The sequence below is a fragment of the Adiantum capillus-veneris genome, chromosome 5, assembly GCF_014529385.1.
Source record: "Adiantum capillus-veneris isolate H3 chromosome 5, ASM1452938v2, whole genome shotgun sequence".
NCBI lineage: Eukaryota > Viridiplantae > Streptophyta > Polypodiopsida > Polypodiales > Pteridaceae > Adiantum > Adiantum capillus-veneris.
Genome location: NC_140935.1, coordinates 76,004,139 through 76,145,226, shown reverse-complemented (window position 1 = coordinate 76,145,226; position 141,088 = coordinate 76,004,139). Strand labels below are relative to the sequence as shown.

Sequence of the window (141,088 nt, the reverse complement as noted above, 5' to 3'; positions counted from 1 at the left end):
CTATGGTAGCCTTAGTATATAAGGTACCTAGGTCATTTTGTAAAGAGAAATTTTATCATAATCAAGTTTTAAGTTGTCATCGCTTATGTGTCAGAGAGAAAGAGAGAGCGCGTCTTTATCCTGACGCTACTTGATGTTGTTTCATTGCATTGGAGATTCCATTGCACCATCACAATAGGCTCAAAGAGAGCTACGCATCTACTCCAAGCATTCCACGTGAGACAGAGCACGTGTGCTAACGCATCTACGAGCTATTTGCGGCCGTACGTATATCAAACAATGTTCGTTTTCTGCATGTAAGTGTTTTTATAATTGTGGCGACATAAGCTACACATAGGTACTCATAGATTTCAATTGCGTGTACTTCTGAAATTCTGCTCTGTCTTCATACGTGTTTTCTGCAGATGGGTCTAGAGTGAGGATTTTGAGTGTAGAGGCTATGAGACATGTGTATCCTAGTGAGGGGATGGTGTTCCTTAAGTTTCGTACGATTCTTGTATGATTTGGTGAGTTTCCTTCCGTTTTTGCGTATGTGGGTTGGGTGGTGTAGTTAAGAGTAGTGAGATTCTTGAATTTGGTTTAGTTGGCCTTGCGGAATGTTGTATGTGTGGGATGTTCTTAGCCTGACAAGCTAAGGAGAATTCCTCCGTACACCTATCGTGACATCTGTGTCCTTGATTGACATTATGTTGATCTAGGTAGTGTTTCATGCACTTTATAGGTGGTGTGATTCACTCCCATAACATTGGCGTTGTTGCTAGGGACACAAGGACTTGAGTAGGTAATCCTAGTGACACTCGTGTGATGGTTGCTTGCTTTTGTTTCGGCTTAAGAGAACATTTTTCTTAAGTGGATATGGAAGAGGTTATTCCAAGATCAAGCGGACAACCACAAAGTGTGTGTCTTGTGGAAGGGTCTGCAACTAGATAGATTGAGTTACGAGTTTTAGTACTAGTTGTAGATTAGAGTAGTTTTGATGGTCAAGTGATTTGTGAGGTGATAAAAGCGTTTGCTAGTTCGTGTGTGGCAGTGAAACTTTTTTTTGCTCAGAAATGCAAAACCCCATATGATGTGTAGGAGTATCATTAGGTAAGTGATTTGATTTTCATCTAGAGCTATTCATCACTAAATTATTTGCTAAAGTGTTGGTTTGCATTTATAATCACTGAAAAGTCTGCTTTGAGGGTTTTTTTGAAAAACAAATTGCGTTTATATTTTCTCATGACTGGTTGATGTTGTGCATATAAGAGGGCATGTGCAAGGGTTCTGTGAAGAAGAACTAAATTCTGAAAACTTGGACACCATATGCGTATAATGTCTCAAGAGGCATTTGGAACTCAAATTTGAAAAATCTGACTGCACTAGAGTGTTCACAAGGGAGGTACACATTGAGACTAGGGTTTTGACCCACATGTGGTACCCAAAAGACAAAAGACGGAGTATTGGAAACGAAACAAGAGAAACTTGTTATTCTGAACATAATTTTGCATGAAAATTGGTAGAAATGCTTGAAAACCAGTGCTGGAGGCTTGTGGATAATTTCTCGTGCAAAATTCATTAGCAGACATCATACGCGTATGATGTTTGAAGGGTAATTTTGGCAACAAAAGTGAACTTTTTGACATTATATCCATCTTCTGCATGTTGTGTTGAGCACACACACCAAATTTCACTTCATTTAGGTATATAGATTGAGTTTTGAGGGGATTTCACTCTTTCGGGAAATTTTTTGTCAAAAAATATTTTTTTTGTCCAATTTTTATTTCCAAAATTTGTTGTGAGCACATGTGCATGTTGTCCATACCAAGAGGCACCTGGGGTAGAAACAAAAGTCCATTCTGACCACCTTGACATCATACGCATATGATGTCTTACAGGCCATGTTTTGGGTCAAAAGATACATATGAGTGCACCCTTGTGATCTAGAGCATTGAGGAAGCAAATAGGCCAAATTCCATTAAACTTGAAGCATTTTTGGGCTTGTAAAGGCCACAAGACGTATCTAGGCAAAGTAAATGCTTGAATTGACCATAACTTGTAGAAAAAGTGTTGAAATTGAATTCTTAAAGTTGTTGTGGGTTACCAGTATAGTGAGGGACCTCTGGAGTGAGTTTCACCTCATTCTGACTAGCTAGAATCATACGCGTATGATGTCTAAAGGGAATTTTTAGGGACCAAAGTTGAAATCAGAAAATACCAAGGTGTTAAGCACCACAACACAATCTTAGAAAGAAATTTGAGCCAAAAGAAATCATAATCATATGATGTCTTAGAGGCCGGATTTAGGTCAAATCAGACATATGAGTATACGGTATACCCTAGTGACCTAGAGCATAAAAGAAGTCCCTAGCTAAAATTTCATTGCATTTGGAGCTAAAAAATGCCAAAAGATGGAAATTGGGCAAGGTTCATGCTTGTATTGACCATAACTTGCACAAAAAGTGTTCAAATTGAATTTTGAAAGTTATTGAGAGTTGCTTGAGTGATAAGGAGTCTATGGAATAAAATTCACTTCATTTTGCCATAAATGACATCGTACGTGTCTCAAGTGCAAAATTAGAGGTCAAAACTTACATATGAGCTCAGATAAGTATTTGGCATCACAAGATAAGCATAGAGACCAAGTTTCATTCAATTTGGATCACTTTTGGCTTAGTTAACCTCCTAGAGAAGTTGCAAGCAACCAAAAAGAAAAAGGAGTGATAGACCTGTCTAATAGTGTCAGAATCACAAACTGAGACTTGGAGTGGTTAGAGTACATCAAGGAGAGTCTAAAATTAAAGTTTGGAGCAATTTTGAATCGGTAGACATCATACGCGTATGAAGTCTCTAGGGCACAGGTTGCCTATTTTGGCCATAACTTGAGCTCTCTATATAGAATTCAATTTTTTTTAAAACAAAACGAAGATCCATAGTAGCTCTACAAGGGTCTTTGATTTTTGTTCATTGTTCAAAAAAACGTCGTTTAACGTTGTCAGGAGTTTTTTTGAGCAAGGGATTGTGCATATGTACATATACATGCCTGGTGCATCAAATAAAGAATTGCCCATTTTTTAGAGCCAGGTGGTTACGTGGGGCCCACATGTGTATAGGTAGGACAGGGTGTACATAGTGCATCGATTTTCACTATTACCAGTACCACTGTGTTTTTTCTACAATAAGGAGGAGTTGGTAGCGCGTAAAACTTCTCGAGGAAGCTATCCGCGGGCCGACGACATGAGGTAAGCAGGTGCATCAGATGTCATCTAGTGGCGTCAGGAGGGCGAATGGGGTCAATATTTGCACGTGAATGAGGACGGACACAATGTGGGTGTTTTCTTGTGAGATTTATGCAGAAAGGTTATCATTAGGACCAATTTTTCGGGCCACTTCACGTGGTTGCGAGACGCATTATTGAAAAGAAATGAGTGCCAGGTGTGCGGATGATGCAAAAAGGTGACAACTATGCACTGCGAGGTCAGTTTTTGGCCTGTTCGGGGTCCATTTGAGGTCATCTAAAAGGCCAAGGGTGCCCAACTAATAAAGCTAAGTGTGGGAACTGAAAAAAGAGAGAGAAGACCAGAAAAAACGTGGAGAAGAGAGGAGGAATATCCACAAGTGTGTTTTTGGTGTTTTTGGAGCATTTTTTGGCCCTAAACTGCTCATCCGAGGTCGGATTTGAGCACTATGACATTGTAGGGTGGGGTTTTCGGGCATTCCGGACGCAATGGCGCTGTACATTTTGCCAAATTCCTCACAGATTTTTTGCTATTTTTCTGTGTAATCTTCTCCGGTGAGTGAAGCCTTTGCTTAACTTTGTGGTTGTATCTGGTGTATTTCCTTAATACTGTGTGGACTATTTGCCCCATTGGTGTTGATCTGAGCTTCATTGAGTCTAAACAACAGCAATTTGCCTCCTTTGAGCTGAATTGAGAGTGTGTGTGAGTGTTGAGTGTGGGCAAGTGGGAAATCTCTCTCTTCTCACTCCGTCTGTGTGTTTCCTGTCTCGGCCAGGCTGGTTGTGTAAGCCGAGTGGTGCCCCATAGTGTGTGTGTGTGTGTGTGTATCTTCCCAAGACTGTGTTTCGGGTCGTTATAGAGGTGCTGTGTGTGTTTTCATCCCGTTCACATTCTTTTGGCGCCCCCACGGAGGATCTTCTTCGAGTACCTTCTGCTTCGAGCTTCAAGCTTCGAGATTCGGGGCTACAGGTTACAAGTTACAGGTTACAGGTTACAGGTTACAGGTACAGGTTACAGTTGATTCACACAGGTACAGGTAGCTGGAGTACAGTGATATACTAGCAGTGATGTCACTTGTAGTCGTTGTGGGTATGCATCACTTGGCGCCTATTTGAGCGCATTGTCTGCTAGATTGTACATTACTTGTGGAAATTGCCATTGTACGCATTTGTGGAGCCATACTTGGTTGTATTTGGCAGTCCCAGCCATTCTGATACTTGGTCTAGAAGATAGTCATTTCAGAGACTTGACTATACGCGATTTGCATTAGCCTTCGTGTGAGGGTCGATAGTGTGAGGTTTTTATTGAGCTGGGGGATTTTCAAACGTGGAGATCCTTTTGGTGATACAGGTAGCTGGAGCACCCTTTTTGTGACCTCGCCATAGGCTATGTACTAGTGAGTCCTATTTGATACTCGAGTTCTATTGTTGACAATTTATGCATATATATACAGTCTATATTTTGGGTTCCTACCGCTCTACTTCTGAAGAAACTCTGTCAAAATTTTTCCAAGTTATGATGGCTGGTTTCTTGGTCTTTTGAGCCATTTATAATGTTATGCTGCTGAAATTTTGGAAAAATCAGAGGTTAAGTCAGGTGTGCCTTCTTGGGAGCTTCATGGTTGGCTTTAATGGATGATCAAAATGGCCCTCAATTCACTCCTTTTCATTTAACTCAAAGAATCCAGATAAATGTTCATGTGTCCAGGAAGATTTTTTTCTAGCAGTGCATAGTCTTTATGTTCGGGCCAAGAAGATTACGAGAGATCCTGGAATGTCCTTTGCCTGTTGTCATTCCGATGATTAACTATGAAAACTCATTTGATGTGCATGTGTTTGTCCTTATCTAAAGTTGAGCTCCATTCAAGTTTTTGGGGATTGGGTAGTGAGAAGTTTTGGGTTCTTGCACGTGTGTTCGAAGGGGGCAAGCATTGTAACTTGGGTAGCCATGGCTTTCTCTTATCCGGAGTTTCATGGAAGAAGTGATGAAGATGTGGAAGATTTTTTGGAAAAGATGGAGGTTGCCTGCATTAGCAACCAAATTCATGACCCTGCGCAGATGTTACGGCTTCTCCAAATTTGTTTGAAGAGTGATGCACGAGTCTGGTCCAAAACATTTGAAGAGGAGTTGCGTGTGGCTGATCCACTTGTAAGATTGAGTTGGGACAATTTAAGGCATGGGTTGGAAGTGGAGTTTGTGAAGAGAGAAGATCCTGACAAAGTGTGGCAAGAAGTACAAGGTTTGGTGCGAAAGGAAGGTAAGCCAGTAGATGCGTACATACGTAAGTTCTCATTGGCATGGGAGCGGATGTGCAAGGCTTTAGCACCACAGGTACCCCCGCCTGACATGATGAAGAAGGACATGTTCTTGGCTGGTCTTTTGGAGAATATACGTTGGAGAGTGGAGCTAAAGAAGCCTAGGACATATGAAGATGCACTAGAGGTAGCAAGGAGCAAAGAGTGGAAGTTGAGGAAAATGAGCCAGTTAGGGGTGGAGTCTTTGCCAATGAGGTCTGAATTGCAGCCTATAGAGTCTTTACAAGGTCGCATGTCAGGGGTTCATCATGAACCAGTGGTTCCTGTTACTACTCAGGTTATGCCAGCAGTGGTCACTACATCGGTGCAAGATGATGGGCTAAGGCAAGACATGAGGCAAGTGGTAGATTTGATGAAGAATCTCAACCTAAACATGCTAGGTCAAGTGGGAAATAATCGAGGTCGAGGGAGGTTTGAAAATCAGCCAAGAGGTGAAGAAAGGCCTAGGAATGGTGTTGGACAAAGCAATGGTAGGTACTGGAGGCAGACGCCCACATGTTATAATTGTGGAGAGTTGGGTCACATCAGCCTGCAATGTGATAAGCCACCAAGGATGGGGGGAGACATGTATCAATTGCCAAGACAGGTGCTAACTAGGTCAAATGATTATGGCATCGAAATTAAGGGAGACGAAGGAACCAGTGGACTAACCCAGGAGGAAAAGGGAAAGACAAAAGTGCTAAGTGTAGTCACCTTGGAGAAGGCATCAAAGCTAGAGGATACATTAGTGATGCCTATTGGGAAGAGGACCACAGAGGATAAGGAAGGAAGAAGTGCCCCAGGTCCTAGTAAGAAGAAAGGAAAGAGCCATAAAGGCGAGGATGTCAAGGCCAAGAGGAAAAGGAGAGCTCGTCGAAAGTTTCATGTTTCAGATTTTCCACTAGGGGATGGGCAATTAAGCTATGACTTGAAGGAGGATCTGACGACCAGGAAGGCAGATGTTACTTTTGGGCAGCTTATAGAGATGGTGCCTAAGCTAAAGCGACAGTGGAAGAGGATGGTTAACCCAATGGAGAAAGAGCCAGAGAGAGGTTCAGTAAAGGTGTTGGCAATGGATGAGCTACCAGACATTTGTCCAATAGTAGATGTGTGGCATAAAAGGAAAAATTTGAAACAAGGTTATGTGGATGGTGGAGCCCAAATATGCGTCATGACACACTCATGCGTTGAGAAGATGGGTCTCACAATGGCTGGGGTGTCAGGTTTTTGGATCAGATTGACAAACCATCAAAAAGTAAAATGCTTGGTTGTTGTAAAGAGGTTAGAAGTGGAGGCATATGATGCAAAGGCAGTGGTTGATTTTCATGTGATGCCAGCAGGGTTGGGAGCATATCCTATTATACTGGGCAGACCATGGTTACGTGCAGTGGGAGCTGTTAAAGATTGGCGACATGGTACGATTAGCCTCTATGGAAAGACAGGTACCAAGAAGATTTATAATATGGACACAAGGAAACGATTAGAGGAGCTTTATGAAGATGAGGATGAGTCTAGTGATGAAGACTCTTCCACGGTGACAGATGAGGACAGTGATAGCACTACCAACAGTGATGAGGATGCTGATGTTGCATTTCTTTTGATGGACAAAGAAATCCAAGAGTTTGGTTTAGTTGCATTTGCGAACGAGGTTGAAGATGAAAGTGAAGGGGCTTATGAAGTGATTGAAGGGCTGATGCAAACCAAGGTTGAGTTGTCAAAGAAGCAGGAATTGATGACACAAATGATCAGTGGAGACCTCTTAACTATGGAGAAGGATATATATTTGCACATGCTGGCTAGTTTTCCTGATTTGTTGATTACTTCATATGAAGAGATCAGAGGGTTCAAGGGCGAAGAGATGCATATAGAGCTGAAAGAAGGTGCTAAGCCAGTGCGGCAAAGGCTAAGAAGGATGGGTCAAGAGCAAATGGAAGCCTTGCGAGAAGAGGTGGACAAGCTGTTGAAGGCAGGGTTCATAGTCCCTGTGGAGACCACAGAATGGGTGAGTCCAGTTGTAGTCAGTCCAAAGAAGGATGGGAAGTGGAGAATTTGTGTAGATTTTAAACCCTTAAACGCAGCCACTAAGAAGAACCCATATCCTCTTCCATTCATCGATCAGATCTTGGATTCAGTGGCAGGTTATGAGAGGTACAATGTGTGTGATGGTTTTTCAGGCTATTTTCAATTGAAGATTGCTCTTAAAGACCGCACAAAGACCACTTTTATTACGCCATGGGGCTGCTATTGCTACACAGTATTGCCATTTGGGTTGTCAAATGGACCTTCCTTCTATCAAGAGAGAGCAAATTGGGTGTTGGAACCATTCATTGGTAGTTGTGTTAAAGCTTTTATGGATGACTTCTGTGTTTATAGCAGTAGGGCTGAACACCATGAGAAGCTGCAGATGGTATTGGCTCGATATGATGAATGTGGAGGACAACTAAATCCAAAGAAATGTCATCTAGCACAACCAAGGGTGAAGTTATTGGGCCATATGGTGTCAGAAAATGGCATTGAGGCTGATCCAGATAAGGTTAAGTCTATTATTCTTCTTCCATCACCTACGAGTAGGAAGCAATTGGCAACTTTTATACACAAAGTGAAGTACATGGCACGGTTTATTCCATTGTCTTCGCAGATTCTTTATCCATTACAGCAAGTGGCAAAGCATGATCCATTGCAATGGGATGAAAAGTGTGAAGAAGTGTTTCAAGAGTTGAAAGAGGTGTTAGGGGGGTTGTCAGCCATGCAGGCTCTTGATTGGGAGAAAGTGTTTTATATAAATCCATCAGTAGGGGATGATGCCATTGGAGCCATGCTATTGCAAAAGGTGAAGGGTAGCCATTATATGAGGCTAGTGTATTGTGCAATCCGAGTGAAGTTGGTAGCGGAGAGAAAATTCTTGGAAGTAGAGCTAGTGATGGCCAATGTAATATTTGCTTGTCGACGATTTCGTCATTACTTGCTACCACGGACTTTTGTTTTGTTGACGAGTTATGCCTTTTTGCCACAGTTAATTAATGGTACTAACATGTCAAATGTGGTGAAGAAATGGGTAATTGAGCTGCAAGAGTTTGAGTTCTCTTTTCTAGTGGAAGATAGTACAAGGGCTACCCTAGCTGATTTGTTGACCTACAAGGAGAATCCCCTTATTGTTAAGGAAGAGGTGGTGAGAAAGGTAGTTGAAGAAGTGCCAGAGATCAGCAATGCACATGTGTTGTTCCTTGATGTTTCATACAGAAAGAGCCATGATGTAGCTTCAGGGGGTATAGCACTTTATGATCCAGAGGGGAAGCTAGTATGCAAGAGAGGGTTCAAATTGGATGCTCATAGTAACAATGAGGCTGAATATGCTACTCTGGAAGCCGGATTACACATTTGTTTGAAGCATGGGCTTCGAAGGTTGAGCATAAAAGGTGATGCCTTGTTAGTGGTGAAGCAAGTGCTGGGTGTGTGGAAGAGCAAGAACACCTCATTGAAGGAAATGTGCTTCAGAACTAAAGGCCTATTAAAAAAGTTCGAAGCATGGATCATCAGACACATTGAACGTGCTCTAAATGGAGAGGCACATGAATCAGCTCAAGGCATGATTGGGGAGCTATTTGTGTTGAGGACCACTTTACCTCTTTATCATGGCCAGGAAAGTTTGGCTCAAGAAGAGGAGTTTTTGCTAACAGGAATCATTCCAAAGGAGATTCAGAAGTCTAAGAAGTATGGCTTTGTGCGTAGAGCATACAGGTGCAAATTGATTACTGATGTCTTATACATGAAAGGGGCTGATCTCGTGTTGAGACGTGTACCTTGGCGGGAGGAGCTTTACAGAGTGTTGGAAGAGAATCATGAAGGCGCATGTGGTGGCCATTTTGCTCTAAAGATCACCTTGCATAAGATATTGCAAGAGGGGTATGTATGGCCTAGTTTGCACAAGGATGTTCACCATTGGTGTAGGTCTTGCAATAGGTGTCAAGCATTTGGGAAGAGAGTGTTGAAGCCCGAGCTACGAAAAACCATTATGGCGTTTGATGTGTTTGAAAAGTGGGGGATTGATGCAATAGGCCCGTTACCTATCACAAGCAGGGGCAAAAGCTATATCTTGACGGCAGTGGACTATCTCTCTAGATGGGCAGAGGCTATAGCAGTAAAACAAATCACTGCAAAGGATGTGGCAAAATTTGTGTATGATGAAATATGTTGCAAGTTTGGGGTTCCATTAGAGCTACTTTCAGATAAGGGGCCAGGATTTAGAGCTAAACTGCTAGACTTCTTAAGCACAAAGATGACGATTAGGCACCAGCATACCACTCCTTATTACCCGCACTGTAATGGCTTAAATGAAAGATTCAATGGTGAGTTGGTACAAATTCTTTCTAAAGTGACAGTGCACCAAGGAAAGAATTGGGATTTGGAATTGCCTAGTGCATTATGGGCTTACCGTACTTCGGTGAAGATAGGTACAGGGTTTACTCCATTTCATTTGGTGTATGGAAAGGAAGCACTATTGCCTGTGGAGGTAGAGTTACCTGCGGTCAAGATGTTAGAGAAGTTGCTTGGGCCGCCTAGTGATGCATTCAAAGAGAGGCTCTTGCAGTTACAAGAGGTCCAGTTGGATAGGATGAGCGCATTGGAGCATATGGGCAGATGCAGGATAAGGCTTTGGCAAAGATAAATGAAAAGGTCAAAAGTAAGGGTATCAAGAAACATGACTTGGTTTTGCGCTACAACAGTAAGATGGACAACACCTTCCAAAAGAAGTTTCAAATTAAGTGGGGAGGCCCTTTCAAGGTAGTGGAGTGTTTTCCAAATGGCACATATCAGCTGGCTAACCTGGATGGTGTTCTACATAAGTCAAGGGTAAATGGATTGCGTCTTAAATTGTATCATGCTAGATTGATGATGGTGGAGCAAGATGAGCTGTCTGTGGATCAAGCAGTGTTGGTGAGGGATGAGGAGACCTGTGATGCGGAGAGTCTCATATCTCTCTTTGTTGCTGCTGATCATGAATGATCTAGCAGGCTAGGGGATGGGCAAATTATGTCAGAATTTTTTTGGAGCAAGGGATTGCGCATATGTACATATACATGCATGGTGCATCAAATAAAGAATTGCCCATTTTTCAGAGCCAGGTGGTTACGTGGGGCCCATATGTGTACAGGTAGGACAGGGTGTACATAGTGCATCGATTTTCACTATTACCAGTACCAATGTGTTTTTTCTACAATAAGGAGGAGTTGGTAGCGCATAAAAATTCTCGAGGAAGCTATCTGCGGGCTGACGACATGAGGTAAGCAGGTGCGTCAGATGGCATCTAGTGGCATCAGGAGGGCGAACGGGGTCAATATTTGCACGCGGATGAGGACGGACACAACGTGGGTGTTTTCTTGTGAGAGTTATGCACAATGGTCTTCATTAGGACCACTTTTTTGGGCCACTTCACGTGGTTGCGAGACGCATTATTGAAAAGAAATGAGTGCCAGGTGTGCGGATGATGCAAAAAGGCTATGCACTGCGAGGTCAGTTTTTGGCCTGTTCCTAGTCCGTTTGAGGTCATCTAAATTGGCCAAGGGTTCCCAACTAATAAAGCTAAGTGTGGGAAGTGAAAAAAGAGAGAGAAGACCAGAAAAAACGTAGAGAAGAGAGGAGGAACAACTGCAAGTCTGTTTTTGCTGCTTTTGGAGCATTTTTTGGCCCTAAACTGCTCATCCGAGGTCGGATTTGAGCACTGGGACATCGTAGGGTGGGATTTTTGGGCGTTCCGGACGCAATGGCGTTGTCCATTTTGCCAAATTCCTCACAGATTTTTTGCTGTTTTTCTGTGTAATCTTCTCTGGTGAGTGAAGCCTCTTCTTAACTTTGTGGTTGTATCTGGTGTATTTCCTCAATACTGTGTAAACTATTTGCCCCATTGGTGTTGGGCTGAGCTTCATTGACTCTAAACAACAGCAATTTGCCTCCTTTGAGCTGAATTGAGAGTGTGTGTGTGAGTGTGTATGTGTGAGTGTTGAGTGGGCAAGTGGAAAATCTCTCTCTTCTCACTCCGTCTGTGTGTTTCCTGTCTCGGCCAGGCTGGTTGTGTAAGCCGAGTGGTGCCCCATAGTGTGTGTGTGTGTGTGTATCCTCCCAAGAGTGTGTGTCAGGTCGTTATAGAGGCGATGTGTGTGTTTTTATCCCGTTCACGTCTCAAAATTTATTTGGAAGTTAGGGATGTCTAAAAGTGACAATTTGAGAGAATTGTGAGAAAACGGTCACGGTTTTGGACATAGTTTTTTCCCTAACCAAAGCACTTGAACACATTGGAATAAGTCTTCTTACATCACGTTGGAGTTTCTAAGTCCAAAGATCATGTTTTCTTTGCATTCAAACTCGGCTTATATAAGCTTCAGGATCCCAATATTAAAGGAGCATCCGCCCGTAATGGATCTTCCAAACTTGCAGTTGATAAAGACCAAATTTTTAAAGAGAGTTTAGATAAAAGATCATAAGAGTGAAGGACTATATAGACTGTTATATGTCTATACATACAGAGTCAATTGTCAATGGAAATCTATAGTTGTTGACAAGTATGGACGAGAATACAGAGTTGTACAAAGCACAAATCCACGGATTGTATTCAAAATAGGTGGATATTTGGTCAATGAAGGACCATAGATACCTCCACCAAACACAAGATTCTTACAAGAATCCCAAAAAGGGAGCCACCTAAATTCCCTTCTAGAGCGATAACGAAAGACAAAATGATCACAAAGATGGCAGACATGCCCCCTCAAGTGAATCTCCCTAATGGACCAATCTCTAACAGAATGACCAATCACTTTGAAGAAGAACCTAGGCATAATAGAAGGCATGAAGCGAGAGAAAGCAATGGAGAGTCTATGGTTAGACTTGTAGAAAATCGGCGAGCTACACCGTCCCAAGTCCAAAAATGGATGAACAAGAAATACTCCGGAGATAAAGATCCGAGAGATCATGTAGTGTCTTTCAGAAGAGTAAGTAGAGCAAAGAAAGTTTTGGATTTTGCGACATAGTTTATGGGATTCGGACTAACTTTGAAAGATGACGAGGCTACATGGTTCGACTCAGTGGAACAACACAATTTTAAGACTCTAGATGAGTTGTTTGAGAAATTCATCGAAGAATTCTTACAGAAAGGCATAGCTCACAATACAGTCTCCAATTCACAGATTCAAGTAGAAAGAGGGTGAATCAGTATGCAAAGCGGCATTACGGTTCAAAAGATATATCAAATTTTATCGAAGAGTTGAACTACCTACGTAGGCATGGTTGATGCTAATATTTATCCATGGAATGAGACATGCAGGTCTTCATAAGGATCTGCATATAGTATGGAGCCTGACGCTAAACGAATTGATCAAAGAATATCTTTATATGGTGGATAACTATGAGGAATATAAAGAAAACGATTGTAAGAGCCAAGAGGACGACACATCCTCTCAACACATTGATTCACAGATGAGTGAGTCCATTGCAAAACTAACGACACCTATCAATCAAGAAAAGTTTATCGACAAAATGATCAAGAGATTATGTCCTCTTGTAAAGTCCGATCCAAGGGAGCCTAAGTGGTGCGAAATTGAGAGAAAATGGACAAAACATACGAGGTAAGAGTGTTACTACAGCATGAAACATGCTAGGGAGAGGTATGTACAACATGGTCCAATAGCACCTACTCCACCTAGATATGTTACGTGGAATGCGCCAGGTTCAGTAGGAGTTTCAAGGCCACAGCCTATCTTACCAAGACAACAACCTCCACTGCCAGGTGCTAAAATGCCTGTAGACATGAGATATACACCGAGGATAAAAGCATCTAATAAATAAGCGCTATCACATTGCTTAGGATGATAGGAAGCGTCGCCAACAAATGCCAATAAGAAAACTGCTTATACCCACATCTTGCACATCATAAAATTTTTCCATGTATTGACTGTGTTTGCATAATACGACTAGATTACAAGGCCTGCATTGGCACAATTTTTAATTGCCTAAGCACAGCACATACCTTTGACGATACCTTGTCGTCCACGAGGACTCCAAATAGGAGGTAGGGAGGCATTCTAAATCCATACCTAATATTATGAATATTAGAGGGCAATGTTTTGTGAGTTGTATTGAATTTTTGTGTCTGAGTGTGATGAACGTTTTGACAAAATTCAGAGTATATACCCTCATAATAGCGTTATAGGAGGAGTACGAAGACAAAAGCCATATATGAGCCCCTAGAGACATGTGTACAGTGTACATAGCATTTAGAATTCTATTTGAATGATTTTGCTTTTTGTTGAGTTGATTTTTTATTTTATTTAGTTATTTTTAAGAGATTTTCTTGAAAAAAAGAGATGGAAAAAATCCATAATGTAGATGAAGAAAAAACTGAAGAGATGTCAGAATAGTACAAAGAGAAGAAGGTACAGGAAAATGATGAAACTTCATGAGGTATGCCTCAAAAGCTATATGCACAATGGGTAATATTAGAGGTAAGAAAAGAGTGTCGATCAACCTTCGACAACAATATGAGGCCAAAAACGACTGAGAATGGTCATAAAACTCCGGATGGCCTTCAAGGACAAAGAAAGTTGGTAATGCAACTAAACAAAAGAACCCATCAAGTGCAAAATTGCCTATCAGACACTTCATACGACTACAAATCCATAGACAGGAAGTAGATCTTTATATTTTAAATCTGCTATCTTGTATGTGACTTAATGAAGCCTAACAAACAAAAGGGACCAAAAATATTGACAAGAACAAAAGGGCCAAAAATGATCGTTCAATCATCTATCGTGATAGATTTTTGTGGGAGCAACCAAGGATCAAGCCAAATTATGGTCATCATCATTGGTTCTACATGTGTCTAGTAGCTTGATAATGCAAGAGATGCCCATCAGTCATTCTCGAGACTAAAATCCAAAAAGTTAGCCTGGAAAGCCAAATACAAGTCCAAATCAAGCCAAACTTTGTCAGTGGGCTATGAACAAAGAATACAAGCTAAAGGAAAAAGGAAAGAAAAAAATATAACCCCTAGACAAAGATGAAATGTTTCCAAATATGAATCCATGGTAGCCATCCACATACCTTGTACATCGGGTATATGAGTTCTGGGGACAAATGGATAGTAATAGCTCATAGATGGTCATCTATCACTAATGATGTAGGATACGGACCTTTTGAAGCAGGTTACTAACTCAGGGAAGTAACTCGAGTTTTTCGGGCTTTAATTAAGTCATGTATCAAGTAGAAGCAGTATGATTATTTATACAACACCCAAAAGCTAATAATGGCACATGCGACTTTGATCACCTTGATGCAGTAACAAAGGAGTCACCAACGAAGAAGAGCAGACACAAATGGTAGACAAACCAACCTTCCCAGAGCTACATATCTTGTATTTGTATGAGGTGGATCGGATGTTGGACATGGGTTTTAAACCTCAAATCAGAAAAATTATCTCCCAGATTCGGCTTAATAAACAGACTTCGTATTGGAGTGAAGCTTGACCTAAAGAAGTTGAAGGTTTAGCCATACAGATTCTCCAGAACCCTTACCAAGTTTTCATTGGTTCACAAGATTTGAAAGCCAATCATTCAAATCTATAGATTATAGAAGTTGTTTCTAAGAATGAGAAATGCTCAAAAGTGGCAGATTTACTACAGCGAATGATGGATGGAAGTAAAGTGATCATATTTAACAAAAAGAGATTTGGCAATAGCCCTATAATGACAGCAATAGATGTTGCAACTCGGGTCTTGGATGTGAAGGACATAAAGTTCGTCATCAATTATGATTTTCATGGATCATAAATCTTGTTGTGGTTTGACAAAAGTACAAGCAATGGAGCACAAGAAAGTAAAACGACAACAAAGATCGCACTGACATTGACAACCAAGTCATGTCAGGGACGACATAAATTCTAAGAGAGGGAGTGTTGACCCATGGATCAACACTACGACACATGAAATGATGTGGATTATCATTATAAACATCATTTGTAAGGAGTAGCAAGTCTAGTTGCACAAGCGGGGGTGCAATAGCACTTCTAGACTGTAAATACAAAGCCATTTGACTCATTGAACTCTATTTTAGGTTTAAGCTATGGTAGCCTTAGTATATAAGGTACCTAGGTCATTTTGTAAAGAGAACTTTTATCAAACTCAAGTTTTAAGCTGTCGTCCATTGTGTGAGAGAGAAAAAGAAAGAGAGCAGGAGCTTCATTCGACGCTACTTCTCACTCGCTCATCGCATTGGAGATTCGATTGCACCATTGTGATGTAATAGAAACTTACGCTTTATAACTTACAGTTGGGTATATTTAATAGAAGGTCCATTGGCCATTCACAAAGTGTAAGTTCTCTATTCATATAAACATGTTAAACAAGAACCTCTTTCACTAATTTCTTATTGTCGTCGACACGAAAATGCTTCACCCTTTCTTTCCAAGAGGAAAAAAATTCATTTGCACTTTGCCTCTTTCGCTTTCTTGATTGCATTAGAATCCAACATCCTTTGTTTATTGTCAAAGGTGTCCAATGATTTTGATTATCAAGTGTGTTAAAAAGAGTTATAGACTCAATAGATGCAGAGGGTTTACGTAACCTATTTGAGGAAGCCATAGAATGTTGAGACAAAACAAGAAAAGTTGAGAAGAGGAAGTTAAAGAAGCTTTGGACAAGACAAGTATAATTAATCATAAGTAACTTATGAAGGAGATATGTTTGTGACTAGTAATCTACTTATGCATGAATTTAATAATAACTTTATATGATTCTTGAGAGAAGGTTGCATCATGAAAGTACTGGTCAATTTGAAAGGGCCTCTTTTTGAATGAAGAAATCTTCTCAACCTTTGAGAACAATGAAGATTGACATCTTTGTTTTAAGGATTTTTTAGTTGTTTTCACATTATTTTTACAAAGATATTTGGTTGTTACCTTTTGACCCTCAATTCTTAAAAGGCCCTCTCTAGATCCCAATTTTTTCCTAGTGGATTGCTTACCTCTGTTAGGGATGGTAATGAGTTGCTCTACTCATGATATTATTATGCTGGATTGGATTGATTATATTCAATCTCTAAATCTTGAATTTCATCGCATTGCAAGGAAAACCAATCCAATTGCTCACATCTAGAGCCACTTTCAAGGATGAAGAAGATATGGTTTCAAAAAGTGAGGATACAGATTTGAAGTCCTTTACCTCCTCGTAGTTGCATGCAAAATGTAGGAAACTGGTTTATGCACTTCAATTCTTTTTTAAAGACGTGTACTAGGGGAATGGATCTGAATTGAACAGTATGTGAGCATGTTGAAGAAGCAAGAGGGATGGATTGAACAAGAATTCAAACGGATTAAAAGAAAGTTGCAGGATGATATTTTATGGAAGCATCCAAAGCAAAGAAGAGGAACACACAAATGAGTGTTTTGTGACAAGGTGACTCAATTATAGGTTATCAAGAAGTTCTATGAGCCATTATGGGTAGGGCATAGAGGTGTAAGGGCTATGTAAGATTAAAGATCGATATCGGTGGAAAGATATTTAAAAAGATGTGCTATAGTTTATAGAGTCTTGTAAAGGGAATGGTTATGGTTAGGGCGTAGAGGTGTAAGAGCTATGTTTGCAAAGATTAAGGATCAATACCGATGGAAAGATATGTATAAAGATGTAGTAAAGTTTGTAGAGTCTTGTAAAGGGAATGGTTATGTGGTGGCATGAGGACAAATTGTAATTTGCATCCTATTTGTGGTCTATAATGCTACCTAATAGACTATTCAATGGCCAATACATCACCTTGGTAGATCCTTGATGCCAATCCTTCAATGACTTTGCCAGCTCAATGGTAGCATTCCTTCGCAGAATCTCGAGGGGCGCACCATTAGCACTCTCGATATAGTCTCAAGAGCCGTGCCTGTTTAAATAATTCATGATTCTAAACTTCCAATTAGCGTGGAAATTTTCATCTATCAACTTCTCATTAACAATGTTCATGTTTCCATCTAAATTTTCCATTTCTACAAAAAATCAAAACATAGCACGAAACCGGTGGGGGAACCAAATTTGTCTACGTACATTCCAACAACAGCTTTTCAACTGTGTATGGTTTCTAGACTATTACTACACAATAAGCAATTCCTACAACACCAAAACTAGAGATTTGCAAAATTACTACAAAATGAGAACCTGCATGCGAAAGTATATGAACTCAAAAATGGCCGAAACCCATCTAAACCTGAAATGTGGCCACAAAGATGGAGCCCTAAAGACTGTGCAAAATTATGAGGCGTACGATCTCTCACGAATATCGCCAAAATTTGAGATCGTTTGCCAATGCTTCCCAAGATGTTTAGTACCAACACACGAGGAAGAAGATGGTTTCTCCTTCCCCTTGTAGTTTAGTACCAACACACAAGGAAGAAGATGGTTTCTCCTTCTCCTTGTGCTTCATGTGCTTGCCTCCAGTTTCTCAAAGACAACCATACTCTAATACAATGAAGAGAAACAAGAGAGAGGAGAGCTCAAGGTTTACACGGACTCACCCACACAAAGAGGAGAGAGGACATAGAGATGGAGGCTATCAAGCTTTCTTTTTTTCTTCTTTATTAGAATTAAATACAAGAGTGACAGAGCATAAGAGATGTAACATGAAAATAAACTATATACAAGTGGTCACAGTGATAAGTATGCCATCACTCACACTAGGTAGACCCAATCGGTGTAATCAAGTTTTGGTATCACTGGCAAAGATTCTTATAACATTTCACATGTGCCAATGATGAATAATATGCAACAACGATCGGTCCAGCATAGAGTTGCATATATCAACATTTGCTACACTGGACTTTCCGCTATATATGTTTCTCAATTCATGTCTCAACCTATGGAGCTTTTTTGGCAAACAAAGTTTCAAACAAAGGCAACCTTTGTGGGCCATATATGTTCACCAAAGGTGTATGGGTTTAAGTATTTTAAATACTAGATATCATGCAGTCCTAGTGAGTTTACCACGTTTAACGGCCTCCATGACTGACAATCTAAGAACTCTAGCTTACGGTTTTTGAATCACCAATCATTGGGAGATAATTATGGAGATTTTGAGGGTAAAATATCCAAAATGTCATTTTGGTTTCTTTTGTTTGGAAATCCTACTCTCCTCTCTTCATTGAGGTGGTTGCTTTTAATTCCATGGTAGCTTTTTAAGACTTGAAAACATTCATTGAAAACAAGAAGTAGCCTCTAGTGAGTGAGTGGCACATAAGTATGCCATCATTCGCACTAGGTAGACCTAGTCGGTATAGTCGAGTTGTGGTATCACTCGCAAAGATTCTCGTAACAATTCACATGTGCCACTGATGAATAATGTGCAGCAATGGTTAGCCAAGCATAGAGCTACAAAATCTCCATAATAATGTGCAGCAACGGTTAGCCAAGCATTTATCAACATTTGCTACACTAGACTTTCCTCTATGTTTCTCATTTCATGTCTCAACCTATGGAGATTTTTTGGCAAACAAAGTTTCAATCAAAGGCAACCTTTGTGGACCATCTATGTTCACCAAAGGTGCATGGGTCTAAGTATTTTAAATATTAGATGTCATGCACTCCTGGTGAGTTTACCATGCCTAAAGTCATGGCCTCCATGAGTGACAATCTAGGAATTCTACCTGATGGTCTTTGGATCATGAATCACTGGGAGATAATTATGGAGATTTTGAGGGTAATATATTGTCATTTTGGTTTCTCTTGTTTGGAAATTCTACTCTCTTCATTGAAGTGGTGGCTTTTATTTACATGGTAGCTTTTTGAGACTTGAAAACATTCATTGGAAACTTATTTATTACCCTATGCTGGCTACTCAAGGACAAGCCAAGGCATGATAATCTCATGTAGCTAGGAGTATGATATGTTAATGAGGGGTGGGCTAGCATGGTTACATGTTACTTTGCCTACCAACTAAATCCTTTGGGTTTGCATCACAGATTCGATCAGGAGGAAGGTAGCCTTATTGCTTCAATGGTTTCTCCTTGTACTCATTGTAGTTGAATTTTTTATTGGCAACTTCACAAGAGCTATTCTTCTCTTCTTTTTGCAGTGTATGACAACTATGAAGGTTTATAGGATTATTTTACCACTTCCATGGATTGCTACTCATGCAAATTAGCTTTAGCACATTGTTAGACCACTCTCCTAGTCGAAGTCCAATTTACGAGGCTTGCAAAATAGCAAATTGTATTTGAAACAAAGTTTCTCTTGGAGGAATAAGTGGTTGTTGCAATTCAGTTGGGGTGCAACCACCTGCACGGCGCATTGCTGATCCGCAGATCATATTTGAGGCAATCTTTGTATAACTGCTTAGAACCCAAGAATTGGATGCTGCTGGCTTTGACAAGTGTATCATCAGTGTTCTGACTCACCACTACATGTGATGGCTTAGCCAAAAAGAAAAATTGTGTTAGGAGAGGGAGTTGTTCCATTGCAAGTGTATGTGTGCAAGTGGGTTGTTAGAGGCATGTAAGAGCCTTTTCTCTTTACTAGCCACAAGCTTACAAGGGGTTTATAATCAGAGGTAGTAAAACCCATACAAGAAGGTGGTTGGAGGCAGGAAGGACCAAACTTTTCTCGTGAAAGATTGTTAATAAGGTGCTAAAGTTAAAGCATTTTGTTGCTTGATGCAGATAGAGGCCTTGACATGGAAAGTGCAAAGTCGTCAGAATTTCAGTACAAGGCCAAATGACATTATATTCAGAGGGACTCTTTAGTGCTATCTAGTGGAAGCTGCATGTTGAGAAGGTCTTCCCTGGGTAACAAGCCAAATGGTCCATGAATCTCCAATTGGTGGGTTTCTCCTCTTCCCTCTTTGTCCCTGTCATAACTTGCTTCCTGTCCTTCCAAGAGAAACGTTTCCTCCTTTTCTGTCCTAAGGGCAAGGTAGCCTATGGCAATCAGGTAAACTGCCATTGCACCAAACCCCATTACTCCGAGAATAACCTCCTCCACCTTTGTCAGCCCATTCTTTGAAAGAAGACACTTATAAAGTGCAGTCGTTAAGTAATACAAGTTGATTATCATAATGCCACATCCTATTCCCCATGTGACTAATGTTATCTGCAACAAGCAATGTCCTGTACTTCAGAAATTTTACATTTATAGCAGATAAGGCCGAAGGCACCCCGCCAACCTACCATGAAAGGGTTCTTGTAGGGACCCATCTTTGTCTTACTGCTTGTAAACTTCAGCAAAGGAATGAGAGCAAATGGAAGCTCAAATGACAATATCATCTGAAAATGTGTATCAAAATCAGTGCGAGGAAGCTTTTTCTGATGGGCACAAATATGTCATGACTTCAGGTATTTTCAAATGAAAAAGAAACAAGACAAACCGAAGAAATTATTATAAGATTTCCTGCACCAGATGAGCCGCCAATCAATGCTGCAACAAGACTAGGTGCAATGGCCACTGAGCGTGTCAACAAATTCCGAACCCATGGATCAAATCTCAGATTCAAAAAGCCCTGAAATTTACAAAAACATTCTCTCTCTCTCTCTCTCTGAATTACATCACATTTGTCATTGTCCCATATACTGCGAGATACGAGGTCGCTTTCACTGTCTATTCAAAGAGGGCTTTGGACCGTTGGCTAGAGTCATGAGATATCGGATCAGAGATGCCTCGTGTTGTTTTTGCTAGAGTTGCACAGACACAGGGAGAATCTCTCGAGGAGACCAGGAAGCACAAAGGGAGATCACTGACTTCTTTAGAGCACGGACTCGGCAGCCAGATGGGCATGCTTCACAACAGACTTCATATCCCACTTATAACAGAGGTATATTAGTGGACAAAGCCACTGAGCTCGGAAGAGCTAGACGCCCACGTCTACGAGGGTGACCACGACATTGACGGAGGCTCCATCAAAGATCACGACTATTCTAGCACGATATGGGAGATGCCCAGTACGACTATTTACAAAGGCGGACATTGCCGACGCTCTTCAATGACCGATACAATACTATCTCGGACAATGCCCAATGCCGGGCATCCTCGGGGATGACAATGATGATTTTAGTCTCACGATTTTAGTCTTTCAGTCTTCCAGTTTACTTCATTTTATTTTTGTACCAAGACATAGAATTAGAAGAGATGAGAGCCCAGCTTAGAGGGATCTTTTTTTAGGAGTCATCACTTACAGACAGTCTCGGATTGCTTCCCGGCGCCTTGTGCGACGGAAGAAGGGAGCTTACTTGTCCCAGATGGAGCGAGACTTGTATCAGCTGTTCTTGAGTAGAGACTCAGAAGAGGCATGGCTACTCTTTCATGAGCATTCCCCTCCCCCAGTGATTACTTCTCCTTATGTGTGGGGCCAGTGTGCGACATTGTTATATACGGTTCCTGGATGGGACCCCCTTTCAGATCCTACAGAGCCATGCCCACCTACCAGCACCTTCTTTACCATTGAGATGGTAAAGAGAGCCATTGACAGGATGAGGACCAGCAGGACATAAGATCATGATAGTCTAGTAGTAGAGCACTTTATACATGCTAGAGGTATGCTAGTAGAGGTTCTTGCAATGTTGTTCAATCGTGCCATGTGTGAGGGGCTACCTGAGACGTGGAGGTTGTCTACTATTGTGCCTATCTTCAAGGCAGGTGATGCTACAAAGCCTGGGAATTACCGCACCATTATGGTTGGGCACACATTGGCACAGTTGTATGCATCCATTTTTGAGCAGCAGTTGAGTAATTGGGCAGAGGGTGAGGGTGTACGGGCAAAGGGCCAGGCTGGTTTCAGGAGGGGTTTCTCCACTCTTGATCATATTTTGACACTCAGAGACATCATTGAGGAGGGCAGGTCACATGGGAGACGGATTATTGTGGCTTTGTGGATTTCCGCAAAGCATTTGACATGGTACCGAGAGCTCGATTGATGCGTAGACTGCAGGAGATGGGGGTGCCCATAGTGTTGATTTGGGGGATTATGGCTCTATACAGATCAGCGATGGGACATGTATGCACCCCGGAGTAAATATTTGATTTAGTTCACTCCACCATTGGGGTGAAACAGGGTTGCCCATTGTCTCCTAATCTATTTGGTATGTATGTTGATGAGGTGTCTGATTACATTGAAAGAGAGGATGATAGAGGTGGCCAGCTGGCAGGGACGTGGATCCCATTGTTGTTATATGCTCATGATATTGTGTTGATCTCTCACTGACCAGAGGGTATGCAGCGATGATTGGATGCATTACACAGTTTTGCAGAGGATAGTGAATTGTCTGTAAACCTTGGTAAAACCAAGGTTACGGTGTTTAACACCACACCACAGTGGATTGGGAGATCATCACCAACTTTCACATATGGTCAGGAGATTGTAGAGTATACAGATGCATACACTTACCTTGGGGTTGTCTTCACTGGGCCGAGGTTTTCCTTGGGGAGAGCAGCAAAGACTAGACTGACTAAAGCTTATGCGGCCTTGCGAGGCTTGGAGAGGATGTGTTCGTAGGTTCAGTTCTAGGAACCTCGGACAAAGTTATGGCTCTTTGATACTTAAGCAGCCTCAGCTATGTTGTATGGGGTGCAGATATGGGGACCTTCGGTAGGCCAGAATGGTTGGAGACGTATGGAGACTCGAGAGGCCCTTGGTATCTACAATCTCTTGATTGATCAGAGCCAAGGCCTCCGTACCCCACGCTATCATTCGAGCAGAGCTAGCTGCCCCTCCTATGGAGATTGAGGCGCTATTGGCTATGTCCCGTTTGGGTGCCGCTAGAATTACCTCTGCTGGTGGTCCCATCCAATCGGGTGTAATCTCGAGCCGCGCCGCCAATTCAAGTGAAATGAAGTTGGCCTTGGCTTCTCCATCAAAGAAAATCACAGCTTCTTGATCTTTCACTTTACCCCAAGCTCGGCAAAGTTCTGTACTTTCATCAATCGTGCTTGGGTCAGTACCCATGCAATCTGGTACCAGTTCTGCTTTCATCTTGCCTTTTCTGCCACATTCCTCAACTGCTCTTGAACTCTCTGGCCTGTCTTCATGTTGTTCTTGCTGTGCCTTTTTAGGGCACTTCGCGGGGACGTACTCATGTTCCCTGCATCCAAAACACTTCCCTTCTTTGATGTAACTGGCCCGCTCTCGAAGACAGAGCTGGGGTCGTTGTAGCGTGGATAGTGTGTCGTGCTCTGTACAGTGGGTGCTCCTCAGTGCAATGTGCGTGACATCTCACTCAAATAGAATGAAAACACAGGAAACGACGCTCGCTACTGCTGCTCGCCCCCCCCTTGCTGCGCCATCACTGCCCTCTCCCCCCCCCCCCCCCCCCCCCCCTCGCTGCCCCTGCGCGCTAACCTCTCCCCCCCCCCCCCCCCCCCCGCTGCCCCTGCGCGCTGCCGCCCGCCCGCTGCCCCCCCCTGTTTTCGCGCTGCCCCACAGGCTGCCCGCTGCCCTCCTCTCGCGTTGCCATCCCCACCCCACCCCCCCCCGTCCTCTTTGCTCCCGAAGGTCTTCTGCACCTGGCTCGGCAACGCTTTCTTTTCGGACAAGTGCTTGGCGTACTCGTTCGCAAATTTTCTTCATCGCCCGCTTCTTCGACTCAGCAGTAGACACAGATGGAGGCTCCAGCTCCACCTCAGAGGGACTCGCCTGAAGCCCCCTCGCCCGACCCCGCTGAGCCCACCATTCGACTTGCTCTTACGCCGGCAAAGCAAGCGAGCCTTGCCACAGAGGTAGAACGCTTGCAGGCGACTTCTGTCATCTCCAAGGTTCTCAGCACTCGTCCCAGCAGAGGAGAGCTGCGAGATCTTCTCCAGGCCCGCCTCCTCGTAGAGGTGGGCAAGATCTTGGATATCCAGATTCTCGGACGGGGGTACTACCAGATTGAGTTCGAGACTTCCGAGATGGCCTCCAAGGTCATAGCTATGAGTCCATTGGCCATCCGAGCAGCACGCGCCCACTTTCGACAGTGGCGACATGGTTTTGACCCGTCTTCGGATGTGCTAGTAGAGGAGGCGGACATCCCCATATCAGTCTGCTTTCCGGGTTTACGGAGGGAGTACCTTCCACTTCTCTCCAGGATTGGCTCCGCCATCGGAACTGTCCTGGAGACACCTTGTACGGCAGCATCAGTAGCTGCCAAGGCGGCTGGCATCCCTTCAGTTCGAGTTTTGGTCAGAGATACCCACACGCTCCCGAAGGTCATCCTATTGCCTCGGGTGAGTGGGGGTTGGTTTAGACAGAGTGTGGAGTACTCGGGTCTCCCCAACCAGTGTTTCATTTGCAGACAGATGGGCCACCTAGCGAAGGCCTGTCCACGGAGGAGACCACGACCCGCACCGCAGCCTCAGCCCCAGCCTGCCAAGGCTGGGCCGCAGCCACAGCCAGCGGCGCAGAGCACAGATCCAGCGCCACCCTCCGAGCCTGGGGCTCCAGCGGAGGAGGGGTGGCAGCAGGCCTGTGGCCGTCGACGCCAGGGGCCACAGCGACAGCCTGGCACTCAGAGTGGCCCCCAGGTGCCTACTCAGCAGCAGTGGGTTCCCACGGGGAACCGCTTTGGTCCTCTTGAGCAGGAGGAGCCCCCTACGCCAGCCTCCACCTCCGCTTCACCCTCGCCAGCCGCTCCGCCTTCCGATCTCCCCTCCTCCTCCTCATGCCCTCCCCCGCCCTCTGCTACCGCTCACTCTCCTCCTCGCCCCCCCCCATGTCTCTGCCGCCCCACCCCGCTTCTCCTCTCCCCCGCCCCCCCCCCAGCCCCTTCTCCCCCTCCTCCTGCTTCAGTACCACAGTCGGCTCTGGAGACTGGACCCTTGCCGGCGGCCAGGAGATCTCTTGGCAGCGCCTTCGCCACGAGTCGCCTAGCGAGAGAGGGTCAGCCCTTCATGCGGCCCCCACTGCAGATTCAGACATCTCCTCTTGCAGCTTTCCCTCGTGGTTTGACGAGCTTTGACCTCCGACGCCGCTGGGATTTCTTCGATTACGGGTTTACTCGTTTTCTTGGCGATTCCGCAGCAGACCACGAGGCAGCCTGCTTCAGAGTCCACGCTTTGTTCCTCGCCGCTAGGGGGACAGAGGACTTGGACTCAGCAGTTGGTTTCTCCTTCCCCCTCTGTGGCAGGACTGAGACAGAGTGGTCCCTCGACTCAGTGGTGGGATGGTTGCATACACAGGTTCTCGAGTTCTCTCACCACATGGGAGAACTTGGCGTTACAGATCTGCTGCAGACTTTGTGGCCACTGGCCAAGTTTGCGGTGACACCCCCAGATTCAGCAGGATGTAGACACATTGTGGTGTACTTTTTTGCTGATACGCAGTGTTTGCCTTGCTATGTATTCATTCATGAGCACTCCTGGACAGAGGAGGTTGCTTTACGCACGGCTCGCTCTACTTGGGCTTGGACCAGGCACTCACTGCAGTCTCGCCTATCTAGAGGACGCTCGGATGCGGATTACTCCCCATCCAAGCCTGCTTCGAAGATAGCTCGTCTTGCTGCTGCGGCAGCATCTGTTCTCTCTCGCTCCCCATGAGGATCGTCTCGTGGAACGTGCAGGGACTCGGTGGGCCCCAGTTTCAGCGCCAGCGGGGCCGATTGCGTCAGGAGCTTCAGCGATGCCTTGTGGGAGGAGAGATTGATCTCCTTATGCTTCAGGAGCACCATTTGTCTGAGAGCCGCATTCGGCGATGTGGTCAGATTTTGCGTGGACGCTATGATACCTTTTGGTCAGCTGCTTTTGGACCTGGAGGCATCCAGGGTGGGGTATGTATGACTATTGCGGACTCATTACAACAGGCCATTGTGGGCAGAGGGATTATTGTACCAGGCAGGGCTCAGTGGATTACTATGCAGGTTCAAGGTAGCCTTGTGGGTTTCCTGAACATCTATGCGCCCAATGTGGCGAGTGCTAGTGCAGAGTTTTGGTCACAGATTGTTGAGTCTTTGCCACAGGTTGACCAGTGGTGTGTAGGAGGGGACTTCAACATGTTGGAGGACCCTTCTGACAGAATCGGAGGCAGCCATGCTACTGTGCATGGAGTCGAGTTAGCAGCTTGGGAGAGGTTTTGTATGACGTTGAGGGTCTCGGATACATGGCAGCATTCTGGCTTTGTGAGGCCTCCAGAGAGTCTTGCCTTCTCTAGATCGGACCGCCGAGTGGGAGGAGTGAATCTATCGCGCATAGATCACTTCTACACTAGTGACCACTTCAGTGACTTGGGGGGATCAGTGGGCATCCTGGCAGGGACATCCTTCTCGGACCATGCACCAGTGATCCTCACAGTGGCAGACAGGCAGAGGAGTGGGAGCACGATGCTTCGCATCCAAGAGCGGGTCTTGTTGGGACTCAGCACTCAGAGAGAGGGTCGAGGCTCTATGGACAGAGGGCATGGACAGCCAGGCTCCACCTGCAGACAGAGTGGCCTCAGGCCTAGCTCAGCTCAGCCACTTCTTTCTCCAGGAGTCTTTGGCTCGACGGGCTGCAGCGAGAGAGGAGGAGCAGCGTCTCAGACGAGGCATTGCTTCACTACAGAGGATGCAGGAGCAGCATCCAGACAGTCCATGGTTGGAGGAGCAGCTTCAGCAGGCTCGACAGGAGCTTGCTTGCACAGAGGAGAGGCGCCATGAGTTTGCCTTCCACCGGCATGCATCTCAGTGGACTCAGGTGGGTGACAGAGTGACAGGTGTTTTTTTTGAGACAGTGGGACCTCGGCACTCGCATGCCAAGGTCAATCAGTTGAGGAGACCCGATGGGTCAGTTGTTTGTGAGCCTGAGGATATGCGTGCAGTCGCTACTGACTTTTACCGTGAGCTACTGTCGGCTGAACCCGAGTCAGAGAGACGGGATGCATGCAGGGAGCAGGTTTGGGCACAGATGCCCTGTCTTGTGACTAAGGAGATGCGGCAGAGGCTTGAGTTACCTCTTCAGCTTGAGGAGCTGCACACGGCTCTTAGGGCCCTCCCTCGTGGTAGCTGTCCAGGTGAGGATGGGCTGACTCCCAGCTTCTTCTTGGAGTACTGGGACCTGCTTGGCCCAGATCTTTGTAGTGCCTTTCAGTACATTCTGCACACAGGAGTGTTGCCGGATAGCATGAGTGAGGGCCTGATTTACCTCATTCCTAAGGAGGGTGGCTCCTTGGATGAGATTCGACAGTGGCGTCCCATCACCATTCTCAACTCAGCCTACAAAATTCTTGCCAAGGCTCTGAGTTTGAGGATTCAGCCACTTTTGGAGAGCCTTATACATGGGACTCAGACAGGTTTTGTCAAGGAACGCAGTATCCTTGACAACATCTTCACTTTTTGGGAGGCTTCTGCCCTTGCACGGCTCCGTGGGGAGGACCTTGTGATTCTTCTTCTCGATTTTGAGAAGGCATACGACAGAGTTGACTGGGACTTTCTAGAGGGCACGCTACGTAGGATGGGCTTCTCAGAGGCTTGGATCAGAGGGGTGTCAGCTTTGTACAGACAGGCCCACAGTCAGGTGCTTTTGGCAGGAGGTAGAGGTGAGCGCTTCATGCTCACACGATCGGTCAGACAGGGTTGTCCTCTTGCCCCCTTTCTCTTTCTGTTCTATGCGGAGGCGATGAGCAGATTTTTGGTGTCACAGCAGGTTGGTTTGAGGGGCTTAGCACTCCCCATACGGGGAGATGAGCTTCTGGACGCTGAGTTTGCCGATGACTCAGCCTTGTACTTAGAGGGCCAGGAAGCCAATTTACACAGATGTGGGCAGGCTTTGGAGACCTTCTGTTGTGCATCGGGCGCACTGATCAACTGGAGAAAGACAGTGGCTTTCTCAGTTGGTAGTGCTCCTGTGCCAGATTGGCTGCCAGGAGAGGGTTTCAGGTGGATTCCTCCAGGGACTGCAGTTCGGTACCTGGGTTGTCAGGTTGGTTTGGATTTGTCCCCCGAGCAACAGATTGCTCCTCTTCTCCTGTCCATCAGGAGAAAGCTGTTACATTGGAGCTCAGCACGACTTTCGCTGGCTGGTAGAGTAGTAGTTGCCAACCAGGTGTTGTTGGCGACTATGTGGTACATCACTTCTTGCTGGATCTTCTCGAGTTCTTGTATCAGCCAGGTAGAGAGGCTGATCAGGAACTTCCTTTGGTCTGGTCACGACACTCAGATTGCCCGAGCCAAGGTGGCTTGGTCGGTCATCACACTTCCTTGTTCTCAGGGAGGGCTTGGGATCATTGATCCAGCACAGCAGAGCAGAGCCCTTCTTGGGAAGTTCGTCGTCAGAGGACTTCTACCAGGCGAGGAGCCCTGGAAGGAGTTCTTGTTGCAGAGGCTTCGTGCCAGGGTGCCTCAGGCAGGAGGCCCTTGGCAACCTTCGACCAGATGGATCTTTACAGAGTTGCGCCGAGTTGGTTTGAGCAGGAGACTGGAGGACCGATTCGCTGTGAGTTTGCTTCGGTCTTGGGAGCTATTGCAGCGTGGCCTAGAGCAGCGACAGCCGACGTGCACGGAGGAGCGCCTACGGCAACCCCTCGTCTGGAACCCCATGGTTAGCACTCAGAGAGGCCACTTGGTTGGGAGTAGGCCTCATGTTTCTTGGGGTCCCATGGCAACAGGTCCAGCGCGCTCTCTAGGTGACTGGCTAGAGTTCACAGGTTTGTCAGAGGAGGTAAAGGTTGTCCAGCTACAGGGCATGAGAGGGGGTTCAGAGCATGTGTCAGGACATCTCAGAGTCAGTTCCAGCTGATTGGCTCACGCATCTCGAGCCAGTAGCACCCCGGTGGATGGGAGCCTTCACACGACTCGAGGTTCTCATTTCAGTCAGGGCTTGCTCAGAGACTGTCCCAGCCCTGTTCTTCGAGCTTCAAGGTGGGGGACGATTACAGAGAGTTGCAGTAGAGGCCCCGCAGGTAGCAGAGTGTTGTTTCCAGAGGATCCGAGTTGTGGGCATCTGTGGGAGGACTTGCGTCATAGACCCTGACCCAGCAGCTCTTGAGACAGGACACTGGAGGCTATGGGCTTGGGAGTGCTGTCCACTGGCACGAGTACAGTGGGATCCTGGTGAGTGGCTATGGAGGGACCCATTCTCTTCTGCAGACCGCCCAGGAGTCCCTTTCTTTCAGTACACTGTTCGGCTTGGACGTCATATACTTGCAGCACAGAGGGAGGCCCGCCCCGCTGCAGCACGTCATTGGCAGGAGGAGGGTCTCACAGTTGAGTTCTTGGCAGCTTTTTGGCAGAGGCTGTGGGACTCCAGACAGCCGAGGCGCGTCACCTTGTTCCAGTGGTTGGTTGCACACAGAGCCACAGCAGTAGGGAGCTGGCTTGTACATTGTGGTCTCTCGGCCGCATGTACAGCCTGTGACCAGTTGGTGGAGAGTCAGCGACACTGTCTTTGGGACTGTCCCTCGGCCCAGCAGGTGTGGCTACGAGTTCTTCGGCTGATGCCTGCCCTCTCCACGGCTCGACAGTTCACTTGGGGGGCGGCGGCTTGGTCCACCCTCACGGGCCCGGCACTTCAGTTTGAGCTATCTTCCACCAGCAGGATGATAGTGATACAGGGGGGTCGACCTACACTCCAGCCTGCTACAGACCTTACTCCACAGGAGTGGAGCAGTGAGAGAGCGGAGTGTTGGGAGCTCATCAGCGGCCTAGCTCTCTGGTTCATCTGGCGGGCCCGTTGTTTCCGCATCTTTGAGGCTCGCCTTGTACCACCAGCAGAGACTGTTCGTGACTTTTGGCTAGAGCTGATCCATACTCTCAGAGGACAGCTTGAGGGACTACAGGGCTGCTCCGACCGCATGCGGGAGCGCCGCGAGGCTTTCCTTCGTCTCTGGCGCCCTGGGCCGTTTTCCTCCATGGTCCAGGGGGTGCTCAGATGGCATTACTGTCCACCTGTGTGGCTTTTCCCTCCTCCCATCTCTTGATTTAGCCCTATTGTATATATGCTGTTTTTTCATTGGGAGAGTCTCCCCATCATGTTTGTTGTAGCCCTCTCCTGCAGAGGTGGATGTAGCCCTATGGGCAGCTTTCATTAACTAATAGAAGGATCTTTTTCTCGAAAAAAAAAAACACAGGAAACAATAGATAACAGCAAATCAACACAGAGACACAGCAGCAGACCATAACATATGGACTCGACTATCTCAAAGGAACCAATACAGACTCTGGCGTGGCAACACACTCAGCTTAGCCCAAAACTCACGGGTACAATGGGGGTGTCGAGGCTCAGATGTGCAGGGATGGTGCAGACGTGTTGTGTGTATAGACTCGCTACCCTAGACGACGACGTTGGACCATATATGAAGAAGATGATCATGATGACTCAACAACTACTACTCATATGTACCACCATAAAGAGCCACCAACGGCTCATAAATGTCAGCCATGTAAGTCTATCTCCAAATTGAGTGGTGGTGGTGACCTGGCCACGATGTCCACTAGACCATCGTCCGTATACCTGCCATGTGTCACTGCCCAGCCCAGAGAGTCCGTCCAGTGTCAACCAGACCAGACCAGCTGTACTAACTGTGTCCTGTGAAAGTGACATCGTAGCCTGCTACAGGTTGCCCGCCACAAGACCGCTCACCGTCTCGGTGAGAGGAATGCTGAAAAGCTGTGAAAGAAAACCACGAGGTACTGGTGAGCTCCTGATTCTATCATCCAACTGAAAATGCCCTTCTAAAAGACCTCTATGAGAAGAAGCAGAACATAAGAAGAATTGCAAATGAGGTGGGCTAAATGGCTTCCGAACTTCGAGACATCTGTGCCCGCATGGCTATACAGGAGGTCAATTTAGAGCAAGAGACTGCCAGAAGACAGGCAGCTGAGGCAAAAGCAATTGCCATGGAAAGAGAGTTGGAGGTTTTACAGAAAAGCTTGGAGGAAAGGAATGGCCAAACGACTTCAACTGCCGTTGTTGCAAAGCAGTCTGTGATGCAGTATTTACGAGAATTGGTAGATGGAAGGGCAAGACTCAATCTGTTAGACGGTTGAGACCAATGCCTTATAGCAAGAACTTCATAAAAGAGAGGGCTCCCCAAACATTTGAAAGATGAAGTAGAGAAGATGGAGGCGGAGATAAAATTAGAGTTGCAAAGATGATCAACCGAAAAGATTCCGACCTTCAGAGTTCCTTGCAAGACCTTACCATGAAAATTATGAGTAGCTTGTGAAGCATTTGAGTGTGAAAGATGAGGAGATTGTGTGGCAGAGAGAAGAGCTGCGACTACTTTCTACTCAACTCAAGATGAAGACCAGGGAGCTTGAACTGCAGGTAGATAATCATCGAAGTGCAGATCAGGATTTGAAGAAGAGAGTTCTTAAGCTTGAATTTTGGTTGCACAAGCACGAAAGCGATCACAGAAGTTGCAAAGGATTGCGGAAAGAAAGGAAAAAGAGCTGAAAGATCTTCGAGCTCGGCTAGCATCCCAACCATCTATTACCAAGCATAAAAGTGGGGCGAGGGGTGGGTGGGGGGGCGAGGCCTGGGCAAGGGGTGAGGGGTGGGCAGGGGGGCGAGGGGTAGGTAGGGGGCGAGGGGTTGGCGAGGGTGAGTGGATAGGAGGGCGAGGGATGGGTAGGGGGGCGAGGGTGGCAAGGGTGAGTGGGCAGGGGGCGAGGGGTGGGTAAGGGGACGATGGGTAGGCCAGGTGGGTAGGGGGCGAGGGGGGTGTGAGGCGCGAGTAAAGGGTGGGTAAGGGCGAGGAGGGAGGGAGGGGGTACTGAGGGGAGATGGCACCCAAGCAGAGAGAAATCATGATCAGGGAACTCATCAAGCTTGAAATCAACATTGTCTTTGTTGTATCCCGTCTTGAGGAAGCTTTGTGAAGGGAGTTCGCTAGACACAGAGGAGAGCTTTGTTCTGGTCGAGAAACAAACACCGATGGGCTGATGTTGAAGGGGGGTGAACTCCTCTAGAGGAGATTTCTTTCCGTTTCTATGATTCTTCATAGGCTCAGCAAATCCAAAGGCTACCAGCAAGGGCGCACGGGGAGTAGCTTCTGTGACCTTCAACCTTTGTGCTGGCTCAGGTGGCCTATTAGGTTTAGTTACTGTGGAAACATTGGAAGAGGGTGTACCTCCAGGCAAAGAGTGAATAGAGACTCCATAACAAGGCATAGATTTGGTAGCCTCCAACCACTCCAACAGATCCTCATCTGACCTGTCAGGTGGAGTACGTTGTTCCAATTCAAGGCTGGTTTCTAGGGACAAAGAACTATGTTGTACGACGGATCCATGCCTCCTTCTAGGCGAATGGGTTGCATCCGCGAGCCAGGAGTATGTATCCACATGGCATCGTTTCCCCAATCATGAAGTGCTTTAGTGTATCGCAGCCATGGTCTACCGATGAGCAAGGGAAATCTGCCCTCAACCTGGGGAAGACGAACCACAACAAAATCCAAGTTAAAAGTAAAGTCTTGTACCTGCAGAGGGACCTTGTCTACTATTCCCACAGGATAGACAATTCTCTGGTCTGCCAAAGTCACTGTAAAGGGAGCGGGCCGGGTAGGCTGGAGACCCAATGCCAACATAGTGAATTCGGGCATCAAGTTGATACCCGACCCACCATCCACTATGACACCGGAGAAGTCGCACCCTAGAATAGACGCGGTGAGACGAGGACTCCTGTAATCAGTGAGCGGAGCAGCGGGAAATGAAATCATGTAGGACTCTAAGGGCTGCACTGGTAGGTGCCCGCCACTAGACCCTGCACCAAGATACAAAGATTGAATGATGGAAAGGGTGTCACTTCGAAAATTTGCATCAAGTCAAAGCATGTCGTACAATGACACTTGCTGAAAGGTGTTTTTCAAGATAGTCTCTGTTGTAGGCTTCTCTCTTTTGATCAGTGTTTGCTCTGGTATCTTGAGCTTCTGCACTGCTTCCATGAAGGCACCATCAATATCTGAGAGAAGAGAGGTAGGTTGGCTCTTGGCACTACCTGCTGGTTGTTAGCTACTAGGGAAGGTAGACTCATTTGTGCGACTGGAGATGAAAAAGTTGGACCGTCAGGGAGGCTGAGACCAAGAGCAGCTCTCTGTGCCCGTGTGAGCACAATAGCAAGCTCTTCCACCTGTTTCAACCCATTTTGAGAGGCAACTACAAGAGTGGACGGCGGGGCCTGTGGAATGGTGCTTATTGTGATTAGGTTGATCTTTGGGAATGTAAACTCCTGCTGGTTTTGGCTTGTGCTTGCAGGTGTGGATGCGCGTTTTTTTGAGCAGTCCTTACTATAGTGATCCTTAGCTTCAAGGCAATGTCGGCAAGGAGGGGACCCTTCTGGCAATAGACATTTGCTCTGATAATGGCCATACTCCCTGCACCTGTAGCACAAAATTGGCCTATTGGAGGGGCGAGGTGGTCTCGGTCCTTGCTGCATGGGGACGGATGCTGATGCATAGAAGCGTTGGGGAATTGAAGGAGCATTAGCATGATAAAAGCTGGGAGATGCAAAGTTGTGCATACCTTGCATAGGAGGTGTTGTCAACAGAGGTGGCATAGGGTTTTGATGGCCATAGGGTGAAACCATGTTGGATGCAGGTGTGAACCCTTGTTGAAGGTTGGGGGCAAGGCTCTGTTGCAGTTGCCGCATTCCCTTCAGATAATAGCACTCTTTGTCATCATGGCCATGTTTCTCGTAGAAACGGCATGAAGCTTGAAGTGGGCAGTCCTGAGGAGGATGCCTTGGAGAGCGACAAGAGGTACACCACACCATCGGCGGCTTAGTGTCTTGCTGTGCCTGGAGCTCTTCTAGCTCCTGCTTGATTTGTTCTAAAGCCTCTTGCTGTGGAGATTTTTCCGGTCTAAGAGAGAAGGACCTCTCCTCTAGAAGTGCTATTTGTAACTTCAGTGCTTCTAACTCCCTGCGTAAAGCAAGCAAGGGGTCAGAGGGATTTTCTGTGAGTGCTGAGGCAATCTCCACCTGAAGGGGGTCCTTGAATAGCCTCCTTGCTCCTTCTATCCTGGTAGCGGCCGCTATAAACTCCTCCAGAGATGCTTCCGGTCGAAGACTTTCGCGTAGTTTCTGCTGAGACGTCTTTGGAAGAGCTTTCTCTACCCAATTCTTGACCATAAATTCCCCTGGTTGCTGAGGGAGCTTGGCAACCAGAGACTTGGTTTTAGTCATGAGTTCTGCAAAAGTCTCCTCTGACTGGAGCACCATGTTGGCCAACTCATCCAAAACCTTTTCCTGGAAGTCACCTGGCCCGAATGCTGCACAGAACTGTTGTCTTAAAGCCTAGCCCACTTATTTATGGGTACAAGGGATGCCCAAAAGCAAAGCCCCAAAAATCTTTTAACTCAAAAGCAGTAATCTCCAAAAGCTTTACTGCTAAAAATAATAATCCCCATAAAGCAACTGGCTCCAAAAACTGCCAAAAAGCAGCCAGCGCAGTTTACGGGAAACTGTACAATTCTGCCACGTCAGCAGTCAGCGAGAATTGCAGCGTCCTTACAACTGCCACATGTCAGTCTGTCAGCGCAAATTGCGACGCATTTTCTGGGGGTCAGCCTGTCGGCGCATCTCTAGGATCCTACAGGCTGCCACGTCATCAGTTTGTGACAGTAAACCAAGCTATGGCAAAGAGCACTTGGTTTGCCACTGGCACACAACCGACCAGTGACAAATGAGAAGATGACTAGTGGCACAGAACGAATGGGCTGTAAAGCCATGCAAAACACCCCACTAAAAGTTAGCCTCAACTTCAATTGCAAAACCATGGGATTTATCCCATGGAATTCATTAACAAGAACTTGAGGTAGACCTGTAAAACAACACCCTCCCTATCTTTTGCTTTAAAACCTCCACATCATTAGCTTTTCTGATTCTCGTACCCTTTTATGATTACCCTGCTAATATGGTCTTTTTTTTCTTTGGAACAAGCACTCATGCAAGTATGTTAAGTCCACTGCCTAGGTCTCCAGAAAACAACTTGAGAGCCAATTTCTTTTATTCCATTGCTGGGATCTCTTGACGACAACTCGAGATAGCCTCGCAGTTGCAAGCTACTGAGATGATATCTAAGTTAAATTTTGGGCATTTTGGTTGCTTCGACAAAAGACGCAATGGAATTGCTCTGAAGTATTTTAAAACAAACTCTTGCTTATTTTCTTACCTGCATGACATATTGACCCGCATAGGTCCCTGTGATTGTTGAACTCTGCCCAGAAGCCAAAAGGGCAATCCCGAAGAGCTTGGAGCTCCAGCTTCCTAAAACGTTCTGCACAAAATTTACCTAGTGAATAAATTTTAGGGTCCTTAAAATAATTAAAATACTCTTATTTCATGCATGAGAAAAAACTTCTCAGCATCTTTCATTGTTCAAAATTTTGCAGAACAAGTAATGGCTGTTCAAGATGATGACTGCCCCTCGTGCATTCTTGAGTTTATGTGCTCACAAGCATAACTAAAACATTGCTACTAGCTTGAATACCTGGGTTAACTCATTGTAAAAGTCCAAAGACGGCAAGAGATATCTCTAGATGAAGCCAAAAAAACAAATTGCATCTATGTAATCTGGTGCACTTCAAGAAAACTAGTAGGTAGCAGTTCCATGATGTACCACCAAAGAAAACTCTTTTTCTGAGAGGAAGGTAAGATTGCAAATAGTCGTCGCTGTGTTTCTCCATTAAACCAATGGTTTATCCATGTCCCAGAGTGCGTTCCATTCAATTTTGGCATAGACATTCTTTGCTGAGTTTTCCTTAAAATAAAGGTCTAAACTACATGCCAAGAACAAGTCCTTTTGCAGAAAAACAAAAAATGAATAATTTTCAACAGAAACAGCCACTGTTTTGACATTAATTTTGAAAGATGAAATAAGCATGATAAGGTTGTCAAAAATGAGTTTAACCAAGGTTGTTGAAATGCAGCATACCACTGAATGCTCGTAAGACAAAAAGAGTCAGACTGCTGCGGACATGACCATAATTTCAAAAAAAAAATCAAAATTTTCCAGAAAACATAGAAGCATAAGATTAGTGTTCATCATATAGCCAAAGCATAAAGTAATTACTTCCTGTGTTCAAAGTTGTTATCGAGGGCTTTTATCCATCTGAACGTATTACATCGAATGGATTTGCACTTAAATCTTTCCCTATGCAAAATAATTTTTTGACTATTATTCAACTGAACAAGCCTCTCACACCTATGCAAGTCTGTGACCTTGAATTTGATGTATATTTATATGGCCAACCCTCTCATGCTAAATATTGACATTTTCAATCACACCATTTTCTGCATTAAACAAGGCATTCTTACTAGCATACTCACAGCCTTTAAAGTTTATTCCAGTACTTTCTTTTGGCAAACGATCTGCAACTACTCTAGCAATCCTCCACACAAAATAACCATACTTGTTGTACTCAGCTGTAAATCCTTGTCCACCATTGGCGAACAGAGATAGAAATTTAATAATTGTTGGGCTCATGAAGTACTTGAGCCATACTTCATTTTTCCGTTCTTCATAGCCACGGGGAGCTTACATACATATGCTAATGGACACACAGTGCCATCACCTTCTTGCACATAACCTGTGTTTTTGGTACATGCATCTCATTTAGCGGATTCTCCAAAAATTACAAACCATACATAACCCCGAGCTTGTATCGTGGGTTGTAGCACTCATCCACAATATCTCACATAACAAGATGCAGTAGAATAAGAATCACAAACACAACGCTCATGTTAAAATACTATAAGTTCTGACTTCATGGCTTACCATTTGAGTAGCAGAAAATCATGACCTATTAATGCAATGCCTTCATGAGTCTGCCAGATATAAATTTATAATCGACGATTAAAAGCTCCCAGTCACTAGCCAGGAAATACTCGTGGATGGGAGTAGATCAGTTGCGAGGGGATTGTTTAAGGCCATAGATGGATCAGTTCAGATTGCATACAATGATGAGGGATATTTTGGTTACCAATAGGGCCTAGGCAAGGGTTGGCCATCTAGCCCCTCCAAATTACAAAAGCTGCCTCTCCCACCATTCATCACCAACAGCAAGGTCGCATTAAGCATGACTTTGACTTGATTGAATTTTCCCATATAGTGAGATGATGCATCTCAGTTATCATGGTCCGGAATTTTGGCACATCTATCTCACATAGAATGTTGTGAAAGGAGCTTTCTATTGAGTAATCTTCTAGCCTATTCTTCACTCCAGTCATTTAGACATTTTGGTACTTAGCACATTAACCCCTTGAATACCAAGCTCAAGTAGCTTTATAAAATCCCGCATCTCCATGCAATGCCACAAGCCAGTCTTTCAACATCATCTTGATTCAATAACGGAGAAATGAATTATATTGCCTATTGATTTAATAATATTACATGTTTGTACAAGAAATGACACAATTGCATACTTGGAGTAGGAAAGAAGCTTGATTCAGATCTAGCTGGTCACACTTTTCACGATTCTGTGTAGAGAGAGCTGGATTTGCACAAACAGCGCCACTTACAGAAACTACTGAGACATTAATCAAGAATGCTATAAGTAAAGCAAATGCACTCTCCATAAAATAAAACTGGCAAGCATCCTGCACACAAAACACAACAAACCAATGGTGTTAGACATTAGAGAAAACAAAGAATTCTCAATCAAAAAACAGCACACCTTTATTCCTCGAACTGTTCTGGGAATTTTTCTGCTCAGTACCAAAGCTGAATGTAAGAAAAGGTTGTGCCTACACACACCCAAGTAGATCTGAGGAATTACATTCTTTTTTACACGTGTGTGTGTGTGTGTGTGTGTGTGTGTGTGTGTGTGTGTGTGTGTGTGTGTGTGTGTGTTTTCTTGATCGTGTGTGTGAGGAGAGAAGCACGATCCCCTGCTCCTGCCCTGTCGCGAGAACCCCCTGCCTGCCCTTCGCGCAAGCTCCTGCTTCAGCACAGCTGCATGACCTGCTGCTCCAGCTCGCTCGCGTGAATCCCCTGGGCTTGCTGTAATCCTGTCCTCAGCAGTTTCGGCTCAACTCAGTGGCTGTTTGGGGAGCAGACTTCAGAGTGACCCACCTCTGCATGCAAAGGTGTCCTTGTGCTAGTCTTCGATTCCCATCTCAGCAGAGGTTATCAATGCAGTGTTGGATTAACGATGTATGCTCTCTGTGGGTCATGTATATAATTCTGGGGTTTCTGTACATAGTTCAAAGCAGATACAAAGCTTAGTTCTTTGCAATGTGCGTCCCGATAGGCTTTCTCCTTTAGCTGTGGTTTTGTTGTTGCATGTCATAGTTTCTGTGTGTATCGGAAAGCTATGGATAATTCTTCGGAGGCCGCCTCTGAAATCAAATCTTGTTTGTACAAGGACTTCGAAAAGGCCCGAAAAGCTTGGAATGGTCAGGCACCTGGTCTTGAGGTGTGGATTCTTGAGGTGTGGATTCCCGTGCAGGACCTTATAGACCCAGTTGCGCTGTATGCCATGAATGCAGTTATCTTGTTTTTCCCGGCCAAAATGCCTACTACACAGGATGTCGAACAATGGATTGATTTCCTTCTTAAACGGCAGGCTGTCCGTGGCGTTTACTTTGTTGCTCGTGGTTTCTATGAAGTTTTATTGGCATATACTCAAGCCGAGAATCTTTTGTTGGAGATGTCTCCCCTCTTCTTTGGTACGCAAATGACTCGTGTTCTACCATGGGCACTCACTAAAGATTATCAAAGTCTTATTCGCCAAAAATGCCCGGTGCGGGTGGAAATTGTTGATTTCCCCCGCACATGGAGACATTTCCTACCGTTGTTGGCTGCACAGCTCAGTAAGGTGATTTGCCCACCGAAATTAGATTCTAACACCAACACGTTTTGCATTGTTTCGGATAGTGACAAACAAACCCCCGAAGGAATTATGGTTGATTCAGGAGACCCATGGGTGGGCAAGAATCCTTTTAAACTTAAATGGGGCAAATTTGCAAATTTCTGCTTTCAATGTGGTAAATTCGGTCATATGCAATCTGAATGTCCAGAGTCAGCCTTCCAACCCCCGCTTTCGGCAGTTCCTTCGTCTACCCCTATCCCAATAGGCAAATCTATTGGTAAACCTAAGCAGAATGAAGTTTTTACTGTTAAGGTGGTTCCCAATGATGAAAAAGGAGAGCTTGAAGTTCGCTGCTGCTGTTGCTCTCCATCGCCCTCGCGCTTCTGCCCCACCCCGCCCCCCCAAGCCCTCCCGCTACCGCTACCTCCCTGCTTGTCCTGCGCGCACTGTCCCACCTCAAGTTGTGCGCAGCCCGCCCGCTAGTCCCCACCCCCATCTCTGCCCAACGTGTCCTACGAGCTTCCCACCTGCTGTGCGCAGCCCTCCACCCACTGCCAGAGCCCGTCCCCTTCAGCCCTGCACTTCGTACTCAAAACCCCCCCGGGCCTCGGTTTAGCCTCGCTCTCTTTTCTCCTACTTGTTCTTCACCTTGCCTTTGTAGATAAGCAGCTTCGGCCCTACTTAGCTCTGCTTGGTTTGGCCTACGGCTGCTATCTCTTCGCTGACATCATCCGCCTCGTCCTTTCTTCAGCAGCAGACACAAAATGGCGGCTCCTGCTCCACCTCAAAGGGACTCCACTGAAGCCCCCTCGCCCGACACCGTGGAGCCGACCCTTCGACTTGCTCTTTCGCCAAAAGAGCAAGCAAGCTTGATGGCCGAAGTGGAACGCTTGCAAGCCACTTCAGTTATCTGTAAGATCATTGGCACTCGGTCCAGTCGAGGCGAGGTTCGGGACTTACTACAAGCTCGTCTTCTCTCCGATGTGAGAAAGATCACCGATGTCCAGATCCTCGAGAGAGGGTACTACCAGGTCGAGTTCGAGTCTGCAGATATGACGACCAAGGTGATTTCGATGAGTCCACTCGGCACCAAAGCAGCTCGAGCTTACTTCCGACGTTGGCATCACGGTTTTGACCCTACTACAGACGTGCTCGAGGAGGAGGCAAACTTACCGATTTCGGTCTGTTTCCCAGGCCTGAGGCGAGAGTACCATCGCCTCCTACCTAGGATTGGTTCCATGTTCGGGACAGTTCTGGAGTCTCCATGCACGGCAGCTTCAGTTGTGGCCAAGACCGCAGTTCTACCTATTGTGCGGGTTCTCGTTCGTGACACACACTCCCTCCCCAAGGTGGTATTGTTGCCTAGGGTAAGTGGGGGATGGATCAGACATAGTGTGGAGTATTCGGGTCTCCTGAACCAGTGTTTCATATGCAGGCAGATGGGCCATATGGCAAAGGCATGTCCTCGCAAGAGACCTCAACCCACAGCGCATGCACAGCCTCCCAAGCCTGAGCATGCCAAGCAGCCAGATACACAAGATGCGCAGGCTGGTATTTGAAAGAGACCAGTGAGCAGCCAGCTGATGGTAGGCAGTAGGTGCCTGGCCGCCGCCGTCAGGGGAGAGCTCACCCACTGCTCCTCCTGGTGCTGACCTTTTGCAGCTCAGCAGTACTGGGTTCCGACTGGGAACCGTTTTGACCCCCTTCAACAGGACCTGCCTAAGGAGGCCCCCTCCACTTCTGTTCCTCCACCACCGCCTCCTCCTCCCTCAGCCGCTGGCGTTCCGCCTCCCTTCTCCCCCCCCCCCCCACCTCCACCTTCGCCCCCTGCCCCTCCTCTATCCCTGATGGGGCCCACAGCCTCGTCTCCCAACCCTTCCGCCACTCCTCCTTAGACGCAGGGTACTAGACACGCTTCTGCCGCAAGGCGTTCTCTTGGTAGTGCTTTCGTTACGAGCCGTGTGGCTCGAGAGGGACAGCCCCACCTGAGGCCTCCCTTTTTGGTGCTCACTTCTCCCTTTGCAGCGGTCCCCAGAGGTCTGACCAGCTTCAACATTCACAAACGTTGGGATTTCTTCGACTACAGCTTCAATCAGTTTTTGGGTGATTCCTCTCCCGACTTGGAGGAGGCCAGCTTTCGAGTCAACATCCTCTTTCTTGCAGCTAGAGGCGGTGAGGCCCTGGACACAGCGGTAGGTTTCTCCTTTCCGTTATGTGGTAGGGATATCATAGAGTGGACCAAGCACACAGTCCTTGACTGGCTCCAGACCCAGGCTACTAAGTTCTCACACCACACAGGGGACTTAGCAGTGACAAATTTGGTGCAGACACTTTCGGCTCTTGCCAAGTTCAGCGTGACACCTTAAGATGTAGTGGGTTGCAGGCACAATGTGGTGCATTTGTTTGCTGACACTCAGTGCCCTCCGTGTTATGTTTTTGTGCATGAGGATTCTTGGATAGAGGATGTAGCCCTTCGGGCTGCAAGCTCGGCTTGGGCCTAGGCGGGACAGTCACTTCTTGCGCGCTTGTCTAGAGGTCGTTCGGATGCGGATTACTCCCCATCCAAACCGGGCTCAAAGATTGCAAGGGTGGTTGTTGTCGCAGCATCTGTTTTCTCTCACTGACTCCATGAGGATCATTTCATGGAATGTGCAGGGATTAGGAGAGCCCCAGTTTCAAAGTCAGAGGGGTCTACTGCGTCAGGAGCTGCAGAGATGCCTTGTGGGTGGTAAGATTGACATTCTTATGCTGCAGGAGCATCATCTTTGTGAGAGCCGTGGTCGCTATGAGACTTTTTGTTCAACTGCTTTTGGACCTAGAGGCATCTAGGGTGGGGTATGTATGACCATTGCGGACTCTTTGCAGCAAGCCATTGTGGGCAAGGAGATTATTGTGCCAGGCAAGGCTCAGTGGATTACTATGCACGTTCAGGGTTGCGTGATGGGCTTCCTGAACATCTATGCGCCCAATGTGGCAATCGCACGTGCAGAGTTTTGGGCTCATATTCCAGAGTCTCCGCCGCACGGGCAGAGCAATGGTGCATTGGGGGAGACTTCAACATGTTGGAGGACCCAGCTGAGAGGGTTGGAGGTAGCCATACTACTGTGCATGGAGATGAGTTGGCAGCTTCGGAGAGGTTATGTATGACTGCGTGACTGCGGATTTCTAGCTTTGTGAGGCAGCATGTGTGGCAGCATTCTAGCTTTGTGAGGCCACCTAACAGCCTCGCCTTCTCTTGTTCGGACTGTCGAGTGGGAGGAGTAAATCTATCTCCGATAGATTGCTTCTACACTAGTGATCACTTCTATGACTTGGGTGGGACTGTTGGCATTTTGGCTTGGACTTCCTTTTCGGACCATGCACCAGTGATCCTCATAGTGACTGATAAGCAGAGGAGGGGGAGCACAATGCTACGCATCCCAGAGAGGGTCTTGCTCGACTCTGCGCTCAGAGAGCGAGTGGAGGCTCTTTGGACAGAGAGCTTAGACTTACATGATTCTCCTGCTGATAGAGTGGCCTCAGGACTTGCTCAGCTTAGTCGGCTCTTTCTTTAGGAGTCTTCGGCTCGCCTAGTTGCAACGAGAGAGGAGCAGCGCCTCCGACGGGGCGTTGCTTCCTTACAGAAGATGCAGGAGCAGCATCCAGACAGTCCTTGGTTGAAGCAGCAGTTATAGCAGGCTTGCCAAGAGCTCTTCAGCACAAAGAAGAGGCGCCATGAGTTTGCTTTCCATCGATAGGCATCTAAGTAGACCCAGGTGGGTGACAGAGTGACGGGCGCTTTCTTTGAGGCAGTGGAACCTCGGCATATGCCAAGGTCAGTCAGTTGAGGAGGCCCGACGGGTCAGTTGCTTCAGAGCCAGAGGACATGCGTGCAGTTGCTACTGACTTCTACCGTGATTTATGTCTGCAGAGCCCCAGTGAGAGCGTCAGGATGCATGCAAAGAGCAAGTGTGGACACAGATGCCTTGTCTTGTGACAGAGCAGATGCGTCAAAGGCTTGAGCTGCCTCTACAGCTCACAGCTCTTAGTGCACTCCCCCGTGGTAGCTGTCTAGGTGAGGATGGCTTGACTCCCAGCTTTTTCTTGGAGTACTAAGACTTGCTTGGCTCAGATCTTTGTAGTGCTTTTTAGTACATCCTGCACACAAGTGAGATGCCTGACAGCATGAGTGAGGGCCTGATCCACCTCATTCCCAAGGAGGGTGGCTCCTTGGATGAGATTCAACAATGGCGTCCCATCACCATCCTCAACTCAGCCTACAAAATTCTTGCCAAGGCTCTGAGTTTGAGGATGCAGCCACTTCTAGAGAGCCTTATACATGGGACTCAAACAGGTTTTGTCAAGGAGCATAGTATCCTTGACAACATCTTCACTTTTTGGGAGGCTTCTACCCTCGCGCGGCTCCGTCGTGAGGATTTGGTGATTCTTCTTCTCGATTTTGAGAAGGCCTACGATAGAGTTGACTGGGATGTTTTGGAGGGCATTCTACGTAGGATGGGCTTCTTAGATGCTTGGATCAGAGGGGTGTCAGCTTTGGACAGACGGGCACACAGTGAGGTGCTTTTAGCAGGAGGTAGAGGTGATCATTTCATGCTCACACATTCAGTCAGACAGGGCTGCCCTCTTGCCCCCTTTCTCTTTCTGTTCTATGCTGAGGCGATGAGCAGGTTTTTGGTTTCACAGCAGGTTGGTTTACATGGCTTAGCGCTCCCTATTCGGGGTGATGAGCTACTGGACGCTGAGTTTGCAGACGACTTAGCCTTGTACTTGGTGGGCCAGGAGGCCAACCTACAAAGGTGTGAGCAGGCTCTTGAGACTTTCTGTTGTGCATCTGGCGCACTGATCAACTGGAGAAAGACAGTGGCTTTCTCAGTTGGTGGTGCTCCTATGCCCGATTGGATGCCAGGTGAGGGTTTCAGGTGGATTTCCCTAGGGACTGCAGTTCGGTACTTGGGCTGTCAGGTTGGTTTGGACTTGTCTCCTGAGCAGCAAAGTACTCCTCTCCTCCTGTCTATCAGGAGGAAGTTGTTACATTGCAGCTCCGCACGACTTTCTTTGGCAGGCAGGATTGTAGTGGCCCAACCAGGTGTTGTTGGCTACTATGTGGTACATCACTTCTTGTTGGATCTTCTTGAGTTCTTGTATTAGCCAGGTACAGAGGCTGATCAGGAACTTCCTTTGGCCAAGGCATGACACTCAGATAGCCCGGGCCAAAGTGGCATGGCAGGTCATCACTCTTCCTTGTTCTCAGGGAGGATTGGGGATCATAGACCCAGCACAGCACAGTAGAGCGCTTCTTGGGAAGTTCATCGTCAGAGGACTTCTTCCAGGTGAGGAGCCCTTGTAGGAGTTCTGGCTTCAGCGCCTTAGTGCTAGGGTGCCTCAGGCTGGAGGCCCATGGCGACCCTCGACTCAATGGATTTTCATAGAGATGTGCAAAGTTGGCTTGAGCAGGAGACTGGAGGACCGCTTCGCTGTGAGTCTACTCCGATCCTAGGAGCAATTGTGGCGAGGCCAGGAGCAACGTCAGCCTACTTGGACGGAGCAGCGCCTGAGACAGCCCCTTGTTTAGAACCCCATGGTTAGCACTCACAGAGTGCCACTTGGTTGGTAGTCGGCCTCATGTTTCCTGGGGTCCCATCGCAGAGGGTCCAGCACGCTCTCTAGGTTATTGGTTACAGTTCTTAGGCTTGTCAGAGGAGCTTCACGGCATTCAGCTACAGGGCATGAGAGGGGTGCAGAGCATGTGTCAGGACATCTCAGAGGCAGTACCAGCTGAGTGGCTTACACCTCTCGAGTCAACAGCGCCCAGATGGATGGGAGCCTTCACGCGACTGGAGGTTCTCATCTCAGTTCGAGCTTGCTCAGAGACTATACCCTCCCTCTTTTTCGAGCTAAAGGGTGAGGGACGTTTACACAGAGTTGCAATAGAAGCTCCACAGGTGGCAGTGTTGTTTTCAGAGGATCCGAGTGGTGGGCATCTATGGGAGGACTTGTGTCATAGCTCCAGATCCAGCAACTCTTGAGACTGGCCACTGGAGACTGTGGGTTTGGGAGAGTTGTCCACTGGCACGAGTACAGTGGGATCCTGGAGAGTGGATTTGGAGGGACCCCTTCTCCTCAGCAGACCATCCAGGTGTCCCTTTTTTCCAGTACACTATTCGGCTGGGAAGTCACATACTGGTAGCGCAGAGAGAGGCTCATCCTGTTGGAGCACCACATTGGCAGGAGGAGGGTCTCACAGCTGAGTTCTTGGCAGCTTTTTGGGAGAGGTTGTGGGACTCCAGACAGCCAAGACGAGTCACTTTTTTCTAGTGGCTGGTTGCATACAGAGCTACAGCAGTTGGGAGCTGGCTTGTACATAGTGGTCTCTCGGCCGCATGTGCAGTTTGTGACCGTCTTGTGGAGAGTCAGTGGGCCTGACACTCTGGTTCATCTGGCGGGTCAGCTGCTTCCGCATCTTCGAGGCTCGTCCTGTACCACCAGCAGAGACTGTTAGGGATCTTTGCCTAGAGCTGATCCATACTCTCAAAGGACAGTTTGAGAGACTCCAGGGCAGTTCCGACCGCATGCGCGAGCGCAGAGAGGCTTTCCTTCGACTCTGGAGTCCTGGGCCTTTTTTCACCATGGTCCAGGGTGTGCTCAGATTGCATTACCGTCCACCTGTGTGGATTTTCCCTCCTCCCATCTCTTGAATTTAGCCTCATTGTACATCAAGGTGGTAAGGTACGTAAGGTACGGTACGTATTCGCTACGACCTGTACGTAGTACCGAATGGATAGAGTTGTTAGGTACGTAAAATTCGTAGGTTTTTCTTTTTAATTCCAAAAACCTACAAAACGGTCTATACTTGATAAAAAATTCATAAGTATCACTCCAAGGATGTTAGTTCACTATTCTATAAACCAAGGCAAAGCTTTCATACGAGTTCCTGATCGTGCTTGCCCTCCTATATTCACCACCGCAATGATGTTCGTGTGTGCTCTATAAATGCAAGTTGTATCGAAATGTCTACAAAACTAGGTGTTGGGATAAGACTAAAGAAGGGCAAACCAAAAATTCCTGCCACAATAGGGTTTATTTCCACATATTACCCACAGCACTGTGGCAAAAAAAAAAAAAAAGGTACAGTACGGTACCGTACGGTACGGACGTACGGTACCGTACAGATCCGTACGTACGTACCGATCCTACCTTGTTGTACATATGTTGTTTTTTCATTGGCAGAGTCTCTCCATCATGATTGTTGTAGCCCTCTCTTGTAGAGGAGGTTGTAGCCCTATGGGCAATTTCATTAACTAATAGAAGGATCTTTTTCTTGGGGGAAAAAAAAATGATGAAAAAGGAAAAAACAAGACACCTCAGACTGCTGATCCTGAGAATGGAAATGTTGCAAAAGGCAAAAATGTTGGGCCTAGTGATGCTAACTCATGGGTGGTGCCTAAAAAGACAATGAAGATTCGCACCCACCCTCCTCTCGTGATTATGTTCCCCGTATTAATGCTAATAAGAATGTATCGTTTAAGCAACTTCCTTGTAATGACAATCGCACGTTGATTGATACATAGGAAAAAGCGTTGCATTCTTACAAAGATGTACTTCTTGGTGAGACTTCCACCCCCCATGCAAATCCTAAGGACACGTTTCCTACATTAACTCAAAGGATGGGTTATGGTATGGATGTAGTGGATGGAGATATGTCTATGGGCACCTCTATTTGATTCCTATGTTTTTTGCCTCTTGTAAATATCATTCCTAATGCATAGAAACATTAAATGTATCTCATACAATGTGCGTGGGTTATGTAACCTTGATAAATGACACTGACATGGCACTATGTAGTATGTACATACATGTAGGGCTAAAGATTTCCTTTGCCGCTGTGAGCGGGATGGAAACACACACAACGCCTAATGACCCAACACACACTCTTGGGATGATACACACACACATTATGGGGCACCACTCGGCTTCCACAACTAGCCTGGCCGAGACAGGAAACACACAGACGAAGTGAGAAGAGAGAGATTTCCCACTTGCCCACTCAACACTCACACATACACACTCACACACACACTCTCAATTCCGCTCAAAAGAGGCAAATTGTTTTTGTTTAGACTCAATGAAGCTCAACCCAACACCAATGGGGCAAATAGTTTACACAGTATTGAGGAAATACACCAAATACAACCACAAAGTTAAGCATAGGCTTCACTCACCGGAGAAGATTACACAAAAAAACAGCAAAAAAAGAGTAAGGAATTTGGCAAAATCGACAGCGCCATCGCGTCCGGAACGGCCCAAAACCCCACTCTACAATGTCAAAGTGCTCAAATCCGACCTCGGATGAGCAATTTACGGCCAAAACAGGCTCCGAAAACCCCAAAAACACACCTGCGGCTATTCCTCCTCTCTTCTCCACGTTTTTTTTGGTCTTCTCTCTGTTTTTTCAGTTCCCACACTTAGCTTTATTAGTTGGGCACCCTTGGCCTTTTAGATGACCTCAAACGGACCCCGAACAGGGCAAAAACTGACTTCGCAGTGCATAGTTGTCACCCTGCTGCATCCATGCGCACACCTGGCACTCAAATTTTCCCAATAATGCATCCCGCCACAACGTGAAGTGGCCCCAAAAAGTGGTCCTAATGATGACCTTTCTGCATAACTCTCACAAGAAAACACCACTTTGTGTCCGTATTCTTCCACGTGCAAATATTGACCCCGTTCGGCCTCCTGACGCCACTCGATGCCATCTGACGCACCTGCTTACCTCATGTCGTCGGCCCGCGGATAGCTTCCCCGAGAAGTTTTACGCGCTACCAACTCCTCCTTATTGTAGGAAAAACACACTAGTACTGATAATAGTGAAAATCGATGCACTATGTACACCATGTCCTACCTGTACACATGTGGGCCCCACGTAACCACCTGGCTCTGAAAAATGGGCAATTCTTTATTTGATGCACCATGCATGTATATGTACATATGTGCAATCCCTTGCTCCAAAAAACTCCTGACATAATTTGCCCATCCCCTAGCCTGCTAGATCATTCATGATCAACAGCAGCAAAGAGAGATATGAGACTCGCCGCATCACACGTCTCCTCATCCCTCACCAACACTGCTTTATCCACAGACAGCTCATCTTGCTCCACCATTATCAATCTAGCATGATACAATTTAAGACGCAATCCATTTACCCTTGACTTATGTAGAACACCATCTAGGTTAGCCAGCTGATATGTGCCATTTGAAAAACACTCCACTACCTTGAAAGGGCCTTCCCACTTAATTTGAAACTTCTTTTGGAAGGTGTTGTCCAACTTACTATTGTAGCGCAAAACCAAGTCATGTTTCTTGATACCCTTACTTTTGACCTTTTCATTTATCTTTGCCAAAGCCTTATCCTGCATCTGCCCATAATGCTCCAATGCGCTCATCCTATCCAATTGGACCTCTTGTAACTGCAAGAGCCTCTCTTTGAATGCATCACTAGGCGGCCCAAGCAACTTCTCTAACATCTTGACCGCAGGCAACTCTACCTCCACAGGCAATAGTGCTTCCTTTCCATACACCAAATGAAATGGAGTAAACCCTCTACCTGTCTTCACCGAAGTACGGTAAGCCCATAATGCACTAGGCAATTCCAAATCCCAATTCTTTCCTTGGTGCTCTGTCACTTTAGAAAGAATTTGTACCAACTCACCATTGAATCTTTCATTTAAGCCATTACACTGCGGGTAATAAGGAGTGGTATGCTGCTGCTTAATCTTCATCTTTGTGCATAAGAAGTCTAGCAGTTTAGCTCTAAATCCTGGCCCCTTATCTGAAAGTAGCTCTAATGGCACCCCAAACTTGCAACATATTTCATCATACACAAATTTTGCCACATCCTTTGCAGTGATCTGTTTTACTGCTATAGCCTCTGTCCATCTAGAAAGATAGTCCACTGCCGTCAAAATATAGCTTTTGCCCCTGCTTGTGATAGGTAACGGGCCTATTGCATCAATCCCCCACTTTTCAAACACATCAAACGCCATAATGGTTTTTCGTAGCTCTGGCTTCAACACTCTCTTCCCAAATGCTTGACACCTATTGCAAGACCTACACCAATGATGAACATCCTTCTGCAAACTAGGCCATACATACCCCTCTTGCAAAATCTTATGCAAGGTGATCTTTAGAGCAAAATGGCCACCACATGCGCCTTCATGATTCTCTTCCAACACTCTGTAAAGCTCCTCCCGCCAAGGTACACGTCTCAACACGAGATCAGCCCCTTTCATGTATAAGACATCACCAATCAATTTGTACCTGTATGCTCTACACACAAAACCATACTTCTTAGACTTCTAAATCTCCTTTGGAATGATTCCTGTTAGGAAAAACTCCTCTTCTTGAGCCAAACTTTCCCGGCCATGATAAAGAGGTAAAGTGGTCCTCAACACGAATAGCTTCCCAATCATGCCTTGAGCTGCTTCATGTGCCTCTCCCTTTAGAGCACGTTCAATGTGTCTGATGCTCCATGCTTCAAACTTTTTTAACAGGCCTTTAATTCTGAAGCACATTTCCTTCAATGAGGTGTTCTTGCTCTTCCACACACCCAGCAATTGCTTCACCACTAACAAGGCATCACCTTTTATGCTCAACCTTCGAACCCCATGCTTCAAACAAATGTGTAATCCGGCTTCCAATGTAGCATATTCAGCCTCATTGTTACTATGCGCATCCAATTTGAACCCTCTCTTGCATACTAGCTTCCCCTCTGGATCATAAACTGCTATACCCCCTGAAGCTGCATCGTGGCTCTTTTTGTATGAACCATCAAAGAACAACACATGTGCATTGCTGATCTGTGGCACTTCTTCAACTACCTTTCTCACCACCTCTTCCTTAACAATAAGGGGATTCTCCTTGTAGGTTAACAAATCAGCTAGGGTAGCCCTTGTACTGTCTTCCACTAGAAAAGAGAACTCAAACTCTTGCAGCTCAATTACCCATTTCTTCACCACATTTGACATGTTAGTACCATTAACTAACTGTGGCAAAAAGGCATAACTCGTCAAGAAAACAAAAGGTCGTGGTAGCAAGTAATGACGAAATCGTCGACAAGCAAATATTACATTGGCCATCACTAGCTCTACTTCCAAGAACTTTCTCTCCGCTACCAACTTCACTCGACTTGCACAATACACTGGCCTCATATAATGGCTGCCCTTCCCCTTTTGCAATAGCATGGCTCCAATGGCATCATCCCCTACTGATGGATTTACATAAAATACTTTCTCCCAATCAGGAGCCTGCATGGCTGACAACCCCCCTAACACCTCTTTCACCTCTTGAAACACTTCTTCACACTTGTCATCCCATTGCAATGGATCATGCTTTGCCACTTGCTGTAATGGATAAAGAAGCTGCGAAGACAATGGAATAAACCGTGCCATGTACTTCATTTTGTGTATAAAAGTTGCCAATTGCTTCGTACTCGTAGGTGATGGAAGAAGAATAATAGAGTTAACCTTTTCTGGATCAACCTCAATGCCATTTTCTGACACCATATGGCCCAATAACTTCACCCTTGGTTGTGCTACATGACATTTCTTTGGATTTAGTTGTCCTCCACATTCATCATATCGAGCCAATACCATCTACAGCTTCTCATGGTGTTCAACCCTACTGCTGTAGACACAGAAGTCATCCATGAAAGCTTTAACACAACTACCAATGAATGGTTCCAATACCCAATTTGCTCTCTCTTGATAGAAGGAAGGTCCATTTGACAACCCAAATGGCAATACTGTGTAGCAATAGCAACCCCATGGCATAATGAAAGTTGTCTTTGTGCGGTCTTTAAGAGCAATCTTCAATTGAAAATAGCCTGAAAAACCATCACACACACTGTACCTCTCATAACCTGCCACTGAATCCAAGATCTGATCAATGAATGGAAGAGGATATGGGTTCTTCTTAGTGGCTGCATTTAAGGGTTTAAAAGCTACACAAATCCTCCACTTCCCATCCTTCTTTGGACTGACTACTACTGGACTCACCCATTTTGTGGTCTCCACAGGGACTATGAACCCTGCCTTCAACAACTTGTCCACCTCTTCTCGCAAGGCTTCCATTTGCTCTTGACCCATCCTTCTTAGCCTTTGCCGCACTGGCTTAGCACCTTCTTTCAGCTCTATATGCATCTCTTCACCCTTGAACCCTCTGATCTCTTCATATGAAGTAATCAACAAATCAAGAAAACTAGCCAGCATGTGCAAATATATATCCTTCTCCATAGTTGAGAGGTCTCCACTGATCATTTGTGTCATCAATTCCTGCTTCTTTGACAACTCAACCTTGGTTTGCATCAGCCCTTCAATCACTTCATAAAGCCCTTCACTTTCATCTTCAACCTCATTCGCAAATGCAACTAAACCAAACTCTTGGATTTCTTTGTCCATCAAAAGAAATGCAACATCAGCATCCTCATCACTATTGGTAGTGCTATCACTGTCCTCATCTGTCACCGTGGAAGAGTCTTCATCACTAGACTCATCCTCATCTTCATAAAGCTCCTCTAATCGTTTCCTTGTGTCCATATTATAAAGCTTCTTGGTACCTGTCTTTCCATAGAGGCTAATCGTACCATGTCGCCAATCTTGAACAGCTCCCACTGCACGTAACCATGGTCTGCCCAGTATAATAGGATATGCTCCCAACCCTGCTGGCATCACATGAAAATCAGCCACTGCCTTTGCATCATATGCCTCCACCTCTAAGGTCTTTACAACACCCAAGCATTTTACTTTTTGATGGTTTGCCAATCTGATCCGAAAACCAGACACCCCAGCCACTGTGAGACCCATCTTCTGAACACATGAGTATGTTATGATGCATATTTGGGCTCCGCCATCCACATAACCTTGTCCCAAATTTTTCCTTTTATGCCACACATCTACTATTGGACAAATGTCTGGTAGCTCGTCCATTGCCAACACCTTCACTGAACCTCTCTCTGGCTCTTTCTCCATTGGGTTAACCATCCTCTTCCACTGTCGCTTTAGCTTAGGCACCATCTCTATAAGCTGCCCAAAAGTAACATCTGCCTTCCTGCTCGTCAGATCCTCCTTCAAGTCATAGCTTGATTGCCCATCCCCTAGTGGAAAATCTGAAACATGAAACTTTCGACGAGCTCTCCTTTTCCTCTTGGCCTTGACATCCTCGCCTTCATGACTCTTTCCTTTCTTCTTACTAGGACCTGGGGCACTTCTTCCTTCCTTATCCTCTGTGGTCCTCTTCCCAATAGGCATCACTAATGTATCCTCTAGCTTTGATGCCTTCTCCAAGGTGACTACACTTAGCACTTTTGTCTTTCCCTTTTCCTCCTGGGTCAGTCCACTGGTTCCTTCGTCTCCCTTAATTTCGATGCCATAATCATTTGACCTAGTTAACACCTGTCTTGGCAATGGATACATGTCTCCCCCCATTCTTGGTGGCTTATCACATTGCGGGCTGATGTGACCCAACTCTCCACAATTGTAACATGTGGGCGTCTGCCTCCAAAACCTACCATTGCTTTGTCCAACACCATTCCTAGGCCTTTCTTCACCTCCTGGCTGATTTGCAAACCTCCCTCGACCTCGATTATTTCCCACTTGACCTAGCATGTTTAGGCTGAGATTCTTCATCAAATCTACCATTTGCTTCATGTCTTGTCTTAGCCCATCATCTTGCACTGCTGTAGTGACCACTGCTGACATAACTTGAGTAGTAACAGGAACCACTGGTTCGTGATGAACCCCTGACATGCGACCTTGTAAAGACTCTATAGGCTGAAATTCAGACCTCATGGGCAAAGACTCCACCCCTAACTGGCTCATTTTCCTCAACTTCCACTCTTTGTTTCTTGATACCTCTAGTGCATCTTCATATGTCCTAGGCTTCTTTAGCTCCACTCTCCAACGTATATTCTCCCAAAGACCAGCCAAGAACCTGTCCTTCTTCATCATGTCAGGCGGGGGTACCTGTGGTGCTAAGGCCTTGCACATTCGCTCCCATGCCAATGAAAACTTACGTATGTACGCATCTACTGGCTCACCTTCCTTTTGCACCAAAGCCTGTACTTCTTGCCACACTTTGTCAGGATCTTTTATCTTCACAAACTCCACTTCCAACCCATGTCGTAGATTGTCCCAACTCAACCTTACAGGTGGATCAGCCACACGCAACTCCTCTTCAAATGCTTTAGACCAAACTCGTGCATCACTCTTCAAACAAATTTGGAGAAGGCGTAACATTTGCGTAGGGTCATGAATCTGGTTGCTAATGCAGGCAACCTCCATCTTTTCGAAAAATTCTTCCACATCTTCATCACTTCTTCCATGAAACTCCGGATAAGAGAAAGCCATGGCTACCCAAATTATGATGCTTTGAGAACCCCTTCGAACACACATGCAAGAACCCAAAACTTTTCACTACCCAATCCCCAGAAACTTCAATGGAGCTCAGCTTTAGATAAGGACAAACACATGCACATCAAATGAGTTTTCATAGTTAATCATCGGAATGACAACAGGCAAAGGACATTCGAGGATCTCTCTCAATCTTCTTGGCCCAAACATAAAGACTATGCGCTGCTGGAAAAAGATCTTCCTGGACACATGAACATTAATCTGAATTCTTTGAGTTAAATGAAAAGGAGTGAACTGAGGGCCATTTTGATCATCCATTAAAGCCAACCATGAAGCTCCCAAAAAGGCACACCTGACTCAACCTCTGATTTTGCCAAAATTTCAGCAACATGACAGCATAAATGGCTTAAAATACCAAAAAACCAGCCATCATAACTTAAAAAAATTTTGGCAGAGTTTCCCCAGAAGTAGAGCAGTGTGAACCCAAAATATAGACTGTCTATGTATGCATAAACTGCCAACAATAGAACCCGAGCATCAATTAGGAATCACTAGTACATAGCCTATGGCGAGGTCACAAAAAGGGTGCTCCAGCTACCTGTATCACCGAAAGGATCTCTACATTTGAGAATCCCCCAGCTCAATAAAAACCTCACGCTATCGACCCTCACACGAAGGCTAATGCAAATCGCATATAGTCAAGTCTCAGAAATGACTATCTTCTAGACCAAGTCTCAGAAATGGCTGGGACTGCCAAATACAACCAAGTATGGCTCCACAAATGCATACAATGGCAGTTTCCACAAGTAACGTACAATCCAGCAGACAATGCGCTCAAATAGGCGCCAAGTGATGCATACCCACAACAACTGCAAGTGACATCACTGCTAGTATATCACTGTACTCCAGCTACCTGTACCTGTGTGAATCACTTGTACCTGTACCTGTAACCTATAATCCCGAATCTCGAAGCTTGAAGCTCGAAGCAGAAGGTACTCGAAGAAAATCCTCCTTGGGGGCGCCAAAAGAATGTGAGTGGGATGGAAACACACACAACGCCTCTATAATGACCCGACACACACTCTTGGGATGATACACACACACATTATGGGGCACCACTCGGCTTCCACAACCAGCCTGGCCGAGCCAGGAAACACACAGACGAAGTGAAAAGAGAGAGATTTCCCACTTGCCCACTCAACACTCACACATACACACTCACACACACACTCTCAATTCAGCTCAAAAGAGGCAAATTGTTTTTGTTTAGACTCATGAAGCTCAGCCCAACACCAATGGGGCAAATAGTTTACACAGTATTGAGGAAATACACCAGATACAACCACAAAGTTAAGCAGAGGCTTCACTCACCGGAGAAGATTACACAAAAAAACAGCAGAAAAAGAGTGAGGAATTTGGCAAAATGGACAGCGCCATCGCGTCAGGAACGGCCCAAAACCCCACTCTACAATGTCAAAGTGCTCAAATCCGACCTCGGATAAGCAGTTTACGGCCAAAACAGGCTCCGAAAACCCCAAAAACACACCTGCGGCTGTTCCTCCTCTCTTCTCCACGTTTTTTCTGGTCTTCCCTCTGTTTTTTCAGTTCCCACACTTAGCTTTATTAGTTGGGCACCCTTGGCCTTTTAGATGACCTCAAACGGATCCCGAACAGGGCAAAAACTGACCTCGCAGTGCATAGTTGTCACCCTGCTGCATCCATGCGCACACCTGGCACTCAAATTTTTCCAATAATGCATCCCGCCACAACGTGAAGTGGCCCCAAAAAGTGGTCCTAATGATGACCTTTCTGCGTAACTCTCACAAGAAAACACCAGTTTGTGTCCGTATTCTTCCACGTGCAAATATTGACCCCGTTCGGCCTCCTGACGCCACTCGATGCCATCTGACGCACCTGCTTACCTCATGTCGTCGGCCCGCGGATAGCTTCCTCGAGAAGTTTTACGCGCTACCAACTCCTCCTTATTGTAGGAAAAACACACTAGTACTGATAATAGTGAAAATCGATGCACTATGTACACCCTGTCCTACCTGTACACATGTGGGCCCCATGTAACCACCTGGCTCTGAAAAATGGGCAATTCTTTATTTGATGCACCATGCATGTATATGTACATATGCGTAATCCCTTGCTCCAAAAAACTCCTGACACCGCGTATCGGCTTGTATGCTGCTTCGTTTTCCAGTGATGGTTTTTCATAAACGGTTTTGGGCATTTGGCATTTTCTCACCCACATTACAACGATTCGCGGCCCTCTTCATGTGGTCAGATATTGGGCTTACTAGACCCTATGGCAACATCCATCACATTCACGTAGATCCCTTCCCGTTCTTCAAGCTTTCTCTTAGGCAATCTTTACGGTTCGCCTTGGAAGTTAGTGATATCACCGCAAAGATACATCAGTTGCACCTGGTTTGCCACTACAACTCTGCGCGCCAAAGAGAGCCGTGTCAAACTCCAATGAAGCAGTTTCCACCTAATGGACAGGAGGAGGGGGGAAGTCTGCTGCTCTAGGGACAAATCCAAGCCAACTTGACAACCCAGATAGCGTATAGGGAGTCCCTAGGAAAATCCACCTTAAGCCCTCACCTAGCGACCAATCAAGCATAGGAGCACTACCAACCCAGAAAGCCAATGTCTTCCTCCAGTTGATCAATGCTCTTGATGCACAACAAAACACCTCAAGAGCCTGCTCACACCCGTGCAAATTGGCCTCCTAGCCCTCCAAGTACAAGGCTGAGTCGTGAGCAAACTCAGCGTAAAGTAGCTCGTCTCCCTAATAGGGAGCTCTGAACCATGCAAGCCAACCTCCTCTGAAGTCAAAAATCTGCTGCCTCATCATAGAAGAGAGAGGAAGGGGGCAAGAGGGAAACCCCTGTCTAACCGAATGCATGAGCATGAAGCGTTCCCCTCTTCCCCCTTCCAAGAGCACCTAATTGTGCGTGCATCTGTAGAGGGTTGACACACCTCTGATCCAAGCATCTGAGAATCCCATGTTGCAAAGAGTTCCCTCCAAGAAATTCCAGTCAACTTTGTCGTAAGCCTTCTCAAAATCGAGGAGTTTTGCGAAACCTCTCCTCGGAGACGCACGAGGGTAGACGCCTCTCAAAAGATGAAAATGTTGTCAAGGATACTAGGCTCCTTGACAAAACCTATCTGGGTCCCATGTATAATGCTCTCAAGTAGCGGCTGAGTCCTCAAACTCAAAGCCTTTGCTAAGATTTTGTAGGCTAGTTGAGAATGGTATGGGTCGCCACTGTCGAATCTCATCCAAGGAGCCACCCTCCTTGGAAATAAGGTATATCAAGCCCTCACTCATGTTGTCAAGCATCTCTCCAGTGTGCAAAATGTATTGGTAGGTGCTACAAAGATCCAAACCAAGCATGTCCCAATACTCCAAGAAGAAGCTGGAAGTCAAACCATCCTCCCCTAGACAACTACCCCGGGGGAGTGCCCTTGCCCCTGAGGGCCTCATGGAGCTCCTCTAGCTAGAGAGGAATCTCATGCTTTGACGCATCTCCTCAGTAACAAGGCAAGGCATTTGCGCCCAACCCTGCTCTTTGCATGCATCCTGACACTCTGATTGTGGCTTAGCTGACAATAAATCACGGTAAAAGTCAGTAGTAACTGCACGCATATCCTCAGGCTCTGAAGTAACTGACCTGTCGGGTCTCCTCAACTGGCTGACATTGGTGTGAGCATGGCGGGGCCCCACCGTCTCAAAGAACTCCCCAGTAACTCTGTCACCCACCTGGGTCCACTGAGATGCCTGCCGATGAAAGGCAAACTCATGACGATGCTCCTCAATGCTAGTCAGCTCCTGTCAAACCAGTCGCAACTGCTCCCTCAACCAAGGACTCTCTGGGTGGTGCTCCTGCATCCGTCGCAAGGAAGCAATGCTTCATCAAAGACGCTTCTCCTCCTCCCTAGTTGCAGCCAAGCAAGCTACAGACTCCTGGAGGAAGAAGCGACTAAGCTCAGCAACTCTACCAGCAGGGGTGCCCAGACTGTCCAAACTCTCTGTCCAAAGTGCCACCACCAGCTCTCTGAGCTCTTGATCCAACAAGATTCTCTCAGGGATGCGCAGCATCGTACTCTCACTCCTCTGTCTGTCTGTCACAGTAAGAAACACTGGCGCATGATCAGAAAATGTAGTCCCTACTAGAATGCAAACAGATCCTCCCATCTCACAGTTGTGGTCACTGGAGTCGAAGTGATCTATCCGAGATAGATTCACTACTCCTACTCTGCCATCAGAGCGAGAGAAAATTAAGCTGTCTGGGGGCCGCGCCACAAGGCCTACATGCTACAAAACATTTGAAACTCTCAAGGTCACATAAACATTCCCAAGCTGCCAGCTCAGCCGCCTGCACAGTAGCATGGCTACCTCAATCATGTCTGAGGGGTCCTCCAACATGTTGAAGTCTTTCCCGGCACATTTGAAACTCTCAAGGTCACATAAACATTCCCAAGCTGCCAGCTCAGCCGCCTGCACAGTAGCATGGCTACCTCAATCATGTCTGAGGGGTCCTCCAACATGTTGAAGTCTTTCCCGACACACCACTGCTCTGAATGGGGCAAGGACTCTACAATATGTGACCAAAACTCAGCTCGTTCACTTGCCGCATTGGGCGCATAGATGTTTAGAAAGCCCATGAGGAAACCATGACCCTGCATAGTAATCCATTAGGCCCTGCCTAGCACAATAATGCCTCTGCCCACAATGGTCTGCTTCCATGAGTCTGCAATAGTCATACATACCCCTCCCTCAATGCCTCCACGCCCAAAAGCAACTGACCAAAATGTCTCATAACGGCCACGCAAAATCTAACCACATCGTCGAATGCCAGCTCTAACAAAGATGGTGCTCCTGAAGCATAAGAATATCAATCATACCATCCACAAGGCATCGCTGAATCTCCTGACGCAAGCAACCCCTCTGAGCTGAAATTGGGGTCCACCTAATCCCTGCACATTCTATGAGACGATCCTCATGGATTCAGTGAGAACAAACCAATGCGGCAACAACAGCCAACCTCGCTATCTTTGAGTCCGGCTCGAATGGGGAGTAATCCGCAGCCGAGCGACCCCGAGATAGTCGTGACCGTAAAGTTTGTCCAACCCAGGCCTAGGAAGAGCATGTCGTCCGTCAGGCTACATCCTCTATCCAAGAGTCCTCATGTACATATACATAGCAAGGTGTACTCTACATGTCAGGAAAAAAGGTAACCACAATGTGCCTACATCCTGTTGTATCTGGTGGTGTCACAAAGAACTTGGCTAACGGCAACAGAGTCTGTATCAAATCTCTCAACCCCCAAGTCTCCAGCGTGATGGTCGGGTCTCGACACTAACGGGTCGTACATGAGACGCCCAATCGCTGGCAAAATCGATGCAACCCTAGCTGTACTCGCTTGCCCTACGCTATGTGCGTACTCTGCATCATCAGGACTAGCTGTCACAAATGGATGTGTCGACTCTGACTCCTGGAGGATCACCTCCCCCTCATCCATAGGGACTCGATATGTGTGTCCTGATATCACCTAATCAGCCTCTAGCATGAGCATATCAAAAAACTCCATATCTGTCATCTCTACCTATGTCTCTAGGAAGAAAACCTGCTCTACCTCTACCTACACAAACTCTAAGAACACCTGTTGTGTCTCACTAGAGCACTGCCGCTCTATCTCTATCTCTACAGATTCCACTGGCATGTCTTGCACAGCAAAATGCTTTGTCTCGTGAGCATGGTAGAGCTCACTTGAAAAGGAGACACGTCTCATCTCTCGCTCAAAGCATGCCAACAACAAAATCGAGACTATGCCGTCTCGTACCTCAGACACATGCATAGGATATACTTAGCCACTGCGGGCTCCTTTGGCAATCACTGATGAACCGCAATGCATCTAGAAAGACTGCTCTCTAAGCAGTCTCTGACGACCAAATTATGCTAATTGTCTCACTGAGATCAATCTCTGTCTCAGCTGAGGAACGTAGCGCACATGTCGTAGCGTGTATGACACACCACTGGACAATGACATACAAATGTCTTCTTCACTCCTATGTCAAACGCCAAACCATTGGCCAAGTGCACACAGCAAAAACTCCTACTAGGGAAGGTGCTAAACTAGGCATGATGCGGTGTGACGTGGAAAACTGCATCCTCATCTAGCAACCAACGTGAAGAAGTGTCACCACTCAAATACATGTGATCAGGAGGAACACTAGAGGGAAACGTGACATCACCATCACTGGCATGTGAAGCCACCACTCTAGCATGTGTCAAAACCTCATCTGCACCACGCATAGATCTCCAAAGTTGTGAAGCATAACAATAACGAAATACTGAAAGGGGCGTCAGTCTTTGGGGCCAGTGCGTCTCGGCTCAGAACTCCGTCGATCCGTGTCAACTCTCCATCTCTCTCTATTCAAGTTCAATTCAGTTATTTGAAGTTTTTTTTCGTGTATTGCTATTTTCTCGCTTGGAGTGTGCAAGCCTGCAACAGCAAGCCAGAGGTATACAAATCTTTACTTCTTTCCTGGCGTTATTGATTGCTTTTAGCATGAATGATGGTTCCTTTTACTTTCCCTAAAGAGAGGGAATGAGATAAGAGTGGTAGAGATGTGTAGAGAGAGAGAGAGAGAGAGAGAGAGAGAGAGAGAGAGAGAGGAGAATGTCACCCGATGGGGTCCCAACCAACACTCTCAAGGGGACCCCAAAATCGTTGCCAATGTGGTATTTCCTTTTGATTGCATAAATGGAATGTACACACATGCAATACCTCAAGTGCAGACTCTACTAACTCGAAGGGGAATATCATTGCGGTAACTCCTCGAGACGAGGCACCTTCGGGGTTGATTTGATGCACCTTTGGATCCTTCTCAATGTGGGATTGCGGATGGCCACCAAGAAGTAGATATTGCACTCCCGATGTGAGAGGAATGAAGGGTTGAAGGCTGTAAAAACACACATCTGGCACGTAAAACGCAGCAGATCTATCGCATAAAGCAGGGCTGAAAACACAGATCTTGATGATGTCGATGATGGACGGCAATGGGAACACCCGATGTTGGTGAGGGAACGGCCAAGGAGAGGCTCAATGGGCTGCCGAAGTACCGGACCGCATCTAGATGGATAACTCTTGCAAATCTTACGCACCTCCAACGAGGGAAGGGCTGAAAACTGAAAACGTTGGGGCTGATGTGCTGGTCTTGCAAGTGCTAGGGCTGAAATGCACAAATGCTGGCTGATCTGGACCAAAAACGATGGGGCTGATCTGGTCCAAAAACGTTGGGTCCGCTCTGGTACAAAACATTGGGCTGATCTGTAGCGCTCCAAAACTTATGAGAAAACGCTGGCCTAACTGCTCCATTTATATGACTTTTGGCCAGGTCGAGAATTTTAGCTTAGGTCGGGAAAAATGCAAATAAGCACACGGGCGATAATTCACTCCTTGGTAAACCATTTGACAAACCGACTAGATCGACACGTTCCTCTAACCTGGACTACATGCTCATCGTGCCAAATGCCCACCTTAGTGTAATAACATCTGTCAAACCGCGCGTACAAACCATTTATGCAAGATGGTTCCAAAATTGGAAAATTGGGTCTAGGAGTCGATGAAGCATGTCCACGTGGCACATAGAGCCATGTGCACGTGACATCTCAGGATATTCATGGATAGATCTAGATGCGGTGATGACCGTCATTATGATATGTTTTTGCTAATCTAGGCTCTACTTCATTTTTTGTTCACATTTGTTTTGCACGAAAATGTCATTTTTTTCTGTTTTTCTATAATTCTAGGCTCTGTGAAGACTGCCAATTTCAGATTTTTTGTTAATGCAAGTTTTGATGTGGTCAATTGCTGAGTTTTCCTCTAAAAATCAATCTTAAAAAAATAGAAAACAAAAGAACCAGAAACGCCATGTAATGGGTTGGGATTTTTTGAATTGACCAAAAAAAAAATCAACGTTCTCCGATGCTCAGTGTTCTACACCTCTTGAGAACTTGGAGGAGCATCTGTCCCAAATTTCTTCAGTCTTGCAAAAGTGTTGAGAAGCAAGCCTCAAGCTAAATCCTAACAAATGTCGCTTTTTGGTTACAACGTACGCTTTTGGGCCCTGTTGTGTTTGCTAAAGGGTTGGCTCGTGATGCTCATAAAATAATTGTTATTTTAAAGTTGCCCCAGTTGCACAACCCTAGAGGTGTGCAGAGCTTTGTTGGCCATACCGATATCATCACCGCTCAGATGTATGTTGATAGTGCTTGAGCCTCAACCTCTTACACAATTGACTAGTGCATTTGTTCCTTTTCAGTATTCTCAGACTTGGGCACAAGCTTTCGCTTATTCAAACACCTATATTGGTTGCCTCGGATTGGTTTCCTTACATTTCATGGGCACATTGATGCTAATTTGACTAATGTAGGCATTGTCCCGACTCATCCAAGCAAAGATTTCAACTTAGATCACCCGGTGTACTATGCTAGCCATTTGCCCACCTAAAAGCCCAACTATAGCACCACTAAAAGGGAAGGGCTTAGTGTTTGTCCCTCGCCGGATGCATCCTACACACATGACATGACACAAGCTACACTCATACAAAGGTGAGCATAGAGGTGACACAAAGGTGACACAACCTACACACATACAAAGGTCGCCATATCTTTCAAAGCAACTATCCAACATACCCCATTCAAACTAGCTTAGGGTCTTGAAACTATTGCTTCATTCGAACTCAATGCAGGTTCTCCATTGGTCGGCACACTCCGTGTGCTTGGTGGCTTACAATCTACGCATTTTCTCGCTCTGCTATGTCTGGAGCAAGCTACGCAATGATTTTGCATCTGTTGTTGATGTCATACGGGTAATGAGCTGCTTCAATGATAGTTTCCTTCAAGGAGAGAAAAATGATGCTATTGGATCCTGAGGCTTACATGTACTAAGCATGCCTATAGCATCTCGCGACATGCTTTCTATGAAAGAGGTAGAAATTAGAGAGAGGAGGAGAGGTTTCTTTTTTTTTTTTTTTTTTTTTTGGGGGGTCTGGGGGGGGGGGGGGGGGGGGGGGGGGGGGGGGGGGGGGGGGGGGGGGGGGGGGGGAGCGTTACTTACGGCATAACCATTGCCCCAAGCAAGGAGATCGCCAGCCCGGTGGCACCATCTCCACCAAGTCGTGGTACAAACATTCCCTTGAGAATTTCTTTTGATGATGGTCTTGCATAACCAAGTTCTGCAAAGAAGCATGCAGCCATTGTAAAAACCAGCAGGGCAATCAGCATTTCCAGCTTTCTTACCTAAGCATAAAACATAGTCGTAAGATTAAAAGTGTATAACTATACATTCTAAGTGAAAATGTATTACTATGCATTCTAAGTGAATACAACTGGCAATACGATTGGTCAAAGGCATACCCCATATTGTTGCAAAGCAAGAAGAACAAGGGTGCTCAATCCTGTAAGAAGAACTCCTACCCACACAGGAATATGTAGCAACAGATTTAAGGCAAATGCTGTTCCCAGAACTGCATAACAGAAAGCAATCAACTTTTAGCTTCAAAATTATGTGCAAAATTAAAGACAACCTCATCGCAAACATATAGAAACCATCACTATAGGGTGTGCGTGCGTGCATATATGTGTATGTGTGCGCGCAGGCACGTGCATTCTTGAGTCACCACAATGTCTAAGAAACTACAATTTAATTCAAATGAAGAATGTGGCATAAGGTTCAAGCACAAAGGGTGGAGCAAAAAATTTAAAACTTCCAAAGCTGATGGAGGGGAAAAATGGACAAGCACTCAATGAATGAATTCCTTTGAGCTTGTGAAACGCTCAAAAAATGTGTCGTGGCCTGCAAATGCTCCTCACAATGTGAACTAGAAAAAGAATGCTCAAAAGAATGAATTCCTTTGAGCTTGTGAAACGTGTACGGATTTCGTAAATTGCGTTGGTGGCTTTTTTTTGCTAGCTTTTGCGAGGAGTAGCTTTTGAACCAATCGCTTTTGAGTTTACTGCTTTTGGGGCTCTGCTTTTGGCATCCCTTATATCAATAAATAAGCCCCAAGGGCCTCACTTCTGAGAGCATTTCGGCGCAGAGTCTGAGAGCCGAGGACCCGCAGGAGTTGTACCTTGATCAAGCATTAATATGAAAGAAATACCGAAAGGGGCGTCAGTCTTTGGGGCCAATCTCTTTGGGAACGGAACTACGCCGGGCCGTGTCGACCAAATTGAATTTGTGATTTTAAAGTTGTGAAGTATTTTTAAGTGAATCTCTCTCTCGTGTTGCGATAGATTCTAGACTTGGGGTGTCCAAGTTTGTGACAGTGGTATCAGAGCACGCCCATTTTCTCTTCTAGAGAGGTAAAGTGAACGGTGATTCTTAGTTAAGAACCATCCGGCATTAAATGAAAATTGGACGGAGGAGGAGGATCTAGCAGATACTCCTCAGATTTGGAACTTTACCTCGACGCTTTTGGTCTAGCTGTGGCTATTCCAAGAGTTCCCACAGATCAACGGGTTGAATCTAGTGCAGGTGGGACTACACAAGAGGGGAGTTACTCCACTCCTTTGTCACAGATTGACTCGATGGAATAAAGTCACTTATTTCCCTTTGGGTTTCAAGGATACTTATGTGCTGACAGTATTTTGCTGAATGACTTTATGAGAAATGTTTTGCAACTTGGGATCCCCGAAAATGATTACTCGCACACAATAGTGCTTGAGTGGAATGATTGACCAAATGACTGCAACATTTCGGTCTCAGAATCTATGGATGTGATCGCAATATGGGATTAGTTAAATCAACATCAATGAGGTCTAGTGCGGATCTAGATGCGATTGCTAAATACGTCGCCAAGAATCACGGTCCTAGATTCTATGTGATTTGAATGTGATCTGAATGTGATGTGATGTGATTGTCGTCTTTGAACAAGTGCTAGATTTGTGTCGTCTAGTGCGTCGGTACTTAGAGTCAGTGTCTACTGAATTGGTTTATGGCTTATGTCTGATTTTGCAGGCGTAATCGAGGGTGATTACAATTCTTTCAAGAGGGGGGTATGTGACAAACAGATGACGTGGCAGTACTGCCTGGACAGTATAGCAGGTGACGTGGCCAATCTGGTCACGTGGCGGTATGGACGTCCGCAAACTGTGCTGACAGCCAAATGACGTCGCAAAACTATATGGACGCTCGTGAAACGCGTCGATTGCTGACGTGGCAGAATAGTACTGAATTCCGCTTTTTGCGCTGACAGTGTTGATGCGGCAACTTGTACGGATTTCCGAAAATTGCGCTGCTGTCTTTTTCTGCCAACTTTTGCGACTAGTAGCTTTTGAACCAATTGCTTTTGAGTTTACTGCTTTTGGGGCTCTACTTTTGGCATCCTTTGTATCAATAAATAAGCCCCAAGGGCCTCACTTCTCAGAGCATTTGGACACAGAGTCTGAGAGCCGAGGACCCGCAGGAGTTGTACCTTGATCAAGCATTAATACAAAAGAAATACCGAAAGGGGCGTCAGTCTTTGGGGCCAATCTCTCTAGGCACGGAAGTACGTAGGGCCGTGTCAACCAAATTGAACTGTGATTTTAAAGTTGTAAAGTATTTTTAAGTGAATCTCTCTCTTGTGTCGCGACAGATTCTAGACTTGGAGTGTCCAAGTTTGTGACAAGAATTGACCTTGAGAAAATTTATTTCACACAAGATTCTCCATGAAAACAATGGGATAAGAACTTGACCTGCAAGCCCTACTCAATCATTTGCCCAATAGGTACCAAGTTCTTTGTGATATTGGGCACATTCTGTATATCAACACATTTCTTGTTTGTGCAATAGGATGTGTTGTGTCATCCCCTGTCTCAACATAACTAGGAATATCCAAAGTTTGCATGTCCCGAAACCACTCATAATGGTTGGTCATGGGATTCGATGCGAAAATCCACATAACATAAATTATTACCACATATTGATACATTTGCAAACATAGTGTTCATCATATGATGCACAAAAAATAGTCTTTCCACCTCATCTACACCCCTAATAGTACCTAATTAATTGTTTTGTTGCCTTTTTCGTTGGCAGGCTCGAAGAGATCTTGATTGTGCCACATGTCCAACATCCCCTACCATTATCATGCGCATTATTTTTGTCAAAGTTTCCGTGACTTGTTTGACTCCCCTTGCCTTAAAGGTTTTCTCTCCACTTGTATTTTGCCTTTGATTGTCAAACACCTACTGATTGCCATGATTCTAGTTTCCACGACCTCAGCCACCTCCTTCTGCATCACATCCTCTACCTCTACCTTCGTTATTGTAGAAGCATTGTTCAGAATTACCTACACCTTGTGAATCTTCACCAATGTTCTTCTCTTCCACAACCAGCAATGACACAAGATTTTTAAGACTCAAAATGTTTTCTCGAGTATGAATAGAGGTCTTAAATTGCTTGTACGCTAGCCCTAAACCAAGCAAACATGCTTCCACCTTGTCATCATCGCCAATGGCAACACCAATAGGTGCAAGAAATTCACATATGTCCTTTATCTTTAGAGCATAATCATTCATTGGCAGGCCTATTTCTTCATAGTGTTGAGCTATGTCTTTTAACTATAACTACCTTGCTTTGTTGTTGGTCACATCTAGTGAGAACAAATTCTTCTATACCTTGTTGGGGCAATTAGCTTTTTGTATATGCCCAATCATAGTATTCTCCACATTAACATGCCACCAATACATGGCCTTCCAATCTTTGAACACTTTCCACTTGTTGAGGAGTCATGGATTCTCGTCGGGTAGCACTCGTCTATCTTCAAGTTCACCTTCAACGTTCTCAAACTAACCTTTATGCATTATGAAATTGGTCATTCTAAACTTCAAGCATGAAAATTGTTCTTGTTTAGCTTCATATTTGCAAAGAATGCACAAAAACTGTAGAGGACCAAAAATAGTAGTATCTGTCACAATCTGTGACCACAATAAGCATACATACACCCAATTCAACACTTCACACTACTACACAGTAGTTGTGAAAACTGCAGCACCAACCGAGCTTCCCGCTACACCAAAATGGGAGATTTGAGAAACCAAGACCTTTGCACTCTTGTGCGTGAGCATACTCAACTCTAGAACGGAGGCTGAAACGTGCCCGAAACTGAATCTACAAAAATCCAGTCCCAAGAACTCAATTCAAAAAGAACTACGATGCTCGCTACTACTGCATCGTACGCTCACCTGCTTCATTCGCCATCGCCAACAGCCCTCCCCCCCCCCGTTGCGCTCACCCCTCCCCTCCTCCTCCTCGCCGCCTTGCTCTCCTCACTTCACGCTGCCCACAGCCCTCGCCCTCGCTGCGTTCCCCCCCCGCCGCCCACCCAACTTCCGCTCCCCTCCTCCACATCGCAAGTCCCCCCCCCCCCCTCTCATCCCTCCTTTTTTTTCGGTCTCCTTGTGGGCCTCGCTAGTAGCTCTTCGGACTCGCTCGACGTGGTTCTTTCATCAGGGAACCCTCTTCGCCCTCACTTGCAGCAGCAGACACAATGGATTCTGCTTCGCCACAGAGGGACTCGACTGAAGCCCCCTCGCCCGACCCCGTGGAACCAACCATCCGACTTGCTCTTTCGCCGACATAGCAAAACGAGCGTAGAGGCAGAGGTAGCAGAGGGGAGGTGCCTGATCTCCTCCAGGCCTGCCTTCTCGCAGAGGTGGGAAAGATCCTCAATGTTTAGCTTCTTGGACGTGGCTACCAGATAGAGTTTGAGACCCCCGAGATGGCATCCAAGGTCATTGCGATGAGCCCCTTGGCCATCCGAGCAGTTCGAACTCGTTTTTGACAATGGCGCCATGGTTTCGGCCCAGCTACTGATGTTCTTGTCGAGGAGGCAGACCTTCCCATTTCAATCTGCTTCCCCGGCCCGAGGACAGAGTATCTTCCGCTCCTGTCCAGGATTGGCTCAGAGATTGGGACCGTCCTGGAGACACCTTGCACGACAGCCTCTGTAGCTGTCAAGGCAGCTGGTAATATGTGTTCTGGTTCGGGGCACCCACACCCTCCCGAAGGTCATTCTATTACCTCGGGTGAGTGGTGGTTGGCTCTGCCAGAGCGTGGAGTATTCGGGCCTCCCGAATCAATGCTTCATTTGTCGACAGATGGGCCATCTTGCAAAGGCCTGTCCACGGAGGAGGCCCCGACCTTCACCTTAGACTTAGCTCAAGCCTCCTAAGGTTGGCCAGCATCAGCAGAAGGAGTCACACGATACTCAAGCAGATTCACCCTCTGAGCATGGGGTCCAAGCAGAGGAGGGCTAGCAGTAGGTCCCTGGTTGGCGTCAACAGGGGCCACCACGTCCGCTTGGCCCTCTGGGTGGTCGCCAGGCTCCAGGCCAGAAGCAATGGGTTCCCCCAGGGAACTGTTTCGACCCTCTTCAAAAGAACGAGGCCCCAGCTCCTCCCTCCACCTCAACCTCACCATCAACAGCCCCTCCTCCCTTTGAGTCCTCCTTCGCCCCTCCCGCCCCGCCTCCATCTTCTTCCCCACCCCCCTTCCCCCCCCCCCCCCCCCCCCCCCCCCCCCCCCCCCCCCCCCCCTCCATCCTCTCCCACTAGCCCCCCTGCTTCGACATCTCCTCCCATTCCTACCTCACAGCCGGCCCATGGGGCAGGACCTTCCTCCGCTGCTAGGAGATTTCTTGGCAACCCATTTTCCAAGAGTCACTTGGCGAGAGGGACATCCTTTTTTGCGAACCCCCTTTCTCGTGCAGATGTCTCCCTTTGCAACAGTTCCTCCTGGACTGACAAGCTTTGACATCCGTCGTAGGTGGGACTTCTTGGCCTACGACTTCACATGGTTTCTCGGTGACTCTTCACCAGACTTTGAGGCGGCTTATTTCAGGGTTCATGTATTGTTCCTTGCAGCTAGAGGGATAGAGGCCCTGGACACAGCGGTTGGCTTCTCTTTCTCTTTATGTGGAAGGGACCAGTCTGAGTGGACTCTGGACTCAGTGATGGATTCGCTCCAGGCACAGGCCCTCGAGTTCTCTCACCACACGGGAGACCTGGGGGTTACTAATCTGGTATAAACTTTGTGGCCGCTGGCCAAGTTCTCAGTGACACCTCCAGACACGGAAGGATGTAGACACATTGTATTCACTTCTTTGCTGACACATACAACCCACCATGCTATGTATACATACATGAGCACTCATGGATAGAGGAGGTTGCCTTACGTACGGCACGCTCTTCTTGGGCCTGGGCTAGAGAATTTTTGCAGTCACGTCTATCTCGGGGACGCTCGGATGTAGATTATTTCTCATCCAAGCCAACCTCGAAGATAGCGCGGTTAGCTGCTGTTGCAGCATCGGTTCTTTCTCGCACTCCATGAGGATTGTCTCATGGAACGTGCAGAGATTAGGTCGGCCCCAATTTCACCGCCAATGGGGTCGATTGTGTCAGGAGCATCAGCGATGCCTTGTGGGCTGAGAGATTGATCTTCTTATGCTACAAGAGAATCAGCTTTGTGAGAGCCGCATTAGGCCATTGTGGGCAGAGGTATTATTGTGCCTATCAGGGCTCAGTGGATTACAATGCACGTTCAGGGTTGCCTCTTGGGCTTCCTGAACATCTATGTGCCCAATGTGGCAAGTGCACGGGCAAAGTTTTGGTCTCACATTACAGAGTCTCTGCCATCTAGCCCCCTAGTTGTAGCAGGCTACAGTGTCAGTTTCAGAGGACACAGTTAGTACAGTTGGTCTAGGCTGTTTCACACTGGACGGACCCTCTGGGCTGGGAGTGACACATGGCAGTGGCAAGGTACCGACGGTGTTCTAGTGGACATCGTGGCCAGGTCACCACATGGCTGACATTTATGAGCCGTTGATTACAATGCACGTTCAGGGTTGCCTCTTGGGCTTCCTGAACATCTATGTGCCCAATGTGGCAAGTGCACGGGCAAAGTTTTGGTCTCACATTACAGAGTCTCTGCCGTCTAGCCCCCTAGTTGTAGCAGGCTACAGTGTCAGTTTCAGAGGACACAGTTAGTACAGTTGGTCTAGGTTGTTTCACACTGGACGGACCCTCTGGGCTGGGAGTGACACATGGTAGTGGCAGGGTACCGACGGTGGTCTAGTGGACATCGTGGCCAGGTCACCACATGGCTGACATTTATGAGCCGTTGGTGGCCCTTTATGGTGTTACATATGAGTAGTAGCGGTTGGTCATCGGGGCAGCTACTTCACCTTTGGTCTAGCATCGTTCTAGAGAGCAGAGAGTCTTTACACAGAGCACGTCTGCACCATCCCGGCACATCTGAGCCTCGACACCCCCATTGTACCTGAGAATCCTGGGCTGGAGCTGAGTGTGCTGCCACGCCTGAGTCTATATCAGTCTTTGAGATAGTCGAGTCATATGTTCTGGTCTGCTGTTGTGTCTTTGAGAGCTCTGTTGACGTCTATTGTTTCCTTTCTGTTCATCTGTTTGAGGGAGATTCAGTCTGTTTGAGTGAGATTTTCACACACATTGCACTGAGGACCACCCACTGTAGAGAGCACGACACGTTATCCGCACTACAGGTGCTCTCATTTTGGCGATCACGGTGGAACCTCAACTGAAGTCTCACTCTGTTGAGTAGCTGGTTTCTTCGCTTCGCCTGTGCAACCTGTTGGTCTGGTCTAGTTTCACCCTTGACAGCTTAATCTAGCTAGTCTAGTCTCTCGCCTTGTTGGTCTGGTCCTCTCTAACCCTGGTCCACCCAGTCCTCGTCCTGGTCTAGTCCTTCCTCGTCCTGGTCCAGGCCAGGTGGTCTAGTCACTCACCCTGGTCTAGTAGAGTCTAGACCAATGTTCAGCCAAGTGAAGGTTGTCTTACCCAAGTGAAGGTCTTCTTGCCCAAAGCTTGGTGGGGTTGGCGGTTACTGCATGACACATACAAGGAGGTCATTGGAGCGTCAAAGTGCACTACTGAGTCCTCTGAAGTACTACCACAGACGGCGTCAACCCTTGGTGCCCAGTAGAAGCATATTAACCCCATCACCCATACCTACTCATACGGCTACCTCCATTCCTTCGATTGATTCTACATCCTCCAGGTCACCTTCTCCGATAAGGCTCTCCCCCATTTTGTTACAGCAAGCTAGTGAGCAACAAAATCAGGAGCAAGAGGCCATGGAGGAGCTCACAAGTGTTCTGGCAAAGGTGAACATCAAGTTCCCTACCTTTAAAGGTCTCTCACAGAAGATGCAGACGACCATGCTCGGAGGTTTGTCTCTCTTTGCAGAGGTCGTGGCCTCAACAGAGAAGACGCATACCTGGTGCTCTTTCCGTCCACCTTGGATGGTCTTGCAGATAAATGGTACAGTCAGTTTGCTGAAAACCACTTTACTGCTTGCACCGTGTTAAGACAGCAGTTCTGTGAAGCTTTCCGACCAGGGGATTATCAAGAGAAGATTCTAGATGAGTTGGCCAACCTGTTGCTCCAGCCCAAGGAGACATTTGCAGAGCTCATGACCAGAACAAAGTCCCTAGTCGCCAAGCTGCCTCAGCAACCAGGGGAATTCATGGTAAAGAAGTGGGTAGAGAAGGCTCTGCCTAAGACTTCTCAACAAAAGCTCAAAGAAAGTCTCCGTCCTGAAGCCAATCTGGAGGAATTTTTTGCTACTGCTACTAGAATAGAGGGAGCAAGAAGGCAGTTCACTGACTCTCCTCAGTTAGATACTGCCCCTGTACTTGTGGACAGTCCATCAGACCCCTTGACTTCTTTACGAAGGGAACTGGAAGCCCTAAAGTTACAGCGGGCCCTTCAAGAAGAGAGATCCTTCTCTCTCAGACAGGAGAAGCCTCCACATCAAGAGGCTTATGATCAACTTAAAAGAGAGTTAGAAGAGCTCAGGTCTCAGCAGGAGACTAAGGCTATGGTACGGTGTAGTTCATGCCGCTCTCCAGGACACCCTCCACAGGACTATCCCCTTCGCTCTTATTGCCACTTCTACGAAAAATCGGGTCGTGAAGATAAGGATTGCTATTATCTAAAGGGATTGCACAAAATACAGCAAAGTCTTGGTCCCACTCTCTAGCAGGGGTTAGCACCATCATCCAACATGGTTTCCCACTACGGCCATCCCAAATACACGCCACCTTTGCTCAATACCCCTGCTGTCCAAGGTATGTCAAGTACTTTCCCGACTCAAAGTTTTTATAATGCTAATGCCACCTCAACCCCTCAGAGCTTCTACACTTCAGCCTCCAACTCCATGCAGCAACCACCTTGTCCCCCGTTTCGTCCTTCCAATCGGCCCATACTCTGCTACAGATGCGGAGAATATGGGCATTATCAGAGCAAATGCCCTCTGCCAAAAGGCTCTTCTCTGTGCCAACTTTGCCCTGAGGCTCAGGATCACTACACTAAGGATTGTCCAAAACAACGCGCCTCTACCTCTACGAGCCCAAGTCAAAGCCAACTTGAATTCACCTTTCCCAAGATCAATTTGACAGCAATTAGTACCAACCCCAAGCCACCACTTTCTGCCCATATGATTGCCTCTCAAGACAAGTTGCAGCTGGTAGAGGAGCCAACTGGTGTCCTCACACGAGCTCAAAGGGCAGCCCTCGGCCTCAATCTTCCAGCAGGTACAACCCTTTCCTCCCCAATGCCTACACCTCCTCCAGTAGCTGCTGACATGCCACCCCCTAGTGCTAAGAAAGGATCTTTTACTATGCTCTTCGATATTGATGGGGCTTTCTTAGAAGCAGTTGCTGACTTACAAAAGATCAAGGAAACTGAGAAGACACTGATCCCAAGAGAAAAACCTACAGCAGAGACTATATTGAAGAATACCTTTCAGCAAGTTTCATTGTATGACATGCTTCGACTTGATGCAAATTTTCGAAGTGACACCCTTGCCATCATTCAATCTCTGTACCCTGGTGCAGGGTCTAGTGGCGGGCACCTCCCAGTGCAGCCCTCCGAATCCTACATGATATCCTATCCCGAAGCTTCACTTACTGATTATAGGAGTCCGCGTCTAACCGTTTCTATTATGAGCCGCGAATTCTCAGGGGTCATAGTAGATGGTGGGTCGGGTATCAACCTGATGCCTGAATTCACTATGCTGGCATTGGGTCTCCAGCCCACTAGGCCTACCCCATTCACAGTGACTTTGGCCGACCAGAGGATTGTCTACCCCTTGGGCATTGTAGAAAAGGTGCCTCTGCAGGTTCAAGATTTCACATTCAGCTTGGATTTTGTGGTGGTTCGCCTTCCCCAGGTAGAAGGCGGCTTCCCATTGCTCATTGGCAGACCATGGCTACGACACACGAAAGCACTACATGATTGGGGAAACGATGCAATGTGGATACGAACCCCTGGCTCCCCAATGCAACCGATTCGCCTTGAAGGCGGAATGGATCAGGTGGTGCATCATAGTTCCCTGTCCATGGAGTCCAATCCCGAACTAGAACAGCCTACTCCGCCGGATGGGTCAGATGAAGACCTGCTAGAGTGGTTGGAAGCTACCCAATCTATGCCTTGTTATGGGGTATCTGTTCACTCTTTGCCTGAGAATACCCCACCTCCATCCTCCAAAGTTCTTACAGTAGCTGAGCCCAATGAGCCACCTCAGTCAATGGCAAGTGTAAAGGTAACAGAGATTGATCACTCAGATGCTCCCTTTGTGGAAGTGATCAGAACGACAGCTATCAACAACAATCTCTACACGCAATTGAAGTCTATGAAGTCTTTCCTCTTGATCTTGTGTGAGGTATTGAAGGATTTATGGTCTGCTGCTTTTCCCAACTCACACTTGAATGGCTTTGTTTCCAGTCAATGGAAAGATATGGGGTGGCAAGGAACTGACTTATCCACAGATTTCAGGGGTGGAGGATTTATCTCTCTCGAGAATTTGTTGTTCTTCTCAAAACGATACCTGAAAACATTCCAGCAGCTGTTGTACAAGAAAGGAGGTAGAAGCATAGTTACCGGGGAACGCCCCCTAGCCCCCGTTCCGGCGTTCCGGGGGGCAGTTCTCTTCCCAAACGTTCCGGAACGTCCCGGAATGTCTAACATTCCAGGTGGCCAATGCAAACCGGAATGGCCGTTCCGGAACGTTCCGAAACGCCCCCGGACCGTTCCGGAATGCCCCTGGAACGGCCAACGGCTACAAACAAATTTGGCAAAAATTGAAAAAATTGAAGTAAATGTTTGGGCTTCTTTTGAAAGTGTGCAAGGCCTCAAGGACTCATAAAATGCACCCCCCTTCCCCTTTCTCTTCACAAGCTAATCCTCAAGGCTCAAGCTCTCCCTCTCACTCTCAAGATCTCTCCCTCTCAAGACTCACTCTCTCAAGGCTCAAGGCTTCAAGCCTTCAAGCTCTCTTCCTCTCCCTCCCACTCTCTCAAATCTCTCCCTCTCTGTCTCTCTCTCTCTCTCTCTCACATCATCTAGTCATAGCAAGGTTGAATGGTCTTCAAAACGAGTTTTTTGTGAGTATTAGAGTCAAAGCACTCTAATACTCCTTGTATTTAAACACAAGGAGCTAAAAATTGCACTATTTGGGTGTTTTTTATACCTCCCGTTCCGCGACGTTCCCGTTCCGGACCCCTAGCCGTTCCCCCGTTCCGCGGGGATCCCGTTGCCGTTGCCGTTCCGCGTTCCGGGTAACTATGGGTAGAAGAGCAACGCGGGAGTATCCGTTCTCAGTGTTGTTGTGAACATCACCTTTATGCTGATTCAAATGCTTGACCTTTGGTCAGGAAAGCCGAGGTCTTGGGCTGCAGTTTGTTTCTTGAGAATTCTTGCTGAAGACGAGATGGCCTTCGAATTGCTGTATTGTGTGGCCTTCAAAGTTATGGATACTTTGTGGCTTGCCATGCGTGCTTCATACACGGAGTTCAATGTAGTGATGAAGGCTACACGTGGGCAGCTTGAACATGAGCTGGCAATGGAGTCGGTAAGTCGAATTGAAGACATGCCTTCATACACACTACACCAGATAGCTACATTCAGATATCGTTTGGTCAGTATTTGATCATGTTTTAGCAAGTAGAAGTTTCAAACCAAGGTCCTTTTAGTTGTGTGATGGAATGCCTGTTCAAGTGTTTGAACCTGGTTTTCCTTTCATGCTAATTAGCCACTAGTCTAGATCACCCTCTTGCCCCAGCCCACCCCCTCTCGCCCCTATCCATTGGTCTCACCCCAGCCCAGTTAGGATTCACCCCAGCCCACCCCCTCTCGCCCCTATCCTTTGGTCTCGCCCCAGCCCAATTTGGCTCGCCCCTATCCAAGCTACCTGAATTCTCCCCTACCTAACTGGATTCGCCCGTATCCAATTGTCTCGCCCCAGCCCAGTTAGGATTCGCCCCTACCCCCCTTAAGCCCTCGCCCCTACCCTCCCCTCACCCTCTCGCCCCTACCCTCCCCCTTAAGCCCTCGCCCCTACCCTCCCCTCACCCCTCGCCCCTACCCACCCCACCCCCTCTCACCCCTACCCACCCCCTTAAGCCCTCGCCCCTACCCACCCCCTAACTCCCTCTCGCCCCTACCCTCCCCCTCCTTCCCCCTCGCCCCTACCCACCCCAACCCCTCTCGCCACTACCCACCCTCTCCCTTCCCCTTGGCTAGGCCCTCACCCCTCGCCCCTACCCCCTCCCTCCCCACCCCCTCGCCCCTATCCATCCTCTCCCGTCCCCTCGTCCATAGCCAGCCCCCTAGCCCTCCCCACCCCCTCAACCTCAGCATATTTTTTGGGCTATGGTCATCAACCTTTCAAGCTTATGGTCATCCCTCCTTGCAGTGTTACGCAGGCTTATGGTCATCCCTCCTTTCAAGAAGAGTGTGGCAAAATTATCTGCAAGCATGGACCAGGTCATTTTTCTCTCACTATGGTTATCAATACTAAAGATGCGCTGGGTCCAAACCGAGCATATCTCTTTGCTGTGGAGCTTTATTCTGTTTAGCCAATTGGATTCTTGGATTATGCAATCATACTGAGTCCCGCCTATCCAAAGGCTTAAAACGTTTGCAAGCAGTACAGTGTGTCTAAACTCCACTTTTTGGGCCTAGAACCTGCTTCAAGAAATATGTGCAGCTGCAGTACCTAAGGGTTTTCTTTCATAGTTTTTTCAGTATTTCCTCTCACTGAGACGGTGAACGGTCTTGTGGCGGGCAACCTGTAGCAGGCTACAGTGTCACTTTCAGAGGACACAGTTAGTACAGTTAGTCTAGGCTGTTTCACACTGGACGGACCCTCTTGGCTGGGAGTGACACATGCCAGTGGCAGGGTACCGACAGTGGTCTAGTGGACATCGTGGCCAAGTCACCACATGGCTGACATTTATGAGCCGTTGGTGGCCCTTTATGGTGTTACATATGAGTAGTAGCGGTTGGTCATCGGGGCAGCTGCTTCACCTTTGGTCCAGCATCGTTCTGGAGCGCAGAGAGTCTTTACACAAAGCACGTCTGCACCATCCCGGCACATCTGAGCCTCGACACCCCCATTGTACCTGAGAGTCCTGGGCTGGAGCTGAGTGTGCTGCCACGCCAGAGTCTGTATCAGTCTTTGAGATAGTCGAGTCATATGTTCTGGTCTGCTGTTGTGTCTTTGAGAGCTCTGTTGACGTCTATTGTTTCCTTTCTGTTTATCTGTTTGAGGGAGATTCAGTCTGTTTGAGTGAGATTTTCACGCACATTGCACTAAGGACCACCCACTGTAGAGAGCACGACACGTTATCCGCACTACACTAGTCCCCCTTCGTCTTTCTGTTCCATGTTGAGGCGATGAGCAGATTCTTGGTTTCACAGCACGTTGGTCTGTGTGGCTTAGCGCTACCTATTGGGGCGATGAGCTACTGGATGCTGAGCTTGCCGACGACTCAGCTTTGTACTTGGAGGGCCAGGAGGCCAACCTACACAAGTGTGAGCAGGCTCTAGAGACGTTTTGTTGTGTATCAGGCGCACTGATCAACTGGAGGAAGACAATGGCTTTTTGGGTTGGCAGTGCTCCTAGCTTGATTGGTTGCCAGGTGAGGGTTTTAGATGGATTCCCCCAGGGACTTCTTTTGCTACTTGGGTTGTTAGGTTGGCCTGGACTTGTCTCCTCAGCAGCAAATTGCTCCTCTCCTGCTGTCCATCAGGAGGAAGGTGCTACATTGGGAGCTCGGCACAACTCTCTTTGGCAGGCAGAGTTGTAGTGGCCAACCAGGTGTTGTTGACTACTATGTGGTACATTACATCTTGTTGGATCTTTTCAAGCTCCTGCATCAGCCAATTAGAGAGACTGATTAGGAACTTTCTTTGGTCAGGGCGTGACACCCAGTTAGCCCAGGCCAAAGTAGCCTAGAGGTCATCACTCTACCATGTTCTCAGGGGGGTGTTGGGGATCATAGACCCGGCATAGCAGAGATAAGCCCTTCTTGGGATGTTTGTTGTCACAAGACTGCTTCCAGGGGAGGAGCCTTGGAAGGAGTTTTTGCTTTAGCAACTTAGAGCTCGAGTGCCTCATTCAGGAGGCCCTTGAGACCTTGCATCAGATGGATCTTTACAGAGATGCGTAGAGTTGGTCTGAGCAAGAGACTGGAGGATCGTTTTGCTGTGAGCTTGCTTTGTTGTTGAGAGCAGCTGCGTAGTGGCCTGGAGCATCACCAACCCACTTACACGGAGGAGCCCTTGAGACAACCCCTTGTTTGGAACCCCATGGTCAGCACTCAGAAAGGCCACTTGGTTGGTAGGCCTCATGTTTCTTGGGGTCCCATGGCAGAGGGTCCAGTACGCACTCTAGGCGACTGGCTTCAGTTCTTAGGTTTGCTAGAGGAGATACAAAGCATCTAGCTGCAGGGCATGAGAGGGACAAAGAGCATGTGTCAGGACATCACAGAGGCGTTACCAGCTAGCTAAGTGGCTCACTCTTCTAGAGACAGCAGCTCCCAGATGGATGGGGGCCTTCACGTGACTAGAGGTCCTCATTGCAGTTCGATCTTGCTCAGAGATTGTACCCTCCATGTTCTTCGAGATACAGGGCGAGGGTCGAGAGTTTCCCTCTGGTACAAGTGCAATGGGATCCTGGAGAGTGGTTTTGGAGGGACCCTTTCTCTTCAACCGACCACCCATGGGTCCCTTTCTTTTGGTACACTATTCGACTAGGGCGTCACATACTGGCAGCACGGAGAGAGGCTCGTCTTGCTGCAACACTTCATTCGCAGGAGGAGGGTCTCAAGCTGAGTTCTTGTCAGCCTTTTGGGCGAGGTTGTGGGACTCGAGACAGCCGCGGCGAGTCACTTTGTTCCAGTGGCTAGTTGCTCACAGAGCTACAGCAATAGGGAGCTGGCTCGTACATAGTGGCCTTTCAGCAGCATGCGCAGCTTGTGACCATCCTTTGGAGAGTCAGCGTCATTGTCTGTGGGATTGCCCTCTGGCACTGCAGGTTTGGCTTCGGGTCCTTCGGCTGATGCCAGCTCTTTCCACAGCGCGACAATACACTTGGGGGGCAGCTGCATGGTCCACCATCACGGGCCCTGCACTACAGTTTGAGTTATCTTCCACCAACAGGATGATAGTGATACAAGGGGATTGACCTACACTCCTGCCTGCTACAGAGCTTACCCCACAGGAGTGGTGCAGCAAGAGAGAGGTGTGTTGGGAGCTCGTCTGTGGCCTGACACTCTGGTTCATTTAGGGCCCGTTGCTTCCGCATCTTCGAGGATCGCCTTGTCCCACCAACGAAGATTGTTCGAGACTTTTGGCTGGAGTTGATCCATACTCTCAAGGGACAGTTCGAGAGACTTCATGGAAACTCCGACCACATGCTGGAGCGCAAAAAGGCGTTCCTACGACTTTAGCACCCTGGGCCTTTCCTCACCATGGTCCGGGGTGAGCCCAAATGGCAGTACCGTCCACCTGTGTTGCTTTTCCCTCCTCCCATTTCTTGATTTAGCCCTCATTGTACATATGCTGTTTTCATTGGGAGAGTCTTCCCTTTTGGTTGATGTAGCCCTCTCTAGCAGGGATGGTTGTAGCCCTATGGGCAGTAACTAATGGAAGGATCTTTTTCTCGGAAAAAAAAAGAACTCAATTCAAAGGACTAAACAGAATCCCAAGCCGCATGATCGCCCATAGAAATTGCCAGAATCCAAGATCGTTACCAATGCCTCCCAAGAATCCTGGGGGTGAGCATAGTTCCAACACACAAGGGAGGAGAATGGAGAACCCTTATCGTCAACCTCTTCTTCCGCTATTCTCGCTTCCCGCTCATAGCTCCTTAGCTACAACCAATCTATGATACCATGTATAGAGATACAGAAGGAAACATCTTGAGTTCTTACGTCATGCATGGTCCCTCATCTGGGGTTTTTTCATGCATAGACTTCATTGGAAGTTTTGATATAAGAAATTGATTAGTAGGCATTGATCAGCTCTATTTTTGTTTTCTCGGTTGTTGATTTTCATTTGGTTTGTGCCACTGGCTGAGCGGACGCAGCAGCAGATATGGAGAATGAGGGCAGAATGTGATTCTAGATAGTAAACCTTCAATTCTCTCTAGAGCCTTAAGCACAAGTCTAAAGATAGATGATTTATCATCCACCGAACGATTAATGAATTGCATAGTGGATATCTATCCTGACATGGTTGGATCCTTCACATGGAACTTTGAAGTTGACAGTTTCACTCCGGGATGTGTCACCTAGTACATGGACAATGCAACATGACCTATCTCTACTGGAAGGTTAACCTTAGGGATCGCCACTCAATATTGTCTTGGCTATCTGGTTTCATATCGTGCTGAAAATTGGTGCTTAAAATTTTGTAGCATTCACTTTCAAAATAGTCTATTTTCATGCTCTATAACATAAACAGCAGCTGACCTTCTGGGATGTCACTTGCTACTATTGCAATTTCAGCAGCTATCCACAAGCAAAAATTGACTTTTCTTGGATATTCAATTCTGCAATGTTCCGCAAGGTGTTTTCCTGCACATAAAAAAGAAATCATACAATGATACCTAGACATCTCAAAGCCAAGGTCTAATAATACTACGCCAGCATTACAAATTCAAGTAATTATTATTTTATCGCCTAGTCATCACCATTTGATGGCTTTAGAGGACTGGCCACTAGCAAATGTATTTTTGTCCATAAGTTGCTTCACAACATGAGCTTAAAACCACAACACCAGCTTTTTAGAAGTGTTCCTGGATTTCTTGCGTGTCACTCACACCCATGGAAAACTTAACTTTTCACAAAGATGGTGATGTTTTTAAACAATATCTGATAATTTAGGACTCTCAATCACTCTCTTGATTATAGACTTAATTAGGGCCTACAAGTTTGTACACGCTCTGCTTTTGTTAAACTTTGTAGCTCATCTACAGTGTTCTTCCAGTTACATACAAGGGCTAATCCTAGTCTTGGATTGGAACTAGTCATCAGCTAAGACGAGTACTGTACAGATCAGCACTTTGGCCAGAGACGGTTGGTAAGCCACCGCCTGCCTAGATGATCCTCCACCACACTAATCTACTTAGCTTACCCCATTACTCGATAGTTTGCTGTTGTATTTTACATTCTCCATTGCATCTCTGCAAGCACAGGATTTAGCCTCGTCATAAGTCTCCTACGAGGCGTGTGTCAAATGCTTCGCGAATACCAATAAAAAGTCAATGCCGCCTTCTTGCACGTCCCTCTTCCGTCAAGGCTCAGAGAATGATTGTATACTCCAACATGGTGTACCCCTTTCTGAAAAATGCTTGTCCCATTGCTCTATGTCCATTCGTAATGTGAGGAGAGGCTTGAGCACGCAGGAGTGTGCCCAGATGAGGGAGGCCAGGCTGGGCTAAGGAAATGTGTGAAGAAGGTACTCGGTTGGCAAAGGGATTGCTTAATAATCTCACCCATTGTCGCATGAAGTAAAAATGGCGAACTGTGCAAACCCATTTCAACGGAACCTTAAGGTCTTCAATGATAAACCTTACTTTACCTTGAGGGGATCTTTAACAGGTAGAGTATAGTGTACTTTAAGGCATTGAGAAAAGTGATGCACTTGTTTCACGGATGAAAATAGGTAATTTGATACAGTTGATGGCATTCAAATAGGTATGGCTGAATGCGGCGGAAGGAAAGGGACCTTCATGGTCTTTGCCCTACTTTACCAAGCCTTCTTTCATGCAGCAGGCTCATATATGAGTAATCCGTCTTCCCTGTTATTAGGATAATCGAAACATTTAATTTCTCTCAAAATCAAGAACTCACTTGTTACCTGTAACAACTCCAAGGGTTGCAGCCAGAGATTGAATGAGCAAAGCAGCACAAGATGCAAGGAGTATAATCCATAGGAGCTGAAGGAAAAGAGAAAAATGTTAGGAAGAACGATACAGCTCCTGCACAAAGTGTGATGAGCTCTTGCTTATAGCTGAGGTGTATGATTTTGTGAGTAGGCCTGCATCCCATCAAATGTGCATCGTGGTGGGTGAGTTTCGTGGGAGGGGGGAGGCTGGGAGGTGTGTGTGTGTGTGTGTGTGAGAGAGAGAGAGAGAGAGAGAGAGAGAGAGAGAGAGAGAGAGAGATGAAATGAAATGAATTAACATCTTCTAAAGGCCAAAATGACCTATGAGACCAAAGAGTTAAATCATGGTGAATCTGAAACAAAGTCTAGATAAAAGAAAGTAACTAATTAAACAAGAATACGACTAGAGCTGTAAGACGTGGTTATCATGAGCTTGAGGGATACCGAAAGAAAGAGAGAGAGAGAGAGAGAGAGACCTCATATTTGAACTTTGCCCCTGACTGTAAATCACTCTCAACTGCCACAAAAATACCAAAACCTCAGATAACTTTTAAGTACATTTTCGAAGCTGATATATGTTGATCGAAATGCTCTTACAATTTCCTGGATCAATGTAAGCTATTGCAACCAGAAATCCAGGCCCAAAGTATGCAAACAGTGTCTTCAAGCCTCTTTTCTGCATAAAGGTTGACATCATAGCGAACTTGAAATAAAAATCTCACTAAAATTCACTAGACAGGTTCCTTTAATAGGTTTCAAAAATGCTGCAAGTCCAACTACTTAAATTTCAGTACAAGAACTAAGAAGATTACTCTGAAGAAGTAAGAGAATGTCATGACAAAAAGAAATCATATTCGAGCATAGTTTCTGGTCAGTGCGCTCTACAGGAACAGTCTACTCTAAAGAGCCTTTCCTCGTTAACACTTGTCACATATCCTTATGGAAATTTGTGTGTCAAGTGCAGCGGACTTGAAATGGTGAAGATCTAGGTTTTACACTTCCACAAATCCCTTTCTTCATTTCCTTGCGTTAGTGATTCCTTTTAGCTTGATTCACGGTTCTTTTTACCTTTCCCTTAAGAGAGGGAATGAGAGTGTGCGGTAGGGGTGTGTAGAGGGACTGAAAAAGAGAGAGGAGAGTAGAATGACACCCAATGGGGGTCCCAACCATCCCTCTGAAGGGCATCTATCATGTGTGCTACTTATGTACTTAACAGGTGTCCTACGGAAGCTTTGCAATCTATGACTCCATATGAAGCATGGCATGATAGAAAGCCATCTATTGATCACATGCACGTTTTTGGTTGTTTGGCTTATGCTTTGGTGCCACAAATGCAACGCAGAAAATTGGATGATAAGGCTGTCAAATGCATTTTGTTGGTTATAGTACTGAAAGCAAAGGTTACACATTATTATACCATCCATAAACGACGCGTATCTTGGTTTCACGTGGTGTTGTTTTTGTGGAAGATTTTGTTTAGCCTTTGTTGTCATGTACTAAAGACAGGAATGTAAGCTCACAGGATATTTATGATAGTTTGTTGCCTCTTTTTAGTGGTGGAAGTTCGAATGTAGATTCAAATGAGGCAAATGTACAGCATATGGGGGTTTTAGAAAATGCTACAGATCAGCCCATTACTGATGTAGATGTACATGATGTTGTCACGTGCACATCTAACCCTATGTACATGTGGACAAGCTGTTCGCACTTCTATCGTTTAGGTAGCCTAGGGAGTGTTATAGCAACCTCGTGAGCCTGTACACGGATCGTGCATGTCCAAGCACTTAGAGTAGCTGCATATTCTCTAATTGCACAACCCATGTCATTAGCATCAGTACCTAGTACCCAGTACCCAGCATGAGCGTTTTCCAACACAATGGACCCTTTTTGCAACTGCATATGAACCATCTCTTATGTTGCACTGATTTATTAATAAGTGACTTTATTTTCCCAAGTTGTGGGGCTATTAGGGAGTTTGCTTGACCCAGCTTGATGCAAGTATATAAGGAGGCCTAGCGCCCTCACTTCCAAGCAGAAGACACAAAAGAGAGCAGAAGTGCCAGGCAGAGCAATAGCCTCTCTAGCGTTTTCTCAACAGCAGGACTAGCGTTTTGGAGACAAAGCATCAGTGTTTTCAGCCATCAAGATCAGCATTTTCAACACTTGGCATTTTGCTTCAGTAGATCAGCCTTTAGCATCGCGGTACCACAACCTTCCCGTACTAGATCCCTCGCCGGATCTCACACAGTTTGCATTCCGCTCTCTTGTTTGGTCATTGCACATTCTCTCTCTAAGCAAGGAAGGCTCTCCCTTCCTCTAGAGTAAAAGGAACCTTGAGCACCCACAAATCACTCATCCTGAGCTTACACCATCATTCACTTCCGTTGCAAATTACATCCCACCTCACGTCGATTGGCATGCCGCTAAGTGCAAGGTCCACTCTCAATGAGTGGAAAAGAGGAACGAGGGAAGGTTGGACAAGCCCTTCTTTCTTGGGTTATCTGCCACTCTTCAAAAACACAAAATAGGGATCGACACGCCCAAGTGGTCTTGTGTTACGTGCGATCACAACAGCAAAAAAAATTAATATGGTTCTTTGTGCTTCTTTCCTTGAGTGATGATACTGAACACTACCACAGAGCTCTGATACTGATGTAATGTGCAGTGGAAGTGAATGAAGGTGCAAGCTCAAGATGAGTGATCAGTGGGTGCTCAAGGATCCTTTTACTTTAGAGGAAGGGAGAGCCTTCCTAGAGAGAGAATGTGCAATGACCAAAACAAGAGAGCGGAATGCAAACTGTGACCGAGAGTGCAAGAGAGGGAGAGAGAAGAGACGACACCATATGGGTCCCAAGGGCCCCCCTTTCTATTGCTAAAGACGTATTTAATTTAGATTGCACAAGGTCTGGTAAAATGCTTCTAGATGCTGTGGTACTTGACGATGATGATGTCAATGACGATGACGGCGAAGACTGAGGGCTGAAGATGAAAAACGTTAGGGCTGAGGCTGGCTGAAAACTGAGCATTGTTCTAGGGCTGAAATCTGCAATTGTGCCGGCGACGACGATGGTGATGACGGCGACGACAAGGCTATGCAAAAACGTTAATGGCTGAAATCTGAAAATGATGTTGAAATCCGAAAATGCTGGCTGAAACTAAAGGCGTTAGTGAGATCCGGCGATGAATCTGGTACGGGAAGAGTGTGGTACTACGAGGCCAAAAGGCTGATCTGCTGAAGCAAAACACCAAGGGCTGAAAACGCTGATCTTGATGGCTGAAAATGTTGATGCTTGGTGTTTAAAACGCTAGTCTTGCTGTTGAGAAAACGCAAGAGAGGCTGCTACTCTATCAGGCACATGTGCCCTCTTCTGTGTCTTCTACCTGGAAGTGAGGGCGCTAGGCCTCCTTATATACTTGCATCAAGCTGAGTCGAGCACGCTCCCCTACAGCCCCACGACTTGGGAAAATAAAGTCACTTATTAATAAATAAGTGCAGCATAGCAGTTGCAGAAAGGGTTCATTGTGGTGGAAAATGCTCATGTTTGGTACTGGGTACTGATGTACTTGATGTGGAAAGGGCTGAGAATGAGCAGGCTACATGTATGCCAAAATGGCTGGTGCATACTTCGTGTGACAGTAAGTTGGATGCACCTTTGTCTAGTCGTATCCGTTCAGGTTCTCGCCATGCATCTTATGCATCAGATTGTTATGCTTTGGCTGTTTCTAGCTTATGTGATGTAGAGGAACCTCTGTCTTTTGATGAAGCACTGAATTCTAAAAATTGGATGGTTGCCATGCAATCAGAATATGATGTACTTATAGAAAATGACACATGGACTTTATGTGATTTGCCTCCTGGCAAAAAGGCCATTGGTACAAAGTGGGTTTACAAGTTGAAACGGAAGCCGGATGGTGAGATTGATTGCTATAAGACTCAACTTGTTTCAAAAGGCTATGCACAGCAGAAAGGCATAGATGATGAAGAGACTTTTTCTCCCACTTGTCGTATGACTACTGTGCGTTTTCTACGTGCATTGGCATCTCATTTTGGTTGGGATGTACATCAATCAAACATTGTTACTGCTTTCTTGAACGGTGACATATTTGAGGAAGTTTATGTAACGAAGCCTCACGGTTTTGTCAAGAAAGGACAAGAGGATAAAGTGTGCAAATGTAAGAAAGCTTTGTATGTGTTGAAGCAGTCTCCTCATGCTTGGTATGAAAGCTAACACTCATTTTGTCAAACGAAGCTTTCGTGACAGTCCAACAGAAAGCACTTTGTATGTAAAGCGTGAGGGTGATGCACTACTCATTATTGTTCTATATGTGGATGATTTGTTGATCACTGGTCTGAATGAGGCACCTATTGCTGAATTTGAGGCTGATTTGAATGCTACTTTCACAATGAACGATTTGGGGTTGTTGCATCATTAGTTGGGCATAAAGTTTAACCAGTGTGATGGTGGTATTGCCTTGTGTCAAACAAGTTACATAGAGACACTGCTATGTAAGTTTGGACTTAGGACTGCAAGCCTATTGCCACTCCCATGGAAACAGATTTGAAGTTGAGTCTTCATGATGCTCGCGATCTTGTCAATGTCACTCTTTTACCAAACTGTTGTTGGATGCCTTATTTATGTATGCAACACGAAGACGGATATTCAGTTTGCAGTCTCACAGGTCAGCGATTTATGCATAGCCCAGGGTCTAAGCATTGGCAGGCTGTCAAGCGGATCTTTTGCTACTTGAGTGGCACTTTATATCTTGGGTTGTTTTATCCCAAGTGGGGAACATTACCGCAAGATTTACATGCTTTTTTAGACTCAAATTGGGCTGGTTGTTATGACTCCACGAGTGGTTTTTGTTTCATGCACGGCAGTTCATGCATATCATGGTTCAGCAAGAAGCAACCTACTGTGGTCACACTTCCAGTTGTGAGGCTGAGTACAAGGTAGTCTTCACAGCTACGGTTGAGTGTGTAAGGTTCAGACGCTTTAAGGCTAATTTGGGTATTGGACAGGACAGCCAACATCATCTACACTGACAGCCAAAGCGCATTGGCAGTTGCAAGAAACCCAATTTTCCATGCTCGCACAAAGCACATTGAGGTGCATTACCACTATGTCAGAGAGAGACTCTCATCAAGAGAGATCAGCTTGGCTTTTGTGCCAACACAGGACAACCTTGCAAATCTCTTCACAAATGCATTGTCTCATAAAAGGTTCGAAGCTTTCCGCAAAGATTTGGGCTTACTCCCCTTTGTGGATTGATCCTATCCTCACGATATGGGACTTCCTTTTACTCTATGTGCCAACTCTCGTTCACTGCATCCCTCCAAGGGAAGAGCATCACTCCAAGGGAAGATTTGTTACCATACATATATGGTAGTGATGTGTGTGAACACACTTAGGACTACCGGGCATTTTTTCTCTGAGTAGGAGGTTTTTCCCCCGTTCATTGTATATACTCCCATCATTCTAGGGCTAACTCATCTTTCATCACACACTAAGTAATACTACTCTCTGTTGTGTGCCTTGAGTTTCCTTCGTCTTCTCCAAGCTGTGTGTGCTTCCCTGCAACCCTATTTCCAACAAAGGTTTGGGGCGAGCAACAGCAACCAAAGCAAGAGTGGAAGTGGGGGCCATGGGAGATTGATCACAGGAAAGCAAGCCAAGGTCAAGGCAAGGACGTCTCCCATGCCGTGCTAGAATAGTCCTCATCCTCTAATGGAGCCTCCATCAATGTCGTGGCCCTTGTAGACGTGGGTGTCTAGCTCTCCCTAGCTCAATGGCTCTGTCAGTCAATATACCTCAAGTATAGGTGGACTTTGAAGTCTGTTGTGAAGCTTGCTCATCTGAATGCTGAGTGTGAGTCAGATAAGCTTTGCCAATAGCAACCCGAACTGACGAGCTCGCTGCTGCTGTACTCTCCCGCTGCGCCATCGCCATCGCCTCCTCCCCCCCCCCCCCCCCCCCCCCTCCCTCCCTCCCTCACGTGCTGCCCGCTGTCCTCCTCGTGCTGCCCTCAGCCCCCGCTGCCCCCCGCCTGCTGTCCCTCCCGCCTGCCCTCTGCCCCCGCTGCCCCCCCCCCTCGCGCTGCCCTGTTCCAGCCTTTCTGCCCGCCCTTAGCCCCCTGCTGCCGCCACCCGCCCTCAGCCTCATCCCATGCTGCCGCCTCACGCTCTCATCCCTTAGCCCAAACCCGCTTTATTCCCCCCCCCCCCCCTCGCGTCTCGGCCCGTTCACCCATCAGTTTGGGCCCCCCGCCTCGGTTGCTCCCTGCAGTTTCGGCACTCTCGGCATCTGTTCCAACTCCTTGGAGCAGTGTTTGCGCACCCTTCTGCAGCATCCTCCCGTCGTCCTCTTCTTACGCCACAGCAGTAGACACAGATGGAGGCTCCAGCTTCGCCACAGAGGGACTCGCCTGAAGCCCCCTCGCCCGACCCCGCTGAGCCCACCATTCGACTTGCTCTTTCGCCGACAGAGCAAGCGAGCCTTGCAGCAGAGGTAGAGCGCTTGCAGGCGACTTCGGTCATCTGCAAGGTTCTCGGCACTCGACCTAGCAGAGGAGAGCTGCGAGACCTTCTCCAGGACCGCCTTCTCGCAGAGGTGGGCAAGATCTTGGATGTCCAGATTCTCGGATGGGGGTACTACCAGATTGAGTTCGAGACTTCCGAGATGGCCTCCAAGGTCATTGCTATGAGTCCACTGGCCATCCGAGCATCACGCGCCCACTTTCGACAGTGGCGACATGGTTTTGACCCGACTTCGGATGTGCTAGTAGAGGAGGCACACATCCCCATCTCAGTCTGCTTTCCGGGTTTACAGAGGGAGTACCTTCCACTTCTCTCCAGGATTGGCTCCGCCATCGGGACAGTCCTCGAGACACCTCGTACGGCAGCATCAGTAGCTGCCAAGGCGGCTGGCATCCCTTCAGTTTGAGTTTTGGTCAGAGATACCCACACGCTCCCGAAGGTCATCCTTCTGCCTCGGGTGAGTGAGGGTTGGTTTCGACAGAGTGTGGAGTACTTGGGTCTCCCGAACCAGTGCTTCATTTGCAGACAGATGGGCCACCTAGCGAAGGCCTGTCCACGGAGGAGACCACGACCCGCACCCCAGCCTCAGCCCCAACCTGCCAAGGCTGGGCCGCAGCCGCAGCCACAGCCAGCGACACAGAGCACAGATTCAACGCCACCCTCCGAGCCTGGGGCTCCAGCGGAGGAGGGGTGGCAGCAGGCCCGTGGCCGTCGACGCCAGGGGCCACAGCGACAACCTGGCACTCAGAGTGGCCCCCAGGTGCCTACTCAGCAGCAGTGGGTTCCCACGGGGAACCGCTTTGGGCCTCTTGAGCAGGAGGAGCCTCCTTCGCCAGCCTCCACCTCCGCTTCACCCTCGCCAGCCGCTCCGCCTTCCGATCTCCCCTCCTCCTCCTCGTGCCCTCCCCCGCCCTCTGCTACCGCTCACCCCCCACCTCGCCCCCCCCATGTCTCTGCCGCCCCACCCCGCTTCTCCTCTCCCCCGCCCCCCCCCCCCAGCCCCTTCTCCCCCTTCTCCTGCTTCAGTACCTCAGTCGGCTCAGGAGACTGGACCCTCGCCGGCGGCTAGGAGAACTCTTGGCAGCGCCTTTGCCACGAGTCGCCTAGCGAGAGAGGGTCAGCCCTTCATGCGGCCCCCTCTGCAGATTCAGACATCTTCTCTTGCAGCTATCCCGCGTGGTTTGACGAGCATTGACCTCCGACGCCGCTGGGATTTCTTCGATTACGGGTTTACTCGTTTTTTTGGCGACTCTGCAGCAGACCACGAGGCAGCCTACTTCAAAGTCCACGCTTTGTTCCTCGCCGCTAGGGGGACAAAGGCCTTGGACTCAGCAGTTGGTGTCTCCTTCCCCCTCTGTGGCAGGACTGAGACAGAGTGGTCCCTCGACTCAGTGGTGGGATGGTTGCATACACAGGTTCTCGAGTTCTCTCACCACATGGGAGAACTTGGCGTTACAGATTTGCTGCAGACGTTGTGGCCACTGGCCAAGTTTGCGGTGACACCCCCAGACTCAGCAGGATGTAGACACATTGTGGTGTACTTTTTTGTTGATACGCAGTGTTTGCCTTGCTATGTATTCATTCATGAGGACTCCTGGACAGAGGAGGTTGCTTTACGCACGGCTCGCTCTGCTTGGGCTTGGACCAAGCACTCACTGCAGTCTCGCCTATCTAGAGGACGCTCGGATGCGGATTACTCCCCATCCAAGCCTGCTTCGAAGATAGCTCGTCTTGCTGCTGCGGCAGCATCTGTTCTCTCTTGCTCCCCATGAGGATCGTCTCGTGGAACGTGCAAGGACTAGGTGGGCCCCAGTTTCAGCGACAGCGGGGCCGATTGCATTAGGAGCTTCAGCGTTGCCTTGTGGGAGGAGAGATTGATCTCCTTATGCTTCAGGAGCACCATTTGTCTGAGAGCCGCATTCGGCGATGTGGTCAGATTTTGCGTAGACGCTATGATACCTTTTGGTCAGCTGCTTTTGGACCTAGAGGCATCCAGGGTGGGGTATGTATGACTATTGCGGACTCACTACAGCAGGCCATTGTGGGCAGAGGGATTATTGTACCAGGCAGGGCTCAGTGGATTACTATGCAGGTTCAGGGTAGCCTTGTGGGTTTCCTGAACATCTATGCGCCCAATGTGGCGAGTGCTCGTGAAGAGTTTTGGTCACAGATTGTTGAGTCTTTGCCACAGGTTGACCAGTGGTGTGTAGGAGGGGACTTCAACATGTTGGAGGACCCTTCTGACAGGATCGGAGGCAGCCACGCTACTGTGCATGGAGTCGAGTTAGCAGCTTGGGAGAGGTTTTGTATGACGCTGAGGGTCTCGGATACATGGCAGCATTCTGGCTTTGTGAGGCCTCCAGAGAGTCTTGCCTTCTCTAGATCGGACCGCAGAGTGGGAGGAGTGAATCTATCGCGCATAGATCGCTTCTACACTAGTGACCACTTCAGTGACTTGGGGGGATCAGTGGGCATCCTGGCAGGGACATCCTTCTCAGACCATGCACCAGTGATTCTCACAGTGGCAGATAGGCAGAGGAGTGGGAGCACGATGCTTCGCATCCCAGAGCGGGTCTTGTTGGACTCAGCACTCAGAGAGAGGGTCGAGGCTCTATGGACAGAGGGCATGGACAGCCAGGCTCCACCTGCAGACAGAGTGGCCTCAGGCCTAGCTCAGCTTAGCCACTTCTTTCTCCAGGAGTCTCTGGCTCGACGGGCTGCAGCGAGAGAGGAGGAGCAGCGTCTCAGACGAGGCATTGCTTCACTACAGAGGATGCAGGAGCAGCATCCAGACAGTCCATGGTTGGAGGAGCAGTTACAGCAGGCTCGACAAGAGCTTGCTTGCACAGAGGAGAGGCGCCATGAGTTTGCCTTTCATCGACAGGCATCTCAGTGGACTCAGGTGGGTGACAGGGTGACAGGTGGTTTTTTTGAGACAGTGGGACCTCGGCACTCGCATGCCAAGGTCAATCAGTTGAGGAGACCCGATGGGTCAGTTGTTTGTGAGCCTGAGGATATGCGTGCAGTCGCTACTGACTTTTACCGTGAGCTACTGTCGGCTGAGCCCGAGTCAGAGAGACAGGATGCATGCAGGAAGCAGGTTTGGGCACAGATGCCCTGTCTTGTGACTAAGGAGATGCGGCAGAGGCTTGAGTTACCTCTTCAGCTTGAGGAGCTGCACACGGCTCTTAGGGCCCTCCCTCGTGGTAGCTGTCCAGGTGAGGATGGGCTGACTCCTAGCTTCTTCTTGGAGTACTGGGACCTGCTTGGCCCAGATCTTTGTAGTGCCTTTCAGTACATTCTGCACACAGGAGTGATGCCGGATAGCATGAGTGAGGGCCTGATTTACCTCATTCCAAAGGAGGGTGGCTCCTTGGATGAGATTCGACAGTGGCGCCCCATCACCATTCTCAACTCAGCCTACAAAATTCTTGCCAAGGCTCTGAGTTTGAGGATTCTGCCACTTTTGGAGAGCCTTATACATGGGACTCAAACAGGTTTTGTCAAGGAACGCAGTATCCTTGACAACATCTTCACTTTTTGGGAGGCTTCTGCCCTTGCACGGCTCCGTGGGGAGGACCTTGTGATTCTTCTTCTCGATTTTGAGAAGGCATACGAGAGAGTCGACTGGGACTTTCTAGAGGGCACGCTACGCAAGATGGGCTTCTCAGAGGCTTGGATCAGAGGGGTGTCAGCTTTGTACAAACAGGCTCACAGTCAGGTGCGTTTGGCAGGAGGTAGAGGTGACCGCTTCATGCTCACACGATCGGTCAGACAGGGTTGTCCTCTTGCCCCCTTTCTCTGTCTGTTCTATGCGGAGGCGATGAGCAGATTTTTGGTGTCACAGCAGGTTGGTTTGAGGGGCTTAGCACTCCCTCTACGGGGAGATGAGCTTCTGGACGCTGAGTTTGCCGACGACTCAGCCTTGTACTTAGAGGGCCAGGAGGCCAATTTACATAGATGTGGGCAGGCTTTGGAGACCTTCTGCTGTGCATCGGGCGCACTGATCAACTGGAGAAAGACAGTGGCTTTCTCGGTTGGTAGTGCTCTTGTGCCAAATTGGATGCCAGGAGAGGGTTTCAGGTGGATTCCTCCAGGGACTGCAGTTCGGTACTTGGGTTGTCAGGTTGGTTTGGATTTGTCCCCCGAGCAGCAGATTGCTCCTCTTCTCCTGTCCATCAGGAGAAAGCTGTTACATTGGAGCTCAGCCCAACTTTCGCTGGCTGGTAGAGTAGTAGTTGCCAACCAGGTGTTGTTGGCGACTATGTGGTACATCACTTCTTGCTGGATCTTCTCGAGTTCTTGCATCAGCCAGGTACAGAGGCTGATCAGGAACTTCCTTTGGTCAGGTCGCGACACTCAGATTGCCCGAGCTAAGGTGGCTTGGTCGGTCATCACACTTCCTTGTTCTCAGGGAGGGCTTGGGATCATTGATCCAGCACAGCAGAGCAGAGCCCTTCTTGGGAAGTTCGTCGTCAGAGGACTTCTTCCAGGCGAGGAGCCCTGGAAGGAGTTCTTGTTGCAGAGGCTTCGTGCCAGGGTGCCTCAGTCAGGAGGCCCTTGGCAACCTTCGACCAGATGGATCTTTACAGAGTTGCGTCGAGTTGGTTTGAGCAGGAGACTGGAGGACCGATTCGCTGTGAGTCTGCTTCGTTCTTGGGAGCTATTACGGCGTGGCCTAGAGCAGAGACAGCCGACGTGCACGGAGGAGCGCCTACGGCAGCCCCTCGTCTGGAACCCCATGGTTAGCACTCAGCGAGGCCACTTGGTTGGGAGTAGGCCTCATGTTTCTTGGGGTCCCATGGCAGCAGGTCCAGCGCGCTCTCTAGGTGACTGGCTAGAGTTCACAGGTTTGTCAAAGGAGGTGCAGGTTGTCCAGCTACAGGGCATGAGAGGGGTTCAGAGCATGTGTCAGGACATCTCAGAGTCAGTTCCAGCTGACTGGCTCACGCCTCTCGAGCCAGTAGCACCCCGGTGGATGGGAGCCTTCACACGACTGGAGGTTCTCATTTCAGTCAGGGCTTGCTCAGAGACTGTCCCAGCCCTGTTCTTCGAGCTTCAGGGTGGGGGACGACTACAGAGAGTTGCAGTAGAGGCCCCGCAGGTAGCAGAGTGTTGTTTCCAGAGGATCCGAGTTGTGGGCATTTGTGGGAGGACTTGCGTCATAGACCCTGACCCAGCAGCTCTTGACACAGGACACTGGAGGCTATGGGCTTGGGAGTGCTGTCCACTGGCACGAGTACAGTAGGATCCTGGTGAGTGTCTATGGAGGGACCCATTCTCTTCTGCAGACCGCCCAGGAGTCCCTTTCTTTCAGTACACTGTTCGGCTTGGACGTCATATACTTGCAGCACAGAGTGAGGCCCGCCCCGCTGCAGCACGTCATTGGCAGGAGGAGGGTCTCACAGTTGAGTTCTTGGCAGCTTTTTGGCAGAGGCTGTGGGACTCCAGACAGCCGAGGCGCGTCACCTTGTTCCAGTGGTTGGTTGCACACAGAGCCACAGCAGTAGGGAGCTGGCTTGTACATAGTGGTCTCTCGGCCGCATGTACAGCCTGTGACCAGTTGGTGGAGAGTCAGCGTCACTGTCTTTGGGACTGTCCCTCGGCCAGCAGGTGTGGCTACGAGTTCTTCGGCTGATGCCTGCCCTCTCCACGGCTCGACAGTACACTTGGGAGGCAGCGGCTTGGTCCACCCTCACGGCCCCGGCACTTCAGTTTGAGCTATCTTCCACCAGCAGGATGATAGTGATACAGGGGGGTCGACCTACACTCCAGCCTGCTACAGACCTTACTCCACAGGAGTGGAGCAGTGAGAGAGCGGAGTGTTGGGAGCTCATCAGCGGCGTAGCTTTCTGGTTCATCTGGCGGGCCCGTTGTTTCCGCATCTTTGAGGCTCGCCTTGTACCACCAGCAGAGACTGTTCGTGACTTTTGGCTAGAGCTGATCCATACTCTCAGAGGACAGCTTGAGGGACTACAGGGCAGCTCCGACCGCATGCGGGAGCGCCGCGAGGCTTTCCTTCGACTCTGGCGCCCTGGGCCGTTCTACTCCATGGTCCAGGGGGTGCTCAGATGGCACTACTGTCCACCTGTGTGGCTTTTCCCTCCTCCCATCTCTTGATTTAGCCCCATTGTACATATGCTGTTTATTCATTGGGAGAGTCTCCCCACCATGCTTGTTGTAGCCCTCTCTTGCAGAGGTGGATGTAGCCCTATGGGCAGTTTTCATTAACTAATAGAAGAATCTTTTTCTCAAAAAAAAAAAAATGCTGAGTGTGAGTCTCTACTCTAAAGAAATCAGTGATTTGCCTTTGTGAATGTCTCTCACTATCTAATCTCCTGAGGAGCCTCTTCCTCTGTATGCGCACCCCTAGCAAAAACAACCCGAGGCATTTCTGATCTTGATCTCATGACTCTAGCCAGTGGTCCAAAGCCCTCTCTGAATAGACGGTATATCGAGCCTTAGTATGTCAAAGCCACGGCCTGCCAATGAGCAGGGGGAATCCACCCTCCAACAAAGGAAGTGTAGCAGGCTACAGTGTCACTTTCACAGGACAGTTAGTTTACAGTTGGTCTTTGTCTGGTCGGTTCACACTAGACGGACTCGCTGGGCAGCGACACGTGGCAGGGATACGGTGGTTTAGTGGACATCATGGCCAGGTCACCACCGCCACCCAGTGGGGATAGACTTAGGTGATGTCATTTATGAGCCGTTGGTGGCTCTTTATGATTGTATATATGAGTAGTAGCGTTTTGGTCGAGGTATCTTGCACGTAGTCGTCTAGAGTGAGTCTATACACAAAGCACGTCTTCACCATCCCGGCACATCTAAGCCTCGACACCCCCATTGTACCTGTGAGTCCTGGGCTAGAGCTGAGTGTGCTGCCACGCCAAAGTCTGTATCAGTTCTTTGAGATAGTCGAGTCATATATTCTGGTCTGCTGTTGTGCCTTTGTGAGCTCTGTTGATGTCTATTGTTTCCTTTCTTTTCAGTCTGTTTGAGTGAGATTGTCACACACATTGCACTGAGAACCACCCACTGTAGAGAGCACGACACATTATCCGCGCTACAGGTGCTCTCATTTTGGCGATCACGGTGGGACCTCAAATGAAGTCTCACTCTTTGTTGGGATACAAATCGTGAAGCTAATTGGTTGTTACCTAGCCCGCACACTTGCTTGCACTGTGTAGATAGTCTGCTGGTCTGGTCCTCTCTCGCCCTGGTCCAACCAGTCCTTGTCCTCGTCCCGGGCTCTGGTCTAGTCCTCGCCTTGGTCCAGTCCTCCTCGTCCTGCCGGCTAGGTGGTCTAGTCACTGGTCCTGGACCAGGTGGTCTAGCCACTATCCTCACTTGTCCTGGACCAGGTGGTCTAGCCACTATCCTCACTTGTCCTGGTCTAGACCTGTGTTGTTCAGCCCACAGTTAAAGTCTTCTTGCCCAAAACTTGGTTGGATTGGTGGTCACTGTATGACACATACAAGGCGGTTAGTCGAGCGTCAAAGCGCACTACTGAGCCCTCTGAAGCACTATAACAGAAGACGACCTTTGGTATCTAGTAGAAGTCCATTAACCTCATCATCCATACCTCCACATACGACATCCCCCATTCCTTCGTCCGGTTCCACATCTTCCAGATCACCTTCTCCAGTAAAGCTCTCTCCTATTCTGCTACAGCAGGCTATTGAGCAACAAGCTCAGCAAGGGGCCATGGAGGCGTTGGCTAGTGTGTTGGCCAAGGTAAACATCAAGTTCCCCACCTCCAAAGGACTCTCTTCAAAAGATGCTGACGACCATGCAAGGAGGTTCGTATCTCTCTGTGGGGGTCGTGGTCTTAACAGAGAAGATGCTTATTTGGTACTTTTTCCATCCACCTTGGACGGCTTAGCAGAGAAATGGTACAGCCAGTTTGCAGAGAACCATTTTGCAACTTGGGCAGCCTTAAGACAACAGTTCTGTGCAGCTTTCAGGCCAGGTGACTACCAAGAGAAAGTGTTGGATGAGTTGGCCAACATGGTGCTCCAGCCATAGGAGACTTTTGCAGAGCTTATGACTAAAACCAAGTCTCTGGTTGCCAAGCTTCCCCAGCAACCCGGTGAATTCATGGTTAAGAAGTGGGTGGAGAAGGCGCTCCCCAAAACCTCTCAGCAAAAACTCCGAGAGAGCCTCCGACCCGACGCCACTCTGGAGGAATTTATCGCAGCTGCTACTAGGATAGAGGGGGCTAGGAAGCTGTTCAACAACTCCCCTCACATAGAGACTCCCTCTGTGTTCTCGGAAAGTAGTCCTCCTGATCCATTGACTTCTTTGCGCAGTGAAATTGAAGCCCTAAAACTACAACGCGCTCTCCAAGAAGAGAAATCAATCTCTCTTAGACAAGAGAAACCATCGCACCTTGAGGCTTTGGATCAAATCAAGAGAGAGCTAGAAGAGCTTCGGTCTCAGCAGGAGACTAAAGCTATGGTATGGTGCAGCTCTTGTCGCTCTCCAGGACATCCTCCACAGGACTGTCCCCTTCGGGCTTATTGCCACTCTTGCGAAAAATCTGGGCACGAAGATAAGGATTGTTACTATATCAAAGGATTGCGGCAAATACAACAAAGTCTAGGTTCTTCTCTCCAACAAGGGCTAGCACTTGCATCCAACATGGTCTCACCCTACGGCCATCATAACCCGTTGCCCCCTCTACTGACAACACCTCCTATGCAGCAAGGTATGCACAACAACTTTGCATCCCCCAGCTTTTATCATGCTAGTACTCTCTCAGTTCCCCAAAGCTTCTACACCTCAGGCTCCAGCTCCATGTAGCAACAAGAGCAGTGACCACCTCGTCCCCCGTTGCGTCCGTCTAATCGGCCAATCTTATGCTACAGATGCGGTGAATATGGGCATTACCAAAGTAAGTGTCCTTTACCTGAAGGGTCTCCTCCTTGCAGACATTGTCCGGAGTCTAAGGACCACTACAGTAAGGATTGTCCCAAGCAAAGGGCATCCTCATCTTCAGGCCCGAATCAAAACCAACAAGAGTTTACATTCCCGAAGATCAATCTAATCACATTGAACACCACCCCTCAGCCTGCTCCTCCTACACATACAGTTCGGCCACAACAAGTGGCAAAGCCCGCTGGCGTGCTCACTCGGGCACAAAGAGCAGCCCTAGGTTTAAGCTTGCCAACAGGACCATCTCGTCCATCACTTCCGCAACCTGATCAAAATGTCGAACCCTTAAGTGGTGAAAAGAATAGGCCAATCTCGATGCTTTCGGACATTGATGGAGCCTTCCTGGCAGCAGTGGCTGACTTGCAACAGGTCAAAGTTTCCGAGGAGGCCCAGATTGTAGGAGCTAAGCCCACAGCGGAAAGCAATCTTGAAAAACACCTTTCAAGAAGTGTCCCTTTATGAGATGCTCCGGCTAGATGCAACCCTTAGAAGTGACACCCTCTCAATAATTCAGTCTCTGTACCCTGGTACAGGGCCTAGTGGCGGGCACCTACCTGTGCAGCCCTTGGAATCCTACATGATTTCATATCCAGCTGCTCCCCTCTCCGACTACAAAAGTCCTCGTCTCATTGTATCTATTCTTGGGCATCACTTCTCAGACGTCATAGTGGATGGTGGATCCGGGATCAATCTAATGCAAGAACTTACTATGTCTACCTTAGGTATGTAGCCTACCCGCCCGCTCCATTCACTGTTACATTGGCAGATCAGAGGACAGTATACCCTGTGGGTATAGTAGAGAAGGTGCCTTTGAGGGTACAAGACTTCACATTTAGCTTGAATTTTGTGGTGGTCAGTCTTTCTCAGGTGGAGGGAGGATTTCCTTTGCTGATTGGTAGACCATGGTTGCAGCATACTAAGGCACTTCATGATTGGGGAAACGACGCCATGTGGATACATACTCCTGGCTCCCAAATGCAACCAATTCGGCTTGAAGAAGGGATGGATCTAGTGGCTCATCACAGCTCATTGTCAGTACAGTCCAACCCTGACCCTGAGCAACCCATCCCACCTGACGGGTCTGACGAGGACCTGCTACAGTGGTTGGAAGCTACCACATCGATGCCATGCTATGTGGTCTCTATTCAAAACTCACCTGTGCCGCCAATAACACTCTCTCTTCCAACTCCTCAGGCGGACACAAATGTCCAAAGTCCTACAACAGACAATAGTCCTACAGCTGTAGCGCGGATAATGTGTCGTGCTCTCTACAGTGTGGGTGCCCTCAGTGCAATGTGCGTGACAATCTCACTCAACAAATGGAAACTCTCTCAAACAGAATGAAACACAGAAACAATGGATAACAACAGAGACACAGCAGTGGACCAGAACATATGGACTCGACTAGCTCAAAGAACCATGTACAGACTCTGGCGTGGCAGCACACTCAGCTCCAGCCCAGGACTCACAGGTACAAATGGGGTGTCGAGGCTCAGATGTGCATGGATGGTGAAGCAGTGCTCTGTGTAAGACTCCCTGCTCTCGAGAACGATGCTGGACCAAAGGTGAAGAGGATGATCACATCACCAACCGCTACTACTCATATGTACCACCATAAAGAGCCACCAACAGCTCATAATGTCAGCCATGTGGTGACCTGGCCACGAGGTCCACTAGACCACCGTCGGTAGGTACCCTGCCATGTGTCACTCCCTAGACCAGAGGTCCGTCCTAGGGGTCCGTTCAGTGTGAACCAGACCCAGTGTAGCCAACTGTCCAACTGTTTGTGTCACGAGGACGTGGCAGTTATTAACCATGTCACAGAGATGTGGCAACTGCTAACCTTGGTTGTTGGTTTCTTTCCAATGGGGTTTATTTTATTTGTTTTGAGACCCTCTTTTTGAAGTAGCAAACGGTCGGACATTGTATGGCCAATGTGAACGGTAGATTCACCCGCAGATGGGAAGTGGTCGGCACTGGAATTCGTATGGTAAGAGGATGTCTAGGCTCAGAGCAAGATCATATAGGTCCCCCGTCGCACTTAGCAAGTTGGTGGATACTAGGAGGTGAACTCAATTAAGGCGTAAAGTCAAGGTGGGACTACCAACAAAAAGTATCCGACAGTTGGGCCACATTGCACTTTTGGATGCGGTCCCAATGAGGATAGGTGGTCAGAAGACAAGTGGGAGCCCAACGGAAGCATCTCCTAAAATTTAGGGAACTGCTATTTTGGGCCGTGAAATGTGTTCGCGTCATTACCTCCGGTATGACTAGGGGAACATTTTACAACTCTGCCGCAAAGTCAACTGGGCAACCGGTCAGGATATTTTTAAGCGGCGAACCCGAAACGGGAAAATGCTTGAAAATGCGCCAAGTGGCAAATTCTCATGCACTTGCCTCTTCCGGAAAAATGGGCGCTGAATTTTTAAGCTGGGAAGGCCTCATTATGCAATCTGTCACAGGTTAAGAGCTATGGAGTGCTTCCTTTCCCTCTCATGTACAGTGTGGTGCTAGGAGTGATGCCCTGCACACTACACACTGCTCTCTCTCTCCCCTACGTGCAGTTATGTGATGCCCCACAAGAGGGCTACTCATTTGACTGATGTACAGTTGTGTGGGTTCATGCTTTTGTGTTGAGGCAAGAGCCTCCTTGAGCAGGAACAGGGGTAGCTAGCTGCTGCTCCAAAGCAGGCACTGGTGAGGGTCATAACCTCACCGTACAGGTGCAAAATCAGCGCTGTGTGTATGCGCTGTATATTTACTGTTTTTCAGCCATACGGACGCCAGGATCATTGGGAATCGTGTCCCACTGGCAAAGGACAGTTAGGGGACTGTTTGGGGCTGAAAACAGGGCAAAAACCAGTAAATACAGCGTGCTGAATTTACTGTTTTTGGACAGGAATCAGAGGGTATACGACAGTGCAAGCGAGTTCCAGCAGGGGAATTGGTTTCGCGCAAGTTTTGGGTCTGTTATGCTGCCGAAATTTGGCCAAATCAAATGGTATCTAGGTGGATACACGTGAAGGATTCCCAGGACCTTACCTTGTAATTTACCCTCCTAAAGAATAAAGAAATACCGAAAGGGGCGCCAATTTTGGGGCCTATAGGTTGTCGGCGTCTGCTCGGAGCATTCTAGCTTCCGAGCCGTGTGTGTATTCAAGTGTTAACTCCCGTCGCAGGTTCTCTTTGCAAAGTGCTCTGTGTGTGTGTATAAAGAATTTCGGGTGAAAGCCAACGCCTACCGCCCTACGGGCCGGTTTCATGGTTCCATTTCCGGGATATCAATCACTTTTTCCTCAAAGAGTGAGCCTGGATTGTTCAGGGTAAAGACACACAGTGCAAGAACGCGGGGATTACACTATGGCCGACAAGGGGAAGGGAAGTATGGAAGAGGGTTCCTCTCCAAAGGACAGACAGGAGATTCCTATGGTTTTTGAGATTGGCGAGAGCTCACGGCCACGTCAGTCTGTACCTCCTGTCAACGTGAATGTCCCTCCAGTAGTACAGGGCTTTATGACAGGGCAACTTGAGGATGATGCGTTTAAGACTCAGTTAGTTGCCGCGGTGAATGTCTTTTCGCAACTGGTGCAGAATCCGAGGTTTATGGAATTCTTGCAAGCGTCACCAGTGCAACAGCAAAATAGGCAACTTACGCCGCGTACGGAGCTTGTTGAAGCTCAAGCCCAGGTACTTCATGAGGCGCAGAAGGAAAGGGAACACTCGCATGTTGCGGAGTCAGGGGCTCCAAAGCAGGTTCCTCCCGTGCTTGAACAGGTGGCTAGAACGCCTATTCCACAGGTTATGCCAATTCAGCCCGCCACCTTTCAGAGCCAGCATGCTGTCTTGAATGGACAGGGAGCTGGATACCAGGCTATGCACTCAGTTTTTCCACCACCCACGGTACATCCTGGGTATTTCGGGGGTGGATCAATGTTCCAAAGTATGGCTGGTTATGCGTCTGGAAGTCAGCCGTACATGCCAGGAACAGTGTTCGGGGGTATGCAAGGCATCATGCCAAACCCCATGTATGGTACTATCGGCATGCAACAAGGTTTCCACTGCAACCAGGGCCAGTTTGGGGTGCCACAGGGTCATTTTGGCATGGCTGGTTTTTCTGGACAGCAGCCAGATATCGCACCTCTTACGCAAAATGTGAATGGCCAAGGCGTGACGATCATGCCTAGTACAGTGCCCATGTTGCAGACCATTCCGTATGACAACTTGGGGGCACTAGAGAAGCCGAAGGCTTACAAAGAAGGTGGTGCAGCACTAAAGTTCAGTACCTTCAGTGGTTTCGAGGACAAGACAAAGGCACTCACTTTCCTCCAGCAGTTTGATACAGCTTATGCGGGAGGGAATTTTACAGAGGCCTCGAAGGTTAGGAAAGCTGCCACTTTCTTAAAGGACAATGCGCTTACATGGTGGACGACATTGTTAATGCAAGGACAGGCACCCGCCACTTGGGTTTACTTCAAGCAAATGTTTGCATCTGCTTGGCTATCAAATGAATTTGAAGCCGATGTCCTGACAGATTGGCACCAGCTTACTTCAGCTTCGTGCAAGAGCTTGCTGGAGTACAATAGGAGGTTTTGTAAAGCGTTACTCTCAGTGACCTCCTACAGATTTGTGCCACTAACAGAGCAGATAGAGAAGTATTGTTGTGGGCTGCCTAAAGGGCTTCGTGATTATTGTACAAAGAACAGAGTGGCTACCCTTACTCAGCTTATGGAAGTTGCGAACACTGGTCTTGCCTTGTTGAAAGGAGAGGACAGTGGATTTCCGAGCAGTGACAAAGGAGGGCAGCAAAAGAAAAATTCAGCGAAGAAGCCCTTTGTGAGAACAGCTCCTGATGCGTCATAGGGGTCAGAACAGGCCACCAAAGACAAGGATTCAGCTGGGACTTCTGGAGCGCAGGCAAAGAAACAGAAAAGGAAGCCTTTTGTGCGCAAGTCGCTCGAGGAAAAGAAGGTCCTAATGGCTGAGAACAAATGCTTTATATGCGAGCAGCCTGGTCATATTTCTATAAATTGTCCACAAAGGAAAAGGCCAGCTGACTCAGAGGATAAAGAAGACCAGAAAGGCAAGAATCCTAAACCCACGGCAGGTTTAGTGCCAGACATGGTGGGTGACAGGCCGAGCACAGATGCCAGTGAGTTATGCAGGGCATGGGGTAAAGTTAGGGATCAGACGGCACTCATCTTCTTTGATCCAGGTGCCAAAGCCAACTTTATCTCACCAGAGTTAGCTATGAAGCTAGGCATCAGAGCTGAAGAGATGGGGTACACAGCAGAGGCAAGGTTGGCATGTCCTGGCCACTCAGAGTGTGTTACTCCCATCATTGGAAAACTACGTCTGCATATTCAGTCGTATGTGGACACTGAAGAGTTTTACATCATGCCGCTGGAAGGTTGTGACGCCTTGTTGGGGATCCCGTGGATGTTCCGAGTGCATGGAGTCTTGGATGCCTACAACAAAAAGATCATTGTACAGCATAGGGGCAAAACTCACATCTTGGATGTAAAGCTTAAAGGAGAGTCAGTCCCTATTGTATCTGCTTCTGCTATCACTTCTGTAATAAAGAATCCTTTCTGCGTACTTGATTTTTGCACGTGATGTCTCAGATAGGGATCAGTCAAATTTATCTGTGTTAGATAAAGAAAGGTCAACATTTTTGCAAAAGTTTGGTGACTGTTTTTCTGATTCATTACCATCGCAATTGCCGCCAGAGAGACCTGAGGACCATCGGATAGATTTGGTGCCAGGGTGTAGCCCACCAAATAGACCTCCCTACAGGGTTAGTGCGGCGCAGCAGAAAGAGATTATGGGCCAGGTTGAGGAGTTATTAGAGAAGGGGCTGATTCAGCCTAGTTCTTCACCCTTTTGCTCCCCAGTGCTCTTAGTGCAGAAGAAGGATGGCTCATGGCACATGTGTATTGATTACCGTGCGTTGAATAAGAATACCATCAAGAATAGCTTTCCTATTCCTCGCATTAATGATATTCTCGATCGTTTAGAGGGTGCTGCAATTTTCAGTAGGATAGACCTTAAGAGTGGGTACCATCAGATTCGTATAAGCCCAGAGGATGTGCACAAGACTGCGTTTAGAACGACATTTGGTCTTTATGAGTTTCTAGTGATGCCGTTTGGGCTAACAAATGCTCCTGCCACGTTCAACAGAATGATGGACCGGATTTTCCGCTCGCATCAACAATTTGTTGGAACATTCTTCGATGACATGATTGTGTATTCAAAGAATGAAGAGGAGCATAGGCGTCACTTGACCATTGTGTTCGAAGAGCTGCGCAGTCACAGGTTACTTGTCAATCCTAAGAAAAGTGAATTCTTCCTCGAAGAGATCCACTTTCTGGGCCACATAGTCTCAAAGGATGGTGTTAGAATGGATCCCGCAAAGGTCGAAGCTATCAAGACATGGCCAGACTTGAAGACTGTGCACGATGTCAGAAGCTTCTTGGGATTGTGTTCCTACTATAGAAGGTTTATCAGAAATTTTGCAGAGATAGCATCGCCTCTTCACGCATTGCAAAAGAAAGAGGTCACTTTCAGATGGACCCAAAAAGAGATTTCAGCTTTTAGTCTCTTAAAGGAAAAGTTGACTTCAGATCCAGTTATTGTTTTGCCAGATCTTAGGAAGTCATTTGTGGTCCAGTGTGACGCGTGTGGCAGTAGCATCGGAGCAGTGCTAATGCAAGATGGACGGGTAGTAGCTTATGAAAGCCGAATTTTGCAAGGGCCAGAGAGGACTATGCAAATCTATGAGAAAGAGCTCTTGGCCGTGATTCATGCGCTTTCTAGCTGGAAGCACTACCTCTTAGGTGCTGATTTTGTTGTCCAAACACATCATCAGACCTTGCGATACTTCTTGACACAGTCAAAGTTATCCGAAAAGCATATGCGATGGGCAAACATTCTTTCCATGTTCCACTTCCAGATTATGCATGTGGAAGGCAAGAAGAATGTTGTGGCTGATGCATTATCAAGAAAGCCACAAATTTCAGCTGTGTCAATTCCTTATCATCATGAGTTAGATGACATGAAGGAACAGTCTACTGCTGATGAAGATTTTGCAAGGATCTTTGAACAGTTACAAGAGGGGCAACATCACGAGCACTACCTCCTCAGAGATGGTTTTATGATGATGCATGGCAGACTTTGTGTCACTAGGCCACTGCGACATAAGGTCATGGAAGAGAGTCATGTCCCACCGTATGCAGGGCATCGTGGCATTGATGCAACAGTTAAAGCGGTAGAGACGTTCTTCTATTGGCCTACCTTGAGGAGAGATGTGGATGCCTTTGTGCGAGCATGCATAGTTTGCCAAAAGGTCAAGTTTGACCGGCAAAAGGCACCAGGGTTGTTACAACCACTCCCGATTCCGGATAAGCCATGGGAAAGCATTGCTATGGACTTTATCTTTGATCTTTCAAGGACACCAACAGGGAATGATGGTATATGGACCATTATCTGCAGGTTCAGCAAGCAGGCCCATTTTATCCCTGTCAGGAAGAAGATAAAATCTGATCAGATAGCACGCTTGTTCATGTACAATGTGTTTAAGTACCATGGTATGCCACAATCGATTATCAGTGATCGTGATCCTCGCATGACCAGTTTGTTCTGGAGAGGATTGTTTGAGAACATGGGTACTACGCTCAAGTTCTCGTCTTCGTTTCATCCACAAACTGATGGACAGTCAGAAGAGGCCAATTCTACTGTCTTAGATCTGCTGAAATGCTATGTGTCAGATAATAAGGGCAAGTGGGAACAGTATTTACCTATGCTTGAGTATGCGTACAATAATACAGTGCATTCGTCTACTGGCAAAGCACCTTTTGAAATTGTTGAAGGCGGCAAAAAGGTTCCTCCCATTTTGCACACAAAGGACAAGATCTTTGAGGCAGATCGATATGTTGAGAACATGGATGAGATGTATAAGAAGATTAAAGTTGCCTTGGAGAAGACTCAGGCAAAACAGAAAAAGGCTGTTGATCGTCACCGTCGTGAATTGCTGCTATCACCTGGTGATTGGGTTCTCTTAAGGTTCGAAAAGGCAAGGTTAAAGAAGATGAAGGGCAAGGAACGGCTGTTTCCTAAGCTCAGCATGCGTTACTATGGGCCTTTTCAAGTGCTTGACAAGATCAGTGATGTGGCTTACAGGTTGAAATCGCCTGATGCGTGGATGATTCATAATGCGTTTCACGTGAGTCTTCTAAGACCCTTCGTGGGTGATGTGCCAGAAGATATGCCAGTTGAGGATCAGCCAGAAGTTGAGGAACTTGATGACATCCTGGTACCTGAGCAAGTTTTGACACATAAGGACAGAAAAGTTAAAGGACAAGTTGCAAGACGTTATTTGGTGAAGTTCAAGAACTATCCACTTATGGATGCAAAGTGGATGGAAGAGCATGAACTATCAGAGTCACCAAATGTATTGCAGCTCTACCTTGAAGCCTTTGGGTTACAGCCTACTTATGCCCCAACCCAACGTGTGCAAAGGAGGGGTAATGATAGAGCTAGTACATCAAATGTACATATGAATTCAGTGCCATAGATAGAAATGGCAAAAGTATGAAGGCCTCATTAAGTCATTCGTATCTATGTATGTTACGACCTTTCTTGCGGATACATGCGATGATAAAAGAGTGTTGATAGCACAAGATCATCAGTGGCGTGTATTTATGGAATGCAATCGAGGACGTTTGCGATTTCAAGAGGGGGGTATGTCACGAGGACGTGGCAGTTATTAACCATGTCACAGAGATGTGGCAACTGCTAACCTTGGTTGTTGGTTTCTTTCCAATGGGGTTTATTTTATTTGTTTTGAGACCCTCTTTTTGAAGTAGCAAACGGTCGGACATTGTATGGCCAATGTGAACGGTAGATTCACCCGCAGATGGGAAGTGGTCGGCACTGGAATTCGTATGGTAAGAGGATGTCTAGGCTCAGAGCAAGATCATTTAGGTCCCCCCGTCGCACTTAGCAAGTTGGTGGATACTAGGAGGTGAACTCAATTAAGGCGTAAAGTCAAGGTGGGACTACCAACAAAAAGTATCCGACAGTTGGGCCACATTGCACTTTTGGATGCGGTCCCAATGAGGATAGGTGGTCAGAAGACAAGTGGGAGCCCAACGGAAGCATCTCCTAAAATTTAGGGAACTGCTATTTTGGGCCGTGAAATGTGTTCGCGTCATTACCTCCGGTATGACTAGGGGAACATTTTACAACTCTGCCGCGAAGTCAACTGGGCAACCGGTCAGGATATTTTTAAGCGGCGAACCCGAAATGGGAAAATGCTTGAAAATGCGCCAAGTGGCAAATTCTCATGCACTTGTCTCTTCCAGAAAAATGGGCGCTGAATTTTTAAGCTGGGAAGGCCTCATTATGCAATCTGTCACAGGTTAAGAGCTATGGAGTGCTTCCTTTCCCTCTCATGTACAGTGTGGTGCTAGGAGTGATGCCCTACACACTACACACTGCTCTCTCTCTCTCCCCTACATGCAGTTATGTGATGCCCCACAAGAGGGCTACTCATTTGACTGATGTACAGTTGTGTGGGTTCATGCTTTTGTGCTGAGGCAAGAGCCTCCTTGAGCAGGAACAGGGGTAGCTAGCTGCTGCTCCAAAGCAGGCACTTGTGAGGGTCATAACCTCACCGTACAGGTGCAAAATCAGCGCTGTGTATGCGCTGTATATATACTGTTTTTCAGCCATACGGACGCCAGGATCATTGGGAATCGTGCCCCACTAGCAAAGGACAGTTAGGGGACTGTTTGGGGCTGAAAACAGGGCAAAAACCAGTAAATACAGCGTGCTGAATTTACTGTTTTTGGACAGGAATCAGAGGGTATACGACAGTGCAAGCGAGTTCCAGCAGGGGAATTGGTTTCGCGCAAGTTTTGGGGCTGTTATGCTACCGAAATTTGGCCAAATCAAATGGTATCTAGGTGGATACACGTGAAGGATTCCAAGGACCTTACCTTGTAATTTACCCTCCTAAAGAATAAAGAAATACCGAAAGGGGCGCCAATTTTGGGGCCTACAGGTTGTCGGCGTCTGCTCGGAGCATTCTAGCTTCCGAGCCGTGTGTGTATTCAAGTGTTAACTCCCGTCGCAGGTTCTCTTTGCAAAGTGCTGTGTGTGTGTATAAAGTAAAGAATTTCGGGTGAAAGCCAACGCCTGCCGCCCTACGGGCCGGTTTCAGTTTGCCCTGTGAAGTGACACTGTAGCCTTGCTACAGGTTGCCCACCACAAGACCGCTCATCGTCTCGGTGAGAGGAAATACTGAGAAAACTGTGAAAGAAAACCATTAGGTACTGCATATGTACATCCTTCTTGAAGCAGGTTCTAGGCCCAAGAAATGGAGTTTAAACACACTGCACTGCTTGCAAATTTTTAATCTTTTGGAGAAGCGGGACGCAGTATGATTTCATAATCCAAGATCCCAATTGGCAAAACATAATAAAGCTCCACGGCAAGAAGTAAGTGACCGGTAGCTCTTCAACCAATCGCAACCAATCGATATCAAATGTTTAGCTCTGACAAATGAAGTGTGCCTTAAGCATTGTCCTAAGTCAACTTCAAGTTTTGTTTGACAACTCAGACTTTTCAGGCTTCTTCTTTTGCTGCTTCACCCATGAGTACGCAAAGACTCCAGCCAAAGCAATACCAGTGCCTATGCCATTGATGGGGAAACAGGGGTCCTGAAGAAGAGAACAGAGGTAACACTGACCACCAGTCGCTTCACGCAATTGCCTACTAATTGAGTTTGACGTGAAACCCTCTGCAAAATCATGTACGCGACCGGCTGATATGCATGAAAACAGATGGCAGCAAGTAGAGCACGAACTGCCAAAACTTTTACATCAAGTCCCGCTGACTGAAGAAATGTAGGTGTGAATTTCACTCCTATCTACCTACCTACAGGTGCTCTCTCAATGCAGGGAATGAACACAAAATACACTGCTTCTAGGCTGCTTGTTTGGGCTATGCATTATTTTGGAGAGAGTATCCCATTAGGGAGAGGGGGTAGGTAGGGGCGAGGGGGGAAGGGGGTGGGTAGGGGCGAGGGGGGGCTGGGTAGGGGCGAGAGGGAGTGAGGGGGTGGGTAGGGGCGAGGAAGGGCTGGGTAGGGGCGAGGGCAAGCTGGGGTGGGTAGGGGCGAGGGTAAGGAGGGGTGGGTAGGGGCGAGAGGGAGTGAGGGGGTGGGTAGGGGCGAGGGTGAGCTGGGGTGGGTAGGGGCGAGGGTGAGCTGGGGTGGGTAGGGGCGAGGGTAGGAAGGGGGTGGGCAAGGGTGGGTAGGGGCGAGGGGGTGGGCAAGGGTGGGTAGGGGCGAGGGAAAAGGGGGAGGGTAGGGGCGAGGGCAAGGGAGGGGAGGGTAGGGGCGAGAGGGTTTGGGGTGGGCAAGGGTGGTGGGCAAGGGTGGCTAGGGGCGAGGGGCAAGGGGGGGGCAAGGGTGGGTAGGGGCGAGCGAAAAGGGGGAGGGTAGGGGCGAGGGCAAGGGAGGGGAGGGTAGGCGCGAGAGGGTTTGGGGTGGGTAGGGGCGAGGGGTGAGGGGGTGGGTAGGGGCGAGGGGGAGGGGGGACTAGGGCGAGTGAGAGAGAGGAGGGTAGGGGCGAGGGGAAGTGAGGGGGGGGGGGGGTAAGATCGAGTGGAAGGGGGATGGCTTAGGGCGAGGGCGAGGGGAAGGGGGGACTAGGGTGAGGGGGAGAGGGGAGGGTAGGGGCGAGGGGTGAGGGCTTAGGGCGAGGGGGAGGGGGACTAGGGCGAGGGGGAGGGGGAGGGGAAGGGGGGACTAGGGCGAGGGGGGGGAGGACGAGGGGGAGGGGGAGGGCGAGGGGAAGGGGGACTAGGGGGAGTAGACCTAGAGCTAACATAGTGAATTCAACAATTCCATCTGTTGAACAACAGAATGCAGGAACCTGCACCAAGGGAGAATTCTGTAGGAGCCAGCACCAATGGAGGGCCTGCTGCACCAAGGGAGGATTCTGTAGGAGCCAGCACCAATGGAGGGCCTGCCGCCATGAGCCTACAGTAGCAGTAGCAGGGGAGAACATTGGTGCCTGCTCTCTATTGTTTTGGTGACTCTCATGTAGATGATGGGAACAACAATGTTCGGCGCTCTTGATGATCTCTTGGCCACAACTGTGAACCCGAAGGATGTGGGCATTCTGATTGTGGGTAAGTTCGAGGGGGTAAGGGTAGCTAGGTACAAGTAATGAGCAGACCGCTATCATGAGCAAGACAGCTATCAAGATCTTGGAATTCATCTTGCAGGACGGGCTCTGAGAATGGAGTTTGCTAGACACAGAGGAGAGCTTTCTTCTGGTCGAAGAAGAAAGAGACACCAAAGGGGTTGATGTTTGAGGGGGAGTGAACTCTTGTAGAGGAGATTTCTTCCTGTTTCTCTGCTTCTTCAAAGACTCAGGTGGCTCATTAAGTTTCGTAACTATGGAAACATTTGAAAAGGGTGTACCTTCAAGAAAACAGTGAATAGAGACTCCATAACAAGGCATAGACTTGGTAGCATCCAACCATTCCAACAGATCCTCATCCGACCCGTCAGGTGGAGTAGGCTGTTCATGTTTAGGATTGGTTTCCATTGACAAAAAAACTTGCTGCACCACGGGATCCATACCACCTTCTAAGAGAATGGGTTGCATCGAGGAGCCAGAAGTATGTATCCACATTGCGTCGTTCCCCCAATCATGAAGTGCTTTAGTGTGTCGCAGCCATGGTCTTCCAATGAGCAAAGGAAATCCGCCCTCAACCTGGGGAAGACGAACCACAACAAAATCCAAGTTAAAAGTAAAGTCTTGTACCTGCAAAGGCACATTGTTCACTATGCCCACTGGGTAGACTGTCCGTTGGTTGGCCAACGTAACTGTGAAGGGAGCAGGGCGAGTAGGCTGTAGACCTAGAGCTAACATAGTGAACTCGGGCATCAGGTTGATGCCAGATCCACCATCCACTATCACTCCTGAGAATTGCCGACCTAAAACGGACACTGTAAGGCGAGGGCTTCTATAATCAGTGAGTGGAGCAGCGGGATTAGATATCATATAGGACTCTGATGGTCGCACTGGGAGGTGCCCACCACTAGGACCTGCTCCAGGATAAAGTGACTGAATAACAGCAAGGGTGTCACTTCTAAAATTTGCATCTAGCCGCAACATGTCATAAAGGGACACTTGTTGGAAAGTGTTCTTCAAGACTGTCTCTGCTGTAAGCTTCTCTTTTTCTACCTGTTGTTCCTTTGGTATCTTGATCTTCTGCAGATCGGAAACTGCTTCCAAGAAAGCTTCATCAATATCTGAGAGCAAAGATTTGGATTCTTTCACGGCACTAGGGGATGGCTTGTTAACAGCTGCAGGCGGGGTATCCACTGGTGTGACACTGTGTGGGGGAGTTGAACTTGATGGAATGCTAAGACCGAGAGCGGCTCTCTGGGCCCGGGTGAGGACGCCCGATGGCTCCTCTGCTAACTGCAGCGGCTTATTTTTAGGGGTAACCACGTGAGTAGAAGGGGGCGGCTGAGAAACAGTGCTAACTGCTATCAAATTGAGCTTGGGAAAAGCAAACTCAGTCTGGCTTTGACTTGGGTTCGAAGCCGTGGATGCACGAATTTTAGGGCAATCCTTACTGTAGTGATCCTTCATCTCCGGGCAATGACGGCAGGGAGGGGACCCTTCGGCAGAAGGCATTTGCTTTGGTAATGCCCATACTCCCCACATCTGTAGCATAAAATGGGCCGATTCAAAGGGCGAGTCGAAGGGCGAGGTGGTCCTTGCTCCTGGTGCATTGAGTTGGAGGTGGACGCATAGAAGCTTTGAGGTGATGAGGGAGCATGGGTATGATAAAAGCTCTAAGATGGAAAAGTACTTTGCATACCTTGCATAGGAGGGGCTGTCAGCAAAGGTGGCATATGGTGTGGGTGGCCACAGGTAGAAACCATGTTGGATGCAGGTGCTAGCCCTTGCTGAAGAGAAGGACCAAGGCTTTGCTGTATTTGTCGCAATCCCTTGAGGTAGTAACAATCCTTATCCTCATGTCCAGATTTTTCACAGAAGTGGCAGTAAACCCGAAGGGGGCATTCCTGTGGAGGGTGCCCTGGAGAGCAGCACGAGCTACACCAAACCGTAGCCTTAGTCTCTTGCTGACACTTGAGCTCTTCTAGCTCGCGCTTAATCTGTTCCAATGCCTCGTTATGTGGAGGCTTCTCTTGTCTAAGAGAGAAGGACCTCTCCTCTTGAAGAGCTCGCTGTAACTTTAGGGCTTCGAGTTCCCTGCGTAAAGAAGATAAAGGATCAGAAGGACTTTCCAAAAACACAGAGGGGGTCTCTATGTGAGAGGGATTAGTGAACAGCTTCCTAGCCCCCTCTATCCGCGTAGCAGCTGCGATGAACTCCTCCAAAGTAGCGTCACGTCGGAGACTCTCTCGTAATTTTTGCTGAGAACTTTTGGGAAGCGCCTTCTCTACCCACTTCTTAACCATAAATTCACCTGGTTGCTGGGGAAGCTTGGCAAACAGTGACTTGGTTTTGGTCATAAGTTCTGCAAAGGTCTCCTCTGGCTGGAGCACCATGTTGGCCAACTCATCCAACACCTTCTCCTGGTAGTCTCCTGGCCTAAAAGCTACACAAAACTGTTGTCTTAAGGTTGCCCAAGTTGCAAAATGGTTCTCTGCAAACTTGCTGTACCATTTGTCTGCTAAGCCATCCAAGGTGGATGGAAAGAGTACCAAATAAGCATCGTCCCTGTTAAGACCACGACCCCTACAGAGAGATACAAACCTCCTTGCATGGTCGTCAACATCTTCTGAAGAGAGACCTTTGAATGTAGGGAACTTGATGTTTACCTTAGCCAAAACGCTAGCCAATGGCTCCATGGCCCCTTGCTGAGCCTGTTGCTCAGTAGCCTGCTGTAGCAGAGTAGGTGAGAGCTTCACTGGAGATGGTGATCTGGAAGATGTGGAACCGGAGGGAGGAATGGATGATGCCGTATGTGGAGGTATGGGTGATGAGGTTGATGGACTTCTAACAGGTTCCAATGGTCGTCTTCTGTTGTAGTACTTCAAAGGGCTCAGGAGGGCGCTTTGACGCTCGACTGACCTCCTTGTATGGGTCATGCAGCAACCACCAAACCAACCAAGCTTTGGGCAAGAAAACCTTGAACTAGCTGAAGACTTGTCTAGACTCTACTAGACCCGGCGAGTGACTAGACCGGCTAGACCAGGGATGAGGAGGACTAGACCAGGGTCTAGACCAGGCAAGTGACTAGACCAGCTGGACCAGGGACGAGGAGGACTAGACCAGGGTCGAGGGGGTATAGACCAGAGACGAGGGCAGGTTGGACCAGGGCGAGAGAGGACCAAACCAGCAAGGCGAGAGACTAGACCAGCTAGATTAAGCTATCAAGGGTGAAACTGGACCAGACCAACAGGCTGCACAGGCGAAGCGAAGAAACCAGCTACTCAACAAAGTGAGACTTCAGTTGAGGTCCCACCGTGATCGCCAAAATGAGAGCACCTGTAGCGCAGATAATGTGTCGTGCTCCCTACAATGTGGGTGCCCTCAGTGAAATGTGCGTGACAATCTCACTCAACAAATGGAAACTCTCTCAAACAGAATGAAACACAGAAACAATGGATAACAACAGAGACACACAGCAGTGGACCAGAACATATGGACTCGACTAGCTCAAAGAACCATGTACAGACTATGGCATGGCAGCACACTCAGCTCCAGCCCAGGACTCACAGGTACAAATGGGGTGTCGAGGCTCAGATGTGCATGGATGGTGAAGCAGTGCTCTGTGTAAGACTCCCTGCTCTCGAGAACGATGTTGGACCAAAGGTGAAGAGGATGATCACATCACCAACCGCTACTACTCATATGTACCACCATAAAGAGACACCAACGGCTCATAATGTCAGCCATGTGGTGACCTGGCCACGAGGTCCACTAGACCACCGTCGGTAGGTACCCTGCCACATGTCACTCCCTAGACCAGAGGTCCGTCCAAAGGGTCCGTCCAGTGTGAACCAGACCCAGTGTAGCCAACTGTCAAACTGTTTGCGCTGTGAAGTGACACTGTAGTCCTGCTACAACAGCAGACAGTGGACCAGTCGAAGAAGTAAGTGTGTCAGCACCCAATTCTCATGCTTCAAATGACCTGCCGATGGAAGCCCTCGGCCTCGGGGAACCTATAACACATCACCAAAGGGGGAAGAAATCTCCTCTGCATGAACTCGCCAAAGATCTCCCCCTTCCTCTAACATCTCCCAAGTTGGACGCCCTGCCCCTTCAAAAGCACTCTGTTATATATGGGTCTGAAGATTTACCCTTCGAGGAGCTTCCACCAGGATGGTTACAAGAAGAGTATGCGGAGTTTCCAATCGATCCAACACCAGCACATGATGTCTCGAAGCTCCAAGAGGCAGCTCACTTCTCATCTTCGGAAGCACCCTCTCCAGCTACACCTCCTGACCCGATCAAAGAAGTCAACCTGGGAGATCCTGACAACCCTCAGCACGTACTCTTAGCAGCTTGGTTATGGAGCATCCCGTGTTACTCAATCAGGTAGTCTCTTTTATACACTCTTTTAAAGATGTTTTTGTCTGGTCCTACAAGGATTTGGAGGGGATCCCACCAGAATTGGGTGTCCACACTATACCTCTGGCTGAAGGGGCTAAGCCTGTAAGAGGCCGAGCTTACAAGCTCAACCCGAAGTATGCTGAGGCGGTCAAGTCAGAGTTAGAAAAAATGCAAGAGGCAGGGATCATTGTACCTGTGGAGCACTCTGAGTGGTTATCACCCATGGTGATAGCTCCTAAGAAGCAGTCCAGTAAAATCCGTGTGTTCGTAGATTACCGCGCACTGAATAAGGTAACTATCCTAGATGGTTTCCCCACACCTTTCACTGAGCATGTGCTTGAAGATGTAGCAGGGCATGTATTGTACAGTTGGATATCCATCCAGGGGATCAGCTGAAAACGGCTTTTGTGACTCCCTGGGGTATTTTTATTTACACTAGAATGTCTTTTGAGTTGAAAAACGCTTCACCTTCTTTCAATTGGGCGGTATATTTCATCTTTTGTCCTCTGCTTACGGATCATCTTCGCATCTTCATGGACGATTTTTCGACCTTCTCAGGTGCTCAATGTTCAACCCCAGTGGAAAATATAGAGGAACACCTCGCTCAGCTCTCTGCTGTCTTCCTCAAATGCAGAGAGGCACGCCTAAAGCTAAATCCTAACAAATGCCATTTTTTGGTCACCGAGGGCATACTTCTAGGCCATGTGGTGTCTGCTAAAGGTTTAGCGCCTGACCAAGAGAAAATCGTGGCGATCTTAAAGTTACCACCTTCCATCAGCCCAAAAGGGGTGCAGAGCTTTGTAGGCCATACAGGCTATCATTGCCGTTTTATATGCATGTATGCACAAGTGGCTCAACCCCTAACCCGCCTAACCAGTGCTACTGTTCCCTTTCAATCGTCGAATGCAGAGGCTGAAGCTTTTGCATACCTCAAAAAACGCCTCATTGAAGCGCCTATCCTAGTGGCTCCAAATTGGTCTCTCCCTTTTAATGTGCATACTGATGCCAGTCAACTGGCTGTGGGAGCTGTGCTGACTCAGCCTAGTAAGGAGTACAACCTGGATCGCCCTGTTCACTAGTGGCTCCAAATTGGTCTCTCCCTTTTAATGTGCATACTGATGCCAGTCAACTGGCTGTGGGGGCTGTGCTGACTCAGCCTAGTAAGGAGTACAACCTGGATCGCCCTGTTCACTATGCAAGTCGTCTACTCACCAAGGCAGAGCGCAACTATAGCACCACAGAAAGGGAAGGTTTGGCTATTGTATATGCTCTGCAAAAATTTCGGCATTATTTATTAGGGGTCCACTTCACAGTTATTACTGATCACCATGCCTTGCGCTATCTGCTCAACAAGCCGCAAGTTGCATGTCGAGGGCGATGGCTACTCTTATTTTAAGAATTTGATTTCGAAGTGGTACTCAAGCCCGGCAAACATCATGTCCTTGCCGACCACCTCTCTCGCATTCACACGGGTGAAGAAGCAACGGGAGTTACTGACGACTTCCCAGATAGCAGTCTCTTTAAGGTGGATACCACTCCGGAATGGTACGGCGATGTATTGCATTTGATTTCTACTGGCGTGTACCCAGAGAACGCTTCTCCACTACAGAAGAGACGACTGTTGTTGAAGTCTAGGCCATTCACTCTGATTGGGGGCCAGCTATACAAGTCAGGACAGGATGGTGTTCTGAGGTGGTGTGTCTCCCCTCATGAAGTCGAGTATATTTTGGAGGATGCCCACAGTGGTCCCATTGGTGGCCATTACCCTGGTCATATTACTGCCCAGAAGATTCTCCAGTGTGGCTTATGGTGGCCCTATATTTTTCAGGATGCAATTGCCTATGTAAAAGTATGTGATGTATGCCAGCGTTGAGGCCCTAAACCAAGCAAGCAGTCAAACCGTCCTCTGCAGGTCTCTATGGCATGGCAGCCCTTTGAGAGATGGGGCATTGATTTTGTAGGTCCAATTACTCCCTCCGCCCAATCCGGCAATCGGAAGTATCTCTTGGTGGCTACAGATTATGCAACAAAGTGGGCAGAGGTACTGGCGACAACGGACTGCACTCGCACTACGGTAGCCAAGTTTCTCTACGAAAATATTTTGTGCAGGTTTGGATGTCCCTTGGAAATCACCAGTGATAGGGGTAGTCACTTTGTGAATGAAACAATTTCAACCTTGCTTGCCAACTACAAGATTTTTCACCAAAAATCTTGTTCCTATTACCCTAGAGCAAATGGGCAGGCAGAGAGCACTAATAAGGTTCTGATAGCACTCCTGCGGAAAGCATGTCATCTTCATCCTTCGACTTGGGCTCAAGCTATACACGGCACCCTTTGGACATATCGAACTTCTTTCAAAGCCACAACCAATCACACCCCATTTCAATTAGCTTTCGGTTTGGAAGCGATAGCACCCTTCGAATTCAACTCAGGATCTCCGCGAGTCGGCAGTCTGCATGCCAATGGAGATTTGGGGTCGGCATCTGTCTCTCGTCTTTTCCTTCTGGATGAAAGCCGAAGTTTGGCTTCTCTGGCTCTGAAAGCAGAGCAGCTTTGTCGCAAAGCCTGGCATGATCGCCATCTTAGAAAGCCGCAAATAACGCAAGGAGCACTGGTGCTACCTCATCAAGCTAAGTATCTGAAAAAAGCAAAGAAGTTGGTCCCAACATGGCAAGGACCATATAAGGTGATGGAGATTCTACCCCACGGAGCTGTACAATTAGCCACCCTCGAAGGAGTTCCGCTGCCTTTAGTCAATGGATTTAGGATCAAATGCTATCATGCTTAAGCTGACGATGAATGGTCTAAAATCAAGTGTTGATCTTCGCCGACTCCTGAACCCTTAAATAACTTCAGGATCACTATCTTCGACATCCCTGTTGTTCTTTTTCATCCTATCTCATACACCCTCTCCTTATACAGCTCTCCTTCTGCTGACTCTGTTGCGTTCAATGGGCTTGATTCTAGAATTGGATAAACCCTCCCCTTCACTCTCTGTCTTCAATCTCTGTCTGTATCCTCTGTAACCCCTCTTCTGTGTTGTGTGTAGGAATGATTCTAGTCTTGGGCATAACCTACCCTCCTCAACCCCGACTCATGCCCTTTTTCAAAGCACAAAATTCTGTTGATCTATAACATCTCAAGTGAAACTAAGTTCTTTTGCTATGCATAAATGCCTTAGTATTCTTGAGTGGGGTATTTATGAAGGTACCATGTTCACTAGCAATTTTATTTCGTGTTTTATCTGCCACGGATTCTTTCAGAGGGGTTAGATGATCTCCGATTCCGGGAATCTTTCCTGCTCGTGCTTTGCTAGTCTCTTTGCCTGTTTGGTGCTTCTGATGTCCTCTCACTCATTCTCTTTGCTTCTGAGTGCCTCGAAAATATCAATATCACCTCACCCTGCAGCCTTGTTGCCCTGACTCTCCCCTCACCCCTCCCTTGCCCTTTCTATCACCCAAGTGTGCCAGATTAGCAGGTCTTGAGTTCAACTCCTCGGTGGCTAGATCTTTTAGGTCTCTTGGGATAGTTTCCTACACGTTAAAACTCTCTTCTTCTTCTTCTTCAACCCTCTGCCCTCACCCCTTGCCCTTGCCTCTTCTCTCAACCCCCTCTCCTCGCCCTCGTCTCTAGCCCTCCCCCTATCTCCTAGCCTCTCGCCCTCCCCTATCTCCTCGCCCTCGCCCTCCCCTATCTCCTGCCCTCTCCCTAGCCCTTACCCTCTCCCCTCGCCTCTCGCCTCTCCCCCTCCCCCTCGCCATCAGCCCTCGCCCCCTCCCTATCTCCTCACCCCTCGCCCCCTCCCCCTCGCCATCAGCCCTCGCCCTCGCCCCTCGCCATACCCTCGCCCTCGCCCCCCGTCCGCTCGCCCTCGCCCCCGCCCCTGCCCCCGCCCTCGCCATCCCCTTCCTCTCGCCCTCACCAAGCTGATACGCCCTCGTCCTCGCCCACGGCCTGTGCAAAAAAAAAAAAACAAAAAAGCACATTAAAATAAATTGACACCTATACTTACCTGGCTTTAAATTAAAGCTCAGCGGAAAAGCAGCCTCACTTTCATAAAATTCATCAGCGAGTTCTCTCTGCATGTTTTTAGGCGGCGTTCCTCTAGGCGTTCGATCTCCAGGCCTCTCTCCATCGCCAGGTGTGCCTCCAGGAGTTCTCTCGCCGTGCTTCGTGCAGTCAGGACTTAAGAATACAGGTTTTTTTAGATTCATCAGTCGAAGATTCTCGGGCACAGTTTATCAAGATGGTTCGTACTGGGCATAGAGAGCAGCACCTCCAGTCGGAGGAAGAGTCCTCTGCCTCTGGGGATAGCTCTGACAATAAATCAGACTATACTCCCAGTTCAGAGCAGCTTTCAAAAGAATCTTCAGAGGAAGATTCACCCCAATCAGTCATCATTGCTGGCAAGGTCACCACTCTCCAGGTGCCTCGCCCTTCTGGTGCCATCTCGAAGGTACCTTTATTAATGATCTATCATTTACAGGCACTGAACCCGGCACTCAAAGATGTGTTTCTCAGCAGCAAATGATACACTTGGGTCTCCAAGATTTGGCTCAGGCCGATTTGTCCTGCACAATCTCTAGCGCCAAGCTAAGTTCCCTCTTGCTTACTTTTCCAAAGCTAAATGGAACTACACTTACAGTGGAGGATATCGGACAGGCTATGGGAATATTGATTGTGCTGGCACCTTTGCCCGCCACCAAAACCTTCTCGAATCTCTCCCTTGAAGACACTGCAAATGCATGCCAGAAACTGTTGCTACACTCACATGCAGACTATAACAGGAGTCAGCAGCTGTATTCAATTTTACAGTATTATTTTTTACTGTGCGCACCAGAAAGAGCAGTATTTCCATCTTCTCCAGGTTCTCTAGGAATATGCGATGCTTTTTTGTCTCTACCACTGCCACGTATCCATTTCACCATCTGCTGTTTAAAGCGTTACAAGACAGGGCAAAGCGTTTTCGAACTCAGCGTAAAGGAAAAGCGGAAAGGTTCAATTGCTATGCATCCCCTATTATGTATTGGGTAGTGCAAATTATGCAGCAAAAGGCAGATGCAACAGCTGTTCTCCCCTTGCAAGATGAAGCCAAAGAACAAAAACAAGGCCGTTCCAAAATGGCCAAAGGGAAAGGCACCTCGCGCAAGAGGGCAAAAGTACAAAAAGATTCGACTGAGCAGCTAGCAACACTACCCTTCTCCGAATCACAGGTCAAAATCTCTGACGTCAATACTGCAACACCAAGAGTGCGCATGACTACTTTTGTGGCCACCTCTACTTTCACACTACCTCTTGTGAGTAGTGTTGCAGGCACCAAAACACAACCTCCAGTTGTGTCGGCCGCACCACGTACTACTCTTAGTGCAGGGGCACCTAGAGATACTGCAGGGACATCCAGCTCTGGGACACCTACATCTGAACAGCATGACATATATGCTAATTTTGCGCCTCAAGCCAATAGACTTTTAGATGCGGACAGAAGAGCCATTTCGACGATTATGGATGCAGCCCTCTCATTGCAAGGTACCAACAGTCTGCATCGCGCTGTCTATGACAGTATGCAAAGGGAAGTGCGTAGCCATCTTCAACGAGCGATGGATAGGGACATGTTAATTGGTACGGCTCAAGATCGCATAAAGGTCCTCACTCAACAGGTAGTGGACCTCAAACATATTGTCCACTCAACAAATACAGTTAAAAGAGGCAAATGATATGGCCGCAGCAGTTCAGAACCTCTCCTATGGTACATACAGTGTGTCCCTCATGTGCCAAATACCAAGCTGTAGCCATTTCACAGACAGCTGCAGCTACAGCTACAGCCCCGGTTTCTACGCAAGTTCCTGCTATGGCAACACAGATACAGACGGATGTTTCCAAAGCCCATTCAAGGGATTCTCAAACAGCAGAGAGACCAATATGGAGTCTAAGCCAGCAGGATCGGCTTCATCACAATTTCATGGACCCTCTATGGCCTCTCCCTCCTAGTCCACCTCTTTCCCTCAGCACTTCTACAGCTTCCCTGGATTCCAACCACTTGTTCCACCATCTCAACCTACTCAGTCTTTTCCGGGGTTTCCACCTGTCCCACCTTCTCAGCCTACCCAGTCTTTTCCTGGGTTTCCACCCGCTCCACCTACTTACCCTACTCAGTCTGCTGCTGCTCATGGGGTGGCTACTCCATATCCGATGTACCCTCCTCATGGCCACTACCCCTCACCATACACATGGCCTCCATCTCCTTACCCACCTTTCTATCAGCCTCCTCCTCCTCCTCCATCATCCGACCACCAACAGTAGATTGCCGATCTTTCAGTTCTTAAGTTCTGCTCTCCGAGACGGGCAACGGTCTTGTGGTGGGCAACCTGTAGCAAGCTACAGTGTCACTTTCACAGGACAGTTAGTTTACAGTTGGTCTTTGGTCTGGTCGGTTCACACTAGACGGACTCGCTGGGCAGCGACACGTGGCAGGGATACGATGGTTTAATGGACATCGTGGCCAGGTCACCACCGCCACCCAATGGGGATAGACTTAGGTGATGTCATTTATGAGCCGTTGGTGGCTCTTTATGATTGTATATATGAGTAGTAGCATTTTGGTCAGGGGATCTTGCACGTAGTCGTCTAGAGTGAGTCTATACACAGAGCACGTCTTCACCATCCTAGCACATCTGAGCCTCATTGTACCTATGAGTCCTGGGTTGGAGCTGAGTGTGCTACCACGCCAGAGTCTGTATCAATTCTTTGAGATAGTCGAGTCATATGTTCTGGTCTGCTGTTGTGCCTTTGTGAGCTCTGTTGATGTCTATTGTTTCCTTTCTTTTCAGTCTGTTTAGTGAGATTGTCACGCACATTGCACTGAGGACCACCCACTGTAGAGAGCACGACACATTATCCGCGCTACAGGAAGTCGAGCCACCACATTATCTAGCTCAAAGGTGAAATCTTGCAAAGGAACCTTTTCTACTATTCCGAATGGCACCACCGTTGGCTTATGTGACTCAGAAAGGTGCCTTGTGAATTGGGTGCAGGACAAGGACCATCATAGTAAACCTAGGCAACATATTGATCTTGGAACCACCATCCACAATGGCACCACCAACATTTGTTGGCTATCAGCGCTAAGATGTCACTCTGAAAGGTAAGGTCAAGATGTAGAAGCTCGCAGTTCGACATTTGCTTGTAGGTATTCTTGAGAATCTTCCTAGGTCGTCAAAGTGCCCAAGGGAGGACCCATCTGTAGTAGTCGTAGTGGACATCTGCTCCATGTCATGAAGGGTGCTCACAAAATCTTCATCAACGTCTTCCACTAGAGAGGGGGCACTAACTTTTCCTTGACAAGAGCCTCTATGTTGAGGTGTAGATGAGGGTACCTTGGGTCAGTAGCCGGGTTCGAGAGGCTAAGGCCAAGAGCAGCCCATTGAAGTCTGCTCAGAACACTGTAAGCGTCTAATAGGGCCAACTACTCCTTGGGTGACAGACACTACATGAGCAAAGAGCAAGGGTTGAGGTGGAGCCAGTGTAACTGAAATCATTTAATGGGAAAAGTGAAATTTTTGCTATTGGTAGGACTTTAAAATGTATAATCTCTCATGTTAGGGCAATGTAGCAGGGCTACAATGTCACTTGTGCTGGGGACAGGCAGTTACAGTTGGTCTTGGGTTCACATTGGGTGGACTCTCACCTAGGCAGTGACACATGGCACACACAGAGTGGTGGTCTAGAAGACGTCGTGGCCAGTTCACCGCCACCACAGTTCAGAGATAGGTGTGGTTGGAATGTCAGAGATATCTGTGTTAGCAGTTAGCTTCTCTTTATGGTTGTATATATGCTCAATTGTTCTTATGCATCAAGAACATCTTACGAGTCATTTAGTCTAGAGTCTTGAGTTCAATCCAGCACTTGCACACTTGCACTCTCCCTACATCAGACCAAAAATAGTAGTATCTCTCACAACCTGTGACCACAATAAGCATACATACACCCAATTCAACACTTCATACTACTATATAATAGCTGCTACACCAAAATGGGAGATTTGACAAACCCAAACCTTTGTGTTCTTGCACGCAAACATACTCAAACTCTAGAACGGAGGCCGAAATGCGCATGGAACTGAAATCTGACTACAAAAATTCAGTTCAAAGGACTAAACCAAATCCCCAGCCGCACAATCGCCGCAATCGGAGATCGTTACCAATTCCTACCGAGAATCCTAGGGGTGAGCTTAGTACCAACATACGAGGGAGGAGAATGCAAAATCCTTATCCTCAACTGTTTTTTCCCCTACTCTCGCTTCCCACTCATAGCTCCTTAGCCACAACCAAGCTCTGATACCATGTGGAAAGTTAGAGAAGGAAAGAGCTTGAGCTCTTGCATCATGCATACTCCCTCATGCTGGGCTTTTTTCATACATAGACTTCATTGAAAGTTTTGATACAGAAAATCAATTAGTAGGCATTGATCTGCTCTATTTTTGTTTTCTTGTTTTTTTTTTTTTTTGGGGGGGGGGGGGGGGGGGGGGGGGGGGGGGGGGTTTAATTAGGCTATGTCAATATTTGGAATTTACAAGAAGCTAGGGGTGCCACTGGATGAGCAGAGGCAGCAGCAAATGAGCTCTGGCACATATGGAGAATGAGGGCATAATGTGATTCTACAGAGCGGATGCAGCAGCACATGAGGGCTAGCAGATATGGAGAATGAGGGCGGAATGTGATCCTAGATAATAAAACTTCATTTCTCTCTAGAGCCTCAAGCCCAAGTATAAAGATACATGATTTATCATACACAGAAGATTAATGGATTGCATAGTGGATAACTATCGTAACATGGTTGGATCCTCCGCATGGGACTTTGAAGTTGAGAGTTTCACACCGGGATGTGTCACCTAGACTCTAGTACAGGACAATGCAACATGACCACCAATTTTCAGCACGATATGAAAACACGTAGTCGAGACAAGAGTTGAGTGGCGAGCCCACCCGTGAATCCTAGGCTTGAAGCTGAGTGTGCTACCAGCCAGTGTCTGGATTGGTCTATGAGTATAGTCAAGCTTCCATTGGCTTTGGAGTCTACTATTGTTTCATTTGAGCACACTTCTGCTTTGTTCCATTGCTCTATAGTGTTGTTTTATTTTGGAGTGAGATTTCTTGCATATTGCACTGAGGAACACCCACAGTAGAGGGCACGACATAGATTTCCTACTATAGGTGCTCTCATTTTTGGCACTCCCAGTGGGACCTCAAGTAAGTCTTACTATGTTGAGCATACATGGACGAGGAGCTCGCTGCTTTTGTCTCTCACCTCGTCTAGACTGGTCTGGTATAGCCTGGCCTAGTTCACCTTCGCCTTCGTCCAGCTTGGTCTAGCTAGTCTTCACCTTCGTTCAGCTTGGTCTAGTTGGTCTAGTCTCTTGCCCTAATCTAGTCTGTCCGTCTAGACTGGTTTGGTCTAGCCTGATTGAGCACACTTTGGCCTTCGCCCAACTTGGTCTAGCCTGGTTTAGTCCACTCTCGCCCTCGTCCAGCTGGCATGGTTCCAGTCAAGTCAAGTCTAGCCTGGTCTATTCGAGTCTAGTCAAGTGGGTCTAGACTATCCAACAAGTTTAAGGGTCTTCTTACCCAGATCTTGGGTGGGTCTATTGCTACTGCATGACACATACAAGGCGGGATACAAGGCAGTCAAAAGATCGTACGGAATCCTTCACAGAAACTGTCAAGCCTTTCTTACCAAGTAGAAGTGCTACCAAAAGCTAAGGGTAAGCTTAGGTGCTAGCACACACTACTAGCCCACCGGCCCACCGGTCCGGGTGCACCCTTGGTCATCCACTCATATACTGTTCCACACAGCTACACTTGGTCCTCAGTCCACACGGCTACCCTGGTATACTGGTCCAATTGGTCACACATTGGTATCTCGGCCCATTGGTCCACACGGCGTCATAGCACTAGCTGCACTTGGTACACATAGGTCCTCCGATTACTTAGGTACACTAGGGGCACCTTGGTCCATTTGGTACCTTCACTCCTAGGTTGTTGACTGGAGCACTTGTATCTACCTTCTAGTGCAAGATGACTGTAGCTGGCTACACTAAACAAAGCTTATTTCATCCAAAGATTCTTACATGATTGTTTGAGAACTAAGCAAATCTTATTTCGCTCAAAAATTCTACAATACTATTGCACATAGCTTATTCATGAAGACCACAAGGTGCCAAAGAGCCGTCAACAATCCGCCTTTTCGTTTGGGTTTGAGGTGGTAATTACCATTTGAGACCTTTGAGGATGGATCTCGCCACCTAAGGATATGGCAAATCACTCGGACCATGCCATCCTCTGGTAGCATCCCCTAGTTGGGGCAAGCGTTAGGGGACGTAGGCGGAGCATCGGTAAGACTTTGCATCTCATGCCACCTTGTCTCACGCCCTGCCTCGGGACTATTTGACACCCCCCTTGTCAGGTGGGTTTAACGGTCCACGATCTTGGGAAGATGTGGGCTGTCAGTTTATTCTCAAAAATGAAAAGATTCAAGCCGGGCTCGCGACTTGAACCCATCACCTACCACACCGGAGGCTATGACTCTCCCATTAAGCAATCACGCGTCACTTGAAATGGAGGTGAGAACGAATCACTAACACTCTTTTGTCTAGAGCGATTGAACTATTCCAAACACTCCCCAGAAAATGACGGAGTGGGGATCACATGGCGTCCACTTGTTGGAGATCGCTTTGGGATGGTTGGGGTCACACAATGATCACTTTGGAATAGGTGGGTTCACAAGGTGATCACATCTCAATTTGGAGTCACACGGGGAACACTTGGCAGTCACTTGATGTTCACATCGAGTTTACTTGGGGTTCATTTTAACTGTGATCACATGGTGATCACTTGGGGATTATTCCGCCATCGGACGCCGCAAAACCAATCCCCCCGCCCCCAATTAATAGGGACCATTGATCCCACCTAACTGAGGGGGTGTCAAATAATCACGAGGCATGCCATGGGTCCGCTACGTTGTCATAAATAGTGCCTTCACCTCCTTATATAGGTGACTGGCCATGCTAGTTGTGTTCACGCTAACATTCGCCCAATGTCTGTGTGTGTTCATACTACCATTCACCCATTCATTGGACAAGGTCTCCTTTGCACATGACACACTTTCTCCCCTTTTAACTATTACGAAGTGAGGAAACAGAAATTTTAAAGCTCTCAGAATCTCCCACGTAACAAACCTTTTAGGTGACCCCTCCCCTAGTCAAGCATTCGTCATAGGCACCATGCCAAGTATGATGAGTGTATTGATTCAAAGCCGCTTAAAGCTCACGAGGAACATATTCATTTTGGAATGGTTCCAAATATTCTCCTTGACACGCACAATAGTATCATATTCGTCTAGCTTCTCTTTAAGCTAACGGACATAAACAATGGATGCGCATGAACATCCAAGGAAGAGCTAACGTTTAGGCAACAGTCCATATCTTTCTTGTGATCAAGAAATGACCATAAGTCTTGCTAAAAATCTTATAATCCTTTCTTGAACGCATTGTCTTGGACTTCAAGTAAACCCATTTTCCAACATCAAGAGTCTAGAGAGAGGCCTTTTTAAATTACTGTTAGTGAAACTTAGTTACAAGCTATCCTTGCACAATTCTAGTATTTCTTTCATGTCAAACAAGAAATTGCAAGCTTGGTGATCTTTGAATATTTTTTTCTGCTAATAGCAATTGAGAACTTATGCTTAAGTCCATACATCAGCATGAATGGGCTAAATCTACCAGCAAAATGCTTGATATTATTATAGCCAAACTCAAACAATCCTTCCCAATCATATTGTCAATGGAAGATATGCTTTTAGTGAATCCTCTAGTGTATAATTCATCCTCTCCACTTGTTTATTGGCCTCGGTGATTAGATGATGACTTACTAACCTCATTTGAAGATGAGCAGATGTATCTCGCTAAAATTGTCTAATGAACTTAGTGTCTTGATCAAGCGCAATAGCTTCTAACAAGCCATACAGCTTATTAAAGTTGATCAACAAAAGACAACCACCACTGAACGCATAGAAATTGACTGGAGAATTCGGTGGTATAAACTTTGCTATTCCGCCATAAACCAATGGCATCATTGCATGACTAATACTTGCCAGACCAAATATGCAATCTATAGAAATGTTATGTCTCTCTGCATTAAGGATTTACAATGGATATAGCACATACTAGTGTATTTTTTGCTATAAGAAATTCTTTTTAAGTTATGCTGGAGTTCTTTGGATGTGTGGGTACCCAGTGCAAGGAACAAGTTGGCATTCTAACAAGTCCTATGTTTAGCTGCATCAATTTCTGGCATAGAGACTATTCCATTTCTAAACAAGAATCCACCTTTAATTTGTACCTGGCGACTCGCTTGGGTCGTGTCCCATTTCAACCTTGTTCCTAATTATGCCAAAATGACAATCGAAATGACATAGCCCTCACAAAAGAAGAGAGAAATCAGTCAGATGTCAATCATCGATAAGGTATTAACCTCAAGAATCTGGCAAAGCACATCAAGAACTCAATCTATCTATATCGGATCTCAAAGTCAAACTCTTGCAAAAGTTGAATCCATCTAGCCTTTCATACTCTGAGATCGTGGTCGCATATGAAACCTTTACCTCCTTTGCACACTGGTCATGCTCACATCGACTTTCAGCAATCGAACATCGACTTTCAGCAATCGATACCCATTGGGCCGGTGTTCTCAACTGAATTCCCCGTCTTATGACGTAGACTTGATAGTATACTTCAAAGCTAGAGCTTACGTTGAAGTATCGTGCAAAGATGGATTTTTCCCAAGAACTTCCCAAGGCTCAATGGATTACTTCAAAGTCAATTATGCCTACAATATGGCCAAACGCTTGTGTCATACCAACCGTGCAATTTACAAGCACATGCTGAACCAGGGCATTGTTTGCAAATGGGATGTCTATGAAGAGAAAGGAGTCAACACAACTTGAACTTGCGTACAAAGAAAGCTATGAATGAGAGAACTTGGCAACGCTCTTGTGCACCTAGCCGGTAACCCCTTGCACCGCTAGGACTGTCCGCTATTTAACAAGACACTTCAATGGGCTGGTGGGTACTATTTTGTGCCTAGCAACAGAGCAAGCACCATTAATGGTCTGCACATACATACGAAAAGCTAAAAGGCTCGTGTCTCTCTCTCTCTCTCTCTCTCTCTCTCTCTCTCTCTCTCTCTCTCTCTCTCTCTCTCTCTCTGTGTGTGTGTGTGTGTGTGTGTGTGGCAGCATACCTCAGGTACTGAGACTTGATACATTGAAGTAGAGTCCATAATCAGCTGTGTTCAGGTCCAACGTTAGAAACATGCAGAGTGTTCCAACTGATAGTTGATGGTGTGAGCGTGTGTGTGTGTGTGAGAGTGAGAAAGAGAGAGAGAGCGAGCGAGCCAGCTTTCTACAAAGGCGGGGTGGCCTGAGGACCTGACTGTTGCCGGCGATTTATACATGTCTAAATAGGTTGGCAGCTCAAAATATTTTGTGTGGGCCCCGCTGCCGGCAATCTTTTTGCCCATCCAGATTCCAAACGATTGCCAAATTTGTTGATTGATTCTGTTGTACTTTACTCTCTAGGCTTTACTTTCCAATTGTCACGCTCCCTCACAACGTCGGCAATTGCCAATCCTTCTAGGTAATGAATTCTTAGGTATTATGCCGTGCGGTGGGCCTACTACCCAAGGCATGAATGAAGGCCACTTTTGCTAAGGACCCCTTCACTAGGGAAGGGGCCGGGGCTGTCATTCTCTAAGTGCCCTCCAGGCTCCCAAGGTTAAATCAAAGAGAGTGGACAGTGGGACTCGAGATTTGATCTTCAGCCCAAGCCTCAAGGTCCAATTCCCAAAGCGGCTTCAAAAAATTTGTGGAGATCGAGACTCGAGTTTTGAATGCCACATGCAGCATACTCACTGCTCGATTTGATTTTGCAATCACAAGGGGGAAATTGGGATTTGGGAATCCGTATAGGAGCGCACTTCAGACTCCAGAGCAATCGAGAGATTGCATGCGAGTCGCGTGAGAGGCAGGCCGCGACACTGTGCAGCAAACGGCCTCTTTTGGTTTTGCCTACAGACACGTCGTCTCTTTATTGGCTCGAGTCAGGACTCAAGAAGTGCAAACGATAAACCATTGGGCACAATTGGGCGTCAGGTTTGCCAGGAAGTTACATTGGTGGGGGTTGAACGGACCGGACGAGAGAGAGAGAGAGAGAGAGAGAGAGAGAGAGAGAAAGAGATCTAGATCTAGAGAGATTGCTTGCAAGGACGACATTGGGTGAAGGCTTCTTTTATGAAGCCTCTTGATCGTAGCAAAATAATATGTTAGCAAAGGTAATCTCATGCTTTTTCCCATCGAATCGCCAAGCCACTTCTTGTGTGTGTGCGCATGCATGGGCACTTTGACCGAAAGAAAATGAAACATGGAGCCAAAGTAAGAAGGTTGCCATTGTATGCATCTCTAATTAAATGGTCTATTGCATAAGAGCTTTTTTTGGAGAGAGAGAGAGAGAGAGAGGGAGGTTAAGTTTTCCCAACAAAATTATTGATGTACCAATTTTTAACCTTGGAGTTTTTATACAAAGAAGTGTTATCAATCATGTTCTGTCTAAGACCTGAATCCAACTTTATGTCTACTTAAAAGACCACAATGCTTATTCCTTGCTTGGACCTTGGTATGTAAACTTACTTTTGAAGTGTATTGTGTGCATGCTATTTGTGCTCTTTTCTTATGTTGAATATTATGGAAAAAAAAATCTTAAACTTTGGATAGCTTGCATCTTGAATGACTAGCAATAACATATATCCATTCTTAGTGTAGATTCAGATGCATATAGATAGCCATAAGAAGAAGAAGCAGGTAGATCTTTCAAGCTTTTATCAAGTTGTGGAAGGCAAAAGTAAGAGAAAAGAGAAGATGTTTCAAAAGATAAACGCTCCAATCATAGAAGAGCTTTTTGGAGAAGGCCCGGGAATAGGACAAGATGACGATGAAGAAAGCCAAGAAATGCAAGATACGACCAGCTCCGAGTAATCAAGGATGTGCTTTGGAATGCTTTATGTGGAGAAATTCAAGCAAGTCCTTGGTACTCATTCCTGGTAGAGGATAGCACAGATAGGGGGAAAGAGGGTCATCTCATTGTCTATGTCAATTATTTGAAAAATGGAGGTAAGGGTGAAATACATGTTACATTTGTCAAGCTTATAAAACTGATGATGGTGGAGCAGAAGCTAAATATGATGCTCTCATAAACTTGCTAAAGGAGATGGGATTATCTCTCAAAAACATGGACTCGTTGCTAAAATGAGAGCAGATGTATCCCATCTTCTTCTTGTGCATTGTCTCACCCATCATGAGAATCTCGTGGCCAATCATGTTGTTGACTCTTTTCTAAAACTTTTGCATTTTGATAAGCTTTTTAGAAGAATTGGCTTAATGCATTAGGAAAGAGGATGGATGATTTCAAGCTTATCGAGGAAGCATAATTTTTTTGAAGTTAGCCATGTTGCATATCCACTCTGAGGTGACTTTCATTGGACAGATCATGGAACGCATGGTAAAAGTTATGTCGACTTTGCTTTTGGAGTTTGGAAAAGAGAACCCAAGCATCTAGGATGAGCTTGTCCTCTATGCAAACCAGTTTTACATGCACTTATTAGTAGACACATGTTTAGAATTGAATCTTTTAAGTTGTCAATTTCAATCAAATCTCGCGGATTTGGCCAACATATCAGGGTTTGTTAATGCAGCATTATGAAACTTGAAGAAGAAACTCTTGAGAGACACAGTTGACTGTGGAACAAAGTATTTGAAGTAGTTTGTCCAACAAACAAAAGGTGGGTCGGATCACTTTTTCTTATGCAAGTGGAGACATGCATGTTCACATGTTAAGGTTTGACAAAATTGAGGGAAGCAACAGAGGTGGATCTTTTGAGGACTACATGCATCTAGGGAAAGAATTAGTCATAAAAGTCTAGGATTTGACTACGAGGATGCAAGAAGGCATGCCAATCTTTGAGGCTTGCAAGCTTTTAAGCCAAAGCATTACCCAAGTGTAAAGTTGTGTGAAGCTTGTAGCAAACACTGATTGTTGCAAGTCCACCAATATGGAAGCTTGGTAGGAATGTAGAGAAGTTTATGGGAGAACTGGACTCATTTACCAATGTTTTGTCGCGCAACTTTAAAAAGCTTCCGCAATGCATGGGAAGTACGTAGAGATGAAATTACTATGTGTGACTTATTCCCAAACTTAATGAGGCTTTGAGCGATTGTGTCAGTGGTTCTTGTGAGTACAACTATTGCAAAACAAGGGTTATCTTGTCAAAACAACATCAAATCAACCCATAGAACAAGCATGAATGCAACAACAGTGGAAAATTATATTTTTATAGGCTTCAATGGCCCCGAAACCACCTTAAATGAACCTTGGGATGATGTGTTCTCCTTATGGAGCAAGAAGAAAAGAAGATTCATAAATGTTGCAGCATAGAGGATTGCCATATAGCATTTTGAGTTCTCTACTATTTCATGGACTTATAGATAACATGGAAGCTGTGTAGCCTCTCATAGAGCTTTTAGATTTTCTGGACACTGATTACCTTGAATGAAAAGCTTTTGTAATTGTGCAACTTTGTTTGTGAAATAGTAACAAAATCGATTGTATGACTCCTCATTAAATTGTGAGTACATGCAGGGATGGAAATTGGAACATGTGTTTGTTGTTAACTATGGTTAAACAAACATGACTTTGTCTTGCTGATCGTAAAATTTTGTGCCAAATCATGTAGCATTAGGATAGACTCAATCCGTGTAAATGCAAAGATGTAATCTCGGCTTTGTTGAGTTTTACTTGATGCCAAGGTAAACTTTTCCTCGCTTGTAGGAGGCTCTTGAGTGTGCCATGGCAAACAAGGATAGACACGCTTTGGCACAAGTTGAATCCAAAAATTTAATAGGCAACTTTGACAGGTATGAAGATAGAGTATTTTCATGCTTGGAAATAAAATCACCATGAATGAAACATTAAAGAAAAAGAAATCAATGTTTTTTTGTGTGAATATATCGCCTGCTGTCAGTGCAAAGAGTGTGGTGCTTTTCATATTGAAACATGTGAAATTTGAATTACTTTGTTGGTTCTTGATGTAAACAAGGTGGTGCTTCTCCATGATGAAAATACAGGCATGCTTTGTGAGGATGAGGCCATATTGGTGCTTTCATATAAGATGTTATAGATGAATGCAAGAAGGTTATGTTGATAAATATTATGCTATTGCCCAACCTAATGATATTGTATAATGCTTGGTCTTCTTGAGCATTGCTAGAGATTGCATGTAGTTTGTTATGATACATTGTGTGCTATTGGCTTAAATGATATTGTACAATGTCTGATCTTGATGAGAGTTGTTGGTGATAATGTGATAGACAACAACTATCAAGCATTCATATTTCGGGCCATTGACATTAGAGCAAGCAGAGTTTCACAAGCATTAGTGATATGTTTTGTTCTTGTCTGATGTGTGTTTAGCTACATGATTGTTGTATGGGCTAGAGATTATGTATGCATAAGATTGTCTTGCAAGCTTTTTTCAACATACGTTCTAAATTTGGAGTCCGAACTTGTGTTCTCAATTGGTATTTGAAACTAGAAGTGCAAGTAATTTTCGAGTTTGGCAAGTTGAATATTTAGCTTTTGGGTTTCTCTTTGCAAAATAGTACCAATAACTAGTTAATATAGCTGAAATGTATGGATTTTTTTATAGGTGGAAAGTAGAGGAAAGAATTATGCGAAAAAAGAGTCTCAAGTTTCAAATTTCTTGGATAAGGCATCCAAGTTACAGAGTACGTGGAATTTTGCCTGGTACACAATTCATTCCAAATTGAAATTTGTTCAACCTTGGTAAATGCCAGCTTACACAAAAGGACACGTTTTCTATTTTGACGTCGTTGTACCCCACCCCGTTGACATCAACAAAACGCTGCCACCATTTCTCAACTCTACCAATTTCGGCAAAGGTGGAAATCCCATCTTCTACCCTCGCCTTTTGAAATGCAGTTGGGTTCATGCACATGTAGGTTGCCTGCAATTAATTAAATCCAACCAACATTGCTGACATGAGACGAAGGTCCTACCCCCTCTCGTGTGAAATTGCTGTAAAATGATACCCTTTGCTAAATGCCTTGCCCCGAAATTAGTGCAAGCTCCTCCTCTTTATAATAACATACCTTTTTTTTTAAAGAAAACCTAAAAATATGTTGAAGAAAAAGTGGAAATACACTCAAAGTTTTTTGACTTTCTACCTTGGTGAGGGATTTCATTTTTAAGACTCACCCTTCACTTATACATTTCAAAAGTTTTGAAAGGATTTTTTTTTCCCAAAAGAACCCATTAATTTCTTAGAGTCGATCCCCACACAAATCTTTGAAATGGAAGGAAAAAGAGCTCCAAGCTCTTCTCCAACCCCCCTCCCCCCCCATTGTTAACAAGCTGCAACTGCGAGTGGAAAAGGTCTTTACAATGGTCATTGCATCCTACTACCCACCCTCGAGTGTACACACAGCCGATGGGATGCACCCATGCCCCCCATGCATAGTAGGTGTATGCTTGGATGCCCCTATAGAGAAATGAGAGGGAGAAAGAGAGAGCGGCTATTCTCCACTCTTGTTGGCTCGTCCTACAAAGGAAACAACGAGAGAGAGAGAGAGAGAGAGAGAGAGAGAGAGAGAGAGAGAGAGAGAGAGAGAGAGAGAGAGAGGCGATGTCGTTGCACCCTAAACTGCCCTTGGATAGTAATGCGAAGAAGCAAGAGAGCATGTGTGCACATCCTAGCTCTGACATCTCTCCTCCACGTGCCTTTTCCCTTTTTTTTTGCCTCAAAGGGTCGGCATCTCTCCCCTCCCACCGTGGGTTTTGAATAGTGTCCCTCCCGATGTGGTTATGTTCAAGAGAAGTTGTTGTTTGTACGAAGATTTGTGAACAATTATTAGGCCTATTATCGCCTACTTGCTAGCTATGTGTGAGCATCATCTTGTAGTCTAAGAACAGTAACTCTAGGAATTTCTAGTACTTTTTCATGATAGTTTCCATTCCATGATGCAAGTAAGGTTCAACTCTTTTTCTTTAAATGGATATACCTCGGACCACTACAAGAAGAGTAACCCTAGCAATTCCTAGTACTTTTTCACGATAGCTTCCATTAATGCAAGTAAGGTTAACCTCTTTTTCTTGGAATGGATATACCTTGTTGGCTATTCACCTCTCAATTATTTTAAGTTGGTTTCACTGGGTTATATTGGCAACGTACTTTTGGGTCTAAAAAACCAAATCGACAAATAAGTAGCCTCGTCACAACGGTAGCCTTAGCCGGGCTAGAAAAATACATTTTTCCTGACGATCAAAATAAGGGGAAACTTGAAATTCTCCTGGTTTTTAGGTCAAAATTTGAAGCTTTTGCCAGTAATTACACTAAAACTTGTGTAAATTTGATGGTTTTCTTAAAGGCAAGCTCAAAATCTAATCGGGATTTTATAATTTCAGTCGGTTAAAATACACTAGACCCCAGTTTGTTTCTAACATTGAGCCTTAGATTTGAGATTTTCACGATCTTGTGAATATTGCCATAGATAATGTTGAGCTAGCAGGTGTCTACGATTTTAGCTAGTAGGTACCCCAATTCATTTTGATTGGGGGAAAATCCACTTAAATTTCTTGAAGAGTTGAAGAGTTGCTCATGGAAATTTATAAACCAAGAAGACATCTAGGGAGATGAAAGGTATGTGAAGATATGGAAGCCAATGCAAAGGGTGGCATAGGGTGGAGGTGACAAGCTTGGTGGGGGGGGTTAGGTAGTGGCGAATGTTCTCTCTCTCTCTCTCTCTCTCTCTCTCTCTCTCTCTCTCTCTCTCTCTCTCTCTCTCTCGCTCGGGAGACAACTCTATTGTTGCTTTGTGGATTTTCGCAAAGCTTTCGATACAGTGCGTAGAGCTAGATTGATGCGCAAACTACAGGAGATGGGGGTACCCAAAGAGTTGATTTGGGGGATCACGGCTCTATACAAGTCAGTAGTGGGGCTTGTACGCACTCCAGAGGGGATTTTTGATTTGGTTCACTCCACTATTGGGGTGAAACAGGGCTGCCTAATATCTCCTACACTATTTGGCATGTATGTGGATGAGGTTGCTAACTACATTGAGAGGGATGGTGATAGAGGAGCACAATTGGCAGGACATGGATCCCACTATTGTTATATGATGATGATATTGTGTTGATTTTCGACTCACTGGAGGGGATGCAATGTCATTTAGATGCTTTGCACACATTTGCCCGCGATAGTGGACTGTTTGTTAACCTCGAGAAAACCAAGGTTATGGTGTAATACACCACACCATAGTGGGTCAGGAGGTCAACACCCACTTTTACATATGGGTAGGAGACGGTATAGTATACAGATGCATACACCTATCTTGGGGTAGTCTTCAGTGGACCAGTGTTTTCATTGAAGAGAGCTATAGAAGCTAGATTGACTAGAGCTTATGTAGCCTTTTGAGGATTGGAGATGATGTGTTCACAGGTTCAGTTTCAGGAACCTCGAACAAAGTTGTGGCTTTTCAACACTCTAGTGGCTTCAACTATGCATTATGGAGTTCAGATTTGGGGACCCTCGATGGACCACCATGGCAGATCTGGTAGCACTGATGGATGAAGATGTATGGAGAGGCCTCTAGTCTCTACGATCTCTCGGATGATTCGGGCTAAGGCCTCAGCGCCACATGAGATTATTCAAGCCGAGCTACCTGGCCCCCCTCTCATGGTCAAGGCCCTTACTAGATCAACATTCTTCATGCATAATTTATGGGACCTTCCCAGAGATAGATATACTCAGTTATCTCTTGAGCCATCTTGACAGCTAGTGCTACAGGGGGACACAACATGCTGGTATGGGCATATGACATCATGGTTTCAGTCACATGGCTTTAGCATGGATAGGCTGCCTCCATTCCAATACTCCTTGGATTCTCCCTCCCTATCTCTCACCCAGATAGAGATCACTAGACTCATACGTCTGGATTTGATTTAGCTAGATACTAAGAGCACATGGATACATCCAACACATGAGTTGGGCACGAAGATGGCTTTCTATAGAGAGCATCTTCTCCAACTAACAAAAGATGGATATGTGATCATACAAACCTATATGGACACTCATTTATCATATGGGATACAATGTGCTATTGGTCAGATACACACATCATCGCATCGGCTAAAGATTGAGACTGGGAGATTAAGAGGGTACCAGTAGAGGCTAGGATATGCTAGTTGTGTCATATAGAGACAGAGATAGAGTTACATCACATTTGTCATTGTCCTGTATACTATGAGATACGAGGCCGCTTTCAATGTCTATTCAGAGAGGGCTTTGGACCATTGGCTAGAGTTATGAGATATCAGGATCAGAGATGCCTTGTGTTGTTTTTGCTAGAGCTGCGCAAACACATGGAGAGTCTCTTGAGGAGATCAAGCAATGGGAGACATTCACAAAGGGAGATTACTGACTTCTTTAGAGCAAGGACTCAATAGCCAGATGAGCATGCTCCACAACAGACTTCAGAGCCCATTCATACCAGAAGTATATTAGTTGATAGAGCCATTGAGCTCGGGAGAGCTAGATGGCCACGTCTACGAGAGCGACCACGACATGGAGGGAGGCTCCATCAAAGGGTCATGACTATTCTAGCACGACGTGGGAGACACCCAATACGACTATTTACAAAGGTGGACATTGAGGAAGCTCTTCGCGATTGACGCAATAGTTTCTTGGACAACACCCCATTCCGTGCATCCTCGGGCACTAATGATGATGATGATTTTAGTCTTTCACTTTACTTCACTTTATTTTTATTTTTATTTTTGTACCCAGACATTGGATTACTTGTATTGGTTTGGTCTCATAGGTCATTTTGGCCTTTTGAAGACGTTTAATATAGCATTTCATTTCTCTCTCTCTCTCTCTCTCTCTCTCTCACACACACACACACACACACACACACACACACACACACACACACACACACACACACACACAAACACACACACACACACACACACACACATTTGTGTATCATGGCAGTGTAGGATTAGGCTTAAATGGAATTTCATGTTATTGTCTTACCTTGGTGTACTTAGAGTGAGGGGACCTTGCCTCGGCACTATCTAACACGGGGTCTTAATGACTCCCAAGCGGTGGGATCTACGATCGGGAAGTGCGGGCATAAAAGTAGAGAGACGCGTGGGCGTAGATTGCTGAAAAGTAGACAAGGATAGCAAAATTAAACAAGAACATGGGGAGGGAGGGATGTAAACTCACTTTATAACCAAGGGCGCTCATAGTAGTTTCAACAAACCACACGTGCCTGTGTAGTTAATTCATTAGCGTCTCAACCGTGAGGTCATGGGTTCGAATCTCCGACCCTCGTCTATGCATTGACCTTTTGTGGACCTTCCCTTCGCCTCAAGATTTGCGTGCCCGATTTTCAATCGTAGATCCCACCGCTTGGGGGTCCTTAAAGCCCCGCCTTAGATAGTGTTGAGGGCGACCTTGAGACAAAATTAACGAATTTAGCAAGAGTAGAGCAGTAGGTAGGGAATACATTAATTAACAAAAGTCAGCTAGAAAAAAATATTTTTCCAAAATCTTCTTATTAAGGTAGAATCTCAAACTTTGTCTTCTCTAGTAAGTTCTTTAGTAGAGTAAAAGCCCATAGAAAGTGTTCTATAAAACACTTGAGACCTACTCTTTCATAAAAAGGGCGAGGCAGATGTGAAAACTTTACCTAAGCCCATGCCTTGGGTGCCCCTAGTATTGTAAGGAGTCTTCGTGGAGGATATGAAAAGAAAACATTCTCACTTATCCTTTTAACGCATGATTAAACATGTCACAATGGCAATCATAGACTTTTACAAGGGCTATCATAGTGTGCCTATGCACATGTTTGAGAGAATAGCTATTTGGTGAAAAAGATATCTACGTACACTTAGTAACTGAGGGGGAATGTATGGTTGAGGATTGGCATCGCGATTCGCATGCCAAGATCAATCTTGGTCTTAGGATTGAGTTGGTTAACTGGAGCTGAACTAGAGCACCCTCGACTTAATTGGATGGCCACGATTTCCCTCAACCTATGATGCATTTTCTCAACCATACATCCTCTATGAAGGACTCAATGTTTGTGATAGTGATGAGGATCCCCCCCCCCCCCCCCCCCCCCCCCCCCCCCCCCACACACACACACAACACAACACAACCCCCCCCCCCCCCCCCCCCCCGGCGCCCCCCAAAAAAAAATAAAAAATAAAAAAATGCAAACAGTTAGAAGTGGTGCATGCAAGCAAAAGCACTTTAAATTTCATTCACCCATGTTGTATTCTTGAAAGTGCCCCCCTTTTGAGTCTTATATGACAAGTTGCACAAGGTGGGAGTTTTGGTGGCATGTCATTGTATGGAACCTTATTTCCATTGAGCACCTTTTGTCAAAGAAAGTTGTAAATACACGTACTATATCTCAACTATCTATTCTCTGTTTTATCCTATATTAGCATTGGGGACTCCAAGATTGCCACATGGCAATGCTTTTGAGGTTGGGGAAACTCTTTTTTGGCAATATTCATTTTTGTCCTCTATTTAGCAAAGTCTGCCTATCATTGATATCATGCCATCTCACTCTCTCATAGCGACCACTAAAAATTTCAATGGCCCCCTCCCACTCGCATTAGTGATATTTACTCTCTCCCTCTCCCTCTCTCTCTCTCTCTCTCTCTCTCTCTCTCTTTCTCTCTCTCTCTCGCGTGCGCAAAGAGAGAGAAATGTCCCCACCTTTTTGTAACATGTTTTATGTATTCAACAATTAAATTGTCATTGTTCTTCTTAAAAGCATGGCTAATTTATTCTTGATGCCTTGGAAGTCCACATTTATTCCCCTTACCTCCCTCTCTATCTCTTGTGCATGGTTATGTGTATACATTTGGTTGCACATTATAATCGTTCCCTAGTGCACTATCATTCAATTTGATGCTCATGATCATGGGTGCCCATAGGCATGAGTCATGGGGCCCTATTTGTGCATGACTATGTAGACATAGAAGGTGCTCATATATGACAGACATTTAAAGAGAGAAAATGCAAAGAAGCAATGCACAGATATTGGGTCCAATCCATCCCATGCATGAGTGAGCTCCATCCGGCATTCTTTTATTGGTCTCTAAAGGCCTTAGGATCCATATGGATGAAGGTCGTCCAATTTTTGGTGTTTGACAAGTGTCCCTCAAAGGAGTCTTGAAAGCATTGAAGAGAAAGCCTTTCACATGATCTTTCTCAATGTTACATTTACTTTATTTTGGAAAGCATGCAACAAATGATTTGAAGTTTGAACATAATAATTTTTTAAAACTTTTGATTTTTTAAACCACACATCATCTTAAACTTAAGAAGAGGCTTGCCAAAATCATTTTTTCTAGCCAAAAAAATTAAGGGCACACTTGAAAGTTTGCTGGTTATTAGGTGAAAATATTAATAATTTATTGATTTTTACATTAAAACTTATAAATATTTATAGGTGTTTGTCAAGGCCATCTCATAATCTAGCCAGGATTTTTCAAATCTAATTGGTTAAAAATGCCCTAAACCTCGATTTTTTTTCAAAGATTACTTTAGAAGTAAACTAAATTCCACAACTTTACATTAAAAACTAAATAAAAGGTTTCTTTTAAACAATACCTTCTCTCTCTCTCTCTCACTCATATTATTATGAGCTTTTACTTTTTTTTAATAGATTTTTAACTCTCATGACCCCTCAATAAACTTTTTACCTTTTGAAGGTCCTTGTGAATACTTCACCTTGTTAGTTAAGCTCAAAAAGTGAACCCTAAAAGAAGAGGTACATTCCACTTTGAGTGAAATAGAATCTATATTATTATTGACACTAGAGTTTACATCGTTCAAGAGAGGTTTTCTATAAACCAAGAGCTAAATAGAGCTTGCTCTTTTATTGGAGAAGTGGGGTCACTTGAACTAATGAGTCATCATATTCCATATCTACTCACTTTCCAATAAGTGTCAATTGCACATTAGATCATATTTTGCACATATGGAGTATCCAAGTGGATTAAAAATAAAAGAATTATAGTTTAAGCGTCAATTTCATTAAATACTCCCAAATTTCTATTAGGGTTCAAACCAAATGGCTGGCGAATGCCCACTACTAACCTAACCCATATGCCAAGGAAAAACACAGTAAATTGTATCCAAAAGCAAGAAAGATTGTGTGTATCCATCCTTGATGCATTTCATGATGACTCTATGTATGGAGCATCACCGCAAATAGTTGAGGTTTGTCTTGTAATTTTTCAAGAAGATGGGCATCAGTTTGAGGGTCCTATTGTTGCTCCTACACAATCGATTGCACCTCATGTGGGAGATCAGGCCTTCTAGGAAATTACGCAGATGTAGGATAGGTAGATGTACTTCCTCCATAGCTTTTGAGACATTCAGAGCGGCGTGCTGGGCGAACACAGTGCTATGTCACACTTGTATGAACAATGTCATTCTCACGGATTCTGAAGAGTGACCATGTTATGATGAGGCTATGTATAGTGTTGATCATGAGGGAGTAGGCTATGCAACCAAAGATGGATTCATTGCTTCTAAATGGTACTTGGGATCTGACTCCTTTGTCTAATGGTAAGAAGACACTACCATGCAAGTGGTTTTACAAGGTGAAGTTGTCTCTAGTTGATGGTACACCTAGGTATAAGGTGAAACTTGTTGCAAAGGGATTCAATCAATAGAAAGACATTGATTCTAATGAGATCTTCTCCCCAATGGTGAAGATGAATACCCTTTTCATAGTGCTTTATTTGTTGGCAACTAAGATATGGAGGTAGTACAATGGGATGTAAAGACAACTTCTACCATGGAGATTTGCCTAAGGATTTGTACATGGAGCAACCAGCTAGGTTTGTAGCTCCTAATAGAGAAATTTGGTATCTAGGCCTCGCAAAACCCTTTTATGGCTTGAAGTAAGAAAATTATGAATGGTACCATAGATTCATGCAATCAGAGGGCTACACATGCAATCATGAGGACCCATGCCTCTAAACTTGCAAGGCTCCAAATGGTAATCTTCTTCTTTTGATTTTAGATGTGGATGACATGCTAATTGCAAGGAATTTAGTTTTGGATGTGGATGCCTTGAAACATAGGCTACATGAGACCTTTACCATGAAGGACCTTGGGGATGCTAGAAATATCTTGGATATGTGGATCATTCATGATTGTTCTTGTAGGATACTTGTTTTGAGCCAAAAAGAGTACATTGACAAAGTTCTTGAGCATTTCCATATGCAGTGGGGCAAGCCCATTAGTACCCCATTGGCTACATATGTGAAACTTAACCATGATGACTACCCTTAGAAAAATGCAGAGACTATAGCTAGAGAGATCTTGAATGCCATAGGCTTCAACTCTTTGATACTTTGACATATGCCATGGTGGATGTGCATCCAGATATCTAGATATTGCCCGTGCAACTGGTATGGTTAGCAGTTCTTGAGCATTTCCATATGCAGTGGGGCAAGCCCATTAGTACCCCATTGGCTACATATGTGAAACTTAACCATGATGACTACCCTTAGAAAAATGCAGAGACTATAGCTAGAGAGATCTTGAATGCCATAGGCTTCAACTCTTTGATACTTTGACATATGCCATGGTGGATGTGCATCCAGATATCTAGATATTGCCCGTGCAACTGGTATGGTTAGCAAGTACATGTCTAATTTGGGCATGCCATGAGAGGTATTCTCAAATACTTGAGGGGGAGCTCAAAGTTATCCATATGCTTTGGTGAGCAAGATATGTATGTGCATGGATATGCTGATTCAAATTGTTCAGGGTCTGTATACACCAATAAGTTTATTGTAGGCTATGTATCCGTAGTTGTAGGTGGACCGGTCTCTTTGGGCATCACATCTGCAACCATGCATTTCTTTGAGCACTATTGAATGTGAGTATATGGCTTACAAAGAGGCCTTATGGCTCTCACGGCTAAAGGGAGATCTTGCTATGGTTAGAGATGCTCCTATATTACATTGTGATAGCCAAAGTTCCATAGCATTAGCAAGGAATCATATCTTCCATGAAAAAACAAAGCACATTGAGGTGAGGTATCACTTTATTACAGAGGTGCTAGACGACAAGTGCACCTCGCTTGTCAAGCAACATAATAACGATAACCTTGCTTACATACTCACCAAGTCCTTAGTCTCACAACAATTTACACACTCTAGATCGCTGATAGGTATGGCTTGGCTTTTTATTGTACTATATCCACTTCAAAGGCACATTGATTTTAAGTGGGAGATTGTTGGGTTAAAGGCCAGTGTGTCCAATCACCAATGTGTAAAACTATTCTTTATCCATATAAATAACTATGCTCACACTAGTATATTGATTGTGTTTGAGTACCACTCCACCAAATCTATGTGACTTCTCTTTCCTTGTGCTCTTTGTGTGTGCCTCCTTGCTTGCCATTGCCTCCTTTCAAATATTTATCTTTTGCATTTCTTTAAAAGTTTTCAAATATTATATTATATTCATGACCATAATAATTAGATATGAGGTAGAAGTTTGAAAATATGACTTCATTCAAACAAGTATATCATTTCCTTTTAATGCTTACATAAGTCAGTATGAGATATACAACAGAAAGGTCTAATCACATCATATTTTGAAAAAACACTTCTTCCTTTCTTTAATAAAACCCATAAATGGCTAGGTTCAACTCATCCCCAAGTCTAGAACCAATATGGAGTTATAGCATACCTAAGATAAGAAGGGTACCACCCAAAGTTATCAATTATAAAAGACTTCCTTTTGAAAAAGACCAACTAAAACAATATTCCTCCCCAAAAACAAATTAGGTGAGTAAGTTTAACTGCTCTTTCTTTTATTGTTCAAAAAATCAAAGTGAATTATCCTTTGAAAACATAGAGGCTTTAGATTTCTTTGTATATTTTAATAATC

At 46.7% G+C, this 141,088-nt stretch overlaps 1 protein-coding gene and 1 pseudogene across 1 annotated transcript; one reads left to right on the top strand and one right to left on the bottom strand.

The window, feature by feature from the left end:
• Positions 1-19,702: 19,702 nt before the first annotated feature.
• Positions 19,703-126,450, bottom strand: LOC147457550 (metal transporter Nramp1-like). Its single transcript, XM_086512419.1, has 13 exons — positions 126,260-126,450; positions 81,483-81,561; positions 81,362-81,402; positions 80,859-80,937; positions 79,469-79,573; positions 63,048-63,157; positions 62,749-62,930; positions 38,073-38,142; positions 37,822-37,995; positions 35,570-35,674; positions 20,894-21,025; positions 20,697-20,792; positions 19,703-20,619 (listed from the first exon to the last, which is right to left on the bottom strand). Exons 1-13 carry the CDS (start codon positions 126,296-126,298, stop codon positions 20,257-20,259), a joined length of 1,575 nt encoding a protein of 524 aa, XP_086368545.1. The 5' UTR covers positions 126,299-126,450; the 3' UTR covers positions 19,703-20,256.
• LOC147457551 (uncharacterized) lies at positions 73,345-74,640 on the top strand (annotated as a pseudogene).
• Positions 126,451-141,088: the final 14,638 nt, after the last annotated feature.

What these genes read in the sequence shown, in the direction of transcription:
- LOC147457550 (XM_086512419.1), bottom strand. Translation starts at nt 126,298, where the DNA reads ATGGACTCTACTTCAATGTATCAAGTCTCAGTACCTGAG. An exon ending in AAGCTTCTTTCCTACTCCAA is followed by an intron (nt 35,675 to 37,821) that starts GTATGCAATTGT and finishes AATTTTGTGCAG; the next exon opens with AACGTTTTAGGAAGCTGGAG. An exon ending in ATCTTATAATAATTTCTTCG is followed by an intron (nt 20,793 to 20,893) that starts GTTTGTCTTGTT and finishes ACACATTTTCAG; the next exon opens with ATGATATTGTCATTTGAGCT.